This window comes from Malus sylvestris, chromosome 11 (genome assembly GCF_916048215.2).
Source record: "Malus sylvestris chromosome 11, drMalSylv7.2, whole genome shotgun sequence".
NCBI lineage: Eukaryota > Viridiplantae > Streptophyta > Magnoliopsida > Rosales > Rosaceae > Malus > Malus sylvestris.
Window position 1 is genome coordinate 3,469,928 of NC_062270.1, and position 105,334 is coordinate 3,575,261.

At 37.6% G+C, this 105,334-nt stretch overlaps 9 protein-coding genes and 4 long non-coding RNA genes across 45 annotated transcripts; 3 read left to right on the plus strand and 10 right to left on the minus strand.

Moving 5' to 3' along the window:
• Nucleotides 1–2,866: 2,866 nt before the first annotated feature.
• Nucleotides 2,867–16,384, minus strand: LOC126589349 (endoribonuclease Dicer homolog 3a-like). Of its 29 annotated transcripts, none has more exons than XR_007611812.1 (8): nucleotides 15,902–16,383; nucleotides 10,160–10,247; nucleotides 9,820–10,038; nucleotides 9,635–9,704; nucleotides 9,482–9,545; nucleotides 3,552–9,337; nucleotides 3,359–3,463; nucleotides 2,867–3,276 (listed from the first exon to the last, which is right to left on the minus strand). XR_007611812.1 is itself a non-coding variant. In XM_050254617.1 (5 exons), the coding sequence occupies exons 2-5, from the start codon at nucleotides 9,947–9,949 to the stop codon at nucleotides 3,242–3,244; spliced, it is 255 nt and encodes an 84-aa protein (XP_050110574.1). In that variant the 5' UTR covers nucleotides 9,950–10,038; nucleotides 15,902–16,379; the 3' UTR covers nucleotides 2,867–3,241. The 29 variants fall into 29 exon arrangements, 1 of the variants encoding a protein (XP_050110574.1); XR_007611810.1 differs by having other exon boundaries at nucleotides 3,552–9,340; XR_007611809.1 differs by having other exon boundaries at nucleotides 3,552–9,373.
• Nucleotides 16,385–17,814: 1,430 nt separating this feature from the next.
• LOC126589348 (uncharacterized) lies at nucleotides 17,815–19,537 on the minus strand. Its single transcript, XM_050254616.1, has 2 exons — nucleotides 19,400–19,537; nucleotides 17,815–18,713 (listed from the first exon to the last, which is right to left on the minus strand). Exon 2 carries the CDS (start codon nucleotides 18,688–18,690, stop codon nucleotides 18,016–18,018), a length of 675 nt encoding a protein of 224 aa, XP_050110573.1. The 5' UTR covers nucleotides 18,691–18,713; nucleotides 19,400–19,537; the 3' UTR covers nucleotides 17,815–18,015.
• Nucleotides 19,538–23,497: 3,960 nt separating this feature from the next.
• Nucleotides 23,498–24,520, minus strand: LOC126589347 (protein ZW2-like). The gene has a single exon (XM_050254615.1). It carries the CDS (start codon nucleotides 24,404–24,406, stop codon nucleotides 23,717–23,719), a length of 690 nt encoding a protein of 229 aa, XP_050110572.1. The 5' UTR covers nucleotides 24,407–24,520; the 3' UTR covers nucleotides 23,498–23,716.
• A 2,314-nt stretch (nucleotides 24,521–26,834) lies between these two features.
• On the minus strand, nucleotides 26,835–31,838 carry LOC126589346 (protein DNA-DAMAGE INDUCIBLE 1-like). 2 transcript variants are annotated; one of them, XM_050254612.1, is made up of 16 exons: nucleotides 31,556–31,837; nucleotides 31,396–31,428; nucleotides 30,990–31,117; nucleotides 30,800–30,908; nucleotides 30,440–30,556; nucleotides 30,088–30,153; nucleotides 29,830–29,892; nucleotides 29,706–29,750; nucleotides 29,402–29,463; nucleotides 28,623–28,716; nucleotides 28,442–28,534; nucleotides 28,269–28,338; nucleotides 28,102–28,172; nucleotides 27,639–27,696; nucleotides 27,331–27,356; nucleotides 26,835–27,144 (listed from the first exon to the last, which is right to left on the minus strand). In XM_050254612.1, the coding sequence occupies exons 1-16, from the start codon at nucleotides 31,619–31,621 to the stop codon at nucleotides 27,016–27,018; spliced, it is 1,230 nt and encodes a 409-aa protein (XP_050110569.1). In that variant the 5' UTR covers nucleotides 31,622–31,837; the 3' UTR covers nucleotides 26,835–27,015. The 2 variants fall into 2 exon arrangements, with proteins under 2 accessions (XP_050110569.1, XP_050110570.1); XM_050254613.1 differs by lacking the exon at nucleotides 26,835–27,144 and adding an exon at nucleotides 27,158–27,244 and having other exon boundaries at nucleotides 31,556–31,838.
• An 11,991-nt stretch (nucleotides 31,839–43,829) lies between these two features.
• Nucleotides 43,830–49,892, minus strand: LOC126591357 (putative disease resistance RPP13-like protein 1). 3 transcript variants are annotated; one of them, XM_050257017.1, is made up of 5 exons: nucleotides 49,679–49,892; nucleotides 49,405–49,555; nucleotides 48,580–48,709; nucleotides 44,180–48,483; nucleotides 43,830–44,044 (listed from the first exon to the last, which is right to left on the minus strand). In XM_050257017.1, exon 4 carries the CDS (start codon nucleotides 48,409–48,411, stop codon nucleotides 44,194–44,196), a length of 4,218 nt encoding a protein of 1,405 aa, XP_050112974.1. In that variant the 5' UTR covers nucleotides 48,412–48,483; nucleotides 48,580–48,709; nucleotides 49,405–49,555; nucleotides 49,679–49,892; the 3' UTR covers nucleotides 43,830–44,044; nucleotides 44,180–44,193. The 3 variants fall into 3 exon arrangements, with proteins under 3 accessions (XP_050112974.1, XP_050112973.1, XP_050112976.1); XM_050257016.1 differs by having other exon boundaries at nucleotides 43,830–48,483; XM_050257019.1 differs by lacking the exon at nucleotides 48,580–48,709 and having other exon boundaries at nucleotides 43,830–48,483.
• An 8,970-nt stretch (nucleotides 49,893–58,862) lies between these two features.
• LOC126591361 (uncharacterized) lies at nucleotides 58,863–60,983 on the minus strand. Its single transcript, XR_007612361.1, has 2 exons — nucleotides 60,189–60,983; nucleotides 58,863–59,546 (listed from the first exon to the last, which is right to left on the minus strand). It is a non-coding gene; the product is annotated as an uncharacterized LOC126591361 (long non-coding RNA).
• A 2,022-nt stretch (nucleotides 60,984–63,005) lies between these two features.
• Nucleotides 63,006–70,677, plus strand: LOC126591358 (enhancer of mRNA-decapping protein 4-like). Its single transcript, XM_050257020.1, has 12 exons — nucleotides 63,006–64,084; nucleotides 64,483–64,532; nucleotides 64,613–64,769; nucleotides 64,936–65,154; nucleotides 66,039–66,167; nucleotides 66,279–67,814; nucleotides 68,146–68,505; nucleotides 68,625–68,744; nucleotides 68,856–69,026; nucleotides 69,589–69,753; nucleotides 69,879–70,004; nucleotides 70,094–70,677. The coding sequence occupies exons 1-12, from the start codon at nucleotides 63,257–63,259 to the stop codon at nucleotides 70,400–70,402; spliced, it is 4,170 nt and encodes a 1,389-aa protein (XP_050112977.1). The 5' UTR covers nucleotides 63,006–63,256; the 3' UTR covers nucleotides 70,403–70,677.
• A 1,291-nt stretch (nucleotides 70,678–71,968) lies between these two features.
• LOC126591360 (chaperone protein dnaJ 11, chloroplastic-like) lies at nucleotides 71,969–72,718 on the minus strand. The gene has a single exon (XM_050257023.1). It carries the CDS (start codon nucleotides 72,624–72,626, stop codon nucleotides 72,192–72,194), a length of 435 nt encoding a protein of 144 aa, XP_050112980.1. The 5' UTR covers nucleotides 72,627–72,718; the 3' UTR covers nucleotides 71,969–72,191.
• Nucleotides 72,719–74,043: 1,325 nt separating this feature from the next.
• On the minus strand, nucleotides 74,044–76,107 carry LOC126591362 (uncharacterized). The gene is made up of 4 exons (XR_007612362.1): nucleotides 75,985–76,107; nucleotides 75,780–75,901; nucleotides 75,181–75,247; nucleotides 74,044–74,355 (listed from the first exon to the last, which is right to left on the minus strand). It is a non-coding gene; the product is annotated as an uncharacterized LOC126591362 (long non-coding RNA).
• A 2,758-nt stretch (nucleotides 76,108–78,865) lies between these two features.
• LOC126591363 (uncharacterized) lies at nucleotides 78,866–79,381 on the plus strand. The gene is made up of 2 exons (XR_007612363.1): nucleotides 78,866–79,207; nucleotides 79,327–79,381. It is a non-coding gene; the product is annotated as an uncharacterized LOC126591363 (long non-coding RNA).
• Nucleotides 79,382–79,819: 438 nt separating this feature from the next.
• On the minus strand, nucleotides 79,820–89,467 carry LOC126591359 (probable galactinol--sucrose galactosyltransferase 1). 2 transcript variants are annotated; one of them, XM_050257021.1, is made up of 13 exons: nucleotides 89,020–89,467; nucleotides 87,955–88,214; nucleotides 87,759–87,849; nucleotides 82,631–82,679; nucleotides 82,444–82,535; nucleotides 82,258–82,365; nucleotides 82,035–82,169; nucleotides 81,537–81,947; nucleotides 81,283–81,424; nucleotides 81,117–81,184; nucleotides 80,885–81,019; nucleotides 80,586–80,803; nucleotides 79,820–80,488 (listed from the first exon to the last, which is right to left on the minus strand). In XM_050257021.1, the coding sequence occupies exons 1-13, from the start codon at nucleotides 89,208–89,210 to the stop codon at nucleotides 80,115–80,117; spliced, it is 2,274 nt and encodes a 757-aa protein (XP_050112978.1). In that variant the 5' UTR covers nucleotides 89,211–89,467; the 3' UTR covers nucleotides 79,820–80,114. The 2 variants fall into 2 exon arrangements, with proteins under 2 accessions (XP_050112978.1, XP_050112979.1); XM_050257022.1 differs by lacking the exon at nucleotides 89,020–89,467 and adding an exon at nucleotides 88,755–88,760.
• Nucleotides 89,468–91,763: 2,296 nt separating this feature from the next.
• Nucleotides 91,764–92,366, minus strand: LOC126591364 (uncharacterized). The gene is made up of 2 exons (XR_007612364.1): nucleotides 92,192–92,366; nucleotides 91,764–92,009 (listed from the first exon to the last, which is right to left on the minus strand). It is a non-coding gene; the product is annotated as an uncharacterized LOC126591364 (long non-coding RNA).
• Nucleotides 92,367–94,123: 1,757 nt separating this feature from the next.
• LOC126589279 (uncharacterized) lies at nucleotides 94,124–101,835 on the plus strand. The gene is made up of 2 exons (XM_050254532.1): nucleotides 94,124–94,569; nucleotides 101,734–101,835. The coding sequence occupies exons 1-2, from the start codon at nucleotides 94,222–94,224 to the stop codon at nucleotides 101,833–101,835; spliced, it is 450 nt and encodes a 149-aa protein (XP_050110489.1). The 5' UTR covers nucleotides 94,124–94,221.
• The last annotated feature ends 3,499 nt before the right edge of the window (nucleotides 101,836–105,334 follow it).

The following is a 105,334-nucleotide window of genomic DNA, read 5'->3' on the forward strand; positions in this document are numbered from 1 at the left end:
ATTCCTTTTACGTGTCTCAATTCTTCCCATACTTGTAAAGCTTGTTTACAAGGCAAATTTGCCAATCTACCTTTTCCTTCTTTGGCTTCCAAGTCTGTAATTCCTTTTGAAGTCATTCACACTGATGTTTGGGGTCCGTCACCTAGTTTGTCTATTGAAGGATATCGGTATTATGTGTCCTTTATTAATGAATGTACAAGGTACACATGGATATGTCCTATCATGAATAAAGCTGCTGTTTTTGGTCTGTTTGTCCAATTTCAAGCTTTTGTGCAAAATTTCTTTAATGTTCATATCAGAATATTGCAAAGTGATGGTGGTGGAGAGTATATTAGGATTAATTTTTAGAATTTTCTTAAGGACAAGGGTATTTTGCATCATAAGTCTTGCCCTTACACTCCTCAACAAAATGGGCTAGTAGAGAGAAAAAATCGGCATATTACCGAGACAGCTATCACTCTTCTTCAACAAGCTTGTCTTCCTCCTAAGTTTTGGTACCATGTATGTGCCACAGCAGTATATCTTATTAATCGAATGCCTACACCTGTCTTGTCTATGAAGTCACCTTTTGAAGTGTTATATCATTCTTCACCCAAACTCGATCACTTGAAGATTTTTGGTTGTGCTTGTTATCCATCATTGAGGCCTTATATATCTCATAAGCTTGCACCAAAGACCAGTGAATGCATATTTTTGGGATATGCTGCTCAGTATAAAGGGTTTATCTGTTTTAATCCTAAAGACAATAAACTCATTGTCTCTCGACATGTTCTATTTGATGAAAGTCATTTTCCTGCAACTTATATGGCTAGTCATTTTGACTCTGGTTCCAAGGTGGCTTCCATATCTTCCACCGTACACTCCAATACTTTTCATCATCCTCCTTTAGCATCTATACCGTTTCCCCAAGTGTTCTCCAGGGATTCAAGTTCTCAGCATAATCCTCCAGTATGTTCTTCAGCACCAAGTGAGTTTGTTTCTTCTGGTACCATTCCCTCACTACCAGGGGATATTTCAATGGATCACATGTTCGGTACAGCTATTTCTGGTCAAGTCATGTCTGAGTTACATCCTGTTACTCATATGTCTCAAGTTTCTGAGTTGCAACAAGTTTCTATTGCTACTGTTAACTCTCATCCTATGCAGACTCGATCCAAGTCGAGCATTTTTAAGAAAAACAGGCATTTTCTGTTGAAGTTCAATCTGGTGATCAAGAACATCAGTCCTACTCTGCAACATGTAAATTGTCAGAGTGGCGAGGTGCAATGCAAGAAGAAATGGATGCTCTTCAACAGAAAACTTGGACCTTGGTTCCCCTTCCCCCAGATAAGAACTTGGTTGGGTGTAAGTGGATTTATAAGATAAAAAAAAACATCATGATGGTACTGTTGCTAGGTACAAAGCCAGGTTAGTGGCTAAGGGGTTTTCACAAGAAGCTGGCTTAGATTATTATGAGACTTTTAGTCCTGTGGTTAAACCTACCACAGTGAGACTTCTCATTTCTTTAGCTGCTTCTAATGGCTGGAAACTCAAACAATTGGATGTAAAAAATGTTTTTTTACATGGCTTTCTTGACGAGGAAGTCTATATGGCTCAACCTCAGGGTTTTGTAGATCCTCTTCACCCAACACATGTGTGTAAACTCCAAAGATCTCTATATGGGTTGAAGCAGGCTCCCCAAGCCTGGAATGAGCGTTTTACCAAATTTCTTCTCACTTTGGGCTTCAAATCATCTTATGCTGATCCATCCTTATTTGTCAAGTATGAGAATCAATCTATTGTTGTTCTTTTGTTGTATGTGGACGACATTATTCTTATAGGCAATAATGTTGCTGAGGTTCAAAGTGTGATACAACAGTTGACTGTAGAGTTTGATATGAAAGATCTTGGTCTTCTGCATTATTTTCTTGGTTTACAGATTGAGTATCGTTCCAGTGGTATTTTTGTTCATCAATCCAAGTATATCACGGATTTGTTACACAAGGCAGACATGTTCCATTGCAAGCCATGCATTACTCCATGCCATCCTAATCACAAGCTGTTGAATCATGGCAGTACCTCATTCTCAGATCCTTTCAAATATCGGAGTATCGTTAGGGCTCTTCAATATCTAACCTTTACTCGACCTGACATAGCCTATTCAGTGAATCAGGTTTGTCAGTTTATGCATGCTCCTCTTGAAGATCATTTCATTGTTGTTAAACGGATCTTAAGATATCTCCGTGGCACTATGCATCTTGGTATCAATTTTACACATGGATCTCTTGATATTAAAGCATATACTGACGCTGATTGGGTTGGAGACCCCAATGACCGACGATCCACAACTGGTTTTGTTGTGTTTTTGGGTTCTAATCCTATTTCTTGGAGTTCCAAGAAACAACATACAGCTCGTCTACTGAAGCCGAATATCGTGCTATGGCCACCACTACTGCTGAAATAGTATGGATTCAACAACTGTTACTGGATTTGCATATTTCATGTCAATCTGTACCACTCCTTCATTGTGATAATCTTTCTGCTATGGCATTGGCTACTAATCCTATACTTCATTCCAAAGCCAAACACATCGAGATAGATTGCCATTTTGTTCGTGAAAGAGTTCAACAAGGGACAATCATGCTTCAGTTTGTCTCTACCACAAAACAGTGTGCTGATGTGCTAACCAAAGATTTATGTTCATCTCAGTTTTAGGTTCACTGTTCCAATCTTATGTTGGGTTCTTCCCTTCATAAGATTGAGGGGGAATGTTAGGGAATGCCTTAGGTTAGTGCCAGGTGTCATTAGTAGAGTAGAGAATATGGAGTTAGTTATAAGGTGGTTGTATTTATATATAAGTAAGGGATGTAAACAGATTGATATAGAGTTAGTTATAAGGTGGTTGTATTTATATATAAGTAAGGGATGTAAACAGATTGATATAGATGTGGAAAATACATAATATTCTTTTACTCTCTCTCTACTTCCTTTCTCTACATTTTCTCTCTGTACATTCCTTCATTACTGTTGACAGTAAGAACATGTTCAATATTTTCTTCATTCATTATGTGGTTTTCTAACACCAAAGCTTCGTATAAATAGAAATCTATGGTGCGAAAAGGATTCCAAAGTTTCTTTTTGCAGCTTCGGTGATAGTTCAGCAGCTGAACAGTTACTTCCAGTCACGTATGAAACTATCAAGTGAGATAAGCACCGAACTTTCTAACATATATTTCAATCACTTCAGCTGTAATAATTTGCTCTACAAAAATGAGGCATTGAACTTTGCTACCGGTTCTGCAATGGCAAAGCACTCCAATAAATTAACTTTATACGAAAATTAACTAACAAGGACTTGGCCATGCGTAGTTCTACTTACCAAATGACTGGAAAATTTGTAGTAGTTCGTATAACTTTAGAGATATGAAACCCAAATCGCACGCCTTTGTGCAGTCAAACTGAAAGTCTGCATGAAGTTCGCAGCCTGAGCAGTGTGAAGGAAGTAATATCAATTAGAAATAAGTATAAATCCAATGCACACAATCCAAAAGTGAGAAAAAAAAAAAACTTACCAATTGGCATGCAAGGTTGAAGAAATCTCGCAATCATAAGCAAGACTTCTTCGAGAAAAAATTTCAACTGCGAAGACCATTCTCTATAGAATCGGCACTGTTCTTTGGCATCAGGGACATTCTACAGACAAACTTTAACAGCCTATAAAATGTGGTAACACCAAACAGATCACATTCCTCTTTTCATCTTTCTACCACATTTTAGTTTTATTCTTTTTTTACACTTTTGTTTCGACCAAGGTCTAAAATATCGATGATATCGGAAATATCGGTAGTCCAAAAACACGAAAATTTCGATGGAAATATCGGGATATTATCGATATCGATAAAAATTGAATAAAAACCACGGAAATTGTAAGAAAAACTTGGAAATTTGAATTGAAACTTTGCAGGATGTTTATTTAGTCAATTATCTATTAGTTTATCATAAAAAATTGGAAGGAAATGCATTACAAGATGGATTTAACCGATTTAAGTTGATTATATAGATAGCTGGCAAACATTATGAGTGTAGAAAATATGTAGTAATTAATGAAAGAAGTTTAAACACACCATAATCATTTATATATAATGAATTAGTACAATATTTTACACTTTATACATTGCATGGTAAGATACATGAGTGACTTAGTACCACATAGAGTTCCTATGAGGTTCAAAATTTTCACTATCTTCATCATCTCTATGTGTAGAGTAAGTGTATTGTGAAGAGTAGTCATCAAATGATAAATCCCCAAAATAGTTTTGCATGTAATTGTTAACATGTCACCCATATGGATCCGAGATTGGTTGACGTTGTCCATAAGCAAAATCATTTGAAGATTGAGTCTCAGATTCTTTCCATGAGTCGCTCGATTCCATCCCAACAGGAATGGGATATGAAGGGTAGAGAAATGGTTGGTTATGAGTATAACCATGGTTACTACTTCCCACTCCAACAGAGTTCGAAGTTATAGATAACGAGTCATCTTCTTGACTTGACAAAGTCCCCTTGCCTCTTTCTCTACAAGTATAGTCCTTCCCTATGGCACCAATTCCTAGTCTTGCCCTCCTACTGCCATGGTCCTCATCCTGTGTTGCATGCGTGAAGTTTGCCTCACCAGTGAAGGGGCTCATAAATCTGGGAGGTGGTCCAACATAGTTTCCATATCCACAACTACCTCCAACTCCATTATATCCTTCATCATTCCCACCTCCGGTGGTAGGTGAGTTTCCTGATCTTGTACTAGAGTTATCATTAGTATCAGCAGGATCTTATGGTTGTGTAGGATTGGAAGAATGTGGAATTCCAGTGTTTCTTGGTCTTGGGCGCAAAAGTTCTTCCAAAGAGTTAGCGCTGCTAGATCCCACCTTCTCCTCTAATACGTTTTCTACACTTATCCCTTCATTACGTGCTTCTTCAGCAACTCTTAGAGCTGGGTTGCCTTCATCATCATCTAAATGAAGAGGTCTAATCCATTGATAAAGTTGGTTACCCTCTGTATCATCATCTTCAGTAACAATATCAAACACATCTAGTGGGTGACCACGGTCAACATGATCTATTTCTGCTTCCTTATCTCGAATTTAAAGCTTCATGTTGTAGTAGCAATAAACTAATTTTTCCAACCTACTATGAGCCAACCTATTTCTTTGCTTTGTGTGTATGAGTGCAAATGTACTCCAATTTCTTTCACAAGCAGATGAGGAAGTTGTTTGTGATAATACTTTGATTGCTAACTTTCTCACAGTTGGTGCATCAGTCTCATACATGATCCACCATTCAGCTATAATGAAAAACAATGTTGATAAGCCTAATAACTCCAACAAATTCTATTATAAACTGATAGTGAAATATGTTTACACTGACTATGAGACATTTTTGTTTGAGCAGCAACTGATGTTAGTTCTCCAAAAGTTCTTCTTGCATCTTTAAACCATGTTAGCTGAATTCAACAAATCGTGTTAGTTTAATCCAACAATGTAATTATTATAATTTAAGTAATTATGTACCTCATTTCCAAATTGGCCAACTGCTGGTGATGCAAGGTCTAATTTAGAGTATACATTATGTACAACACGTATAAGGGTACCATCATCTCCAACACCAGGTCTGTATTGGTATCGAGGATTCAAATAATATGTTGTTCAAAGAAACACCTACTCTAATAAGAGAAATAATACTTATGCAACTAAAGAAATGAATTGCAAATTATGACATAATTTATACCTGCTACATGCAAATCGTGGTATAATGTTTTATATCATCGGTCATTAATTATCTTTATGATCCACCTTGCACCATGTTTTCTTTCCAAGTCATCCTTCATTACACGCATCAACTCATATATTGCCCCCATAGTAGGATACACTTCTGTATCAATGATCCGTAAAACTTTGTAAAGAGGTTCAAACATTTGGCACACATGTTCTGATTAAGTCCAAAAAGCATGATCAAGTACTATACTTTCCACCATACGACCTGCATTTGAGCGGCTGAAATTGTGGTTGGCCCAATTGTCAGTGGTGAATAGTTGCTTCAACCTTGCTTTCTTCTTAAGTAGGTTGTCTAAAACAATATAGTTGGTGGCGAATCGAGTGGTAGCTGGACGAATAATTTCTCCTTTGCAAAATTCACACATCTTTGCCAACAACCAACCGTGATTGTAAATATAATTTGTGATCGTTCTAGCTCTTTTTGCGATAGTAGAAATATTCTCTTTCTTCCCCATTGCCTCAAACATGAGATCAATACAATGTGTTGCACATGATGTCCAAAACACATTATGATGCTTCATTAACTTTTTTCCAGCTTTGACAAATGCAGAACCATTGTCGGTTACAACTTGGACAACATTATGCTCTCCCACCTCCATGATTACATCCCTCAATAATTTGTAAATATACTTGTAGTTCTTTATATGGTCTGAAGCATCTGTTGATGAAGCATTACGTGCTGACTGTTTGGAGGCACATAATGTTTGTTTCAATTATCTCCCCGTCTCAACAGATGCTTCAGACCATATAAAGAACTACAAGTATATTTACAAATTATTGAGGGATGTAATCATGGAGGTGGGAGAGCATAATGTTGTCCAAGTTGTGACCGACAACGGTTCTGCATTTGTCAAAGCTGGAAAAAAGTTAATGAAGCATCATAATGTGTTTTGGACATCATGTGCAGCACATTGTATTGATCTCATGTTTGAGGCAATGGGGGAGAAAGAGAATATTTCTACTGTCGCAAAAAGAGCTAGAACGATCACAAATTATATTTACAATCATGGTTGGTTGTTGGCAAAGATGTGTGAATTTTGCAAAGGAGAAATTATTCGTCCAGCTACCACTCGATTCGCCACCAACTATATTGCATTAGACAACCTACTTAAGAAGAAAGCAAGGTTGAAGTAACTATTCACTAGTGACGATTGGGCCAACCACAATTTCAGCCGCTCAAATTCAGGTCGTATGGTGGAAAGTATAGTACTTGATCATGCTTTTTGGACTTAATCAGAACATGTGTGCCAAATGTTTGAACCTCTTTACAAAGTTTTACGGATCGTTGATACAGAAGTGTATCCTACTATGGGGGCAATATATGAGTTGATGCGTGTAGTGAAGGATGACTTGGAAAGAAAACATGGTGCAAGGTGGGTCATAAAGATAATTAATGACCGATGATATAAAACATTATACCACGATTTGCATGTAGCAGGTATAAATTATGTCATAATTTGCAATTCATTTCTTTAGTTGCATAAGTATTATTTCTCTTATTAGAGTAGGTGTTTCTTTGAACAACATATTATTTGAATCCTCGATACCAATACAGACCCGGTGTTGGAGATGATGGTACCCTTATACGTGTTGTACATAATGTATACTCTAAATTAGACCCTGCATCACCAGCAGTTGGCCAATTTGGAAATGAGGTACATAATTACTTAAATTATAATAATTACATTGTTAGATTAAACTAACACGATTTGTTGAATTCAGCTAACATGGTTTAAAGATGCAGAAGAACTTTTGGAGAACTAACATCAGTTGCTGCTCGAACAAAAATGTCTCATAGTCAGTGTAAACATATTTCACTATCAGTTTATAATAGAATTTGTTGGAGTTATTAGGCTTATCAACATTGTTTTTCATTATAGCTGAATGGTGGATCATGTATGAGACTGATGCACCAACTGTGAGAAAGTTAGCAATCAAAGTATTATCACAAACAGCTTCCTCATCTGCTTGTGAAAGAAATTGGAGTACATTTGCACTCATACACACAAAACAAAGAAATAGGTGGGCTCATAGTAGGTTGGAAAAATTAGTTTATTGCTACTACAACATGAAGCTTTAAATGCGAGATAAGGAAGCAGAAATAGATCATGTCGACCGTGGTGACCCACTAGATGTGTTTGATATTGTTACTGAAGATGATGATACAGAGGGTAACCAACTTTATCAATGGATTAGACCTCTTCATTTAGATGATGATGAAGGCAACCCAGCTCTAAGAGTTGCTGAAGAAGCACGTAATGAAGGGATAAATGTAGAAAGCGTATTAGAGGAGAAGGTGGGATCTAGCAGTGATAACTCTTTGGAAGAACTTTTGCGCCCAAGACCAAGAAACACTGGAATTCCACCTTCTTCCAATCCTACACAACCACAAGATCCTGCTGATACTAATGATAGCTCTAGTACAAGATCAGGAGACTCACCTACCACCGGAGGTGGGAATGATGAAGGATATAATGGAGCTGGAGGTAGTGGTGGATATGGAAAATATGTTGGACCACCTCCCGGATTTATGAGCCCCTTCACTGGTGAGGCAAACTTCACGCATGCAACACAGGATAAGGACCATGGCAGTAGGAGGGCAGGACTAGGAATTGGTGCCATAGGGAAGAACTATACTCGTAGAGAAAGAGGCAAGGGGACTTTGTCAAGTCAAGAAGATGACTCGTTATCTATAACTTCGAACTCTGTTGGAGTGGGAAGTAGTAACCATGGTTATACTCATAACCAACCATTTCCCTACCCTTCATAACCCATTCCTGTTGGGATGGAATCGAGCAACTCATGGAAAGAATCTGAGACTCAATCTTCAAATGATTTTGCTTATGGACAACGTCAACCAATCTCGGATCCATATAGGTGGCATGTTAACAATTACATGCAAAACTATTTTGGGGATTTATCATTTGATGACTACTCTTCACAATACACTTACTCTACACATAGAGATGATGAAGATAGTGAAAATTTTGAACCTCATAGGAACTCTATGTGGTACTAAGTCACTCATGTATCTTACCATGCAATGTATAAAGTGTAAAATATTGTACTAATTCATTATATATAAATGATTATGGTGTGTTTAAACTTCTTTCATTAATTACTACAAATTTTCTACACTAACAATGTTTGACAGCTCTCTATATAATCAACTTAAATCGGTTAAATCCATCATGCAATGCATTTCCTTCCAATTTTTTATGATAAACTAATAGATAATTGACTAAATAAACATCCTGCAAAGTTTCAATACAAATTTCCAAGTTTTTCTTATAATTTCCGTGGTTTTTATTCAATTTTTATATAATATCCCGATATTTCCATAGAAATTTCCGTGTTTTTGAACTACCGATATTTCCGATACCATCGATATTTTAGATCTTGGTCTTAACATATTCTGTGAACGAAAGATATGATACGATGTAGGACTACCTTCGACAGCAAAGCTTCCATCTTTTCTTTCAAATCCAAATAGGCGTACTGTGCTTTCTCGTAAAACCTACATTTGTGGACTGCTGAGGGAACAAATGTTTTGATTTCAGTCATGTCTTCTACAGTGTAAACTTGCATCAGCCCGTCTCAAGATATTTAGACAACAAAACTGTGACCACGTCTAATAATAAATGGAGAATAATCATAACCAAATCTCAAAATACCTGAGCATCCAAGATGCTTTCCAGTGCAGATATTTGAGCCTCAGAATCCATGGCGGACAAGGCACTAGAAAATTAGAAATTAGAAAGGATCTCCTGAATATTTTGCATAACAGATTGTAGAATTTCACTAGCTATGAAGCACCAATATCTGACCGTTTCTTATGACAGGGGATTCTGTCATCCCAAAAATCTTTGGCCGGTTCGCAGATTGGTGATAAAAATCCTTCAAAAACAAGAAATTAGTCACTAAATGTACTTGAATACAATTTTTTTACGTATGTTGAAAATTGATGATCTCCTACTCATTAGTGAGTAAGCGATCAACATTGTGTACGTACATGTGTGTATGTGCTTAAAATAGCTTCAATGGTGTTTCGCAGCACAATGCAGATGCTCAACTTGGCACACGGTCCGCTAAACTACCTTCATTATTTTCGTATAGGATGATTGCCAGTAGCGCGATGACATTCGTCAAAGATTATCAAGCTAAACATTTCTAAGTTGAAGAAAGCATTCCTCATGACATCCAAGAGAACCTGTGGTGTCATGACCAGTATCTGCAGCATAAGAAGAAAATAAATCAGTGATTAGTTCTAAATCTCGGAAATAGTTTGTACAAAAAAAGCTGATTAAGCATCGATTAATGATTACTTGAAAACCGAAGAAAATTAAACTTACATCATGTCCGGCACAATCCCATTCGTTGTTGGCCATTTAACATTTTGAGGAAGTTGGGATTATGCCTTGTATAAGGCTGCCATGGAATCTAGAAAATTCATATTATGTAATGCAAATTAAATAATTTAGAATAAGCCAGAAGTGATACAGAAAAGCCAGAAATTATATAAACTTATACAAACTTAATGATTTCGTCTGAAGGGTGACACGCCTCAACCCAGATATCAAAATGATATCTGGATGGCACGTGTTGGCCGACACTCGAGAGTGACAAAAGCCATAATTATATGAATATGCAGGAACATAAGAAAACATGTAATCGAGAAGTTGCGTGAAAAACAACAATCATAAAGAATATACAAACGCTAATGAAATAGCAATGATAAAACATTAGTCATAATATAAGGATAATATCCAACTGTTAACAATCTGAAAGAAAGGATGCATGAATATGTTGAGAGCATACAACTAAACAAGAGTGTTAGTGAAATGAAAGACATTAAGTTACAATTATACATAAAAATGTCATATGTTGAGAGGAGAACACAAGATCACTGGAAGGGAAATGTCTCAATGCTCGAGTCGTATTCCTCTTCACTAGGTCTTGAAGGGGGCACAAAGTTTATAATAATAGTAATAATAAGAAAACCATTTTATATCTGAACATACTAACCCCACCATTTTGAAAACAATATAATACTACATAATAGGTTTTTCCGAAACTGTAACATTCCCTGCAGCACAATTTCCTTGTTAATTGTGAAATCTTTTGTCCTTCTAAACTTTGTTTTTGGTTTTTTCTCATAATCATGAATACTCGTGGTGGGAATGTACCTCGTGGTGGTAATATACCTCATTGTCCTCGTACTGATGTTTTAAGTGGAATTCATCAATTGGTTGTCGCTCTGCAACATGCATTCCCTAGGAATAGCGAGCAAAGCCGCACTTATGTGGAAATTGCCTTAAGTCATAGGTGCATATGAGGAGGCCAAGGAATGGCTTGAAAATGTTGAAGATATTTTTGAATGTATAGATTGCCCTGCAGAGAAACGGGCGAAGACCATAGGGTATTTTCTTATGGGTGGTGCAAAAATTTGGTGGGAGTCTACGAAACGATCTCAACCGCCTAATCGGCCAATGACATGAAGTACTTTTCGAAGAATCTTTTCATATTATTTTATGAGTCCTCAGTATAAAGCAAGTAAGAGACGAGAATTCTATGTGCACTGCCAGGGCAACATGTCGGTAACAAAACTTGATTGTACTTTTAGACGATTGGCGAGACACGTTCCCTCTGTTTATGAGCACCCACAAGAGATGATGAACCAACTTGATATTGCTCTAGATGATGACATCCGCAACTTTATGTTAGCACATGAGTATAATTCTTATGAGAGTATGATCAGAGCAGCTTTGAGAATGGAGCGGTCACTTTTGAATTGCAGCAGTCATAATTTGACTCGAAATCAGTTTACTCGGGGTCAAGGTTTTTTATCTCGAAGCACCAGGGAGTCTTCATGTTCTTCTACTATCGGCCCTAGACACTCACTATCATTCAAACGTCACGGTTAGGGTTTGGGATCTTCTAGTGAAGGATCGGGTAATAAGGTGTCGAGATAGTTTTTTAGTCATTTCACACCAGCCGCTCTGATTTGTATGCGTTCTGGCAGACGTCATCGAGGAAATTATGCTGCATGGAGTGACAAGTGCTTTAGGTGTGGAGGCGCTAGACATTATGCCGTGATTGTTCTACTGGTCAACCTACCGAAGGTATTGCATCTAATTCAGTTTATGGAGGAAGTGGTAGCTCGGGTACTTAGAATCAGAGTCAAGGACAACATCAGAATTCAGAAAATGCGTTGGCACAAAGTTTAGTCAATTCGTATTAAAATATTATTAATTTTTTTTTTATAAAATAAAAAAAATTGTTTTAATTTCGGATAGGATTTTTAATTAATCTTGTCACGTTACATGTCATTATCCGAAAGTACTACTTTGTGGATAGATTTCCGATAAGATTTTCAAACAATCCCAACGTGTCACGTGTCACTATCTGTTTACAATAATTTAGTCAAAATTTCGATAAGATTTTCAACCAATCACGTAATGCCACGTGGCATTATCCAAAACCTCATTCTTTCTTTTTTTGTCCATATAAACCCTACATCCATTCTTATTCATACACCAATCTCAAACAAGCTTAAAATCTTCTTCATTGTTTTTAAATCTTGAGTTCTTACGATGTCTTCTTCAAAGAGATTGTATGAAATCGATGAGCAACAGAAAAAATTGTTTGCAGAACAAGAAGAATTGTTCAATCTCGAGGAAGGTGGAGATGAGGCTTTCACAATGGAAGAGGATGAGGATGATGAACATAGAAGGCAAAAAGCCTCACATTCCCGTCGTGTCATGGAAGTTGTGGGTCAGATATCCAAACCCAAACGTGCGGCAAACTTTGATAGAAAGATGGAAAGACGAGGTAAAGATCTCTTGGAAGATTATTTTATCCCCAACAGTTTATTCCCTGATCATACTTTTAGACGTCGTTTTAGAATGCAACGAAGTTTGTTCGACAAAATCATGATTGTTATTTGCAACCATGATCCATACTTTGTGCAAAAAAATGATGCTTATCATGTTCTAGGTTTTCTTCCTGAACAAAAAATTAATGATGCTTTGCGAATTCTTGCATAGGAAGCATCTGCAAGTCAAGTGGATGAGATAGCGAGGATGGGAAAATCAATTGTTATGGAGTCCCTGATAAGGTTTTGCTCCGCAATTGAAGCCCTCTACAACAATGAGTACATCCAGAAACCCACGACAATGGACCTACGAAGGTTTTTGACGAAGGGTAAGATACGAGGCTTTCCTGACATGATTTGAAGCATCGACTGTACGCACTGGACCTGGAAAAACTATTCAAGTGCGTGGAAATGAGCTTATGGCGATAGAAAAGGAGCCAAAAGTATCATTTTGGAAGCGGTGGCTTCATTTGATACATGGATTTGGCATGCTTTTTTTGGTGTCCCAGAAGCTCAAAATGACCTTAATGTCATTGCCCAATCTCTAATGTTTGATGAGGTGCTACAAGGATAAGCACCGAGAGTCACATATTAGGTCAACGGTCATAAATACGAAGGAGCATACTACCTAGCAGACGACATTTACCTAAGATGGACAATGTTTGTCAAAATAGTGCCACATCCACAAAGTGAAAAAGAAAAACACTTCATAAAATGTCAAGATAGGTGTAGGAAGGAGCTTGCAGGATATCAAAACAACGCTCCAAGCTTACAGGATACTGAAACATTCTAGCAGCAGCTTTGACAATCGCCCAACGAGATTGCAGGATACCAAAACAACGCTCCACATCCTTCCTACACCCCTCTTAACATTTTGCGAAGTGTTTTTCTTTTTCACTTTATGGATGTGGCATTGTTTTGACAAACGTTGTCCACCTTGGGTAAATGTCGTCTGCTAAGTAACATGCTCCTTCGTATTTATGGTCATTGACCCAATATGTAACTCTCGGTGCTTTTCCTTACAGCACATCGTCGAACACTGGAGATTGGGTAAAGACATTGAGGTCATTTTGAGTTCCCAACACACCAAAAAAAGCATGCCAAATCCATTTATCAAATGAAGCCACCGCTTCCAAAACGATACTTTTGGCCCATTTTCTGTGGCCATAAGCTCCTTGCCACACACTTGGACAGTTTTTCCAAGTCCAGTGCATACAGTCGATACTTCCAATGATGCCAGGAAAGCCTCGCATCTCACCCTTCTTCAAAAGCCTTCGCATGTCTATTATTGTGAGTTTTCGGAGGTACTCATTGATGTAAAGAGCTTTGATTGTGAAGCAAAACCTCATAAATGACTCCAGAACAGTTGATTTTCCCATTCTCGTTATTGCATCCACTTGATCTGCAGATGCTCCATATGCAAGCATTTGCAAGGTAGCAATAATTTTTTGCTCAGAAAGAAGACCTAGAACATGAAAAGCCTCTTTTTTTTTTTTGCACAAAGTATGGATCATGGTTGCAATTAGCAATCATGATTTTGTTGAACAAATTTCGTTACATTCTAAAACGACGTCTAAAAATATGATCAGTGAATAAACTATTGGGGATAAAATAGTCTTCCAAGAGATCTTTATCTCGTCTTTCCCTATTTCTATCCAAGTTTGCGGTACGTCTGGGTTTGGATATCTGACCCATAACTTCCATGACACGATAGGAATGTGAGGCTCTCTGCCTTCTATGTTCATCATTCACATCCTCTTACATTGCGAAAGCCTCATCTCTACCTTCCTCGAGATTGAACAATTTTTCCTGTTCTGCCAACAATTTTTTCTGTTTCTCATCGATTTCATACAATCTCCTTAAAGAAGACATTGTAAGAATTCAAGATTTAAAAACGATGAAGAATGATTATGAGCTAGTTTGAGTTTGGTGTATGAATTAGGATGAATGTAAGGTTTATATAGACAAAAAAAGAAATGATGAGATTCTAGATAATGTCATGTGGCACTACGTAATTGGTTGAAAATTTTATTGAAATCTTGACTAAATTATTGTAAACAGATAGTGACACGTGACGTGTCAAAATTGGTTGAAAATCTTATTGGAAATCTATCCACAAAATAGTACTTTGGGATAATGACATGTGGCGTAACAAGATTGGTTAAAAATTCTATCCGAAATTAAAACTATTTTTTTTATTATTTTATAAAAAAATAATAATAATATTTTAATACAAATTGACTAGACTTTGTGTCAGCGCATTTTTTAGGAGTGGAGATACATTTGACCAATTATTGTTCATTAGGGTCAATTAGTATTTATTTGAGTGGATTAAATGAGTTAGGCGCCAACGCATTTTTAGGGATGGACTTGCTCTTAGGGGTGCGTTTGGTACGCAGACGGAACGGAACGGAACGGGACGGGACGGGACGGGACGGGACGGGACGGAACGAAGGTGTAATTTTTGAAAAAGACATGGGGTATATTTGTCTTAAAATGGTAAAACAGTGTGTTCCACAGACGTGGAACAAACCCGTTCTAGGGGGAGGAGGTGGGACGCAAAAACACCCAAAATCTGTCCCGTGGAACAACCCGTTCCACCCATTTTTGGCGCACCAAATGCGGGACGGAACGCCTCGTCCCGTTCCGTCCAGTCCCGTCCCACGTACCAAACGCACCCTAGGAGAACGAGCAGTGGACTGGACAACTCCTGCCTCAAAAAATTTGGATGGTAATTTCCTATTCGCTTGCAATGTTCTTGACAAGGGCCTTGTAAAGGGACTAGGATTCTTTACCCTCCTTTTTCCATCCGCTTCCCTCATTTCCTCTCACATTCTCTATTTTGTCTTTCTCTTTCAATATAAAATTAATATAAGATATTTACATGGCTTAACCGTGACCGTCCAAATAGGAGATTAGAGAAGGAAAGGAAAAAAAAAAGGGAGAGAATCCTATTCCCTTGTAAAGAGATATATGCAGACATCTTTGTCCGCACAAAATTCTAGTTGACCTCCACTTGACAAGGCCTCCCTGTGGACCAAAAATCCTACCTTCTCGTAATTGAAATATCACTCCACTCCTCTATACAAACAAACCCGCTATTGATTTCTCAGAAAAATATAACAAAAATTGCTGAGTGAAAACATGCTTCCAGGAAAATCAAAATTTTGGACTGATCAAATAAAAATAATAATAAATATAATAAAAACATGATACTTACTTGGGGAAGACGACGGTTAGTTTGGAATCGCGTTGCTCTCTCAGGAACATACATATGATCATATGGCAGAAGGACATTGTGGCAGTGTACTAGGAACTGATGATCAGTTGTCTCATCTGTTATCATTCCTTCCCGGACTTCTGTTAATCCATTACGCACAACATTGGGGAAGAACACATAGTTCATGATAATGTAAGGATTTGGATTTTCAGTTCCATCAATGGTAGGAAGTTTAAGCGAGAGAGATGGAGAAACAAAGAGCGAGAGAGGGTAAGCCGAAGAAGAAGATAGAGAGCTTTGCTTGGGGTGCCCATCTGAAGAAGGAAAGCTCAAATTTATAGGGCCTAGCTAGGGTAAATGTTAATTGAGTTCACGAAAGTCACAGTGCTCTAAATTTCTGCTGTTTGGATTTTCTCCTTCTTATGTACAAAGCTCAACGAAAGCATGGTTAAATGACTTAGATCATTCTCTAACACAACTTATAAATGCTCCAAGTCATTCGGCCATAGCCGTTGGATTACAAAAATCCAACTTCAACTACCCTTCAAACTTGGCCGTGGCCGTTGGATTACAAATAGCCATTGGAATCTTTAGCCTTTGTAAGCTGAGTGATATCATTTCCTTTTTTATTCCTTTGTTTTGTTGCTGTTAGTTTCATGCATGGTGCATCAATCACTTCATCTTCATGCATTCTTTCTTTACTCGGGCCTTGTTTTTTTCCATAGCACTGTGACTCTCGTGAAAACTCAAGTAACATTCAAGTAAGGATAATGTTAGGAGACCAAATTACTAAATCATATTTTATAAATTAAATGATATGGACATTAATGATTGAATTATCACTTAAAGTTGATTAATGTACTTATTTTCTATCGATGACACATTATTTGCTTTGCAAATTTAATCTCTAGCATTATCCTTAGATAATTAACTGTTCACACAGACTTTGGAAAATCTGCCACAAAAAGTAAAAATATTTGGTTTTGAAGGACAAAGTAAATTTTGGATCCACTTTTTCCATGAAAAAAAGCCAAACCTGAAGATTCTCTGCAATCTTTTCTCTGATTTCTTGCACGATGCATCGATCACTTCATGCATGCTTTCTCTTTATACATTTCAGGCCTTGTTTTTTCCATAGCACTGTGACTCGTGAAAACTCATCCGACATTCAACTCTCTCTTTCCAATTCCACGTCATTTAGGACTATTGCGGTAATCAGTTTATATGGAAAATGACCATTTCTGGATCTCTTTCTCCTAATTCATCAAATCAGAAGATTCGGATCATTAAAATTTGATGCAACGACTATAAACATGGACCCACTTAGTTATAATAACTTTTGTCGTTTGATCAAATTTCAATAGTCCGGATTCCCTGATTTGATGGATTAGGAGAAAAAGATCTAGAGATGATCCATTTCCCAGTTTATATATGCAATAAAATGACCATGTGGCACTATATCTAGATAGACATGGTGTTGAATTTTTACATGTGCATTTCGGGTTCGAAACTCATGTCTTTCTTCTTCTTTTTTCCTTCGACAAAGAGACTAATTTATACAAAATTCATCTAAATTATAGAATACTTAAGCCTTGTTGCTATAAGAAAGTAATTAAGAAACTAATTTATACAAAATTCATCTAAATTATAGAATACTTAAGCCTTGTTGCTATAAGAAAGTAATTACTCAATCGAGCTGTAGTTACAAAAACTATTTTTACCTAATTATTCTTAATCGTTTTATTTAAAAGATATTACATTACTTTTGTCGAACAAGATCCATTTTTATCGACCTGGATTCTACCCATGTTACATTACCTTTATAGAGAAACTTCAACTTTCCCTAATTTCCACGTTTTTAAGTCAATTTATTTTCGTAGGAGATGCATTAACTGTATAATCAAATGAAAAAATAATAAAAATAAAATCAATTCATACCAACCTGTTTCCAAAAGAAGAAAAAAAAAACAAAGAAAAATCTTACAAGATGTCCCTATGATGTTACAAAATCCTCCAACAACCTTTAGCAGAGACACAGGCATCCTCTAAATACTCAAAACTATAATTAGCTTAACATAACTCAAGACCAACACTCTAAGGTGACAAACCCGAAATCAAAACCTTTCGGCCAATCTGGCAGTAACTGCTCTTAATTTCGAATACACTTTTCCGGCAGGGGACCCTAAGATAAGGCTGCAAAGTGAATCCCTTGCAACTTTAATATTTGCAAACGAACCCAGTATGTGAATCTTGGTGTCAGCAATCACAATCCTCGTCTTTGTAGCATTCTCGATTGCAAACTTTGTTTTACCGCCCTTACCGGACAGTCTTCCTATAGCACGAGACAAGTGCTCCCCACGAAGGGTTTTAACGTCCTTGATCTCAAACGACTCTACATACAGCTCATCCATTCGCAAAAGGGCAATGGCGTCTATAACATCAAAGCCCAGCATGAAAGCCTGAACAAAATCTGCACACTTCTGTAGATTACTTACTTCAGGTGTGTCGGCTCTAGTCTTTAATTCAACTTTGCGACCCTTGAGATTCATACGAATGTCTATCTTCATCTGCTCATAAATTGGTGTGTATATGTCCATCCAAGCTTTCTTGAGGGGCGAATAACGATGTGGCGGAACAGAGACTTTCCGGAACTGGACTTGTCCATCTGACATCTCATGAGCCTTCAAAGGCGCAAACAATGGCTTGGGTGGTAAAGTCACGGCCGCTGAATTTGGTGCATATGGACCTGCTTCAACTTCCATGGCTGTAAGAGCTCCGTTGGACTGCATTTTTACCTCCGCTCACTACGACCCTTCAAAGATTAATCAAAATTTGATCAAGGGATTAATACAGCAGCACAAAATCAGATATTCATACAAACCCCGTTTACAAACCAAAACAAACATCTATTACAATAAACCTCTACTCTAATAAGCTCTATATGCCACTTAGTACTGCGGTCTAGTGGAATTCCTCTTCACTCGTAAGGGATAGGTCTTAGGTTCGGTCATAAAGAAGCAACTTTTCCGTGGCTCACCCACAAGCTCTATATATCAATGAAATTATAAATATACGAGACATTCTATAACGCAAAATAGCCTTATCTAGTGGACTACAACAGTTATTCTCACAACCACCACCATGGAAACATTCCGGGGCCTAAGATGCAATCATGAACCTACGATTTCACAACTGCTTCAATTAATCCACTTCCAAATTTACGTAACAAATGTAAAAAATTAAATTAAAATTCGTATATAAGGCGATTAAATATTCCCAATTTCATCATTAGGTGCCTGAAAAAATTATTATCGAGCACGAAAGAAGAACAGGCATCCAAATTGACACAGACCCAAATAAGAAAAAACAAACAAAGACACAGATATAAACCGATTTTTCAACATACCCACAAGATCTTAGATTATGCATGGTCTAATTCGATTGCGATTAAGAAATGATACAGAAAAGACTGGACCTTTATGATAAAAGAGAAAGTACCTGGACCGGGATGTAAGTAGAATTTGAGCTTCTTCTTCTCTCTTCCTCTGCGTCTTCGTCGATATGAGAGAGCAGAGAGAGAGGCTCGAAAGAGAAAGAGGAAGAGAGAAGGATTAACTAGGGTTTTGATTTTATATGAAGTAGGTGTTTTGGGTATGGATTGGGCCTTATGTGTTCTTATAAAAATATTTAACAGGCTAGTCCACTTGCAACTCTCCTATGGGCTTTTACTATCATTGAACTGTTATTTATTTATTTTGACAAACGATAGTGTTATTGAGTTGAGTAAATTGTAGCTATGGTTCCTTAACTTTAACTCAATTGGAGCAATGGTCCCTCAACTAAAAATCCATTACCTTTGGTCCCTCAACTTATCAAAACGTGCAGCTATGGTCTCTCAACTAAAAATCCATTACCATTGGTCCCTGAACTTTAATTCAAGTGGAGAAATTGTCCTTTAACTTTAATCCAATTGTAGCAATGGTCCTTACAATATAACTCGTTTTGACAAATTTTTTGACATAGTTGACGAAAAGAACCATAATTATACACTTTGATGAGTTGAGGGACCCTAATTATATAAATGGTCATTCCAACATAGCTTATTTTGACAAAATTTTGACAAAATTGATGAAAATGACTATAGCTACACATTTTGATAAGTTGAGGGACCAATGGTAATGGATTTTTAGTTGAGGGACCATTACTCCAATTTGATTAAAGTTGAGGGACCATTTGTACAATTTACTCTATTGAGTTAGATAGTTAAATGTTTAAAGGAAGGGAATTGGTGGATATCGAACTGCGACAAAGTGCATAAGTATTATTGTTTTTCATCAATACGGTAAAACGTCATTTGCTTGAACTGCTAATTAATTACATAGTTTTTTGTTAGTCTTTAATTCTTTGATATTAGCCATATTCTAATATAATCTACTTGGTGTATTCAGTTGAGAATTTGAAAGATTTTAAAGGTTCATGCGTATTTAACTTGAGGTTTTAAAAGAGTTACACGGAAAGGTTCGAATTTGGATGTATGTGACAAAACATTGTTCTAGTCAATTCGGTTTCATTTAGATCCACTTTTAACAATCAGTTTTTAACTCCTTAATATGTTTTGAGTGAAAGATATTGTAAAGATTACTCTTGATCTAACTAACCCCAACAAACAAACAAGACCGTTGAATTATTTTGCTATATCTGATCATTTTAAAAGTCACATGAGAGTAGCTTGCTCGAAACAGATTTATCATCGTGTAATTTTTAGATCTAATATGTCACTGTTATGTGAAAAGAAACTTACACTTGACATTGTATTGTTCGGTCAAAATATCACTAGGAACGATTGTTTAAACTTACACATGAATTACAAGAAGAACAATTACTGTACTTAATTTTCTTCAAATAGGACGTCCTTAACATATAGAAAACTAATATTGTTGTCGAGGTTTATCATGCGGAATAATAATCCGACATATTTCTTCTATCGTCCTTGTTTAAATGTTGTCACAAACTAAAAGCTAAGAACTTATTTGGTACTCTACTTGAATCCAACTTTTTAAAATTAAAAACAATTTTCAAGTTTTAGGTCTTAAAAACTTGTTTGGTATGACTATTTTCAAAAACTGAACTCAAGACTAACTCAAAAATATAGTATATTATCTAAAAACACAAAAAGTGAGTTTTTAGAGTTTTTAAACTTAAACTCACTCCTTTCTTTTCTTTCCATCCTCCCCTCTCACTCCAAATTTATCTCTCTTTTCTTCTTTCTCTCTCCCCCTTCTCTATTTGTTTATTACCTTTTTGGTCTCTCCTCCAATATGTCATCTTCATTCTCTCGGTTCTTTCTCTCATTTCTCTTCCTCTATATCTCCTCTAATCTTCTCACTTCTTTCTCTTTCCTCCAATCATCTCTTACTTTCTTTCCTCATCTCTCCTCTTTCTCTCTCGACCCCCTTCTTATAGATTTTTTGTTCAGTTTAAGTTGTAAGATTTAAAAATTTTAAATTGCATACCAAAAAAGTTTTTGAGTCTTAAAGAAAATTGTATTCAAGAAAAATTCTTAAGAAATGTTTTGAGAAATTATAAAAATTTTCAAATAAAATATCAAACAAACCCTAAGTAATCTCGTGAATCAGTACAATCCATAGTTGTAGAATCATGTCTAGAAGTTCTGCAAAAACCTTAAAAGTCCGCAGCCTCGATGATTAGGGCAAACATATCTTCCGCTGCTGCCCTCAATCATCACGGTGAACATACTTCCGCTGCAGCCTGCAGCAGCGGAAGATAAGCTTAATGGTTATCTTAGCAATGACAGATAACAGTAGTCATACACAAGATACATAGTTATTCAATGACTTTTACAATTTAAAATTACTACTTCTAAGAAGAATAGAACATCAAACACACATTAAGCGAAAGCATCCAATCCAGAAATAATTTTTGGTTTCCAAAAACCCCCTAATTAATAATGATGATCATGTGGTATAATCCTGCCAAAGTTTTTCTCCTCAGTTTTATCATGCTTCACCTCATGGAACGTAACAAAAGCAAAGGAAACGAGATCATTGAAATATCTAAACTTATAAAATTCCGCAGCCTCAAGACTTGCAGAAAGGATTGAGTTGCCACCAGAGTCGTTTGAGATGGAAACTCGAAACACCGCTACGCGTGTATAAGGAACGGAGTCGTCGGTAGCCTTGCCATCGTACACGAACTCCATACGGTCATCATCAAATCGACCTATGTGACAGTTAAACGGGGGTAAGAAAGGACAGAATATTGGCCCAAGCTCATGCAGAACCTGATACGGCTTGGGGTCAGATTCTCAGACCCTCGCAGGTTCTCAGACCACTATATTAACAAATGAGCTAACTGAAATGAAATTTGGATTTCAAACCAAAAAATAAGTTCTGAATTTTAAACTCTGCATTTATATTTGAGTTTCTTGACCCGTTCATCTAATTCCCGAAAAATCCAAGCTTTACTTCAGTTTGATACTAAGAGAGATCAAGCAAGTGTAAACACTAGAGCTAAGTTAAACTTCTCGAAAGAAAATCGCAGATAGCGGAAGGAATTTAACTGAGTCATGTTAGAACATACACTTCCGGTGTCAAATTTAAGAGGAAAACTGAACGACCATTAGTTTTATGGGTCAGCTATCACAACTTGCATTCAACAAATTCAACCAAACAAGAGCCAAAGAAAACTAAATTACACCTCCCCAACACAAATTATTAAATTATTATAATCAAAGCATTTCGTTAACAACTCGAGAACATATCCTAATGAATGACATGAATATCATCCAACGATCATACAGTTTTAGATGTCGGTGATTTTTGTAGAGATGATTTTGAGAGAAACTTAAAGGATGAATGATTGGATCGTCGGAACACATTATAAAGTAGGCCCTAAGAAATGTATCAAAATTTGTGTCAAAAAATGTCTCCCAATATATAATATAGACACATGTTTTAAAACATTTTTTCATGACTCACTCCATAATATATTTCAATAATACAACCGTCTAACTTTTAGATCGTTGCATAATTTTAGATATGCAATCTTACCATGTGTAGTAATGAATTCAATTCAACACTTTGATAGTATAACATGCCAATTACAGTAACTTAGAGCATCTTCAATAGATTCTCTAAATGAACTCGTGCTAGATTTTGTCACAATTCCTATCCACCTTCTATTTTGTCACAATTCCAATTCACCTTCTAGGATAGGAATTCTCCTAAAAGCTCCTAAATCTATAAAATGAGAAAGTAATTCCTAACATTAATTACTAATATTTTAAATAAGAGCTCCTTTACTATTGGTCAACCATGGAAAGGGGTCCTATTCGGATTCCTTCCACCAAATTCATCAATTTGGGCTCTTGAAATTTAATCAAACGGCTAAAGTTATTATAACTTTTAAAATAGGCCATTGTTTTTAGTCGTTAGATCAAATTTCAAAAGCCGAATTAGTAGATTTGATGAATTTGGTGAAAGAGATCCTCTATGATTGAAGTAGAAATTTTTAAAGAGCTCCAAAACTATTTTTTTTATCTTATTAACTAAAACTGAATTAAAAATATTTAAAACATAATTAAAGATGCTTTTAATATTTAATTAGCTTCTAAACACGAGTATCGCAAGATTTTTTTAATCACGCGCACTACGACCCATTACAAATTTGTAAACTATTTAAGTAAATAGAAAAACAAACTTGTAAATTATTCAACTGAAGTGCCAAAAACAAAAATAAAACGGTAACATAGAGCAACTTGCATGACTTCCGTTTCCCGTTTTAAGTCCTTCCACATTAGCTCAGCTGCGAGTCCCTCTGCAACCCCCACCTTCTAATCCTCAATTGAAACTGCGCCACCGCCGCCAAAACCTTCACAGTCTGCTCCGGACTCAACACCTCCACCACCTTCCTCACCGTCGACCCGCGAAGACCATCGGCGCTCTCGAAAACCCCCAGCATGGCCGTCTTCAGCATCTCCATCACCATATCCAGCGATGAAATCTCCCCAACCATCGGCCTCCCCACCCTCCGCACCAGCGCCAGAATAGGCGGCGCCGCCACGCTCTCCTGAATCCTCGCCATTGTTTCCGAGAGATCCCGCTCCGCCCGCCTCGTCTCGCCCTTCACAGCGTCCATCTCCCTCGCCTGCTCCGCCGTCAAGTCCTCAACCGAGCTGTCCACCATGCGCAGCACCATTGACGGCTTGAATCCCGCCAACCAGAGCAAGCTCCGCTCGAAGGAGCTGAGCCACGGCGGCGAAAACAAGACGAACACATCCTCCTCCGCCGTTCTGGCTTTCTCAGCGAAGTACTGCTGGTAGTGAGACAGAACCTGTTCGATTAAGTTCCTCTCTCGGGCATCCTTGTTTTCGTAGTCCGGCGATTCGACCAGTTTAAGGAGCTGGTCCAGAAACGTTTGCTGGCGGTCCAGCCAGCCGCCGAGGAACTTGACAAACCGTTCCCTGGCCGGGTGAGCAGCGGCCATGTTCTCGGAAAAGAGCCAACCAAATTGTCTGCGTCTTATGTCAAAAAACGGGATGTCACTGCCTCAATTTATAGAGAAATTTTTCAGTGTGACCGGTACACGGGATGATGCATCACGTGTTACTATACAAATAATGGTATATGTGTGCTAAAAAGTTAATAACTTAATAAATAAAATTTCTCACCACTGCTATTAAAACATGTGGTGTACTACTTGTGTTCCTGTCTCAACTAAAAATTTCTGCAATTTATATGGTTTCGATTTCCCTTTTTGGTAATTTTCTGTCTTTTTGGCATGTGAGTTTTGGAGTTACTTTCCTGAAAAGGCAACTTCATTGGTGTGCGATGCGGTTGCTTCGTTATGAAGACCTTAACTTGTTTGGTAAGGGGAGGAAGATCACATAGAAAGTGCTCTTCAAGTGTAGGCGGTGAAGCAATGGCAATTCTGTGGGCTTGGTGAATGACTTGCATGGAACGATTTCATCATCGTTTTGACATTTAAATACACTGTTAAATATAAATTAATATTCTATTATTGAACTATATAATGTAAATTGATATTTAGCTAAAACGGTTTCTAAGATTTGAGTTGATAGAAGTGATCATTGAGTCTGTTTTCTTATGTAAAACATCTCTGTTAAATAAAAATCAAAATGACAAAATATCTTAATTTGATCAACAATGGCCAAATATTAGACAAGAATTGAGGGTATTTTGTCATTTTCTCTCATTTAATGGAGATTTTTCGAATGACCAAATAATTTACACTAGACAAATTTAAAGATTAGTTCTATGTATTTTAAATTTCAGAGACTAAAGGGAAGGCGTATGTCAATTTCAAAAATCATTTTAGCTAAAAAACTGTGTAAACTCATTTTATATAAGTTTATCTTTCTAAGTATTGGTAGCACAGTAATATTAACTTTACAATTAGATAATGGACTAACATAGAACGAGTTGACAATTATAAAAATATATGAATCACTAAATGTCTATGTTATATAATGGTAAATTCGTTCTATATAAGTTGATATTTTCGAGCTATCCATTCTTTTTTATTTCTTTTGGAGGGTTGCAAGTGTCGAGCAGTAAGAGAGACACGTAATTGAAACGGTGGGAGACATTCAAGTCGTCTGGCTTGGTGATATTTTTGCTTGGCCCACGGTGGGACCCACAACCGACGATGTCATAAAATGATATACCTATCCAAATCGGGTATTCCACCTCCTATTACCATCTTTGGTACTGGAATCAAGCACGTTCTTTGAGACGAGAACTTTTGCGCCACCTGGTGCTCCTACCAATCGTTGTTAGACACTTGGCCACTTTACTTACTGACACATGGCATGTCGACTGATTGACAAGTGGCATATTTATGTAACTAACTACTGGAATTCATTATTTTCATTATTTTTCTATTACCACATAATCCAGGTTACGGAAACTGAATACGATGATCTTTATTAACTTAGCCTATTGACTCACCTCACACAACCAATGCCTTGAATTTTTCTTTCTCGCTCTCTTGAACGGTACGAATTTCCAGTACGAATATCATGATCCTTAAATTGTAACAGTGATTCAACGCCATATTATGGGATACGTCCATACAGACAAACTCGTATAGAAAAATGTAGCATTATCATTTCACTCCAAATGCAACACGCAAGGGCACCTTGAGCCATTGCTTTCATCAAATGGTCACTGAATTTGAAACCACCCTTGCTCTAGCACATGTAGTATCTAAGGTATCGTTTGGTCTGCAGACAAGACGAGACGGAACGAAGAGGGAGCAAAGATGCTCTCGGATGAAAATAAGGAGGAAAAAGAAGAAGACGGAGAGGTTATAATTTTATGTTCTACGAATGTAGAATAAGTCATTCCATGGGATGAGGCGAAACGCAAATTCATCCAAAATTCGTTCCATGAAACAGCGCGTTCCACCCGTTTTAGGCACCTCAAACGTGAGACGGAACGCCTTGTCCTACTTCGTTCCGTCCCGTCCCACATACCAAACGGTACCTAAGGGTGCGTTTGGTACGCAGACGGGACGGGACGGAACGGGACGGAACGAAGGTGTAATTTTTGAAAAAGACATGGGGTATATTTGTCTTAAAATGGTAAAACATTGTGTTCCACAGACGTGGAACAAACCCGTTCCAGGGGGGGAGGTGGAACGCAAAAACACCCAAAATCTGTCCCGTGGAACAGCCCGTTCCACCCATTTTTGGCGCACCAAACACGGGACGGAACGCCTCGTCCCGTTCCGTCCCGTCCCGTCCCACGTACCAAACGCACCCTAACAGCAACTACAAGAGAAACATCATCAAGGAACTTTCGAAACTCAATCCGAAAAGGTCAATCTAGCAGGGGCTAAAGAACAGATTCAAAGTAAAACGTAATACTCAAAGAAAATCACGGCCAAAGGATTGGAGTTTGGAACAGCAAACAGTTTTCGTATAAATTGCAACCCTCGTTCGCGGGTCTCGATCAAAAAGACTAGATCAAAGGGTAACAAATACATAATATTCGAACTTGAACCCTTGTAATTGAGTTCTCAAACTAAGCGTATTCCAACAATGAAATGAATTTTTAAGGTATTGAGTTTACTCAGCCTCCGAAAAGGTACCCGGCTGCTTGTTCTTCGTTACCGTCAAAAAATTTAAGAGCTTGTATTACCGCATCTCTCCCAAACCCTAGCTCAACAAGCTTTGCAACTTTAGCTTCAAAATCAGATCCCTGCAACCAGCATTGTCAGATATAAAAATTTCATTCGATGATCCAACTTATCTGTATGGCGAACCCCGAAGGAGTGAAAACCGTAGTTGATATCTTAGAACTGAGATTAAGCAAACGTAAACACTACAGCGTAATTAAATTTCTCAATAGAAATTAGAAAATAGTGTGTTTGCTAAAACAAATTACCTGAGTCGGGTTAGAACGAGCACTCCCTGTGTCAAGTTTAAAAGGAAAAGGAAACGACCATCAGTTATATGCGGGAAAAATTCATGCATGCACTGCTCTCACAATTTGCAAGTAACAAATTCAACCAAGAAGAGCAAACAAACTAAATTTCACACCTTGACACAAATCACCATCAAGGCATCCCATAAACTCTATAATTCGCATTTAACCGATTCAACCAAACAAGAGCAAACAAACTAAATTGCACCTCCCGACACAAATCATAACCAAAGCATCCATTAACGACTATGAGCAATATCCAAACTAACCAGAAGATTGCCCTCCAGATGGCACAGTTTTGCTCGTATCTGCTGTTCCCGGTGTAACCTGAAGAATACCATATTAAAGCAAAATGAGCAATAATCCTAATGAATGCTATGATCCAAAAAACCATGTAACCTAAAGAAATAAAAGTCGAAGGTCAACTACCTTACTATATTTGAAACTTTTATAAGACAACATTATCCTAATGAATGCTATGATCCAAAAAACCATGTAATATCCATAGATTCTACACTTAACAATAAAATTAGGAGGGGATGGGAAGATATGGAAAAAACCTAAAAAAATGGAGCAAATACAAAGCCTCATACAAGATGATCCAATTGTTTGCAAGGACAACACCAGAATTTTTATCCTAATTTTTTTTATTATTAGACAATACATTTCAGAATCAGAAACTGCAAAAAGATTCCTTGACTTCAGGAAAAGTATAAATTCGAGTAGACTTACAGGAGCTCCTGAGCTGGATGCTTCCTTGGCAAACCTTTCTTCATCGAGAAAACGAGATGGGATGTCTTTTTCTAAAACAAATACATAGATTTAGATTTTTCTTTAACAAGGGACCATAAATATTCCAGAATATTTAAATATCCATACATAGAGATCATGGGACCAACCTTGCAAAAATGGTACAGAAACTTCTCCACCGCCAACTCTCAAAACATTTTCATTCAAATCTATAATGCACTGATGACATCTTTAATGTTAGAAGACTAACAAATGGGGCTCCTCCATTAATTAAAACCATTGAGAAAGACAGCTTGCACAAAATTTGGAGCATGGATTCTACCTGATGCTTACGGAGCATATCCAACCCAAAGAGAAACTCCATATTTGGAGCATCGAGAACCATGAATGAACAAGGGTAAAATATACTTCCAATCTACAGAAACAATGTTAAAAAGCCTGTCACTCAAGTAAGAATTTCAGACAGTATAATATGATATGGATTGCTTATTACAGGCAGCTACCTTGATAGGAGCTACATGTATTCGACCCAATATCTCGGATTGACCAACTCCATGAGCAATGCCCTTATAACGTTGATCTAAAAGCCTCAACAATCTAGAGAGTTCAATGCCCAAAACAACACATCGTTAGGTTTTTGCTCCTGTAACTCTCATGTTATTCATAAAAATATGGAAGAAAAAATAAACAGAATTTGTAATTAAAAAACCAGCAGTAAAGCATTCAAAAATTGCCTTCCTTTTTACAAAACTTATCAGTAGGGTTGGTCACCAAAGCAAAATTTATGTGGCTAAAGTTGCCAAATCAACATCAGTATTCATAAAAATATTTCATAAGGATTCGACGTGATCATGGAGTGCCGGCTGTCGACTACCTGACGCCCTCCCCCTCCTCCTTTATCCGGGCTTGGGACCGGCCATGTAAGACATGGGCGGAGTTCAAATAAAGAAAATCAGCAATAAAGCATTCAAAAGTCTCCTTTTTCACATGAACTTATCTAAGGTTTGGTCGCAAAATTATTCTAAGTGGCTAAAGTGGTATGATATAAGTAGCTAGTGAAAACAACCGACTGCGATTGTTATCGGACACCCTACAGTCCCTACTGTTCTACATGATCCAAATCTACATCGGCATTCATCTCAAAATCATGCATGCATATTTATTGTGTATGGGCCACTGAATGTCCACCATGAAACACATATTAAATGAGTCGTTTGTGTAAATATACTTTCACAACCAGTAAAGAGAAAATTACTATTTAATAGTTAAAAATATCTCATACCCACAACGCTCGGCACAACTTTTAGATATAATAGTTGACTGCGCTCCACTATCAACAAATGCCTGGATACAAGTGGAAATAGACAAAGTATGTAACTTTTGCAGTCACTTAAAGTACAGACAATCAATAAAGAAAGACAACTGATAATACTACTCGTGATGGGTAGCGTTTATTGAGTTGTACAGGAAACATAAAGGGCAGTAAAAGGCAACACAGATGACACAAAAATATTCCAGCAGTCTCATATCACATTGAACTGAAGAGAAAGAAAAGTAACAGTCCTAAGCTATATGGGAATAATTACCTTCAACGGGATACCATTCACTTCCATGTCAACATACAACATAACCTGGAAAAACATAGAACATCAAACAAAATACCAACTTAAAATGATAACACTGGTAGCAACAGCTGATAATCATACATACCACTCTTGCGAAAGCTTCAGGGTTATGCTCCAAAGCAGCAGCCCAATTTTCATCAATTCCTTTCTGCAAAGGAATTAGCAATATTAAACAAAATATATACTGTGAGCAATTAAGATTTGATTTTAAGGGTATGTTACCACTGCAAATGTTTTAGGAAAGAATAACTACAACTCCAGGTTATTAAAGAAACTATGGAGTTGGATTATCGCTTGTGAACCACACTCCCTTGACAAAGACAATAATCACAATACCACTAACCTGGCGAATAGCAGCTTCAATCTTCTTCTGGGCTTCAACATCAAAAGGATCTGCATAAAGAAGAGCCTGCTCACAAGATTCAGGTAAACAAAAGCTCCATGAGTTACAGGGATTAAATTCATGCCAAAATCAATATTCAAGAGGTAGGACAGGATAAACAGGTATACTCACAGATACAGACATTGCAATATCTTTTACAGTTAGTTAACGTAACTGTATTTCTCGGAAACTTCATAAACTACCATATGGCTATATGTGTTTTATTAATCGGAGAGTATGGAGACAGATTACAGTGAAGGCCATATTAAGTAGCAACTATCCTACAATGACTACGGAAGAAAATGTAACTTACAAGCTCCTCATCTTGTTTCTGTTTTAGTTCAGATTTTTGGCGATGACGCTCTCTTAAAAGTTCCTGCAGTCTATTGAGATCATTTCCAAGAATAACTTGTGCCAAGTCTGGGTCACTCTGTAAGTTACAAACACAAGAAAAGACTATAAGAAACTCACGGGAAGTAGAAAATCACGAACTAAGGACAGTGAATTACATTTTGAAAGACTGCAACAAACAGTTTATATCAGAATAGCAATGCAAAATTTAAAAAGGAAGATTTCATTCAACTTATTGCTGTTTCTTTTCAAACACTATGTAGCAAGTATCGGCAAACGCCAACCAAAACCAGAATAAGAAGTAAAAGAACACCATTGCTACCTGAAACAACTGTGCTATCAAATTAGAATCATTCCTAATGTGCTGCTGGAAAGCTTCTGGATTTACCGCAGACCCATCCGGATTGAAGCTCAAAGCATTGGTGGGTGCACTGAAATATACTCACAGGCCCATTAAACACACGAACATCATACAGTGAATTGCACATAAAGTACAACATTATCAAGTATACCTCGAAGCGGTAGTGGATACCATCATTATCAAGTCTTCATCTCTGACACCAAGAGCACTCAGCTTCTCAGAATTCCTCATCTCCCTCCCATTATATAGCAGCTGCTGCTGATGAAGCAGCACCCGCGTCTGCTCATGCGCATTAAAAAACATATCAAGCATGCGTTACACATTACTCTATTAACTAATCTGCTAACTGAATTTAAAATTAGCTTCCAAACCAAAAATAAAGTTCCGAACTTTTAATTCTGCAATCATATTCCAGTGATGAACTCTAAATCCCAATCACAGAAAGACCTAAACTTTACTTCAATATGATATTGTTTTCCCCAAAAACAGCATAATCCCACAAAAATAAAGTAAAAATAAATAAATCATCAATAATTAAATTAAATTAAATTTCTCACCTCCACCTCCAGCAGAGCTTTCACATTCTCAACCTATCACACAAAAAATCAAATCAAATATAAAAAAAAAAAAAAAAAAAAAACTTGAGCTTCCAAATTAATTGAAAGAACTATCAAATCAATTGGGGGTTTCTGCTGAAGTGAAAAATTAGGGTCTTACAGTCTCGTGAGGATCGACGTCTAACGAGAGGATCTGTTCGTCCGCAGTCATCACTGTGATCTTCATCTTCTTCAATCTGTCGCTGCGATTGGATCTCCGAAGTCGATTGGTGATGATTTTGTGAGATTGTATTGTGGATAGTATCGAATCGGAGCTTCGGGTTTTTGGATATAATAGAGGATCTGTTTGATTAGTTTGGACTTCCAGTCCCACTTGGAGAAGACGGACAGAAGGATCCTCTGTGATACGAATTAGTTGCACTCGTCTAGTTTCCTTCCTCTAAAAGAAAGTTATATTCTTTTCCTAGTATTTGTTTAAGAAAATAAATTGATGTAATTTTTATTTTTTGATGGAATCAGCGGATAGCTTCGACATGGCAACCATTTTTTCAAGGGCCAAAAAATTCAAAAAGGCATTTATATCTTCCTTTGGTCATAATCGTGTGATTATGCTTATTATTTTAAATTTATTGACTTTTGATCCAACTAAGCGATTTTTCTACTTTATAATGATGACTCCACCTATTTTTAAGAGTGTGTGTTTACAACTTCTCCTAAATACCCTTTATAGCCTTTTGAGTGCTTTTGTACCGTTATTTGATGTGCACATTTGATTTTAGGCTCATTTTGCAAAGTTATGCATTTTAATATTATATTATATTACCACTTAATATTACGATATTGTTCTTCACTTAAGAGAAAAATATTAGGTTTGATTTTCACTAGAGACGGATTTGAATTATATTATTATTAGTTCATTGTGAGGTTTAGCTCACTCCCTCACTCATTTAGTATAGATACAATCGTTAGATAAAAAAATTGTATATTGTTTTCTTTGTTATGGTGCTTTTGAACATTTTGTAGCAGGTAATTAATAAGAAGTAGGATGATAACATGGGATGGCAACAATTCGTATGATCGAAAGAATCACATGTACGTGTGAATGTTGGTTATTTCTAGCATCATTAGGTTTATCGACATTATAAATTTACAAACCACCAGGGTAGGTTTATCAAATTACAAACCTAATTAAAAGATTTCTATGCTTCATCATAGGTTCATTAACCCAACCGTCTCTCTCTTTCACATCCCCTTTCTCTCGTTATCTCTTTCTGGATCGTTCATTCACCTTCTTTCCTCCTGAGTTTTTTGTTTTTCTTTTTCACGTATGAAAAGGGGAAAGGGACGTGTTTCACATTTTTCACCGGCGTCGGAAATTTTCATATGAAAAGGGTTCACGTGTTCAAGAAGAAGGGATTCCAATTTTCAAAACCACACAATCTCAATTTTTTGGTGCTTTCTAACCAACTAGGTTTGGATGAAATTTGATGTGTAAAATTATTAGGGTTTTATGCAATTGGATTTGCTGGTTATATATCGATGGAAGAGATTCGACATGACGTGAAACCTTCTTCTCTCTTTTTATTTTTTGTTTTTTGTTTGTTTTATCAATTAGTATTTTACTTTCGTATAATAAGAATTATTTAAATTAATAGCTTAATCTACCGTAAAATTATCTTAGAACTCATGTAAAAAAGGACCTCACAGGTCTTCAAAATGAAGGCCTTAGAGAGCAGCTCTGATTAAACTAAGCTACAAATGGGGTTATAGTAAAAAGAAGAAAGGCTTGAATTCTTAGTTCAAGTGTCATGGAGGCTTCTAACTCCAGTCGAACGCATGTCCTAATTGATTCATGTTCTCCTCTTTTAAAAAAAATTATTCGATCTTTATGAACCCTAGCTGTACTGCTTAATTTTACTCCAATAAAACAAAAAACAAAGCAACATAAATTCGAAGATCAACGTCCAAATCCTGATGGCAGCTACAATGTCAATTGAAACCCTTTTTTAGTCAATAAAACTTCATAAGATGAAACACAGGAAAATCTATATAAACCAGAAACCTTGATTACAATTACAAACAATGAAAATATAACCTAATTAAGAAACTAAAATTCAAATAATAACAAGGATGAGAATAAAGAAACAAAGCCCTAGCTAGCTAGCTAGAAATTAAGGTGGAGGTGCCGTGTAACCCAAGAAGGGTTTTATGGTCATCCAACGCCTGCATGAAGATGTTCCACGAATATTATTTCTATCACTGACATGATCCACAGATTGCTTGATGATGAAGTGATTCTTCAACGGACCAACACCAAAGAACACAGCGATGAATATCAATATCACCAACGTGCAAATGCAACAGAGGCACAACCTGCAGCACATCTCTAATTACTACTTTATTTGCTTATCTTAATTTCCCACTTCTCCCTATTTTTCTTTTATTCAGATCCAAAAGGTTCTTTAATTTTCTATCTGAGATCTTGGAATTTTGTGGATTTTGGTGTTTGTGTTTTGGACAATGTGAGGGGAACGTTCGAATTTCATTTGTTGTTCCAACTTTGTCGGATGTTTTTCTTGACTTTTCTGTTGTCTATATTAATCAAGAGAGAATGAAAACTCTTTGATGCCATGGGTTTGGATTTGAGTGCCAATTAAGATGTATCATATACCGTAGTTTCTTCATTTAATTGTAATTGTATGAGAAATGGTTTAATTAGATGAACTACTCGATTTGGGTGTGTCCAGTGGGCATTCTGGTTCAGGATGTGTCTAGGATATGAGAAGTTTTCGCAGTCGACAAGAAGTGTTCTCTGAACAGCAAGGAAAAAAGCTACCATTTATAATCAAAATCAATCGAATACTAACTAATCTTGCCAATATGTGTATGTATGTATGTATCATATGAAACAAAAATTAGCACAAAAACGAATTAAGCAATGCACAATTAATATCGTAATAAACAATGTACATAATAATATCAAATGGGGGAACACCAAATCAAGTACAAAAACCCAGTAAAAATAGTTTTATTTAAGTTTCAAGACCAACTCAAATTCATCGGTATGACACATATGTAACCCTGAAACCCAAAGATAACCGCAATAAGATATGAACCTAGCAAACCCGGAAAAAAAATCAAAAAATAGAAAGAAGAGAGAAAGATACACAGATTACATTGTATATTTAGTGTAACAACAAGAACCCTAGAACGGTGAAGGTGCTATCTTATCCAACAAGCTGGGTGAAGGTGCTATGTTGCCAAGGAAGGGTCTTCCAGGCTTGCACAGTGCTCCATAGAAGCTTGGCTCACAAGATTCCTGAAGGTGATTTATGTGAATAATCTTGAACCTCTGGATGGGACCAAGACCCAACAGCAGGCAAACTATTACCGTCAGTAGTATAGTGCAACAAATGCACGAGCAAACCCTAGCAATGCACCCGGGGCAACACATCTTTGCTTGATTTCTTTTGTTTCTCCTTCTCTTCTTTTCTGAAGATTTGGATCCAAAAAGAGAGAAGAGGGTTTCTCTCTCTCTCTCTCTCTGTGTTTTTGTATTTGGCCAGGCAAAAGATTTCGATCTTTTTCCCACTGGCCAGACGAATTTTTTTTCTTCCTAGAGATCTTGGAATTCCCTTGAGTTGGGGAACGCAAACGGTTTAGCGATGTGTTTTTTGTTTTAAAGGGCACACTGGATGTAAAATTTAGTAAATTTTCATATAATACGCGGACGTCAATCGGGTTTTTCGAAATCGGTTGACGAGTACTCTCGTTGATTATACACCTTTCAAATTATTTCCTGAGTCAAAGAGATTTCTAACTTGGCTTGCCTGTGGCCACTATTAAATCTTGTGAAAAAAACACTGTCTTTTAATTGTTTAACTTAAATCCAAGTAAATTCTATCCAAACATAGCTAACAAACTTGATATGTTTGACAAGCTTGATATAATTTGACTTGGTCCTTCTTCTTCTTGTTGAAAAATTATAGACATAATCTATGCATGCTGCTTATTAATGTCGTGCGTTGGTCTAATATAACAAAGATATTGTTTCGACCTAGATCTGTCATCTCTCGTTCAAGTTGAGTGAGCTTAGTTCTAGAATTAAAAAAATGTTAGATGAAGTTACCGTTGGCCACGTGTCCACTTTTGGGCTATTGGATTTTAATTTTTTTTTAAATCCAACGGTCCAAATTAATTAACTTAATAAAAATTGTTTAAAAATACAAAAAAAAAAAAATTTATATATATATATATATAAATACCTAATCATCTTCCACAAAAATTGTACTTTCGGATAATGACACATGGCGTGACAAGATTGGTTAAAAATTATTTCCGAAATTAAAAATAAAATTAGTTTTTTATTATTTTATATAAAAAAAATTAATAATATTTTAATACAAATTGACTATGCTATTCAGTTTAAGGATGAAAGTGCACTTGGACAATTAATATTCATTGCAGTTAATTACTATTTATTTGGGTAGATTGAATTGACTCTTGACTATGAAATTTTTAGAGGTGGAGTTGCTCTGAGTTGATTGATAGGTTCCGAACCATTGGTGTACATTAGATGTCATGTTTTTATTTAGGTCAAGGGATGTGTTTGTACAAATTATTGATTTTATTTGTGCTAAAACTCCGATTTTGTTTTATAATGTATTTGTTTATTTTATATTATGTAGAAAAACAGAAGAAAAATTAATTTGATGCTTTACAAAATTTAAGCTAAATATTGTATCCTGTGTCATGTGTGTTTTTCGTTTTATGAGTATAAAAAAGGTCGTACCCAGTGCACAAGGCTCCTGCTTTACGCAGGGTCCCGAACGCATTTTTTATCTGTTTTTGTATCTAAAAAAACAAAAAACTATTTTACAAAATGTTAACGAAGAGAACCTTAGTCTACACCAAATTCTAATCAAATTTAAAGAATTCAAGAAGCTCACACACAAGTCAAGGGACAGAATAAAATAAACATCACAAAAATAAAATAATAGCCTGAAATTGGGAAAAATACAAATCAATTTATAAATCCCAAGAACAACCCAAATCCCTAGTGAAATAAGAAAATCAAACCTAAAATACTAGAAATTAAAAAAAATATTAACAGATAAGGAAACAGGTTACATTGAAAAATAATGAGAGATAAACAACCAAACCACCTAGAAAGGTGAGGGCGCAGCATAACCCAAGAAGGGCCTACCCGATTGGGACCCGCAGTAAGACCCGGGAATATTCGGGTCACAGATATTCACAGTATCTTTTAGCTTGTGGAATCCGTTCTTGAAGACTCCGAAACCGAATAGCAGACCCACCAGAACCACCACCAGAATCAAACAGGTACACAGCATGCAAACCCTACTCGGACAGCACATCTTTGCCTCTGATTTGGGTCTTTCCTTCTTTCTCTCTCTCTAGAAATTTCAGAACCCAGAAACTGGAACTTGAGATCTCGAAATCTGGGAATTGGGTTTTGTTCGGTTTTTGATGAATGTGTTGAATTTTCAGGCTTTAAAGCTTCTTCTTCTTCTGAGGGAACTCACCGATTTGGGTTTCTGTCTCTCTCTCTCTCTCTCTCTAGAATGGATTTTCTTTCTCTCTCTAGAAATCTCAGAACCCAGAAGATGCAGCCTGAGATCTTGGAATCTGGGTTTTAATGGGTTTTTGATAAATGTGGGGAATCTGGGGTCGTTTTCGGAGATGGAGATGGAAAGACGCGATGGGAATCGAATTGTTGGCTTTGAAGGAAAGCAAATTGCAAAAGGGGGTTCGGATGTTGCCCTTTAAAACGTGAGTGGATAATGCGGGGAAGAGAAAAGGAGTCCGTTACCTTCCTTTTCTTCTACAAGCAAGAAAGATGGTTTGCTTTTTTATTGTTTGATGACGTGGAGGGATGTTATTGGGGGGATTCTTTAACGGAATTATTGTCTAATAATTGTTTAAATTTGAAGTTGTATTGTGGCAAATAATTGTTTTCCTAATATGACTTTGTAACTTTAATATAAAAAAAAAATTACAGGGTATTTTCATTAAATTCATAGGGATTCGAATTTGAATGCAGGAGAGCAGAGTCCTCTGACTGGAAGTGTATTCTACTAGATATGGTTGAAAGTGTGCCGACGAGAATGTCAGGCCCCTAAGGGGGATGGATTGTGAGATCCTACATCGTTTAGGGGAGTGGATCCTTTATGGCTTATATGTACATTCCCACCTCCAATTAGCACGAGGTCTTTTGGGAGCTCACTGGCTTCGGATTCCATATGAACTTCGAAGTTAAGCGAGATTGCGCGAGAGTAATCCCATGATGGGTGACCCACTGAGAAGTTCTCGTGTGAGTTCCCAGAAACAAAACCGTGAGGGCGTGGTCGGGACCCAAAGCGGACAATATCGTGCTACGATGGAGTCGAGTCCAGGATGTGATGGGGCCCTAGCCGGGATGTGACAGGTACTAAATTGGCCATATGGTTATAACACAGGGACCAATTTGACATTTAAGCCAAATTTCTAAACAGTTTGGTGTCTACATGTCTTCTCACTTGCTATCAAATTAATTAATCATTTTTATATAACTCGTTTGAAAATACTTTTAAAATGACTATAAACTATATGGGTGAAATTGTTTTTGTCAAAAACACTTTCATTCATTTTAAAAACACTTCCAAATGAGTTATTAATCATCAATTGTTTGGCACGGTCCCATTAGGTCTGACAATTTATTGCACGATTCTTTCATTCGATACAAAACGACATGAAAGTAATAGGTTTTGAGTCAACCTGTTAACAAGTCGAGTCGTTATCAGGACTCATTAAGAACCCTTTAACGAGTTGAGTCATTGTCGAATCAAGAACTCGACAAAATATTGTTTGCCAAATTTAGACATTAAGCAATGTCTTGCAGGACCCATTAACCCAACACAAAACGACACAACTTGTTAATTAATCAAGTCATTATCAGATCACCTCGGTTTAATAAACATTGCTCAATAATCAAATTCGGTCAGTCCCAAATAAAGCTTGTAAATCATATATACTAAACGTGAGTTTCCCTGGCACTGTTGATCACCAGTGTCCGGACGAAACTGCCCTCGGTTCTCTGTTTTCTTTCCGTTTGTGTCCCTATTTTCCACGCGTCGCTCATCTTTTTCTCTCGACTTCGAGAGTCTTCTTAACGAGTTACACTATGTTTGGATGAAGAAATTTATGATTACTAAAGAATTTTAAAATGACGAAAATTGAAATAACGATATTTTATTTTCTAGAATTTGCGAATTTTCTTGTTTGGTAAATCTAAAAGAACAATGAAATTGAATACGGAATTTGTTATTTTTAAACTCTCATTCATAGATATTGGGAAATAACACCTATTTACATGGAATTTAAACTTGAGAATTTGAGGTCCCAAATTCCAAGCTTTTTTCCACGCGGAAATTCTAAATTTCTATGTTTATGAACAGGGGCGGAGCCACCAAGGGACTAGGGTAGTCCCCGGCCCATCCTGACTTCATCTGAGGTGTGAACCTCATGGAAGAAAATAAAGCAAACGACGTCGTTAAGCTGTTTTGATTTTAAATCTTTTTTGCTGTCTAATGAAACGATAAGTTTGGCAGGGGAGTTTTAAAAGAGATGTGCAATTTTAAATGGAAAAAGCAACCCCACTTCTGGTTCAATTCTCTCACCTAACAGTAATATACACCCTATAATTTTCTAAAGCAACCCACCTTCTTTATTTGCAGACATCTCCCCCTTTTCCTTCTTTTTTCTACTTCTTTGTATTTTCTTTAGCCTTCCACAACCTACCTCTTACTTGGTTGTCTGGGTTTTTACATTTTTTTTCTTCTAGTATTGAATTCAAGAGATTTTTTTTTAGTTTTGTGAGGATTACACAAATTGCATATGTCAACATGTTATGAATTCAACTTTTTACACACACACACACACACACACTTGTGAAAGGCCCCTCCTCATTCAGAATTCTGGCTCCGCCACTGTTTATGAATTCAAACAAGAGAATCAATGCATGTCAATTTGTAAATTCTGATTTTTTTCCCAAATTCTATGTTTATTTCCCTCGTCCAAACATGTGTTAGGGTTTTGTTCCTTTGTTGCTTTTCCTGATTTCAGCTTTTGCTCTTTTCGTTTTGGCCGTTCTTTCTTCCAATCCTCTGTTTCCTATGATATCCGTGCTTTCTTTCGCGGAAAGGGTTGCTAATTTTCGTGGTTTAAGGGATTTTGTGGTTGCCGGGCCGTTGTGTGTCTATTTAGATTTGGGATTTTTTGCGTTCCGAGGGTTTTGACATCTTTAATTGGGGTAAAGGATTCCTGTTGTTTCCCTTTTTTTCCATTTGGGATTTCTGGGTTGTGGCTGGGTTTTTGGTCGATTTACACCTCTTTTATAATCATTTTCTTTTGGTTTTTATTTTTGGTTTTTCCTTTGTTTTGATGAAACCTTAATCGTTTCCTTTTACTGTCAATTGTGGTGCTCTCTTGGGTTTTCCTTGTTAAAGGAGAATTTTGCGTTTTTGTTCTTCAGTTGGCAAATCTCTGATTTGCTGGTATTTGCAACGTTGCTGTAATTTTTTGGGTATTTTTTGCGCTTCTGCTTTTTTTCCAATTCGGACATGGATTGGTAAATATTGGATTTAAATGGATTCGTAGTTTTTTATGAGAGGAGTTGTTGAGATTGTGTGAAGGTTTGTTTTTCTGGGTTTTATGCTGCGGGGGTTACAAACACGAAGAGGAGGAGAGGAAACAGTAGTTTAGAATTATTTGCGTGTGCTTTTTTCTGGTTATGCTTTTTTCCAGTTTGGATTAAAATGGATTTTGAATTTTTGAGAAGAAATTAAAAGGGTCGTTGGAATTTTGGAAGCCTTTGTGTTATTGGTGAACACGCAGACAATGTTGAAAATTTGTGGTAAAAGACTAATGTTTGTATATAAAAATTGCAGCCATGTGGTAAAGAACAATGGTTCATTAAGCTAAATGTCAATGGACTAATCCATGTGTTGACTGTGTTGACAAGGCACAAATTTTTTTGACATGTTTGGGTTTCATCTCATGTGGATTAGTGGAAAAACAAAATGATATTGCTCTGACAGAATGTTGGTCGCTTACAGGTCTGAAGACTAATACCATACTTGACAAATCTCAAAACTATTGAGCACCGGTCAACGTTATACAGTCAAGGACCTAAAAAAGTTTCCCTCAAACCAGGAGGCCAATCACAGCGCGACACGTGTCGACATCAGAAGCCAATAATAGCGCGACACGTGTCAACATCAGAAGCCAATCACAACACGACACGTGTCAATGTCATAATGAAACTAGAAACTCTCTTCTATAAATAGAGATCATTCTCTCACAATATTTCCTAATGTCAATTGTACTAAATCATTCACTAGTACTCACAAAAAGAAAGCTTGAACCTATGTACTTGTGTAAACCCTTCACAATTAATAAGAACTCCTCTACTCCGTGGACGTAGCCAATCTGGGTGAACCACGTACATCTTGTATTTGCTTCCTTGTCTCTATCCATTTACATACTTATCCACACTAGTGACCGGAGCAATCTGGCGAAGGTCACAAACTTAACACTTTCTGTTGTACCAAAGTCCTCACTGATTTTGTGCATCAACAACTAATATTACGAGAATATATAAACATAAAGCAACCAGCACACCATGGAGCTAATGTCCTATGAAAAGGATAGAAAATAGATATCAGACAGGAAGGAAGAAGATCAGAAAAGGCAACCGAAACACAACTATTTAGACAACATAAATCCATTTTCACGAAGCACTTAGCACAGACGTCGAAAGATACACCTATTGACTGAAATACAAAAAAGGATAAAGAACTCTAACCTTCCTCGACGACATAAGAACCCAGTTAAAAGAAATCTACTTAGCCCTCAATGAAATCCTTGTTTTGGGCAAGGTAATAACAACAAAACCTCTTCATCCGGCTAGTTTATGCATTCAAAGTCGGGATGAAGATCAGTGGCGGAGCCAAGAATTTAAACTAGAAGGGGCCTTTAAATCATATAAAAAAATTAGACAAAAAATATAGCAATATAACTAATGAGAGAAAATTAAGGGTTCCTTTTTTGTATTGGCATGGAAAATTTTAATCAAACAAGACTGGTAGATCTTTAACATGTATGAAAATTTAGTATTAAATAATTATATCATAAAAACAGAACTTGTTACGAGATTAACAATAAAGTTAACATTAATTTCAAACCAAAATTTAAAATTATGGCTCAATACTATTATTATGAGATTTTTCTTCAACATAAATTAACCTTGTTTCGTATCAACTAACCAAAAAAATATTTGCTGATAAAGAACTTGGAGGAGGTTCACCAGCAAGTTTCGAACCCCTGACATGCAGGAACAGAAAAACCCTTAGAACCACCGAGCCGCATATTCTTTAGTTACCAAACCAACAGATAAAGTATATAAACTAATATTTCAGGATAGGCCCGTGCCCATCTTGGTCTCCATGTGGCTCCGCCATTGATGAAGATCACACACATACATACAGAACCATACAAAAACTTGACCATGAGAACTTAGGAAGTACGCAATGTCCTTAATGTACTAAGGATTAAAAGTAGATACAGAAACCAGTCATAAACACCATCAGGAAGCAATCCACTCAAACAATGAAAGATAATAAAAAAAATTAACAATACCTTTTATTCTATTACAAATTGAGCATCCAACCAGAAACCAATAGGCAACGGGTGGAGACGCCCAAGATCATTCAAACTATTTATGTAATGCTTCAATTCCCGACAAGGGATTCACACTCTCGAAACAATACCCGCTCCAAGAAGCAATATACTCTCAAAAATTTCAACTTATTAATTTTGTAATAAACACGAAGAAAACTTGTCATTTTCTCACTAACCCTTTTCTGTTCATTTTCATTTTCACTATATTCGTAATTAAGCAAAACTATAAATCAAATTGAAAAACTATAATCTGCTCCTCTGAAGAATCCAAATTTTGCATCAAGTATATGTATTTACATTAATAATGATAAGTGGAGTGACTATCCTTAATCTCTAACTAAATTCTTCATAAATTTTCTATTTCGATGAACTGTAGAAGAGTAAGCTATTCTTTTTTTTAAATTACGCTGACCGGGAGATGTTGAAGCTGCATAGATTATTTGAATTGTGTTTGAGCCTAGGATCAGGAATTTTGTCAGAAACAAGGCTAATAACTAGAGGGCAAGCTTGTATCCTTTGGGTTATTGGGACCTAACTTTCTATATCATCAATTCAATATAGATCGCATAACATATATATTATAGTATAATATATATTTATTATACTTATATATGAATCGAACAAGGCATATCGTAACTTCTTTGCATGTCGTTTCCACCCTTTTTTTTAGGAAAAAACTTATGATGAGCATCTATTTGAGTCGAGCATTTCCAAGATCTAATTCAAGTTTTTTCTTAGCTGGACTCCCGCTTCCAGTCGTTGGCCTTTTTGACATATAGTATAGTTCCACAATGCGCATTGACTTGTTTAGCAAAAACATAAAAATTAATACTAAAAACATGAATTTTGCTAAGGAATTAATATAAAACCAATGCATATGAGAGAATTATAATCAAGTCAATACAAATTAATGAATAAATCTAAATGAATTAGAGCTCAATCCAATCAGAAATCCAGCAAATAAGCATCGCAAAGATTAAATTTAAACCAAAAACAAATAAAGCCATACAAAGGTTAAGAATTTATATTCGGATTGAAGAAAGAGATTACGTACCGACATGAATTCAATCAAAAGGGAAAGAACTTTTTTATTTTTCGGGAAAATGAAATGACTCGGAAAGCAGAGAGAGACGTTGGGCCAGAAATGGGCCTATAATTGCATTATGAAATCTGGGAAAGCATATGAGGCTTTAACGATTTTTGTTTCGGGATGAACGGCGTTATTTTGCTGACGGGAACGGAAAGATGATTCGGAACGCCGTTAAGTCGGCGTCAGCCCTGACGTGGTTTGTGCGTTTAGAATGAAATTGAGAGTCAAATAAAAAATGGAAAATTGCACAATCACTATCCCACATAAAATCCACGAATAAAATCGAACCAGTTTTTCACAAATTCACGTTTTAGTACTGATGTATTACTACCCTCAATTTTCCCTAGAACTCAGTTAAAACGTATAATCGTCACCAATTTATTACATATCAATTAGATGAATAATGCACCTTTTGAATAAGTGACGAAAGCTTGGTATAAGGATTTGATTGACCAAAATTTGTTGGCACATATTATCTACTTTCAGGAAGACAAGTTATGGTAAAGGAAGTCATTTAGTGGTCATCATTTGCATTTCCATTTCTTTGTTGATTGCTTATTCTCGATGCATTAAATAAAATGCATTACTAGCTCATAAGTCAAAATTTGCTAAAATAAAATAAAACATTAGGTGAAAGTGGCCTGATTTACAAAGTTATAATACAAATCAGTGAAAAGGGGCCAAGCAAACATAGCAATCGTTTACCAAAAAAAAAAAAGCAAATATAGGAATCCGGGAGAAGAAATGTTGGCCAAGAAATATCCAGGTTGTCAGCCAATTGAAGACCTCCCAAAGCAGCCACTCCTCAACCCCCAAAACCTTGACCCAACCCAAAATATGTGGATTACTTTACTTTACAAGAATAAAGATGATTAATTACCCAAAAAAAAAAGAATAAAGATGATTAATAATAATAATAATATTAATATTAAAACATTCCTCGAGAGATGATACCTGGACCATCAGCTTCATATCAGTGTGCCATCTATCTGTATGCAAGGGATGTGGGATATTTTGTGCCAGTAGCGTCCTTTTCCTGGTTGGCATCTCTCTTTTAGCACTGGACACTCATAGATCCAAAGTTTCGTAAGTGAAGGAGGCAGACCCTCCTCTGGAATGGATGCTAGCTTTGGACAATAGGAGAGTTTCAAAGATTGAAGGGAGGGGAGGAATTGAAAGCCCTTGCTGCTCAGTTTCTTCAGATTCGGAAATCCTTTTATTATGAGATGAGCGAGAAATTTGAGCGTCTCCATCCGTACCATGACGGGTGGAAACGACACCGTATTCGGGTCATCACTGTCGATATACAAGTATGTAAGAGAGGTGAGTCTGTGCAACCCCCACTCCAACTCCCACAATGACTTACAGCTCTTGACCTTTCCAATTGCAAGTGATGTTAGGTTGGGAGGAAAAGTCAAACCTTCACGGTAGTCGATGCTCAAGTACTCCAGAGAGTTGAGATTGTGCATGTCTTCGCGCAATGCCTCCAATTTGTCGCAACCTCTTATATAGATCTCTCTCAGGTTGGAGGGTCTTCTCCCCCCACTCAGTCTCGGGATGGAAACAAGACTTCCACAAATGAAAATATATAGCTGTTGAAGATTGCTGAGGTGGCATAAGCCATCCGGTAAGGATTTCAGATTTTGGCAATTCCAGATCATAATGTATTCAAGACAATAATTAGTGTTGTCGTGGAAGAACCTGTCCTCTGCGATTAGCTCCAGTTGTTCACAACCAAGTATCTCAAGGTGTTTAAGTGTCCTGAGAAGCTGGCCACTCAATGATAACGACGTCAGAGATTCACATCCTTCGATCTTCAAGTACTCAAGACAACTATGAGAAGAAGACGACCAAGAAGAACCAACAGCCTCCTCATCCACTAGTGATTTCAAAATTTTGCACTTTCTTATCTCTATTCTTCTGAGATTTTGGGGAATCTGGAATTTTGCAAAATATATCAACGAATCGCACTCTGTAATCAGGATGTCTTTAAGAGAAGGTGGCAGACCAACATCTGTAAAAGAAACTAGACTTGAACATTCGTGTATGCGAAGCTCTTGAAGAGACGACAGCTGATTTAACCCTTTTGGTAGCTTCAAAAGATTTTCGCACTTTCTTAACTTTAGAAATTCAAGCTTGCAATCCAATATTTGCAATTGCAGCAACTCCTCTGCTTCTTCTCCCAATTCTTCAACTAGACGAGAGTTGTCTTCAATTTCCAAACGGCCAAGAGAAGTCAACCACTGCAATAATCTAGCCTCATTCTTCAGTGAAGACGTCAGCTTCTCACATCCATTGATCTTCAAATCTCTAACCTTGCTTAGTCCCTTTCTGAACAATTCCCCTGTTGGCCGAGACATCACCTCCGAAATGTTTGAAATGCACAAGGACTCTAATAACTCAAACTCAACCTTAGCAGCCGTATGTTCCAACACTTTACAACCGTCAATGTTTAGCTGACGAAGCTGTTTGTAGTTGGCAATCGAAACCGTCAATTCCTCACATTTAACAATTTCAAGTTTGGCTAACAAATCGAGCTTCTCTGGCAGTTTACCTTCCAACTTAGAACATTCCTTGATTGAAAGCCTTTTTAGGCAAGGGAAAACACCACTTCCGTGATCCAGTTGGAAAGGAAGCCACACCTTCCAATGCCGCATATTCACAAACTTGAGAATCTCTAACAGCGGAAAAGGCATGACACACTCACCATAAAACTCAGCACCAACACTTTCGACTGCATTCATTCCTCTAATATAAAGCTCTTTGAGACGAGGCAATTGTCCGAGAGGTGGCAACGATAAACAATTGTTACATTCCTCTAAGCGCACAAGCACCATATTAGAGAACAATGGACCTCCAACCCATGATGAAAATTCCTCTCTGGCATAACCCGTGATGGTGAGCTCCTTGAGCTTTGTATGAGGCTGTAACATGTCAAGCACAGCGGATTCTGTTTCTCTCGTGTCGCTTGAATAATACCATTTTAGGACCAGTGAATCAAGCCTCTCCTTGCATTTCAAGTTGGCCCTCCTGGCATCCTCGACATTAGTCACATTCTCCAATCCTGAGAGGCACAATGTCCCTCGGAGATGCAATAGGGGCCCTATCTCTCTTATCCCTGAATGATCACTTCCTTCGCTCACCACAAAAAGAGGCAGTGATTGTAGATTTGTCAATCGACCTAGTTGCGAAGGCATTCCTTTCAACGAAGATGCATATGAGTTGTTGAGATGGCGCAAATTAATTAGATTACTCATGTTCGCGGGCAATGACTTCAATTGAGAACAACCTTCCAATATCAATGTTTGCAAGTGGTAAAGAGTGCTTGTTGATTTAGGCAAACTGGCTATATATGTATAGGAAAGGTCAAGATACTGTAACAACCTCAAATCACCGATTGACTCTGGCAGCTCAGTTATTTTGTAGCCATTGAACGAGAGCACTCGTAAGTATTGCAACTGTGGTAATAGCTCAAAAGTAACCTTACGAGGCAAATATGTGTGCCATACCCTGGAATTTGAAAGTGAAAGTGGCAGGAATGTTCGCAAATGTTCAGCTTTTGGAAAGGCCTCAAATCTCGTAAATCCATCAAATTGACCAGCAATGAAAGACGAATGGCGAGCCCTTCGAAAGCAAGTGCTTGGCAAGTTATCACCTCGCTTATCTTCCAACCTAAAACATATTTCACCTGCTGCCCATTGTGCTAAATCATTAACGAGGTCATGCATTACATATCGTGAATTGTTTTTGCTTGATTCTTGAAACAATGACCTTGCTAATAGCTCTCGAAAGTAGTCGCGGCCCAAGTCCTCCATTTGTTTATTGTCATCATGTTTTTGTTGAATCAAACCCTCTGCCATCCACAAAAGAATGAGCTGCTTCTCCCCAAATTCATAGTCATTTGGAAGTATTGAGCAATATGCAAAACACCTCTTCAAATTTGATGGAAGATAGTGATAGCTCAACTTTAGTACGGGGAGAATGCCACTCTTGTCTGCTAGATTCCATAACTTGTTCAATATTTCTCCCCACTCATCTTTTTCTTTGCAACGTAAAAGACCACCGAGAGTCCTTGCAGCTAATGGTAAGCCACGACATTTTTCAACAATTCTTGTCTTAATTAAACCATAATTTACCGGCTTTCCATTATTAATTCCCCTGAACGCATGTCGCTCAAATATTTCCAAACAATCACCATCTGCCATACACTCCAAATTATGAACTCCAGTGGCTCCCATAATCTTTGCAACATTCACATCACGGGTTGTCACAATAATCTTACTTCCTCCTGCTCCGATGCCAAAAGGGGATTGAAGTCTTGTCCAGAGATCGTATAGATCAGAGTCATCTTTGTTCCAGATATCATCTAAAACGATTAAAAACTTTTTTCCTCTTAATTGCTCACTCAAATCATGCTGCATTTTACTAAACCCCTCCACTTGGACGGGTCGGGATGTGATTGATTCAAGAATTTCCTTTGTCACTCGCACAACATTGAAGTCATCAGACACAGATACCCACACCTTTAGCTCAAACTCCTTCATGGCATCATTTTTGTGGTTGAATACAAGTTGAGCAAGTGTCGTCTTCCCAACTCCGGGCATGCCAACTATAGCAACTACACCAAAATCGGTAGACTTTTTCAACAATTCAATAATCTTCCCTTTGTCACCATCTCTTCCAACAACAAGCTTTTCATCTAACACGCCTGAACTTGGTAAACTTCGAGATTCCTTAACAGACGTCCCAGTATCTTTCAAGCCAAACTTATCTTTCCGTTCAGATATGTCTTGCAACCGCTTCGTAATCTTCTTCATTTCGGAGTTCATATCAAAACTCAATTTAACTTTATAAAATGATCTCCGTACCTTCCTGCTTGTGCTGGCTTGATCACGTCCCTCTATCATGCGCTTCAACATTTTAACGGCAAATTTGTCCAACATGTCTTCGATATCATAGGCCAGGTCTCTGAGATCATCCAGCCACAGTTTCACACCACCTTCAGTCAGTTGCCTTTCCTCAGCGTCGCTCAGCACCGCTCCGATTGTAGACAACGTGGTCCTCCACTTCTCCAGCTTCTGTCCGACGCCCCGGAAATTTCCCAAGTACTCAAGAATCTCGCGAGGGGTCAACCTGTCGAGCAGCAACTGTAGAAACGCCGCAAGAAAAACCTCTCCCAGTGCCATATTAAGAGCGAGGATTACTCCAAGCAGTTAAAGAAAGACCGAATCGCTCTTGAGCAATATTGAGGTGCAGAACTGTACAAATTAAGTGAAGAAACAAATGAATAAAAAGTGGTTCAAATAAAATGCAAAACAACCAATGTATTATTCAAATAAATAATAAGAACTTACATGGAAGTTCAAATCTAACTCTGCTTGTGATCAACAAATACAGACTCAACGAAGGGAAGATCAACAGTCAAAGACGTAGTTCCTTAGAAATTTGGAAGCTTGATCTGTCGAGACTCAGAAATAGTCACAACTGCACCAATTAAAATGATGAGAACTAATTATTGATGCATGCGCAATCATATACAAATTTATAGTAAAAGTGAAATAATCAATTAATGGACTCCTAGTAAAAGTGAAATAATCAATTAATGGACTCCTAGTAAACATTTCTATAGGTGACAATTTGGGACTAGAGATGGCAACAGGACGGATTCAGATCAAGGTTGCCAACATCATAACCGTATCGCCAGGTATACAATCCCTAATCTAGTACTACCAAATAATCTAATTACTTGATATTATATGTTCCAATAAAAAATAAAAAAAACTTGATATTGTATGTGTAAAGCACAATAAAACACACCACATAATATTACTTAATAGGAAAATGTTAGGAAGATCACATATTTTTGTGTCACATTTATGTACCATCTAATGTGGCAAGTGAGATATACATGTCACGTCAATTTATGAATTTATCTCACTGGATGTTGATTGTGTCCACCACTTGCCATATGAGATGATACACTAATATGGTATAAATATGTAGTTTTTCTAGCATTACTCTTTAAATAATAAAGCATAATAAAACATACCATATATGATTGCAAAAATCATATATTAGTATACATTATTTTCTTAAATTTTAACATGTTAAACAAATAAATGGTTATTTTTCTTAAATTTTAACATGTTGAACAAATAAATGGGCAGCTTTGGGATTACCTTGCAATCCTACGTTTCAAGACTCGAACTTGCACGAATATTGGACATGATCTGTAGCAAGAAGCAGTTTCATGGGAGTCAATCAGGTCATGAGGGCACTTGTTTGCACTTATGATCAACAAATCCAGACTGAACGATGGAATAATTAAGCCTGAAAAGTGCACAGATTATATAGATGGTTATTGATAAAATAATTAATTAAGCATACAAACTTGAAGAAAAATGAAATAAATAAATAATGGATTTGGCATATATAGTTGCAAGAGGAACTTACTGCGTTGGAGTTTTCAGATGATGATGAAGATGAAGGGACTTGTTTCCATAGATCATTAAGATCAACAGATCTAGACTACTTTAGAGCTCTTCAATTTGCTGAGATAATTAAGTGTTGAAAGACCATAACGAAGTCTTCTTCCTTCTGCCCAAAAGGAAAGTTAGACTCCTCTTTTTCCTCTCTTTATTTTTCGTGGGGTCATATTGTTTTATCATTTTGATTGCTTTCTTATCTCCTATGTCCTACACGGTTATTGCTTTTTTTTTTTCATTTAGAGAAAATTGTGGCAATGATATTTTCACTTTAACCAAATTAGAATAATGATCTCTTAATTAAAAATTCATGATCATTGATCTCTTAACTCATTAAAATGTGCAGCTAAAGTCCATTTCGTCAACACCGCTAAAATTTCCGTCAAAATGAGTCACGTGCTAGGCACATGAGGCCGAATCAAGAAGCGAATATGGAAAACTAAATAAGAAAATTGTAGAAATGGTTTCTCAATTTTAACCCAATTGAAGCAATGATCTCTTAATTTTAATACAATTGTAGCAATGTTTCTTTCAACTTGACTTGTTTTGACAAAAGTTATGATGAAGTTGACAAAAATAACTATAGCTACACATTTTGGGAAGTTAAGAGACCAATAATCATGAATTTTTAGTTGAGAAACTATTGCTACAATTTCTTTTTTCCTTTATACGATCGAGTTTGGAGATGGCGAACCAAACATGAAACTTCGGATGCAAAGGTGACTCGTAAACAACCGAGCAACTTCCCTTGCAATGCTGATGATGTTATTTTGTGAGCGTGATTGGTTCAATTTTTTTGTAGGCCATTGTAGGTAATGTAGAGACAATCAATTTTAAACAGTAAAAGACACTGAAACAACTTGGGCCATACAACACAAAGAAGAAGAAAATGCTCCTGCCGACACCAGATTTACCGACCATACAACACAAAGAAGAAGAAAATGCTCCTGCCGGAAGAAGAAAATGCTCCTGCCGACACCAGATTTACCGACCATACAACACAAAGAAGAAGAAAATGCTCCTGCCGACACCAGATTTACCGAAGTTACCATGTATTATGCTTTACCATCTTGTAGTTATACTACTTAATTACTCACAGAGCCATATTTGATTATGATCAATTTGAAGATGAAGAGCAAGTTTTATTAGCATATAATTAAGGAAGTTTTAACAAAACACTTCTGGTACTGTTAACTTAAAAACTACATTTGTACTTTTCTATGGTACTATTCAGTACACATTTATTTGTCATTTTTCATTAAAACTAAAAAAAATTTGGACTTTTCGTTGGTTTTCTTTATAATTAATGGACATCTAGATGTTTAAGGAAACGAGAGCAAGATTGTCATAAAGTGAAAATACTAGCTTATTATGTTAATTTTGAAGATTAAGTGAGACGAATTAAGCTTTATGGAACTGAATCAGTGACAAGTAATTTTAGACTTATGACAAGAAACTTGTGTCTTTGCCATGTGAAATTTGCTTTTCACTAATCATTCTCCCCGCAATAAAATTAGTAGTGCTAAAGTGAACCAATAAAATTAGTAGTGCTAAAGTGAACCAATTCCGCAAAATACATAAAAGCCAATTCCATAAAAACCAAAAAGAAAGGCTTTTTATATTAACACCCCACAAAATGTTGAATGCACCCCATATTAAAATTTAATATTAAATGACTTATTTACTCCACTATGCAATGACAATTTTGACCTTATTAGGTTTAAAAAATATATATATAAATTTATAATTACACCCCAAATCACTTTTAGCGTATTATTTATCTTCTCAACTATCAAAACCCTCACATCCTGCATTGTTGAACAAAACTCTAACCAATGAAACTACAAACATGTTGACTGAGAAAAATTGTTTTTGACGAATTGAACATGAAATCGATGTTTCGGAAGCTTCACATGAGGTAAGACTTCATATTTTTCATTGTTTTAGTGATTTCGATGACATCGATAATTATTTAATTTTGCGTTAGATGCATTATTTAAACTTCTATATTAATATTCATCTTTTAAGGTTCATATTAATCATGAGTGTCCAGTAACATGAGTCATATTAGTGCTAGTCATATACTACTTTTACAAAATTGAGGATAGCCATTCTCCACATAAACTCCTACTCTCAATCTTTTGCTGTTTGATTGACGTACGTTTCTCATCGCGAGTTTTTCTTTCTTTTTTCTTCTTTCTTTTCTTGTCACTGGGAGATGATCCGTGGAAAATGAGGTGAGACATGGCATGTATTTAAAGAAATCTGAGACTGATTCAGTTTTGATTTATTAATTAACTTCTACACCTGGATCATTAGCAGAGAGAGTCTTTATTTATCTTATTCAAGACTAAGTCTAAAGACTTGTGAAATAAATCTGAGATCGATTCAGTTTTGATTTGAAATCTTTTGGCAAACTAAACGTTCAAATGGTTAGATTCAATCCCTGAAAATTAAAAATGAGTGTTATAAGATTTGAAAAATGTGGGGTGTGTTGTGACATATGTTCTTATCAATATGTGATTGTGTAAATCCTAAGTAGAGATAAAATAGGAATCCTTTAGGATCTAGAAGATCTTTCCTAATATACTTTGTATTACTTGGAGAGCAAGTTTCTCTCCTCCTAATTACTATAAATAAAGGCACAAGGACTGGGGAATTAACACACAATTCCTCAAACCTATTCTCCATTCTCTCTTCTTCTATTTGCCGCACCTATCTATTAAATATAGGCCACAACACGTTATCAGCACGCTCTTCACGCTGTGCTTAGAAGAATTTAAAGAGAATTTATTCGTCTACAATCAGGGGAGTATTATGTTTCAATTATTTTTAATTGATTAAATCTTGATTTTATTGAATTCATATATTGTTATTGATTCAATTTATTTTTCTTCTTATGTTGAAAGTGATACAAGCTTGAAGATGAAAGCCGAAATTGAAGAAATAATTTTTCTGCATCAAACCAGTTCATTCATATCATCACGCAATCAGGTTCTTCCAAAACAACGGTTTTTAACTCGATATTTTTTAAGCCCTGATCGCATGAACATTCACCATGATGCATGACCCAACTTTACGTTTAACGTATTTTAGATTCTACATAAATTGTGTATGCCTCATAACCAAAATTGCTACAATTATGTGAATTTGATATTTTTCATGAATTGAATCTTACATATGTACATGCATTGAAACTATTATTTGCATATGCATCAAAGTAAATACGTGATTCATTGAAATATATATACAATTGAATTATTTATGGATATAATTGAATTGAAAAAAAAAAAAATTTTGGAAACGGGAAAATTAGGGTTCTTCGAACCCATGCCTTTGCATTATGCAAAAAGCTGCAAGAACCCTAGGGTTCCCTCCCCGTGACCCCAACAATACTGGGCTCACACGAGCCCACTATAGATTGCAAAGCACTGGAGCAAAACCCTTGCTCCATCTGAAAAACGCCTTCGGCATCAAACCCTAACACAAGGTGCCGCCCGAAGTCGGCCACGGCTTCAACGCCGTTATTGCTGGGCAATCACACCTGCAGTTGTGATTGGGACCTCGCCATTGTCGAAGACGATGGGTTTTTTTTCAGAAACCCGATGAACATCGACGGGTTCTTTGAACCCCAATCGTTCTCGGACCTCTGACGTTGAAACCAAAGTTTCCGTCTACAACTCGGGTTCCCCAGTTGAACCCCCAAGCTTTGCATTGCCATAGACCCCGAGGACAGTCGCCAGAAGCGACACCGGCGTTCCCCCGATTCGAATCTGACACCCAGCGACGCTGGGTTGTTCTGGTTTTCTTCAACCCGAGCCCTATTGGGCTCCAGTTCCTCGGCCCGTGTGAAAAGAAAAAAACATTTTTTTTTGGCCTGCCAGCAGCAGCCCAACCCATTCCCCGTGAGCCTGCAGCTCACCCGTGACCCCCCCTTAGTTATTTCTCTCCTGCCCGTGGGCCTGCAGCCACGCCAGAGACTAAACCTAGCCCAATTTTGGGCTTATGTCACATTGCAAGATTTATATATAGCCACTCGAGGACTTATTTTGGGCCACGAATTTTATTTGCCTAATTATTTTAGGCCCAATGGGTTATATATTTTTTCACCCACATTTTAATTTGGCCCGAAGTCCAAATAAATTAATTCAATTATAATTATAAACCTGAAGTTATATCTTTGTATATCCTTGTTGTATATTTGCTTGCATATATATATATATATGTTTGTCTGCAGATATTATGAACTTAAAATTCATACTTCCGAACCCCAAGTTTCGGAAAAGTGCCATATGAACCTGAAGTTTCTTAATGCGCAACACTCATGTTGAGACCCGAAGTTCTCCATGCTTAAATCCGTTTAAACCAAACCATGTCTTAGAACCTGAATGTTCTAAATTTGTTGTTTATGGAAATTTTATTTCCTAAAACACCAATCACATTCTTGTTTCCTCCATTCAGCGTATTGTCGAACCGTAACAAGTTCGATTTCACTGATTTGGAAGTTTCGAATAGTAAACTACTTTATGTGGATACAAGACGTGAATAAGCATCCGCCATGATCCTTATTCGAAGAATTATGCCTGAAGCATATCCAATGGAAGTACCTCCCTGCTGAGGACTCCATGACTCTTCAAATCCGTTCTGGACTGTTTCAAATCATGCAAAGATGAATTTTTGCCTGAAGCAAAACATAATTGAAACTGTTACGTCCATGAATAGGTACAATTCTCGTAGTCCATTTGTGAGACTCATTTTGCTCCACCTAATACATTTGGAAGAGCGAAATTTGACATGGACGGCTTATTGGCCGAACCCTATTGTTTTTTTTTGGTTTATTTTGTGAATAATTTATTTTGTTCTCGGATTTAAGATTAGTGTTTGGATGTCACCATTATTCTCGAATAAAAGAGTTAATTAACAAAGATTACCACATGTGACTACAATTAACTCATGCTTAGGTATGTTTTGTGGGGAAGTTAGATGTCTGGTTCTATGCTAACTTCATACCTAATCATCCCCTGACAACCTTTCAGGCTTATCCAACCTGATTGTGGGGCATGGCACTGCCCTATATTGTCCAATGGTATTAACTTTACCATAAAGGGAAGCCTTATACTCACTTCGTTCCGGAAGAACGCCCTTTTGAGCTTTAAGGATATTCGAGAGTATTATTACCATATTGAAACCAATGTAGAAAAATGGAGTAAAATTCCTTGGCATATTACCATTTTGCACTTCTTACGAATATAGTTAAATGCATATTCTAGAGAAGATGGAACGCTTAACGAATGGATTACATCCATTCAAGTCCACTATGTGGCCGGCCAGAAGCCCGCGATTCCTAAGGAATTTGCGCTATGGATGTACATTTGGGATATCTAGGATGATTCGTGATGCGCCGTTTTGGGCATCCTTTTACCAGAAGTAAAGAAATCATACCTGGACACGTATTATACCTTAGCACCCTCCATCTTTTTACAAAGGATTCAAATGGGACATTTGTGGATAGATTCAACCACCCTACGGACCATTTAAATATTCTATAGTATTGGTTGATGCTTCTACACGTTTGTCACACGTGTGGTTGTTGTCCACAAGTTGCATTCTCCACACTGGTAGCTCAGATTAACAAGCTCAGGGCTCACCACCCTGATTATCTGATCAAATTTATTTGATTGGATAAGTTGGAGAATTTACATCGACATTTACATCGACAATTTAAATCTCGATGGATATTGCATGTCGGTTGGGTTTTTTGAAAGTTGAGCATCCAGTCCCATGTTCATACCCAGAACGACCCAGCAAAAGTATTCATTAAACGCCTTCAAATGATTGCGTGGTCGACTAGTCATACGTACCACAGTTCCCGACCTCTGCTTGGGGCCATGCAATATTGCAAGCAACCATGTTGGTCTGCCTGAGGCCCGTCACGACCCAACCTTATAAAGCGCGTGTCAGTTGGTTACCAGATACGAACCCGACATATCGCATATGCGCGTCTTTGGTTGTGCGGTCTATGTGCCATTTTGCGCCGCCCTTACGTACACAAAAACAAAGGGGTCCTCAGGGAAGGATGGAAATCTATGTCGGTTATGATTCTCCTTCTAATATTCGTTACTAAATAACCTTTGACAGGCGATCTCTTTACCGCTCATTCTGCGAATTGTCACTTTTATGAGACAGTCTTCTCGTCGTTAGGGGGAGATAAGCACGTCAACGTTCCTAAAGAACGACGCGAATTATCGTGGACGTCCCCACTATGTCTCATATCGATCCCAATCTAGATCGTCAGAGTTTAACCAGACACTTCCTCTGATCTAGTAAAAGTGACGAGATCACATATACCAGCTGCAAATGTGCCTGCAAAGATGTGTACCAAATGTACTTCGGACCTTTGTCCTGAAAGTAGGAAAGCCACAATTGTGGCCGACCCTCGTACATTGACGGCTAGCCAATCAATCTATCTTATGCCAGAAGCATGGTAGATCACTCGGTTCGAGGATTCACCTCCCCAAAAGAGGAGGAACGTGGCACGAATGAATCCGCCCCTCGATCGCTGTCTCAGACCTTTTCATCTCATGAGATTAAATCCGGATAACTCCCGAGACCTGAAGTTCTTGGTCCAGTATACTAGTTTGGATGAGATATGGAATTGGAATGAGATTATCATAAATGATGTTTCATTTATATGGTACCGACATAAATGAAAAGCGACGATAACGAACCGCGTTCCGTTGATTAATATCAACGTAGAACTGATTGGTCAACTAAAAGAATCAATCTATGACGAATGAGATGAATGAAATAGTGCAATATGACGCCTTGTGGCGCAAGGTTTCTCTCATACGCCATGTGATTGATCGCAGCATTACAAACGTGGTTGTAATATCTCTGGGATCGTGATATGAACCTACATGGAGTTTCCAAAGGACTTACATGTACTGATTCAAATAGTTCTAGACCACAAGAACATCCTCTTGATTCTCAAGCGGCCTTCACTTTACGGATGCAGAACTATCCGGGCAGATGTGGTATACCCGTCTAAGTGAATATTTGATCAGTTAGGGATATATGCCCCTGCGTGTATAAAATCCGAAATTGAGAAAATTAACTCGCATATCGGACTATAAGATGAATGATCTTGGGAGAACTTGACATTACCTCGACCTGAAGTTTCGAGCTAGTTTTGATGGTATTCTGGTCCACCACTCAAACTAGACCCAGAAGGTGTTACGTCTGAGTATATCCTGATCATCTGTATGCTAGATACAAATGAGACCTTTACGGAGGGTATGGAGCATAAGGTTCCATATTGGAACGTGAGGCAGCCATATCTAAGTACCATTGGCGTTTGTTGTACTTAGCTCAAATGCACTAGATCAGACATCTTATGTGCTGATAATCTTTTGGCATAAAGCAGCAATGCGCCTAACATGCCACCACCAAATTTGGTGTTAAAGACGTTTTTCTGTTACTACGGATTTGGGCTTATTCCCTATGCATCTCAGAATAGATCACACCCCCTTGATCTTCGGAATGATGCCTACCTTGTGGGATTCGTTGAATCAGACCATTTGTCTGACCGCACAAGGTACGTTCCCGCATGGTTATGTCTTTACCATTAAGGAACACCGCAATATCTTGGAGGTTAATTAGATAGACCTTTTGTTGCGAAATCTTTTTGAATCGTTCCAAGACTCACTATGTCTCATCACGTGAGAGATATGGTCGAGAATTCTTGTTGAGCATATTCAAAAATCCTTGCGATTTTCATCCATCGTTGAGTCCCAACAACGATCCATGAATACAACGCTGTATGTATCGACCAGATCATGATACATCCAAAAAGTCAACACCAAACATATTGTATCTACATCAGCATGAGCATCAGAAGATTGAAGTCAAGCAGTCCAATCCCAGACAACCTTACCGACATCTACACAAAGTCACTACCAAAGTCTACCTTCTAGAAGCTTGTCCAATGAATTGGTATGCGTAACTTTCTCATTTGCAATGCTTGTAGTTTCATTTGGAAGTTTTGTCATACTCAGGGGGAGTATCTAGAAGTATACTCACTTGATCTTAATATACTCTTTTTCCCTACGATTAGGAGCATTTTTCCCACTGGGTTTTTGCTACCTAACTAGGTTTTAACGAGGCACCCATCATGGGCTGATCATACCCTTGTGAGCTCTTCTACTTGCGTCCAGAAGACGTATAGTTTTGACTTAATGCAACTTCTCACTTTTCTCCTTAGCCTATGGGCTTTTCTCCCACCTTGGGTTTTGCCATAGTAAGGTTTTGTGAGTTTTACCACTCCTGCATTCTTCCGTCTTTTGAGACTCGCATTCGCTACTTGTGCCGACTAAACGAGACGATTTCATCCACTACTTCTACATTTGCCTGAAGATCTGATGCGCCATCTACTTGAGTATTTGCACACTCAAGGGGGAGTGTTGTGACATATGTTCTTATCAATATGTGATTGTGTAAATCCTAAGTAGAGATAAAATAGGAATCCTTTGGGATCTAGAAGATCTTTCCTAATATACTTTGTATTACTTGGAGAGCAAGTTTCTCTCCTCCTAATTACTATAAATAAAGGCACAAGGACTGGGGAATTAACACACAATTCCTCAAACCTATTCTCCATTCTCTCTTCTTCTCTTTGCCGCACCTATCTATTAAATATAGGCCACAACAGGGTGTAAATAAAATGTGGGGTGTATGTACAAAATATAAGAGGTATATTGAGAATGTGGGGTGTTGAGGTATTATGAGAAAGTATGTGGGGTGTATTAAGATAAATTTTAAATAAAAAAATAAATGTGGAGTGTATTAAGTATGTGAGGTTTATTCAACAATTTGTGGGGTGTTAATATAATTAGCCAAAAGAAACCGACAGAAAGGAACCAACTTCTTAATTTCCTTTTTGTTGCATATGAATATTCACTCAACAATCTTCCCACAACCTCTCTCTGCTTCAATTAAGGTCATATATGTTTCTTAATACTGGTTTGGTGATATCGACCTTCCTCTTTTCTGTCCTATACTGAAATGAAAGCCTACCAGGTTACCAGTGCTAATAGAAATAAACTATATGGTTGGGACTTGTACATGGTTAGATCCTCGGTCTCCACGAATTATGCTAAAAGGCGGACTAATCAGATGATTATCAAACACTACAGAGGCCATCGTTCAAGCGGCGCCATGCCTGCCAATGAACAGCTTCGTTCACAAAAGCCTGAAATTTGCGAGAATCAAAACCTTTACAAACGGGATCAAAAGAATGAGGACTACTCCACAATCCTCTAGCAAGTGAATAAACCCTCATAAAAAATATTCGGATCCTCGTATTCCAACCACACGAAGAAATCTATTGCGCTTAGGAACACTTGGATATTCTAGCTTGCAGTAGTCATCAAAAGCATGGTTATCGTAATGCAAATAGTAATTCTGCTCCACTGGATTATCTCCACGAACACATTGCAGAAGGAGGTGGTGGGTGCCAAACTGGTTAAAATCGATGGCACAGCTGAGGTGGGTGCGAATGAAGCTGGGATTTTTTATCATGGAGTTCCAAGGCTTGGACACCGAGGTGCATCGGATCAAAGCTTTAGGAGGTAGTCTCAAAAGGATAACACGTACAATTTCCTTAGGCAAACTGCTAACCATTGCTTCAAACTTCACTTCCCCGGCTGCCAATTTCATAGACATAGAGTAAGTGAGGAAATATAGTGCAGCCAGTTACAGAACACCGTGCTCCTCCACATAGGAGAACAACATTGTCAAAACTCTGCCGGTGGTTGATGAATGCAGCAAAACCATTTTTTCTGTGCACCAGGAAATCAAACCAAATCAAATCATCCGCATAGAGTGAGGAATTTAAGCATATTAGATTTTGGCAGCAGAAATAATCACCCTCCAGTTATTCGTTCTACTAGTCTACAACTGGAAACGCAGCAGATACAGAAAACGCATAGAAAAAAAACGAAAAGGTCACACAATGATCAATTGACAAGAGCAAATATTTCCAGGGCCATTAGTTCTTTCAATTATTCACAATAAAACAAACAAATGTTCCCATTAGGCTACATCTGTCTAAAAGGAGACAACCCGAGTTAACGTATGCCAATTCCACTTGCATGGAATAATGCAGATAAAACAGCCGAATCATCTTGTGTTCTTTTATTTTTCAAATATCTTGGCCCTAACATTAGATTTGTCTTTCGCCACATTTCCTTACTAGAGTTCTATATAAGTCAGTTGCATTGATTTTCACATCAAATGGTATGCTGAGTTTGACCGATAAGGCAGTGTTACATATAGTTGTATTTTGTACTACCAACGTCACTTGAAAAGCAACAACTGGCAACTAAGAAAACCGCAAATAATGTATTTCTATTGGTTGACTCATGTATATATCAAATCATTGGAGAAAGAAACGAGACAACAGTTATAAGAAAAAATCTTACAGACGAAGGCCTGCCAATGCCAGGATCCACTCCTCCTCCATACCTGATATTAGGATCAACCTTTCCTGGTGACTCCGGGTTTCCACCTGTCTTCTTCTCATCCCTAGCCTTGTTAAAGATCACAGTTGTCACATCCCAACCCGGGCTCCGCCACATCCCGGACTCGGCTCTGTCGTAGCACGATATTGTTAATTTTAGGCCCTGATCACGCCGTCATGGTTTTGTTTCTGGGAACTCACACGAGAACTTCCAGTGGGTCACCCATCTTGGAATTGCTCTCGCACGATCTCGCTTAACTTCGGAGTTCCTATGGAATCCGAAGCCAATGAACTTCCAAAATGACTCGTGCTAAAGGAGGTGAGCATGTACATATATGGTATAGATGATCCTCACCCCTGATCGACGTGGGATCTATGGAATGGGTAGAATCAAACCAGTGTAGGTTTATTGTGTTTAGTTAAACTCATTGTGTTTGTGTTAGCTCAACTCATTTAAAATTGAACTTTCATACTTTATGTTGTGTTATTTGTGTTGAATCCAAATTTTGGTCAGTCTTGGATTCACTATCATATAGTCAAAGAGCTTGTTTGTAACTGGTTTTAAAATTACTGAAAACACTTAAATCCTTGCATGAAGCAATAAAGTGATTTTACATAACTTACTTGACAATTTAATAAGAATTGATTTTAAAAATATTTTCATAAAAAATGCTTTTAACCATTCTTAAGCCAATTTCAAACGAAACAAAAATAAGCACTACAAATTGTATTTATATAGCCAATAATTAGGATCATCATAACCCATGTCTTTTCAACTTACCTAAATTATTTCCTCACCAATTTAGTATAAATATATCATTTGTATTAAAAAAAAACTTTTCATAAATTATTTTTTATTCTTATGATTAAGTGTGTTTTTTTTTTTTAAATTTATTTTTTATTTATCAAACGATAGACAGCTATTCCCCACCATCTTTAATGCCCCACTACTAATATGGTCACAAGCCCACGTAACCGGGACTTCTTCAAGCCCATTAAAAGGACACCTCGGGAGAGCTTCTAACTTTAAGCCTAAAAATCAGTTGGCCAATTATTTTGACAGAGCTTATAAGCCCAGTTCTTAATTCATAGCACTTGCAGCCTAAAAGAAAAACATTATTTTAAAGGAAAACTAATGAAAAATGTTTGAAAACTTTGAGTTTTAACGATAAGGACAAAATAAAGGGTAAAGTGAATAGTGTCAGGATTGACTTTTTAATGTAAAAATGTGGTTTTTCGTTAAACTGAACAGTACCATAAGCTTTTCGTTAAAATTCCCTTATTTTAATTCAAAGTTAAAATGCAATGATCTGTACACCAAAACAACAATAATAAAATATTTGATCCAACAATTGAAAATTAAGAGCAGTATGTAAAAAGTAAAAATGGACATGTAAATAACACTATAAAAAAACAATCATCAAAGTCACAAATGCAAATTCTTTTTTGAAAAATAGTATGTAAATAACACTATCAAAAAACAATCATCAAAGTCACAAATGCAAATTCTTTTTTGAAAAATAGTTTAACTTTGAGAAATGCTAACGAAACTTTCTCAAAAATGCAACTCTTTATAAACTCTCTGTCATCTCATATTTTTGACATTATATTTTATAATAATAACACAAAAAGACGTTAAACTATGAAATAAGGACTATGATTCTCTCCCCTCCATTTTCCATCTCCTCCTCTCACATTCTCTTATTTTATCTTTCTCTTGCTATTAAAAATTAATATAAGATATTAACATGACTTAACTGTGACGTTTAATTAGGGGAGGTAAAATAAAGAAAAAAAGAAAGAGCCAACAATACCTTAAAAAGTTGACGAGTCTAGAGAGAAGGAGCCATTCAAACACCAATCATGAGACATTGAGACCCTTTTCTTCATAAAAGTTGTAAAGGAGGGACTAAATTATTATATAATTTTTCTTTTCCCCATGCTAAAAGTTTACTTTGAGTGGAAAATATATTTCTTTATTTAAACAAAACGATATTGGGGAAGAAAAAATATAACGTAAAAAAATACGGTCTAGAATTAAATACTTTAAACTGCTTCTACTACAAATTCTTTTTAGCTAACTATATTTCTGAATTTTTTACTTTCTATAATATGTAAAAAATAAGAAAAAAGGCCTAAAATATTGATACATTATAATCATACATGTATATTCCAGAAGGTTGAAGCTCCTAAATATGATATCTGACCGACTTCATATAGATATCATATTTAATCATATAAAAATAATAAAGAACAAATATAATAAGTAAGATAAATGTTAAGGAGACTCTCTAAAAAACTCTATGTGTCAATGTTTGAAGTTCTTCGATATGATCGATATTTTCATAGAAATATCAAAAAAATAAGAGAAATATAAGAAAAAAGGGTGAAGTCTAAACTTTACAAGATATCAAAGAAACTTTTAAATTTCGGCTAAAATTGATAGATCTCGTCTTTTTTCGATATATCGATTAAATATTAACAAACTGCCGTATGACATTTCCTAAAGTTTCATTTTAAATGTCTATGTGTTTTTAGCACATTTCCATCATTTATATTGAAAGCAATCGATATCGATATATCCATTGATATTTTCACAAAGTTGCATATTAATATTTTCACAGATACATAGTTTAAACACTACTGATAATTCACAGTTTAATATTAATTTTTATATCAAAATGATCAAATTTTATATAAAAAAATATGAAATAACAGAGAATTCGTGGTTTCTCAAATAATAATCACCTCCTTCTCTCTTATAGCGGTCTCTTCCAAGTCCCCACTTCTTCACTCCAAAGTCCTCCTCATTCCCACAACTTTTAATTATTTTTCGCTCCCTCTCTCTCTCTCTCTCTCCTCCCTTCTCATCACTCTCTTCAGATCCCACTCTCTCTGCAAATCCCATATTCCCGATCGCCCCTTTCTCTCTCTCTGAAATCCATTCCGTCAGGGAATCAAAATCCCATCTTTTTCATTCACATACAAAACCCACACACACATATTTATAGATCTGCTGCTCCTCCTCCCATGGCTGCCACCGGGAATCAAAATCCGCCGCCGCAGCAGCAACCGCCGCCCTTCGACATGCAGAAATTCTTTAAACCCACAAGCCCATCTCCTCTCACCCCCCAAACCTCAACCCCCGCCCATTCAAACCAAAACCCTAACCCTAATTTGAGTTCCTCCTCGTTCCCAATCCCGCCGGCTTCTTTCCCTCCTCCCACGGGGCCCTACTCGTACCCGCCCCAAACGGCACCGTTTCACCTCCATCAGTTTCAATACCACCCCCACCCGCAGCAGCCCCACCCCCAAATGCCTTACTCTCCGCAAGACCACCACTTGCTCCACCAGAGGTCTCTCTCGTTTCCCACCCCGCCCCTCCAACCCCCTTCTAATTACAACATTGCCACTCCCGCTTCCAACCCCAACAGCACCGGCGGTAGCAATTCCAATTCGAGCCCGAATTCTGGTGCTCGAATCATGGCGCTTCTTGGTGCTCCTTCGGGAAATCTAGAGCCTGAGTTGTCGACTCCTACAGGTGTCTCAATGGTGCCCGCTCTCCCTATGGGGATTCCATCCACTGGCCCGACTCGAATGCCCAGCAATAAGCTGCCGAAAGGCCGGCATTTGATTGGCGATAACGTGGTTTATGATGTGGACGTTAGGTTGCAGGGTGAGGTTCAGCCACAGCTCGAAGTTACGCCCATAACCAAGTATGGTTCGGATCCTCAGCTTGTGCTTGGCCGCCAAATTGCGGTTAATAAGTCGTATATATGCTATGGATTGAAGCAGGGGAACATTCGGGTGTTGAATATACACACTGCATTGAGATCTTTGTTTCGAGCTCATACGCAGGTTTAAGTCAAATCTTGTATTTTAGTTTGTATTCACATCTTAGTTTTTTTGGATTGGTTATGTGCTCTTTTATTTTGTTAAAATGACATTGCAGTCTTTGATCGCTATCCGGGTGTCGATGACTTGTATAGTTGATGAATTCAAATTTTGATTCTTTACTTTCGGATGGCTGCAGAAGTTAGTCTGACTTCATGTACTATTACTTATGTACCAAGAAACGGCAATGGGAGTTAAATGGATAGAGATAGCGCAGTCTAGAACTTATGCTTGAAGTACTGAAGTGCAGGAAATATCACTGCTTGACAATTGATATAAATAAAATAGCTTGATTTATTGAGCTCTAATCTTATATTCTGTGTCTATCCTTTATTGATCTAAGTGATGTCTTGTTCTGTCAGAGGGTCACAGACATGGCTTTCTTTGCTGAGGATGTTCACCTTTTGGCTAGGTAGATGTTTTCCACTATTCTTATTTTTTTTTTTTGCTCATCTAGTTTGGCTTTCTGTTATTTGACATAAATTTGTGCAGTGTAAGTGTAGAAGGACGACTCTTTGTATGGAAGATTTCTGAAGGTCCAGATGAAGAAGGTACGCCACAAATCACTGGAAAGGTTGTCATTGCTATTCACATAGTTGGAGAGGGGGAAGCTGTTCATCCACGAGTTTGTTGGCACTGTCATAAACAAGTAATTCATCCTTAACTCCTATTTTTAACGAACAGTTATGGCTCCTTCCATTCAGTGCCTACAGTCATTTTCTGTACATTTTTTGTTCTTCTTGTTGGCTTTGAAGTTTGAATTGGCTGGATGGTCTCTCTTTTACTTATGAGTATTATGAAAAATGATCTTACAGGAGGTTTTGGTAGTTGGGTTTGGAAAGCGTGTACTAAGAATTGATACTACTAAAGTTGTGAAGGGTGAAGCTCCTTCTGCTGATGAGCCTTTCAAATGTCCCGTTGAAAAGCTGATTGATGGAGTCCAGTTTGTCGGTAAACATGATGGAGAAGTGACCGATTTGTCAATGTGCCAATGGATGACCACCCGTCTGGTTTCTGCTTCTATGGATGGAACAGTATGTACCTTTACTATTTTTGAAGGCTTTCTTTCACCTTACATATTTTCTTGTAGTGAAATCAGCGAAACTTTATACAGCATTTTCATTTGAACGGTTGAAACAAATTTAAGGAAACCCTGTTGCCTGCTCCTTTGTGTCATGGAAAAAAATTCAACTTGGTTATTTGATTTTTGAGTCATATGGATTTGTTTAATTTTTGAGGTCAAATTTTAGACACGTTGACTTTCATTGCATATTGTATACTGTTTAAATTATTTGCTCTATGGAGTTTGGTCTAGGTTTGAGGTAAAATCTTGCATACATTTTTGCTTCCCTTGCATATTTCACAGTTTGCTTTATGAGTTATATGGGTTTTGCTCAGTGTTTGCGTTGCATATTTTTTTACTATTGGCTTATGACCTGTATGGAGTTTGGTCTAGATTTAAGGTAAAATCTTGCATATGATTAGCGTGCTTGCATGCATTCTACTGTTTGCTTTGAATTATATGGGTTTTGGTCTAGGTTGAGGTGGATTTTTCACTGCCCTTTCCTATTTTCAACTATTTCTGGTCAAATTCTTGAGCTCACCACCTTTTGGCTCATACATTTTGACTGAACATTTGTCAACAAAATTTTTCTCTTAGTACAATATGGCTGGTCAAAAGTGTGTCCAGTTTTCTGACCCATAATGCAAATGGCTCTGAAGAAGGAATTCCTGGTTCCAAAGTGTCTCGATTTCTATATCAATGTTTGTATTGAAGGGGTAGAGAAATAGTCATGGGCTATAACGTATAATTCACAAGCATCTACTGACATGCATGCGAACACTTTCCTTAAACATTCCTGTTGATGCTTTGTAATAGTTTGTGCTGATTCCAGACAAAATGTATGTCATGCAACAGATAAAGATCTGGGAAGATCGCAAGGCTCAACCTCTTTTAGTATTGAGACCCTATGACGGCCAACCTGTTTATTCAGCTACATTTGTGACAGCTCCCCACAGGCCAGATCATATTATACTTATCACAGTGGTAAGTATTTTTTATTCTTTGCTTGTATTATAAGGGTTCTAGTTGTGTTTCTGCTGCCTAATTTCAGTATAAGAATGTTCTAGTTTGTAATTATATAAATCTGTTTTATAGGGGCCACTTAATCGGGAAGTGAAGATCTGGTCCTCAGCGAGTGAAGAAGGCTGGCTGCTTCCCAGTGATGCTGAATCATGGAAATGTACCCAGACATTAGAGTTGAAGAGTTCTTCTGAACCCCGAGTCGAGGAGGCATTCTTTAATCAAGTCATAGCATTGTCACAAGCTGGCCTTCTCTTACTTGCAAATGCTAAGAAGAATGCTATATATGCTGTACACTTAGAATTTGGTTCTGATCCAGCATCAACCCGCATGGATTACATTGCAGAATTTACTGTTACCATGCCTATTTTGAGTTTTACAGGGACAAGTATATCTTCTCATGGTGAACAGATTGTTCAGGTTTATTGTGTCCAGACACTGGCCATTCAGCAGTATGCTTTGGAATTATTAAAGTGCTTGCCTCCACCACTGGATAATGTGGGATTAGAAAAGTCAGATTCCAATATCTCACGCGATGCAATTGGGGCTGAAGGATATCTATCTGGAAGTAAACCCACAGAGGCACTGCTAGCGAATTCATCACCTAAACCAGCCGTACAAGAAAGTAGTTCTGAGGGTGCAGCTGCAAATACAGAACCCAGACTTGTTTCATTTGCATCGGCAACTAGTGACTCTGATGCTGTTTTTGTTGCAACACCACCTATTACTTTGAGTCCTAAGTTGTCTGGGAAATTTTCTGGTATAAGAAGTCCAGCAGATATCTCTGAGGCAGGTCGCACACTTAATGACCATGGTGGAGACCAACAAGTCAATGATTACTCAGTTGACAGGCAAATGGACCCTGCTCATTTAAACATGTCGGATGTGCCTGCAGTGGATGATGACTCGAGGAATGATGAACCTAAAGTTGGACAAGATGATTTATCTAGTGTGCTCAATCCTCCTATCATGTTCAAACATCCAACCCATCTAATAACTCCCTCTGAGATTTTAATGGCTGCTTCATCTTCTGAAGCTGCTACTATTGACAGCAAGAGTGAGGGGGAGGGAAATATCCAAGATGTTCTTGTTAACAGTGATGTAGGTAATTCTGAGGTGGAGATGAAAGTAGTGGGTGAAACGAGATCTACTCAAATTGATGAGTTTGGCTCTCAAGGAGAACCACAAAATGCTGTCTCAGAAAATAAAGAAAAATACTTTTGCTCCCAGGCATCAGATCTTGGAATTGAAATGGCCCGAGAATGCTGTGCGCTACCAGCAGAAAATTATGTAACGGATGAAGGTCGGCAAGTTGATGATGCCAGCGTAACAGAACCACCAGGCCAGTCTCATGCTGGAGACGAAGACCAGGACTCTGCAAAAGATGTTTCTGCGTCATCTACCCCCCCAACAGTTTTGCAATCGCAGACATCAAATACAAAAGTGAAAAAACAGAAGTGGAAAAATTCACAAGCATCAGGTTCATCGTTCCCATCAGCAACTGTGCTCAATTCAATAGATTCCACCAATGAAAATGGTGTCAGTTCAAGCCTACCCTCTTCAGAAGCTGCACACCCTCAAATTATGGCCATGCAGGATACGGTTAATCAGGTAATTGCCAATCCCCGTATTTGGCATATGAATTATTCTCCACATGACAACTGAAGACTTTCTTTTATAGTTTGAAGACTACTCGTCCTTTATCTTGACAAAATAGTGCTACTGCCACTTCAGTGCCTCTGATAATCTGTCTTTGTCACGTTGGAACATGTCCTATTTCAGATGGATTTTCTTGTCCTATTTCAGATGTTTGTATTTGTGGAAAAGTGAAAAAGTTGTATGCATATGATGTAGTGTGGGTTGTGTTGTAGAAAAGTGGACTGGACCTGTATTTATTTCAATCATCCTTATCTTTACTTTGTCTACTTTTCTGTTCGTGCAGCTACTGACCATGCAGAAAGAAATGCAAAAGCAGATGACAATGATGGTTGCAGGCCCTGTTACAAAGGAAGGGAGGAGATTGGAAGCTGCTCTTGGGCGAAGTATGGAGAAGACTGTGAAGGCCAATAATGACGCTCTATGGGCTCGTTTTCAAGAAGAGAATGCAAAGAACGAGAAGTTATTGCGAGACCGTAATCAGCAAATAACCAGTTTGATCAATAACTTCATAAACAAGGAATTCCCAGTCATGTTGGAGAAAGTGGTGAAGAAGGAATTATCTGTGATTGGACCAGCTGTTGTTCGTGCTATAACTCCAGCGATTGAGAAGGCCATACCTTTGGCTATTTCTGATTCCTTCCAGGTTAGAAGTTTGGATGATTTGACCCCTTCACTAAAGCTGGCCTAGAATTCTATATGATCTGGTATCCTTCATAATAAAGTTGTCTTCTAGTTATCTAATTTGATATGCATGTGCTGCAGAGAGGAGTGGGTGACAAGGCTGTTAATCAATTGGATAAATCTGTTAACTCAAAACTTGAAGCTACTGTTTCCAGGCAAATTCAGGCGCAGTTTCAAACTTCTGGCAAACAAGCTCTTCAGGTGTGTATTTGCCGATGTTAGCTTAACTTTCTTGAATTTGTAATCTGAATATGTAACATGTTACCTTGGTTTTGACAATTTATTTACTGATACTATGACCTTTGCACACAGGATGCTCTCAAGTCCAGTATGGAAGCTTCGGTAGTACCTGCCTTTGAGAAGTCATGTAAGGCCATGTTTGAGCAAGTAGATGCTACGTTCCAGAAAGGAATGGTTGAACACACAACTGCGGCCCAGCAGCACTTTGACTCCGCACATTCACCATTGGCACTGGCTCTAAGGGTGCGTATGCTTTTACCAAGTCCAACCATTTTCTTCTTGATAATTTTTTGTTGGCAAACTTCCCTTCTCTTATATTTGAACGGTTATAATCCTTGAGGTCTCAGACTATATTCAGAAAACAAGTGAGAGATCATGTGCTCGTTGTCAAATACAAATACAGTGAGCCAAATATGAATTTTGCACAATGATCTTGTTTGATGTTTTATGTTTAACTGAATGTAAGCTGATATATCAGATTTTGTGTGTGTGGTGTTTTATACTGTTCTCCTTGCATGAAAGTAGCATCCGACATTTTGATTCTTTCCCTATTGTTGTACAAGGTAAATATCATTAGAGATGAGGACATGATAGTTTGTGTTGACTGAAAAGATGATTCTATATTGTAAGATACAATTGTTTTCTTTCGGTCAGTAAAGGTTTTACTCATGATATCTTTTGGGAATGAAGTTTTTTTTTTTTCCTTTGCTTTTGCTATGCCATTTGATACCCACTGCATGGCTTAATTTCGTTTGTAGTTTCATCTGTTCCTACGGTTGATTTTATATTTTGATGATATTTGCAGGAAGCTATTAATTCTGCATCATCGGTGACTCAAACCTTAAGCGGAGAAGTGGCTGATGGTCAACGTAAGCTCATAGCTCTTGCAGCTGCACGGGGAAACTCAAGTGCAGTAAATCCTATGGTCACACAACTCACTAATGGACCTTTGGGTGGTCTCCACGAGAAGGTTTGTTCTCTATCTTAAATTTGTGGAATCTGTGGATATGTGACTCCAAAATGTTCAATTTTATCATTGAGGGTTGGTTGGTCGACTATTTTTATCATGAAAAGCAATTTATTTTTGCATGATAGGTTGAGGTGCCTTTGGATCCAAAGAATGAGCTATCGAGGCTGGTATCTGAACGCAAGTACGAGGAGGCTTTCACAGTGGCTCTGCAAAGAAGTGATGTGACCATCGTATCGTGGTTGTGCCATCAGGTATGCTTTAGATGATACCCATGGTTATCTGAGATTCTGAGCTTGCAAAGGATTATCAGCCTGAAACATTCTTACGCCTCTTTTTCCAGGTTGATCTGCGTGGGATATTGCTGTCGAATCCTGTTCCCCTGAGCCAAGGTGTGCTTCTTTCTCTTTTGCAACAACTGGCGTGTGATATCAGCAATGATACACCCAGAAAAGTTGCGTGGATGACGGATGTGGCGGGCGCCATAAACCCGGCTAACCAAATGATTGCGATGCACGTACGGCCTATATTTGAGCAAGTTTACAATATACTGCACCATCAACATGCCTTGCCTACGGTCTCTAGTGCCGAACACACAAGTATCCGACTTCTCATGCATGTCATCAACTCCATGATGATGGCCTGTAAGTGATTATCCATCTCTCGACAAATCTACCATTGTGCAAAAAACAATTATTATATGGACATTTTGTACAAAAATCTGCTGTGATCTCTTATGAAAAGCGTCGACGAACCGTGTAGAGTCAGTTTTTGCCGAATTGGATACATAGGGCTTAGGCATTTCGGGATACTGTATTTATCGTCTATTTTTCGCCTTTCTTTTACTTGTCATGGCTCTATGTAAACTTGCAATTTTGTGTTTTCTTCACACCTGTGAATGCATCTGTGTTTCTATTTTTCCTTAAATTTTAGATGTGTCTTTCGAGTTTATAGTCAATAATTTGTAGACAAGGTCCCCAACAAATTGCGATGAGAGTCAATCTATAGTACATGTTTGAGGATGTGAGTTGATATTGTTGTACCACTACAACTAACGTGTCTTGGGCTTAAATGTTAAAATGGTTCCCGTGTTTTACTAATTTAGTCCTTGTGTTTTCAATTTTGCTAATTTGGTTTCCGTGTTTAACTCTGTTAGTCAACGTGCTCCTTTTCAATCCAGTGTTAAAATTTTAAAAACATGTTTCAAATTGATAAGAAACAACAAAATTGAAACCTCCCACCTCCTACATTTCCCAAAATCCTAGCCACCACCATTACCAAATCCATCCAAAACCAAGGAATTGGATCCTCTCGGAGGCAAACCCTCGGTATCCTCTTGACTCATAAACACGGAATGTTGGATCAAAATCCAACGGTTACAATTATTATAACTTTAAAGGGATCATTCTGTTTGTAGCAGTTGGATCAAAATCCAACGGTCCGTGTTAGTGGGTCAGGAGGATCCCTAGGATTTGCCTCAGAGAGGATCCAATTCCCAAAACCAACACTCCAACCACCAAGAATCGTCTCATAACCACCCATCCTATCTCTCTCCGAAAAAACCACCCCACTGTCCCCAACCTACCATTGATTACTGCGTCATTTTTCCGCGATGCATCGACGTTGCATTGCTCTCCATTGCGCCAGCATTGACCCATATGACCCTAATCCGAGTCATCCTCGCATCAATTACCTTCGTAGCACCGATCTGCACCCCTTCTCTTACTTTGTGGATCTCTCGGAGATGTTGCCTTGAGTTCTTTATCTGAAGAGTTTTTAATAAATTAAAATGAAATATTTAACAGTAAATTAACGGGAATTGACCAAAATGGCTAACGATCAAGGACTATATTGGTCAAATTTAAAACACGATACTAAATTGATAATATAAAACACATGAACTATTTTGACATTTAAGCTAATTTTTTAATCATTTTTTTAGAACCCAATTAAAAGGTCAATTTATCTTGGGTGGTGCTACTCAAGAACTCCTTAATTTTTTGTAACTTATCACCTTATTTTTTTTTTTCAGACGATAGATTTATTATATTATATGTAGATTAAGGAGCCAACCAGATTCGAACTCATTTCGCGATACAAAAATAACTAACACTCTTCTCTATCATTGTAATAGAGGACCAATTACAATTATTGATCACCTTTAATTCATTAGATCTGACAACCAAAAATTGTATAAAAAAATTGAAGTTAATATAAATAAATATGTAATTTCCGTTGAAATTCATTCGCTTCGTACCCCGTCATCATAAAAGCATTTACAAAAAAATTCCCTACGTTCTAATTTTTTCTTTTTACACGTCAAGACTCTTAAATTTCTTTTCTTTTTCAAGAAAGGAAAAAAAAAACACAAGCAAAAGTCGGTGTCCGCTGAGTCAGCGGCGAGTCTGGTGGACCCCGGGATCCTGTTCGCTTTACGTTTTCTACCAGCACTGGTCCGTTTCCCACCTCCGGGTCGAGTAAAACCCGTCGGCTCGAAACCCGACCGAGCTCCTCCGCCGATTAAAATCAATGTGACCAGCGCCCACCGACATGTCGTACACCGCACGGGCCGCCGGATCGGACAGCGTGGCGTAGGCGTTGTGAATCTGGATGAAATCCCGGCCGTCGGACTCCGACCGCGACGCGTCCGGGTGGTATTCCTTGGCCAAGCTCCGGTACGCCGACTTGATCTCCGATTGCGAGGCGTTGGCCGTGACCCGGAGGACGTCGTAGAGGCTCGCCGCCGAGGCACCGGGTCGCGGCTTGGCCTCCGTGAAGGCCTGGGCGGAGGAGGCCTTGATCTGGAAACTGCGCCGCTGGGGGAGGGGCATTTGGGGAAGGGGGTTTGCGGCGGAGGGGAAGAGGGTTGTAGACATTGGGGATTTTGGCGGTCTGCGGAGGGCAATTTGGGAATTGGAAGAGTTTGGGAGGAGGAGGAGGATGGTGTGAATGGAACTTTTGAAAAGGGGGTATAAATAGGAGTCAAAATGCAAAGACGCAGCAAAATCTGTGTGTGTGTTGTGCGTTTTCAGGGGGCGCTGACGTGGCACGTGTTCCAGCGGCTTACAGTTTATATTTTTTGCTTCTAGAAGCAAGCACCAGGGTTTTCCCAAAATACACGGTTAGTAAATTAATTTTTAATTTAACCATTCTTTAGTCTCACATGCTATGAGCAATTCAGTGAATTTTGATTTAAATATATATATTTTTTTAAATTGTTTTAATGGTCAGATTTAATTTGAGTTGTTATATATATTTTTACTGTTTGATTTGCTCATATTTGTAATTTTGATTTAAAAAAAAAAAGGAATATGGACCAACGGTCTAACCATGTGGGCTGTCCGGTAAAAAAAAATAGTCGTCCGTCTTTCCATAAGTGGCCGACAAAGTCAGCAACTGTATCCTAGCCTCTAACCTTGACTCATTGTCTAGGTTTAATTTGGACAAAAAAAAAAGTTTTAGCCCAAATTTTTGTTAGCCCAATGATTGAAGAAGATGTGGGCGAGTTTAAAACTTAAATTTTAAATTTTAAACTAGCCATTGAAGTTGGTCTAATAACTAGGGTTTAGTGAATGTATCACTAAATTTGTGTGATTGACCTGATGTTCGACTTATTATAAATGTCTTGTGTGATACTTAATTATAATTGGTTAATTGCGTGGTTGTCAAAATCTAAAAAAAAAAAAAAAATCTCTCAAATGTGAATGGTACATAAAATTGTAACTTGCCCTAAGTTAATTATTATTTTTTGGTAAACAACGAGGATACAACCCAAAGTAAAACTAACTCAAAATAGCAATGAAACAAAACGAGTTCGAAAGACTCCAAAAATTTTGTTTATAAGAGGCAATTCAATCCAGCCAGGGGCTGATCAAACACATGAACGCCAACATTCATATTAAAATTTCAATTTGTCAACTGATCCGTCACATAATTCTTTTTCCAGAATTACAGTTTCGATAAAAAAAAAGGAAGTAAGTTTTTAGTATTTATTTTTCATAGAACACTTGTAGATATTTTGTAGAGGCATGATGATGAAGATGGGCAGGTAACTAACTATGCTATCAAACTTTTGTTGGTGTTGTAGGACGTGCCTTATTTTTTGGAACTTTAACGAAAAGCTTCTAATACTGTTTATTTTAAAGAAAAACCATATTTTTACACTAAAAAGTCAATCCTGGTATTATTTACTTTAATCTTTATTTTGTCCTTATCGTTAAAACTCAAAGTTTTCAAACCATTTTTATTAGTTTTCTATTTTTTAGGCAGATATTTCAAGTGATATCATGACACACCCTAACCCGAAGACTAGGACGTGCTGGCCGTCACGTGAGCGTGACGTAACCATAAACGCAAGCGGAAACGATTTAATAATAAAATACGAGTCAACAAAAACCACTAATTATACAGTTATTAACAACCTAGCATTCTATGTGCATAAGAGTGTACTAAACACACATAAACAGAGCATAAGCATCTAGGTGCAGTCAAGTAGGAACATAGCTATTTTACAACACCCTCGGGTGAGTCCTACATTTATTTATTCTGTCAGAATCACCGAAGTAGTCCTCGTAGGCCACCAACGCCTCAACTATCAACTAGAACCTGGAGGGGCGAAAAACAGAAAACGTGAGTGGGCGAAAATAAAGCTTTTCCAAATCATTTCATTTTATAACCCCTTTTTGGAAAACCTGTATACTTTCCCAGAAAAATAGTATATAGCATATATATATCTCAACATCTCGATCATCAATCTTATAACAGATTCAATAAGAATGTACCATGTCAATTTCAACAGTTTAGTATGAATGCATTGACATAATATAAATCAGGTAAAAGAAATAATCAATCGGAGGCCCTCTAATAGCCCTGAACGATTGAATCTAGAGCTCAACATCTATCAATCTCACTCTGCCGGAGTCACTCCGCGTGACCTGTCCGGCCTTCTGCACATCAGTCGGAACCACCTAATGTAGTCTGAACGACTCATGGTAATATTCGCTCTAGTGCTTCTCTCATCAATCATCTGTATACAATAACCTAAGGTCACCCACCAGTCATAATCTCACTAACACTCTACGACTGGCCCGTCGTACCCACTCCGCGTGGACTGTACGACCAGCATCTACTTGGATCCAAGGCGAGCGTGCGATGCGGTGAATACTATAAGCACTAAACCATGGTGCAGGATATGAGCTCAATATACATCATCATCATAATAGTAATTAAATACTCACCTGATACTCACCTGTGCGTCCACAGCACCATCTTACATATATGCATTATACGACAGTTCATAATATTCATAACATTCTATGCATGGCAATCACATCATATTTCATTTCATTTCAATATACTTTTTATTTAAATTTGATTTCTGGGGAAATCGAGTATATAGGTATATATATATATAAACAAATGCCCACTCACTGGTATGTCGCCGGGTCGTAACCCCCTGGACGCCCCTGGATGTGCTCGTCCTCGTTATATGACCCACCTATAAGTGAAATAACTTAAAACAATCATTTAACGCACATTTAACGCACCTAAACCAAACTAGGTAATTAATTCTTCATACGATGCTCAAATTGGGTATATGAATATACCACAGTGACCTACACAACCTCAGGATCATCCCCATATTTTTAAAATAATTTTTGGAGGTCTCACGCGCCCCCACGCGCCTGACGTGGCACTGACCTACGCGCCCCCCACGCGCAGCCACGTGCCAGGCACACTGACGGCACAGTAACGGCCGTTAGGGAAAATTCCTGGAATATTCCGTTAGCTAACTGATGGCGTCAGTTAACGCCGTTGGAATATTCCGTCAAAACTGACGGAATATTCGTCGTCTTCTCCGGCGAGTCGCCGGCCGCCGGCGACTGTTCGCCGGTTTCTGGAAAAATTTCAAATTGACTTTTCTCCTTCGTTTTTCGTCCAATTTCTTCGAATTTTACACCAAAATGAAGCATTTAACATGTACTATCACGTTGGAAGGGTTTTAGGGCCTAAAAACTACGAGATCATACCTTCCAAAATTCCTCAAATTCGGCCAAACTCGAACCCAACGATCCCGACGTCCATTTTGTTCAAACGAGGCACTCCGAGCCTCCTTGGAACTTCCTAAGACTCGTGGTGATCTTGGTTTAACCTAAAACATAACCAAATCAAAGTTCGTGAACAGTGTCAATTCTCGGGGTCATTAGAAACTAGGGTTTTTGAAATGAAACTTACCTGAAACTTATACCCCCGTGCTCGTGAAGTTCCCAAGATCACGATGGTGATCTTAGATTGGACGTTGGTGTAGGATTGTGGTTGTTCTTGGTGTTTGCCGTGAGTTCGAGAGTAAGAGAGAGAGAGTGTTTCTGAGGGAGAGCTGAGGAAGAAAGAGGGAGTGTGAGAGACAAGAACACGGAAATGGGGAGGGATTTAGGGGGTAGGACCCCACCCTAAGTCCAAACACAAATTAAATTAACACATACAAATATATAATTCTAACCCTAGTTTAGGATCTTAAAGTAAAACAAATGTCAAAATTACGCACCTTAATCCCGTTTAAGGGCGTTTCTGTAATTTCACGTCCTCGGAATTAAAATTCCGGGACGGGCTGTGACATATCACCCAAGTCAAGTCACAAAAAGACATATAGTTTGCTACATACTCTCTGCTTGATAGTGTGGTCCTATACTATAGTAATTTTGAGTAAAATTCTCTTCATCCTATACTACAGTAATTTTGAGTAAAATTCTCTTCATTCTTAATTCATTCTCTTCACTCAAGAGTTCCCGACAAATTTAGACCGTTTAAATTAATCATACAGTCTCTATTAGTCAATCTTATTTGTCGCTACGTACAGACTCAGAAATTCAGATGTTCAATTTAAGTTATACATTTTGAATTTTTTGATCCGTAGGTTCCAAAGTGTAACAGGCGAAGATCTGAATTCATATAATTATAAAGCAAGTATAGGAAGCGTGGCCCTCCCGAACAGACAAGTGATAGGGTCCTCTTTCTAACCACCATAGATGGAGGAGTTGAGATGGTGTGCCACGTAAGAAGGGCTTCTAGAAACCCTAGTCTTGCTGACTAAAAACTGTACTCCCTACGGCCTCTACACTCCTAAGCCACATAGTTGGCACTAGGTTATACCACCCTTCTAGAAGCCTTTCTTTTTTCCCAAAAATGGGGAGAGAGAGGGAGAGAGAGAGAGAGAGAGAGAGAGAGAATAATTAGGGTAATGGAATGCTTTTCCTTGTTCTGAATGTATGATCAGATCATGCTACAAACGATATTACTATTTTAAATTAGATGGGGAGAGAGAATTTGAATTCAAAGATGGTAAGTTGAAAAATTAGAAAGAAAAAAATTCTGTCTACCAAGAGAATCTATCAATTGAAGCACAATGAAGAGTCTTATTTTCGTTACAATATCAGAAAAGTTTGATCATTATCATCTTCTAATGTGGTAAAGGACGTTAGTCTTATATACATAAGTGTCTTGTTCTTCTAAGGTCCTCATTTTGAGAATATGTAAGGACTAAATGCATATTAGTCAAAAGATTAAATTAGTTTAGATTCAAATGTTTAAAGTATTTCACAACTTAATAAAGCAAAACTAACTTAAAATCCATAAACCATTAGAAAACTCATTTTTTTGGTTTTGCTTTGATAATTAAAAGCACTTCAAGTCATCATGTTTGCTATTTTAATGCTTCAAAAAAAAAAAAGTTTCCTTGCCATTAACTGAGAGATTTGTTGGTGTATCGGCAACATGACTTAATACACCAAGTGTCATTATACAAGTGGATTGACACTTGAAAAGCAAAAAGCTTCTCCCCAATGCTTGGTGTACAGAGACGTGTTCTCCAGTACACTGAAAAATCTCTCCCATTAACTACTACATAGAGAGCTAAGAGCTTATTGTTTCTCTTATTATTTCTCTCTAATCCTTGGGTCCTCCTCAGGGGTCATACATGAGTAGATCAATCGACGTATTCTGAAAGAAGTTCTGGATTAATTAGTGCCTGCTTCATGTCTAAAAACATCCTTCGGGATCGATCTCTGTATCCGCCAACTTCGGAAAGTATTAAGCATGTTATAATCTCCGACTACACTAGTGCATTAGGAAAGGCTACGTGTTAAACAAGAATGACATACAAAATTTCTCCCGAGACTCCTATCAGTCTAAGTGTTGATTTGGTATTGCTGTGCTTTGAAAAAAAAAACTGCTTCTGATGTGCTGCAAGAATAAGTTTATTTTTGCTGGCTTAACCGTGACCACAGAAATAAGAAAGGATGGAAAGGGCATGAGATGAGAAGGGCAGACAATCCAAATCCAACTAAAGTACTTGCTCAGATCGAAGGACAACTTGTACTTGTCAAACTCAAAGTAACCAGTTCTCAACCAAGTTCTTATTAACCCATTTTATTCACCCACTTCGTACAATGTAAGAAATTTAAATTGTTTAAGTTAAATCGTGTAGTCCGAATTTGTTGATCTGCGAGTTCTGAAAGTTGTGAGATTCCAAGAGGATGTGAATTATATAAAGCGAGTATAGATAGGAAGCGTGGCCCTACCGAATAGACAAGTGAAACGAGTCCTCTTTCTAACCACCGTAGATGTAGTTGAGATGATTTGCCACGTAAGAAAGGCTTCTAGAAACCCTTGTCTTGCTCACTAAAATTGGGCCCTAAAACTGGGAAAAGGATTCTCGTCGAGTCCTTTTCACGAGGTTCTCAGGAATTTTGTGATCGTATCTGTTTATTATATATCATGCGGTCAGTTTTTGTTAAGCAGTATTTGAATTTATTTTTAAATTTAAAATTTAAAATAATTTCTAACTGTACGATATACTATGAACGATCACGATTACAGGATCTTGGGATCCCAGTAAAAAAAGATCGAACGAGGATCCTTTTCCCTAAAACTGTACTCCCTACGGCCTCTACACTCCTAAAATCCACACCGGCATTAAATAGTTGGTACTACTAGGTCATACCACCCTTCTAGAAGCCTTTCTCTTTTATTCAAAAAAAATGGAAATAGTAAGAGAAAGAAAATGGAAATGTTTGATTAGATCAAACACGACGAAGACGAAAAAACGATATATGTTATTACAAGCAATATTATTATTTTGAGTTGGAGGGGGAAGAGAATTTGAAACCTAGAGTACTACACGTTATCATGTTTGACATTTAATTCTTCCAAAATAAAATGTTTGGACTTTGTAGTCTTCTTACCATTAATTGAGATTTAGTATGACCAGAACACGATGGTACACTAAGCGTCATTATACAAATAAATGGACACTTGAAAAACAAACTTCCGCTCAACACTTGTACCCAACCGTGTTCTCTAGTCCACGGAAAAATCTCTCCCATTAACGTCTACATAGAGAGCTAAGAGCTTTTTGTTACTCTCTAATCCATGAATCCTCCTTGAGCCATACAAGCTCTAGGTCTGTTGTCCCCTTCTGTGTCTTTTTTGTGTCTCCTTACTAATATTTTGACACATGTTCTTTAAATTTTTTTGTTACTCTCTAATCCATGAATCCTCCTCGAGCCGTACAAGCTCTAGGTCTGTTGTCCCCTTTTATGTCTTTTTTGTGTCTCCTTACTAATATTTTGACACATGTTCTTTAAATTTTTTTGTTACTCTCTAATCCATGAATCCTCCTCGAGCCGTACAAGCTCTAGGTCTGTTGTCCCCTTCTGTGTCTTCTTACTAATATTTTGACACATGTTCTTTAACTTACCTAGAGAAAACTCGTTAATTTTTTTATTTAACATTTTAAAGTTAATAAAAAACCTAGAGAAAACTCTGTTAATTTTTTTATTTAATATTTTAAAGTTAATAAAAAAATCCGAAATAATCAGACTGGTTGTTGGGTTAACAAGGTGAGCAAATAAGATTCTTTGCTTTCTTTCTGTGGCTGTTGGGGTAAACCGTGGGCTCTACAACTTCCTTTCGAATATTTAAGTACTGATAGTCAAGATGCTCGACACTCTTGAACAATTGATCAATACATCCTTTCTAAGAGCCAATCTGATCTTTTATTAACATTTAGATGTCAAATAAAAAAGTAAACCGAGTTATCTCTGAATTAAGTTAGAGGACGTGATTCGAAATATTAGTAAGAAGACACAAAGGAGACACGAAGGGGAACTTCATACCCAGAGCTCCTTCCTAATGCACTAATGGAGTCGGAGATTATAACTTGCTTTATACTTTCCGAGGATGGCGGACGTAGAGATCGAACACGGACGATGTTTTTAACATGAAGCAGACGCTAATCCAAAAAGGTACACCGCGCTTCCTTCTACAGGCCTACACAACATTCTAATACAATACTTGTAATTTATACCTTAAAACTCGATGCTGATGTCCCAAAGGTGCAGTTCTTTCTCTGGCACCCTCAAATCAGTGGTGAGTAAACCAGACTTGTCTTCATATCCAAACTCAGTTTCCTCCGAATCAACTGTTATCCTCTTGGGTCGAGCTGATGAGTAGGCTCCAAATGTGCCACATCCGCGAGCTTTCACGACAACTGTTGTGCTTGTGTTAGGTTCATCATATTCTTTTATGGCTCCCCCAGAGTTCAACATCTTGATTAGGCCTATGGGAGCAAATTTTATGCCGTTGGACAGTTCCTTGACAGGAACCACTGTGAAGACTTCATATTCCCGGGTTTTTAATGTTATTGTCATGGATGCATCCTTGGGAAGATAAGACACCTCTCCTGCAAATTTAATCAATGAATTTGTTAAATACTCTAAATAGTATGGTCTACTAGGAAAGCGTCAAGACTACAAGAACAAATCAAATGCTAAACTTACCACCAAGATGAGAAAATACGACGGCATCCCCAGACCATTTCTCATCTGCAACCTTGGGCAGATAATCAACATCTTTAGCCCGAATAACCCCGGTAATTGTGCCCGGTTCCAGGTCATGGATGAGGTTCGTCTTTCTAACCTTACACCACCCAGCTCCCTGGCAATTGAAGACCCCCACAACTCCAGTAACATCGTTCAGATTCCATATCTTCAGAAGACTGTAATACCATAATTTAGATTAGAAAACACACATTATTTGAAAAGACGAAACCAGATAAGATTGATGTCCTTGTACAAACCTTTTCCCATCTCGGGCAGGATCAGAAAATAGGCAATCCCTTGTTGGTCTTCCTGGAAGCTTGGCCCTCAAGATAGATCCATCAGGAAGTACGAGCTTCCTCAGAAGATCGAAGTCATGCTGCCCAGGCTTGTCACTGCATCACATATAAACAGCCCATATAAATTTGTCTCTGGTTTGATTATTTTCATATCAGAAGGAGAAGCTGGCAAAGACAAAAACAAATACCACACCTAACATAAATTGCACATCCTCCAACTGCGCGAGCTGCTCCATGATATTCAGCCATTGGATGCAGGCTCTAACATCCATAACAAATCCAAATTAAGAATCGAAAAACTAAAACACAATAGGAGAATACTTGGAACTTCAAACTAATATCAGAGTTTGGCTGCTTACCTGAAACATATCCCAATCCGGCTGCATAAACTCCCCAAGGAAAACAGTGTTGTAAGCAACTGATGCAATATGAATTGTATGCGATGCTGCATCTCTAGGCCAGAAATCATCTGATGCCCTTATAACAGCTGTCCGCTTCACGCTAGCAAATTCAAGGTCACACCAAATCATTAATGTTGAGAATTCATATAAAAAAATTCAAGGTCTTACGATATCAATAATATTGCGCACATATATGTGAAATAGATTTTTACCTGTATAAAGCATCTGTATTGTGACTCATACAAGAAATAATTTCGTTGTTAGGAAAGTTTCTAGCGATAGACGCTTCCAATGCTTGATGGTACTTTCTCGTAAGTTTTACCCTTCCACCATGGCCTGCCCCTAGGGTCTCAAGAATGTTCTGAACATCAACTTTGACACCATCTATACCGGCTGATGCGAGATAAGAGTGCAGTTCATCATAGAAGTTGAAAACTTTATCGGGATTCACAAGGCCGAGCCCATTTGTGGTAATATTTTTCAAGGCAAAGCAATCCTCATTAGACTCAACCCCTGGAGATGAAATTGGGTAAGCCAACTTTGAATCGTAGTGTTCCATTTCAGCAACACCAGGTCTAACACCTCCCCAATATCCAGTTATGGCATGCCACACATAAGCATATCTGCAAGTTCGAAAAACAAACATAAGTACTTCCCAAGAAACTAAATGGTTGTGACAACCAAATGTCGGAAAATACAATAGGACTTACTTCAAAGCGTATTGTTCTTTAATTTCGGTAACAATGTGGCGAAGCCCCAAAGCAGCATCCTCCACTCTCTGACCCTCTTTACCATCTTTCTGAAATTTGTGGTTCTCTTTGATATGTGTTAACCTGTTTGCAAAGCTGCAAGAAAAGAACAGAAATATTAATATAACGAAATCTGTAAGGTGAGACAACGTGAAAACGAGAGTACTTTGGACCAAGTGCTCACTTTGCTGTGTTATAAGCTATGTATGGAACACCAGAGGAATCCATGTCGACTGACTGCCATCCATCATCAAGAATAACAAACTTTGGAGGGGCTCCACCACTTTCTAGGCTGCAAAAAACACTTGTTACTGTCTCTGTAATGCTAATGTCGAGTATTCAAAAGCATCCATTACGAGAATATCAGTACCTCTGCAATCCTTGCTTCAGGCCTTCTGAAGTCACGTTGGTGTAGAAAGCATCCCATGTACACCAGCCAAACCAGTCCAACATGTCTGGCATCTGAAACATAAAGCATATTCACTTAGAGATGATCGAATTGAGGGAAAAGAAAAGGCGAATTCAATCCACAAGAACTGCGAAAAAGATTACGTTACCTTCTTTCTCTCACGATGAGAAAATGTCTGCAAATGTTTCTCCACAGTCCTGTGTACATTTAAAATTATGTTGGAAGAATGCATGCAAGTCATATCTTGTGTTAAAATGCATGCATGAAATAAACATGTTGGATGACTAGTGAAGTTAGGCTAGTCAACATTCTTTGTGTAAATTAGGCAAGTTAGGCAAGTTAGGCAAGTTAGGCTTATGTCTACTAGGCAAGTTAGGCAAGTTAGGCAAGTTAGGCTTATGTCTACTTTCTTTTCCTATATATATGTTTCATTTGTAATTGTTTCTTCATGAAATACACATCCAAAATTCAACATGGTATCAGAGCAGGTTCATTTGTAACCTGTCTCTGCCATTCTTGCTGCTGCAATTTTTTCTTTCTTTCAAAGTCTAAGTCATGACTGAAGAAAGTTCTGTGAACCATGATGAGGAAACCCGGCACAATCTCTCTCCAAACTTCTCAGACGTTGAGGTTAACACCAATCAACGTTTGTGTTCAGTTCTCTTGAACGAGTTCAATTATCTTCCTTGGTCCCGAGCTGTTTCACTAGCTCTCGGAGGCAAAGGGAAGTTAGGGTTTGTAAATGGAAGCGTGGAAGCTCCAGACAGTTCTTCCTCTACATACAATGCATGGCTCTGCAAAGATCAACTTGTCATGTCCTTGCTGCTCAACACCATGGAGAAACATGTTGCTGAAATTTTTAGCTACTCCAATTCCGCACATGATCTTTGGAAAGCTTTGCAGGATATGTATGGAAATCAAAACAACTATGCACGGGTCTTCCAATTAAAGAAGGATATTGCCAGTGCTCAACAAGAAGGGAAAGCATTTGTTCAACACCTTGGGAGCCTCAAAGCCATATGGAATGAGTTGGATGTATATCTCCCTCATACCACAGATCCTACCATTCTCCTAAAACGAGTTGAGGAAGACAAAATTTATCAGCTGTTAGGGAGTTTGAGCTCTGAGTACGAGGACCTAAGGAGTCACATCTTGATGAGTCAAGACCTGCCTACCTTCAACAATGTTTGTGCAACTATCCAACGAGAAGAAGCAAGGAAGAAGGTTATGAATGTTGATCACAATCCTAGATTAACGGAGACTCGGGCATATGCATCAAAGTACAAGAACTCAGAAGCCAAGGCATACAAGGGAAGAAACACACATCTAAAATGCAAATATTGCAATGGTGTTGGTCATGAGGAAGACAAGTGTTGGGAACTTCATCCTGAACTCAAGCCTAAGTTCAGCAAAGATGGAAGGATGATACCAAGGTCCTCACAACAATTTCAACCTCATTTCAAGGCACAACTTGCTAATGCTCACGCTCCTACTATCTCACAAGGATCCATGGAGTTCACTGCCAATCCATTGTCATTGATCAATGAATTTGCAGCTTACCTACAAAGTAAGGGGCACGGAGGAGGCTCACATGGTCAAGGCAATGAAGAGGGTAGTCACACAGCTATGTTGGGACAATTTGCCGGATTTCTTGCTGGAAATGAGAAAGTTCCAAAGGGAGAAGCATCAGGTATACTCAAAGCCTTTACTACTGCCCTATTAACTAGTACTAAAATTGATTGTTGGATAATTGATTCAGGCGCCACCGATCATATGGCAAACAAAGTTACAAATTTACATCATTTTAAAAAAATTTCAAGCCCCTCACATGTGTCTGTTGCAAATGGAAAAAATGTCTTAGTTTTGGGAAAAGGAGAAATAAACTTACTCTCTCAAAAAACACCTTCCACTGCCCTCTATGTACCAACCTTTCCCTTCCAACTTTTGTCAATTGGAAAGATCACCAACACCCTAAACTGCCGTGCTATTTTCTCACCAAATAAAATAATGTTTCAGGATGTTCTCACCATGAAGATGATTGGTGAAGGGGTCTTTATAAATGGACTTTACTACCTGTGCAAGAATGCATGTTTCACTCAGGCTCTTCAAGCTCAATCGAAGTCCATAGATGAAAACCAACTTTGGCATAGGAGATTAGCTCACCCCTCTGAACTTGTCTTGTCGAAACTGTTTCCAAATTTTTGTAACCCCTATCCTACTTGTGATACTTGTCAATTTTCTAAGTTTACTAGGCTACCTTTTGGTAATTCAATGTCTAGGACAAGTAAACCTTTTGAAATGGTACACACCGATGTATGGGGACCTGCAACTGAATCAATGGAAGGTTTTAAATATTTTGTTCTATTTGTTGATGATTTCTCTCGAACAAGTTTTCTATATCTTATGAAATCAAAAAGTGAAGTCCCTACCATTTTCAAAGACTTTCACATGCATGTTAAAACGCAATTTCAATCAAACATTAAGGTTTTAAGGTCAGATAATGGCACTGAATTTCTATCCAACAACATGCTTCAATACATAAGTTCTCAGGGTATCATACATCAAACCAGCTGTGTGGGGACTCCCCAACAAAATGGAGTAGCCGAGAGGAAAAATAGAGATCTCTTGGAAAAAACTCGTGCTCTCATGATTCACATGCACGTTCCAAAGAAATTTTGGTCGTTTGCCATCCTTACTGCCACTTATCTCATCAATCGACTTCCAAGTCGTGTGCTAGGGTTTAAATCTCCCTATGAAGCGTGACAAACTAGATGCCAGGGCAACCAAGTGTGTGTTTATGGGATACTCGACCACTCAAAAGGGATACAAGTGCTTCAATCCAGTCACTAAGAAGTGCACAGTTTCAAGAGATGTGAAGTTCGAAGAAGACTATCCCTATTTTACAAGTCAGGGGGAGGATTTAGTTGACATGTTCCCACTCCCTCAAAACTTTAATTATCCGATGTTGGAAAAGAGATCAGTCATTGGAAGTCCAGATTGTGAAGAAGTTCAAACTGACCAAATTACTGCCAGTGAGAGTGAAGACGAGCCCTACTCTGATCCTTCTCCGCCCTTTACAGAGTCTCAGGTGATTAAAAGAAATCCTCCTCGAATCAGAAAACCTCCAGCTAGGTTGCAGGACTATGTTACATATGCCTCACGACATCCAATCAATGAATGTATCAACTTTAGTAAGTTCTCAACATCTCATGCTGCATTTCTCAGTGAAATTGATAAGCACTATGAACCAAGAAGCTTTCAAGAAGCTTCTCTTCTCCCATAATGGAACCAAGCCATGAAAGAAGAGATTCGTGCACTGGAAGAGAATTGCACCTGGAGCCTAGTTCAACTACCACCAGGAAAAAAGGTTGTTGGAAGTCGTTGGATTTACAAGACTAAATTCAAAGCTGATGGATCTATCGAGAGACAAAAGGCTAGACTTGTTGCTCGAGGTTTCACCCAAACCTTTGGTGTAGATTATAGGAAACATTCGCACCGGTGGCCAAGATGAACTCAGTCAGGGTTTTACTGTCAGTTGCAATCAATTGTGGATGGTCACTCTACCAAATGGACGTGAAGAATGCTTTCCTTCACGGCGAGCTGCAGGAAGAAGTGTATATGCAACCTCCTTCAGGCTATGATGGTATTAAAGGCAACATGGTTTGTAAATTGCACAAGGCAATATACGGATTGAAACAATCACCAAGAGCTTGGTATGCCAAGCTCAGTTCTGTTCTGGAAAAGGCTGGATTCATGCGAAGTAATGCTGATTCTTCGTTATTTGTAAGAACTGGCACCAGGGGGAAGTTGGTGGTCCTCGTCTATGTTGATGATCTTATCATCACTGGAGATAATACCGTGGAGATTGAGGCACTAAAACTCTCACTACATCAAGCTTTCGCTATCAAAAATTTGGGGAGGTTAAAGTATTTTTTGGGGATCGAAATGGCAACATCTTCAAAAGGACTGTTTCTACATCAATGGAAATATGTATTGGACCTCCTTCAAGAAGCAAAAATGCTTGACTGCAAGCCTGCTATCACTCCCGTTGATTGTAAACTGAAGCTCCGCATAGATGGAGAAGCCATGCATGATGTAAGCTACTATCAACGATTAGTAGGCAAGCTCATATACCTCACCATCACTCGTCCAGATATCACATATGCAGTGAGCTTGGCTAGTCAGTTCATGCACTCTCCCACTGTTGATCACCTTAACCTTGTTAAGAGAATCCTTCGTTATCTTAAGGGTTCAATTGGGCAAGGAATTACAATGCATAACAATCAGTCCACTGTCATTAGTGGCTACACAGATGCAGACTGGGCAGGTAATGCAATTGATAGGAAATCAATCACAGGCTATTGTACATTTGTTGGTGGAAACCTTGTCACATGGAAGAGTAAGAAGCAACATGTAATTGCTCGTTCCAGCGCAGAGGCTGAGTATCGAGCCATGGCAGCCACTGCGTGTGAACTCATTTGGCTTAAAGGGCTTCTTTCAGACTTAGGGTTTCCTAGTTCTACTCCTATGACGCTTATGTGTGATAATCAGGCAACCATGCACATTGCTGCCAATCCTGTGTTCCATGAAAGAACCAAACATATTGAAGTGGATTGTCATTTCATCAGAGCTCAAGTTCAAACGCAAATCATCCGGACCATGTTCACACGAAGCCATGATCAACTAGCAGATCTTTTTACAAAGGCACTAGCATCATCTCAGTTTCATCGGTTATTGGGCAAGCTTGGCTCAGTGAATCCCCTCGATCCAGCTTGAGGGGGAGTGTTGGAAGCATGCATGCAAGTCATATCTTGTGTTAAAATGCATGCATGAAATAAACATGTTGGATGACTAGTGAAGTTAGGCTAGTCAACATTCTTTGTGTAAATTAGGCAAGTTAGGCAAGTTAGGAAATTAGGCAAGTTAGGCTTATGTTTACTTTCTTTTCCTACATATATGTTTCATTTGTAATTGTTTCTTCATGAAATACACATCCAAAATTCAACAAATTACAACCAAGTCAATCGTATACACATTCACAAATAAATGTTGTCAAGAAAGAGTGACAGTCCCAATTCAATTTAATTTTCGACTTCAACGAGGAATCTCTATCAGAACTTCAATATCTTCGTTTATCCTAAACTAAAAGCACGGCGATCTAATTCCTTTCTACCATTTTCAACAAAAAAATTAATTGAACATTTTCACAAAGTGACGAGCACAAACCAAAGAACATATTATTAGCAAGCATGCAATTGATTAACTCTTCAACTTACTTCACAGAATCTGTGATGACATCGAATGGATCTAATCCGGCTCCAACGAAAACCAAATGACTACCCTGAAACCCATCAACAGCAGGATCTCCTACAAAACTCAGATTTTTTATCATTTCAAAACCAACAAAAAATTACTTCTAACAGAACAAAAATACATATGAAAAATTTTGAAAACCTTTTCCTACTGCCTTACCACTTTCTAGGCAGATTTCAATCTCATTACGTTCATTTCCTTGAAGAACAGCCCTAAAGTCCCCTTCGAGAATCGGTAAGAAAACTGTATAAGCTGCAAATTGATCCGTTCCATCGTTGCTTCCTTCACCAAAATGAGACTCATCCTTTGTTTCCACAATCAAAAACTGTGTCTCAAAGGGAACATCTTGGCCACTATTGCCCATCCTCTGTGTCATCCACCATAATTTAAACCGGAAAACACACATAAAACGCAATCCCCTGCACAAAAAGATCGATCACATCAAACATTCACATAGGTTCAAGCCATAAATCGAAATTACGAAACTTAAACCATATCATTAATCACTATTAGAAAATCGAAAAGAAAAGATCCTTAAACTTACTCAAGTTTAACAATTGCAATAACATTATCATAGAATTAAGCAACAAATCTAAAAACTGACACCTTTCCCACATCAACATATAGCATACACATCAACGTATAATAAAGTGATTAACCGAAAAACATATAATTAAGCCAAAATTTCCAAATTATGACACTTTCTCACACTACAAATCACAATTAAAAAGTGAAAACAAAATAACTTACCCAAATTTCCCAATTGCATTAACACATACTTATGCCACAAATCCAGATATGAACTTTCCCCATCACTAATCACAATTAAAAAGGTGAAAACAAAACAACTAACTCAAATTTCCCAATTGCATTAACACATAATTAAGCCACAAATCCAAAATATGACCTTTCCACATCACTAATCACAATTTAAAAGATGAAAATAAACAAAAACTTACTCAAGTTTGCCATTAACTTAACGATAAACACATCGAAAATCACAATTAAAAAGGTGAAAATAAAAGAACTTACTCAAATTTCCCAATTGCATTAACACATAATTAAGCCACAAATCCAAAATATGACCTTTCCCACATCACTAATCACAAATTAAAAGGTGATAAATAAACAAAAACGTACTCAAGTTCGCCATTAACTTAGCAATAAACACGTCGAAAATCACAATTAAAAAGGAGAAAAAGAAGGGGAAAATGAAAAACATACTCAAGTTTGCCAATCGGAAAGACCCTGCGGCTACCAATGTGATCAGATTGGACACCAATGAAAGCACCATTGGCCAATGCACCCCCAGATGCCGGAGTTACCACAACGTTGTCATGAACCTCAGACAACACCTTGTTCCCCAACACCACCAAGTTCCCATCCTCCACAGAAATCCCAGCCCCAACCGTCATCTTTGCTCTTCCTCCGCCGCAAAAAGTCCACCAAAAACACCAACTACAACTCCAAAGAACAGTTCGAGTGACACAAGAACACCCCAACACCAGCAATGGAATTAAATTGCAGAGTCGGACACGTACTGGAGAAAAATCTGCAGAGGGGTATTTATAGCATAAATTATAAACTGTAGCAATTAATTGTTGAGTAATGCAAATTTGAATTTTGCAATCGAGGGACTCCGTGTAAATCGGGAAAAAATGACACTTTCCTCAGATTTTTGTTCAAACGTAAACAAAAATATCTTGTGTTGGCGGGAGAGCGGTATATCTGGGATTTGTTGCATGTACCATGTTGCCACGTACTTCAATCAGATGTATTTTGAAAGCATATTAAATCATTGAGTTGTATTATTGTTGTCGACTTCTATATTTTCAACGGACATAAAGTTATACACCAGTCTTTCGATTAGTGGCCGTCAAATGTGTGGTCGGACTAAATACATAGTAATGGTTGAGAAATTCTTCAGTGCGCATTTGATGTAATAAGTCGTATTTACGATAAACTGAAAAATATCTTTGTACGCTGAATCAGAATGTTTTGTCATGTATGCACAATGAAACATGTGATGTGTATGAGCGTAATGATGTTTCAAGAAAGAAAAAGAAAAAGAAAAAGTTTGAGGTGTGACGGTATTTCTTGGTTAACATAGTGGCACGTATCAACATCTTATAATTTGGATGAGTGCTGAGTTTAGACTAATGAGGATATTATATTAATATAATGAACATCTTATAATTTGGATGATTGATGAGTTTAGACTAATGAGTATCATATAATGTAAGTGAATTCGTCATCTAATTTGTGATTTTGAAGGTACTATGAAGTCAGAGTAACTTTGGTTTCAAGGTGGATGAGTTTTTATTACTTGAGCGATAGTTTAATTTAATATAAATTATAAGGTGAGGCGTTTGAACTCGAGTGTTAAGGAAAAACACAACTCAACTATCTTTGAATGTCATTACAATATTTTTAACTGTCAATGGGGTGTTGTACTAAGTACATGAATGTATTATAGCCAAGACGAGTGAGGAAAAAGATTGATCAGTTTTGGCCTTTCTTTTGTTAATAATTAGGTGAGGTTCTAAGAACGAAAGAGGATGCGAAGGCTTCATACCCAAATGAGGAAAGACACAAGGGTGTTTAATTTCTACTATGACACTAAGGCTCCGCTTTGGTATTGGGTTTTTTTTTCCTTCAAAAAACTGCTTCTAAGCAATAAAAAATTGTTTGGTAAAAATAAAATTTCTTACTTATTTTAAAAGTAATAACCTTTAGTCAACCGTTTTTATAAAAAGCGACGTTGAGCCTAGGGATGGGCAATGGTTATGGCGAGTGGGTAACCACGGTTATCTATTCATAACCGTTTATTTTTATACCTGCATAACCGTTTACCCGTTGGGTAATTGTCTAAACGGTTATACCCATACCCATAACCGTTTATAAATGATTAACTATACCCATAACCGTGTACCCATTTAGCCGTAACCGTTTAATACCCGTTTACCCATTTATTATTTTTAAATGGACGGGTAACCGCGGTTACCCATAACCGATGGTTATTTGCCCATCCTTAGTTGAGCCCTTAATAAACATTTTTAATTCATGTAATAACCTCATTAGCTTTTAAAAATGACATTATTTATTCTTCTACATACATTTTCTCCATCCGAGAACAAAGTGACCGCCACCACTTACCATTACAACCACTAACCTTAAACCACCATTGCTAGTACCACCACCAAGGCTGCCACCAACCCCACCGCTACCCCAATCACTACTAATACCACCACAACCAAAACTGCCACCACAACCAAAACTGCCACCACAATCACAACTGCCACCACCTCCATGTTGTCGCTCTACCACTGTTGTTACCTCTGCACCCCAACCACCACATCTCTTCACCATCGTACTCCTAACATTGTCGTTGTCATCACCACTACCCCCACCACCTCCACTATCATCATTGTCTCACCACCCACGACTGCAACCACTATCCTTACACCATTGCCGTCATCGTTTCCACCTCCACAACCAATGCCAATGCCCATTGCCACCACCACAATCCCCACCACTACTACCTCTACACCTTAACCACCACACCATATTATTGACACTACCACAACCACCACAATCGTCACTATTACTGCTTTTCGCCACTGCTACCTTTACACCTCAATCACCACACCTTGTTATTGGCACCACTTCCATAACCCACCCTTGTCACTGTCACCACTGCTGCCCCTGCCATCGCTATCGTCACCACTAGCTCTACTATCATGTCCATTTTTTGTCATTATATACAATTATATTACTTTATATTAAAATTTACCAAACGGTTTTACATTGGTTTTCATGCTCGCAACACTTCCAAAGGTACAATTTATTAAATGCTCAACTACTTTATTTTATAGCTGATTATTCTTAAAGCACAGCAAAAACAATTTTTTTTTTTAAAAAGCATAACAATTGCAAACTAGCCCTAACCCTCCCTGTTTCTCGTCATATTTGATGTTAATCTAAAACTACATTAATGAAACACTTTTTGTTAACCAAAAGATGGTGAAAAGACATATTTGTCTTCTATCACAACAAAAAAGTTAGACAGTAATGTAACAAAACAAAATTTTACTATTTTTTTTAAACCTCACCTACATGTAAGTTTATCATCTCTATTTTTTTTTATTTAAAACAACCTCTCTCCCATTCTCCCTCTCTCCTCACTCCTACGTTCTCTCTCACTTTCTTCCTCTCTCCTTCAATTTTAACAACTACAACAACAACAATAACAAAGCTTTTTCCCACTAAGTAGGGTCGGCTATATGAATCCTAGAACGCCATTGCGCTCGGTTTTGTGTCATGTCCTCCGTTAGATCCAAATACTCTAAGTCTTTTCTTAGGGTCTCTTCCAAAGTTTTTCTAGGTCTTCCTCTACCCCTTTCAATTTTAACAACTAAAGTGACAAAATTCACACTTTATGTGTGGATATATATTAATATTTACTAATTAATGAAATCATTTTTATAAACCAAAAGAGGGTGAAAAGACAACTTAGTCTTCTATCACATAAAAAAAATGATGGGCAATAATGTAATTTCACAGGTCCAAATTTTATTTTTTTTTATTGAAACCTCTTACATGTGATGTTAAAATCTCTCTAATATTTAAAATTAAAAAAAACAAAAAAAAAACCTCCCACTCTTCCCACGTTCTCTCTTTCTCTTTAAAAAAAATGTGTTCAAAGTACGTAAGCAAATGCTATGTTGGTTAAAATAGTTGGAAAGGGGCCTACAAAGATCAAGGGTGTTGATCCATGTTCGTGGACAGGAAAGGAGAATCACTTGATTATTTCCTGAAACAAAAATCTACTCTATTATTGTGGATTTCCAATGACGTGACTTCCGGCATCACATGCACAGTAAGTTATTCTAACTTTGAAAAGTAGAAGAGAATTTTCTCAAAACATAAAAGTAGAAGAGAAAAAAATCAGAGAAAAGTAGAATGGACATGTTATCCAATGAGCTCAACGTCATGGCTACGTGGAAAAGTAATAAGGGTTTCCACTCAATAATTTGGAAACAAATCATAGGTTTGGTTAGTTGAACTTGAATATATGGAGAATGATTTATATGAAATTTGTTGATGCACAAAATCAGAGATCTTGGAACAATGTAAATCCGATCGTGAATCTGCAAGAAAGTAAAGAACACAAGATGTATCGTGGTTCACCCAAATGTTTGAGCTAAGTCTACACTGATATTGTATTTCTCTGTTTGTGAGAGGATTGTGAGAGTGAGAGCTTTGTTTAGGGGATGTGAGGCCTGAGGTTTGTGAGGGTGAGGAGACCCTTTTATAGAATAAGAGCTCATCACTTATTACATATTTGCCCCTCCATTTATTATCTAATTACATTTGAGTCCCTTGAGTGTTTATAAGAGGTCTAAATACGAATGCCCTAAGTATGGTACAAACAAAATTGGTTTGCCATCACATGATGTATCTTGTTTAATAATATATTTTACTGTGCGCAAGTTTTTTTTACATCATAATGTATTATTAAATCGAGATGTTACCTGACAGTGAATCCAGTACATATAAGTTACAATTGGATACACAAGTACTTAGATATGTCATGGCAACTTATCACTAGAATTTTGGAATTCATTTCATAAGTTCATAACCACACGCTCGGTTTTTCTCTGGAAGGAATGACACGCCAACTGCGAAGCAGATTAAGACCTAGTCAGTAGCTAGGCCAACAGTAGAAATTAAGAGGTGCAATGCTGATAATTAATGGATAGTTATGGTGATTTCAACTTCTTCCAATGTAACAAAGTAAAACATTAAAGTAGCTGCGTAGATGTAAATTTTATCTCCAGTTTTCATCCAATTTAATTAGGCACCAAACGAGACTATTTAGAAGTGAAACAGAAAGCTCTTGGCTGCCGGAAGAGAATTGCTAGTTAAAGTGGTGGCGTGTTGGTGTGTAACCCTTTAGCTGAAGCTTGGCAGCAAAGATCATGTTTTACGTTTTGTTTCAGCTTGAATGTGAGCCATTGGATCATAGTCCACATGACATTTTAATCATGTTTCTAGTCCAAGTAATAGAATAAGTCATGTGGCATCATCTCATAGGATGATAGCAATGAATGGCTAAGATTGTATTGTATGTTAGAGGGTGAAAGATCTCCCTTCATTTCTTCATATAACGGTTAGAATGTATTTTGTAAAAAGTGTGGATGATATTTGAAGAGACATGTTCTTTGCAGCTTTTTCTCTCTGAAACTCTCTCCACCATTGAACATAACTTCCATTGAAATACATATAGAAAACACACACAAACACTAACATGGCCTTAGAGCCTGGTTTCATCGTCTAATTTGGGCGTGAAATCTGTGCGATTGAGCTACATCTTTGAGCTTCAATCGAATCTGGAAATTGTGATTTCTTGTATCCAAGTCTAATATGGCTTGGTTCGGCAATGTCGAGCTTAGAGCTCTGATCTTCAATAGAGAGAACTATGAATTTTGGAGGATTCGTATGACAACTATACTGAAATCGTATGGTTTGTGGGAGCTGGTAGAATATGGGTTTGAAATTCCAGATCCGAAGTCTGAGAAAGCTGTGGTCGACGAGACGAAGAATGAGACGACGGATGAAGTGTCATTCAGTGAGATTCTGATGAAGGATGCTCGTGCACTTGGAATGATACAAGGTGAAGTCTCGGATCAAATCTTTCCCACAATCGTGAATGAAGAGACGTCCAAAGGAGCTTGGGATGTTCTGAAGGGTGAATTCCGAGGAGATAAACAAGTAAGAAATGTAATATTGCTGGGTTTACGTAGAGATTTTGAATATACTCGTATGAAAGATAGTGAATCATTATTTGTATATCTCTCTTGATTGTTTGATATCATTAATCAAATGAAAAGTTATGGAGAAGAACTATCTAGGGAGAGAATTGTGCAGAAATTACTTATTAGTCTTCCGAAAACATATGATGCAATTTGTTCTGTAATTGAGCATTCTAGAGATCTTGAAACTATTAAGGTTCAAGAAGTTGTAGATTCTCTAAAAGGATTCGAACAAAGGCTTGATTTACATACTGAGTCTTCGACTGAGAGGGCATTTGCAAGTTTAAATGTAGCATCTAAGGGTGTCAAAAGTGGTGGATTTTCTAGGAATCAGAGGTCTCAAGAGAGTTGGAAGTCAAGGGGAAAAAGTTGTGATCATAAACCAAACTTTGTTCAGAAGCAGTGTAACATTCAAAGGAGTTGGGATCACAAACCCAATTATTCTCAGAGACAGAATAATACTCAAAGGAACTGGGATCATAGGCCTAATTATGCTCAGAAGCAAAACAACGTTCAAGGTGATTGTAAGTGGTGTGACAGGTTGCACTATGGGAAGTGTTGGTATTAAGGTAAACCAAAGTGCACAGGCTATGGTAAGCCAGGCCATTCTATAAGAGATTGTCATGAGAATAAAAGAGTGCAGAAAGTTAATTATGTAAAGCAGATGGGAGAAACATGATCATTGTTTTATGCCTGCAATGTAGTGACTGATGTGAAAGTCAATAACTCATGGTACATTGATAGTGGTTGTAGTAACCACATGACAGGAAATGAGAGATTATTGGTCAATGTTCAGAAAGATTTGACCTCCAAAGTAAAGATGGGAATTGGAGAAATTTGTCAAGTGGCAGGAAAGGGAACTTTGGTGATTGAAACTAAATTGGGAAGAAAACATATACAAGAAGTAATGCTTGTTCCTGGACTTGAAGAAAATCTTCTCAATGTAGGACAAATGATGGAAAATGGTTATTATTTGTTGTTTGGAGGTGATATAGTTAATATTTTTTATGGTTGGTCACTGGATAATTTAGTAGTGAGGGTGCATATGACCAACAATAGATGTTTCCCTTTGAAAATGTTGCCTGCAACACAGTATGCACTAAGAGCAGATGTCACACATTGCTCTTAGATATGGCATAAAAGATTGGGTCATTTGAATGAGAGACGTCTCAAGGTACTTGAAGAACAGGGGTTGGTGCATGGATTGCCTAAATTAGAAATGTCTCAAAGTGTGTGTGAAGGCTGCATGTTGGGTACACAACATAGGGACTCATTCCCTTCTCAATCGACGTGGAGAGCTAAAGATATACTGGAGTTGATTCATATAGAGGTCCAATGCAAGTAGAGTCTCATTCTGGAAACAAATAATTCTTGTTGTTTACAGATGACTGCACAAGGATGTCATGGGTGTATTTTTTGAGAAACAAGTCTGATGCGTTTGAATGTTTCAAAAAGTTTAAGGCAATGACTGAGTTACAATGTGGATATAAGGTTAAATGTCTCAGGAGTGATCGAGGGGAAGAATTCCTTTCTGCAGAGTTTGACAGATACCGTAATGGACAAGGAATTCAGAGACAATTGACTATGGCCTACACTCCTCAACAAAATAGAGTGTCAGAAAGAAAGAATATAACTGTGGTAGAAATGGCAAAGTCAATGCTACATGAGAAAAACCTTCCATATGCATTTTGGGCAGAAGCAGTGAATACTGCAGTCTATTTGATCAATAAGTGTCCTACCAAAGCTTTGAAGAAGTTAACCCCATTTGAAGCTTACAGTGGCAGAAAACCTGGAATAGCTCATTTGAAGATATTTGGCTCATTGTGCTATGTGCATATACCTTCCAATCTCAGACATAAATTGGAAGAAAACAGTCACAAGTGTATCTTTGTAGGCTATGGTTCAAGTGAGAAGGGCTACAGATTGTTTGATCCCATTTCAAGAAAGATTGTTCTCTCAAGGGATGTCACATTTGATGAGAATAACTCTTGGGATTGGAACTGCAATATAAATACTGGAGTGACATTTCCAGTTATCACTGAACATAATAATGCTAATGAAATCTATGAGATTGATGAAAATTCTCAGTTTGAAGAATAAAATGTTTCTCAAAGTGAGAATGTGTCTGAGAGATCTCCAACTTATGATGATACACCTAAGAAATGGAGAAGTATCAATGAAATCATGGCTCAATGCAACATGTGTGTTATTGAACCAGAAAGGTATGAAGATGCAGCTAAGGATGATTCATGGAGGAGTGCAATGAAAACTGAATTGGACATGATTGAGAAGAACAACACATGGTAGCTTGTTAAGAGACCATATGACAAGCCTGTTATTGGTATTAAATGGGTCTATAAGACCAAACTTAATTTGGATGGTACTGTGCAGAAGAATAAGGCTCGGCTGGTGGCTAAAGGCTATTCACAAAAGCCCGGAATCGACTATAATGAAACTTTTGCCCATGTGGCAAGGTTGGATACGATTAGAACCTTGATTGCCCTTGCTGCACAGAAGAAATGGAACTTGTATCAATTAAATGTAAAGTCTGCATTTCTCAATGGGGTACTGAAAGAAGAAGTGTATGTTGAGCAACCTCAAGGCTTTGTGAAGGAAAATGAAGAAACAAAGGTGTACAAGTTGAACAAGGCTCTATATGGCTTGAAACGGGCACTAAGAGCCTGGTATGATGAGATTAATGCATATTTCAATAGTGCAGGGTTTGAGAAGAGTTCAAGTGAGGCAACTTTGTATGTTAAGACAAGTAAGGACTCAGGTATCATTATTGTCTCTCTATATGTAGATGACATTGAATATACTGGTAGCAGTCCACAAATGCTTGAAGAATTTAGAAATGACATGATGAAACACTATGAGATAATTGATTTGGGCTTATTACATCATTTTCTTGGAATGGGTGTGCTGCAAACTGAGAACAACATTTTTATACACCAAAAGAAATATGCGCAGAAACTAATTGAGAAGTTTGGTCTGAAAGAATGCAAATCAGTTGCTACTCCACTTGCAATGAATGAGAGGTTGAGCAAAGTTGATGGAAGTGAAGCTGCGGATGAAGGGGAATATAGGCAGCTTGTTGGAAGTCTGCTCTATTTAACTGCAACTAGACCTGATGTGATGTTTGCAGCAAGTCTATTGGCAAGGTTCATGCATAATCCCACTAAGAAACATATGGGAACAGCTAAGAGGGTACTGAGATACATCCAGGGAACAATCGATTTTGGTATTGTCTTTGAAAGGGGAAAAACTACTACCCTAATTGGCTATTGTGATAGTGACTGAGCTGGAAGTAAGGATGAGATGAGAAGTACTTCAAGGTATGCATTCACACTAGGATCTGGTATGTTCTCATGGGCTTCAATCAAACAAAACACTGTGGCACTGTCTACTGCAGAAGCAGAATATGTTAGTGCGACAGAAGCTACATCACAAGCAAAGTGGCTGAGATTTGTTCTAGAAGACTTTGGAGAAGAACAGGTGGAAGGAACTCAGATCTTGTGTGATAATACATCAGTCATTGCTATGGCAAAGAATCCAGTCTTTCATCAAAAGACAAGACACATCAACAAGAAGTTCCACTTCATCCGAGAAGCAATTCAAGCCAAAGAAATTGAGTTGGTGTACTGCAGGACAGAAGAGCAGATTGCAGATATCCTTACTAAGGCTTTGCTTAAAAATCGATTTGTGTATCTAAGGGAGCTACTTGGAGTTAAATCAGCCAAATGGTTAGAATGGAGTGTTGGTGTGTAACCCTTTAGCTGAAGCCTGGCAGCAAGGATCATGTTTTACGTTTTGTTTCAGCTTGAATGTGAGCCATTGGATCATAGTCCACATGGCATTTTAATCATGTTTCTAGTCTAAGTAATAGAATGTGGCATCATCTCATAGGATGATAGCAATGAATGGCTAAGATTGTATTGTATGTTAGAGAGTGAAGGATCTCCCTTCCTTTCTTCATATAACGGTTAGAATGTATTTTTTAAAAAGTGTGGATGAAATTTGAAGAGACATGTTCTTTGCAGCTTCTTCTCTCTGAAACTCTCTCCACCATTGAACATAACTTCCATTGAAATACATATAGAAAACACACACAAACACTAACATGGCGCATCCCCTCTACACCATGAGTTGTTTTTCTCTTTTCGAAGTATTTTTGTGACGCCCTGAATCGTATGGTTGCTTCCTTTTGCTGGAACGAGTCGGATAGCTCAAGAAGATACACTGGCTTGCTTGGCAGAATCTCTGCTGCCTAAACCCCAAGGGGTCTGGGTTTTCGCAGCCTTAATGCTTTCAACAAGGGATTACTCGATAAATAGGGCTGGAAATTAGTCCAAGAAATCCCTTATTTTCACTGTTACACATTACTAAGTAAGGAACTATACCTTAACTATGACACCAATTTCATATTTGGTACGCCAGTTTTTGTTTGGTTTTGTTGTTTCTGAAAGTACCAAGCTGACTTAGTTTTCCTTCGACGAATAAGTCAATTTATAAATTCAGTGGTTATTGGAGAACATAGTCCCACAATATAATACACACTTAATATATGAAAAATAATAAACAATTAATATATGAGAGTACTCACTCCTAATATTACAGTGAGCTTTTGTTATAAATCCAACACCGATTAAGTTAAAACGATAATCTTTGTGATGGACCTGCATGACCTTATATAAGTATATCCGGGTGGCAATAGCATAATTACCATCGTGCACTTCTCCAAACATCAGACATATATCCCCCTTTTCATTATATCTTCCACTGTCAACCAATTTATGACCCTGAAAATGGCTGACACGCTTATTTCCTTGAAGATGTGGAGGAAGAGGCTCTCTTAAGGATGCACAGAGCAAAGGCGTGCTGGATGATTGAACACTGGCATTTTGGAAAAACAAGTTGAGAAGCAAGAAACTGAAGGTGCAGCTACTACTTTTTCTAAGATAGTAACTTTTATCTATTTTCCCGGTTGTTGTCTCCGTCAACCGGGCAAATAGACTAAGGGTGTGTTTGTTTGAGCTCCTTAGGTTTCATTGGACTAGACTGGCTTATTAGTCTGTGTTTGGTTTGATCTGAGACTGTCTTTAATGGGATTAAGTCGGACTCATTCCGACTAAAGGTTTGGCTACCTCGTCTTAGCTAGGACCCCCGAAAAGGTTGGGATTGCTAATCCAGGCTCTCTAATATCTGTATCGTTTGCGATCGGCAACCATGCGTTGCCAAATCCAGTCATCAAATCCTGCAGTCTCGTCGATCTCCATCATCCCCGCAAACCCATCACCAAATCTTGCCATCTTGTCGATCTCCTTCGTCTCGCGAACCCAACCTTCTATTTGCTTCAAATTGATTTCTCTCCCTCTTATGAAACCCAACGAACCCACAACCCAGATTTCCCCTCTTTGCTTCAAGAAGGAATACCTAGCTGGATTTGCTTTGGATTTAATCCACCGCCAAGAACTGAAATTGTAATCTCAAAGAACAGAAATTTAAATATCAAAGAACTGAAATTTAAATATCAAAACAAATTTAGAGTTTCATATTTTGAAGAAGAGAAGAACAGAGTAAAGTAATTTGAGTGAAAATGGCGAAAAAAGAGAGTGAAAAGAAAAAAGAGAGTAAAAATGGGAAAGGGCAGGAAGATCATGGGCGGAGAAAAAGAGAGGTTAAGAGAGGAAGAAATTATAAAAGAATAAATAAATATATTAATTTATTAACATTAATAAATATTGGTTAAATAATATAATATTAAAGTTTATTAATTATCCTATTTTTTAGTCTGACATTGCACCAAACGTTTCACTAAGTTAATCCAGCTTAGTCTAGTCTAGTCTAAGCCAGTCTAGCTTAGTCCCTAAAGCTAGTCTAGCCCGAGATAGTCCGGTACAACAAACACACCCTAATAGATAAGCAAGAAACTGGAGGTGTAGCTGCGACTCTTTCTAAGAAGAAGGTAAGTTTATCTTGACATGCTCACTAATAATTTGATAATTTTTTGGGGCACTAATAATTTGATAATTAATAAAGAGTTTTAGAATAATTAACCAATTTGAAATCGATAGAAGTGGTTCATGAGTTTGTTTGCCATCAATTATTTTGGTCCATTCAAGCAAAATTTTTGTTAAATAAAGATCAAAATGATAAAAATACTCTAAGACAGTAGGTCAAAATGATTTGAAAAAAAATTAGGGGTATTTTTGTCATTTTCTTCTTATTTAACTAAAACTTTTCATAGGATAACCAAAATGATTGATGGTGAACAAACTCAAGGACCACTTCTATCAATTTCAAATCTCAATAACCAAAGTGAGGACTGTCAATCTCAATAACCATTTTGGCTAAAAAGCCTTTTTGAAAATTACAATTTTGTCGATTTGAATCCTAAATTTTGACACAATTTTAAGTCAAAATCAGAATGAAAACCAAAAAGTGAGATTTTGACAACAGTTAAACGATATATTTGTTAAATTAAGTGTTAGATTAGAGTGTCGACGGGGTTTAAACTCACGTCGTGATGCAAGACAACACTCCTCTTCACCATTGTGGTAGAAAACCACTTAAAAAATAATAATAAAAACATAAAATGGGATTTTGACAACAATAAAAAAAAAGGGAGCTTTATATACAGAGACAAAAACTTTCAATATATTTCAAGGAACTCCATTAGACTATTAATAGAATTAAACTCTCACAACTCCATCAAAACTAATATGTGTCATAATCTCAACTCATCCTCAATTATTTCTACATAATCAGTTTCAAAACTATATTTAGAATCGGTTTGTTTCATTTATTACAAAAATTTAGTTCAACCCGTCCTCGACAATTTTTGCAGAATCAGTTCAATAAGTCATCAACCATTTTTGCAAAATCACATCGACTATTTTTACAGAATTAGTTCAACACATCTTCGACCATTTTTGCATAGTTTAACCCGTCTTCAATCTTTTTTGCATAATCCTTTCAACTTAGTCCTTGATCATTTTTGTAGAATCAGTTCAACTCGTCTTTAATTATTTTTGCAGAATTAGTTCAACCCGTTCTCGATCATTTATGCAGAATCACCATTTTTTGCAGACTCAGTTTAACTCGTCTTTAACCATTTTTGCAGAATCAGTTCAACTCGTCCTCGACTTTTTTGCAGAATCAGTTCAACATGTCTTCGACCATATTTGCAGAATCCGTTTCAACCCGTCCTCGACCATTTTTGTAGAATCAATTCAATTCATATTCGACTATTTTTTGCATAATCAGTTCAACCGTCTTTGACAATTTTTGCAAAATCAATTCAACCCGTTTTCAATATATTTTTTTCCGATAACAGAGGTTGAAATAAAACACTTTGTGTTTGTTTCACCTTCTTAAGTGGGACTGGACTAGCTAGGATTATTGTCCCATGTTTGGTATGCTTAGGGACTAACTTAAGTGAGACTAGCCCGGACTCGTTTGGACTCCGGGCCTCCTTAGATCGTCCAAATTAGTCCCGCGTTGAACCATGGGATTGCTAAGAACGCCTTCCTCCTTCGCTGTTCCTCAACTCTCTGTCTTTCTCTCTCCCTCTCCTAACTGGATCGAGCTCGTCAAAAAATTTATCGCCGTTCCTCATTCTTCATTTTTCTCTGCAGTCGTCGCCTACACTGAGCCTTCCTCCCCAAATCCCCACCATTGTCAACAAGCAGCCCTCTCTCCCAGGTTGTCTCTCTCTCTACTTCACGGTGAAGCCTTCACCATCATGAAAATCAGAAACCGAATATAGAAGGAGCTTTCCAGCGACCTTCACAAAGCCAAATATCCGAGAAGTCGTTAACATTGGATTCGAACTGTTGGGAAAAACTGCAGGGAAAAATGAAGAAGAATGAGGGCTCGGAGGATCCGGTGGGATTGGGTCCGGAGAGGATTCTCTCCCAGACCTGAGTGTGAGAGGAGCACCAGCAATTAATTGGATCTTTTTAGGGTATTTTTTATTTGTAATAATCAAAATTTTCTCTTTGTTATTGGAAATTTGGATCTCTGTTTTTTGGGTTTTGACTGGGTTAGCTTTGTTATTAAAAATGTGATAATTCTCTAAGTTGCAGCACCTTCAATTCGTGAGGAAGAAGAAGCAGAGGGCTATGCCCTTTTATTTTTCCATATATTCATTTTAATATTTTAATAGAAAATAAATTGAAATATAATAATAATTTATTGTTAGTCCAGTTTCTTAGTCTGACACTGCACCAAACGCTTCACTAAACTAGTCCAGCTTAGTCCTTGAAGCTAGTCCAGTCCGAGATAGTCCGGTGCAACAAACGCACCCTTAGAGGGACTACGGTTGTGAAATTGTCTGCAATCTAGGCATGGTATTGTGAAGGCTATCATGAGTTTAGAACTTAGAAGTCGTCCAAGTTGTTTTTTGAGTTTCATTGCAGTTTTTTTAACATCAACCACTTGAACAAAATTAACATATCTGAAAGTTTCAAATATATATATTTTTTATCTCTTCCTCACTCACACCCTGGCTGATGAATCTAGAAGCTTGGCTTTTCAATCTTCTTCCTAAAATTATAGTCGATTTTCTAGCAAACCTGGGAACCATGGCTGCCATGTTTCATAAACTTAATAGAAATTTTCTCCATTAAGTCCAAAGATTTAAATCTGTAACTAGAAAGAAAAGCATAAAATTTGAATCAAACCCATAATTAATTTGAAGCTGGCATGCAATTTTCTGCATTAAGTTTTTAACTTCACACTCGTTTAAGTGTTGATGTCTAACAGATAGAATTTCTGCAGCTTAAGCCAGTGCTGGAGGAAATTGAAAGCAGAGCATCAAGGAAAGAATATACTCAGATCCTTACAGAATGCCACAAACTATATTGTGAACAGAGACTTTCCTTGGTGAGCTGATGAATTTTTTATTTATATTTGAAAAGGATCAGTAGTTGTTTACCATATTTGATAAGGATCATTAGTTGTTTTTCCGAATTCTGATGCCTCTGCATAACGATGCAATGTTATTTTAGATGTATTGAATTTGTGCAACTACAATCTGTGTGTGCAGTACTGCAATCTGTGCTATTTTTTTTTCAATCTGTGCACTGCAAACTGCATTCTGTGAAATATGTTCTTTGCAAACTGCAATCTGTTATGTGCAGCAATTTGTGCAATTTTTTTTCAAACTGCAATCTGTGATTTTTTCCAAACTGGAATCTGTGCAGTTTTTTCAAACTGCAATTTGTGCAATCTGTGCAATTTTTTTCAAACTGCAATCTGTGCAGCAAATATTTTTAAACAACAAAAAAAAAAAAGGGGACCCGTGTACCTGGACCGAACCGGCCCGGGTAAGGTCCGGTTCCTATTTTCAGAATTGTAATGCCCGGCCCGGCCCGCCCCGTCTCTTTTAATTCCGGGTCCAGTCCGGTCCCTTCAAAAATAGGCCCGGCCCGACCTGTGCCCAGCCCTACTCTCTCCCAAATGGCAATACAACTCTATCAAAAGTTTACCAAGTAAACCTAATAATCATCGTCCAAAAAATTAGGAAACATAGTTAGCAAAATATCGTTTACATTCAATTTTAATTTTTACATCAACAGATCCGGTTGAAAAGTTTAAGATTATTTAGAAGATGTAAGATGAGGATGAGAGATAGAAGCAATTCACAATGAGAGAGGAAGGAAAACGGACAGTGAGCGAGAGAGAGAAAGGGTGTTTGTGTTTTAATTGTATAGGTAAATTGCCAAAATGGTCAATGAGATTTGCATAACCCATCATTTTGGCCTCTGAGATTCCAAATCGATAAAAGTGATCCCTGAGATTGTTTATCATCCATCATTTTAGTCATTCCGTTAAAAACTCCGTTAAGTGTTATGGAGCTCTTGGTTTCATTCCGTTAAAAACTCCGTTAAGTGTTATGGAGCTCTTGGTTGGAAGTTTGGGCAATTTTCAAAGGTTCGTAACTCAATCGTTTCTTAACCAAATTCGACCCATAATATATCAAAATGAAGATAAGAAAGTTTAGAATAAGAATATACATATTTCGAAGCCCAATGGTTTCCAGATATTACCGAAAAATAGCCTCAAATTTGACTGGTCCGAGTGAAAACTTGCGGAAAACATGGTAAACTTTAAACGTTCATAACTTTTTCAATACTCAACAAAATCAAATGATTCAAAAACAAAAATCATACTTCTCGATGAGACAAAGAAAGTGGTGCCTTTTTCTACGGCTAACTCGCAGTAGTTTGTCCGGAAAAAGACTCGAAAGCGGCTATCTTGGTCTCGAGTTAGCCATTTTCGAGCTATTTTCCGGCCAAACCATGGCAAGTTAGCTGTCAAAAAAGGCACCATTCTCTTCGTCTTGTCAAGAAGTATGATTTTTGTTTTTGAATCACTTGATTTCGTTGATTATTAAAGAAGTTATGAACGTTTAAAGTTTACCCAGTTTCCGGCGAGTTTTCAAGTTTTCACTTGGACCGGTTAACTTTGAGACTATTTTGCGGCAATCTCCAGCAACCATTGGGCTTCTAAATAGGTATAATCTTATTCTACACTTTTCTTTCTTCGTTTTGATATATTATGAGTCGAATTTTGTTAAGAAACGATTGAGTTACGAAACTTTGAAAATTGCCCAAACTTCCGACCAAAAGCTCCGAGACACTTAACGGAATGATCAAAATGATGGATGGTGGACAATCTCAAGAATCACTTTTATCAATTTGGAATCTCAGGGACCAAAG

Excerpts from the sequence above, each read along its gene's own strand:
- LOC126589349 (XM_050254617.1), bottom strand. The coding sequence starts at position 9,949 with ATGTCATCGCGCTACTGGCAATCATCCTATACGAAAATAATGAAG. Across the intron at positions 9,705-9,904 it reads CCTATACGAAAATAATGAAG|GATTTTTATCACCAATCTGC; the intron begins GTAGTTTAGCGG and ends TTGTTTTTGAAG. Across the intron at positions 3,464-9,634 it reads ATCCCCTGTCATAAGAAACG|GCTGCGAACTTCATGCAGAC; the intron begins GTCAGATATTGG and ends CACACTGCTCAG.
- LOC126589348 (XM_050254616.1), bottom strand. The coding sequence starts at position 18,690 with ATGCAGTCCAACGGAGCTCTTACAGCCATGGAAGTTGAAGCAGGTCCA.
- LOC126589347 (XM_050254615.1), bottom strand. The coding sequence starts at position 24,406 with ATGGCCGCTGCTCACCCGGCCAGGGAACGGTTTGTCAAGTTCCTCGGC.
- LOC126589346 (XM_050254612.1), bottom strand. The coding sequence starts at position 31,621 with ATGAAGATCACAGTGATGACTGCGGACGAACAGATCCTCTCGTTAGAC. Across the intron at positions 31,118-31,395 it reads AAGCTCTGCTGGAGGTGGAG|ACGCGGGTGCTGCTTCATCA; the intron begins GTGAGAAATTTA and ends GCGCATGAGCAG. Across the intron at positions 30,557-30,799 it reads TGATAGCACAGTTGTTTCAG|AGTGACCCAGACTTGGCACA; the intron begins GTAGCAATGGTG and ends TGTAACTTACAG.
- LOC126591357 (XM_050257019.1), bottom strand. The coding sequence starts at position 48,411 with ATGGCACTGGGAGAGGTTTTTCTTGCGGCGTTTCTACAGTTGCTGCTC.
- LOC126591358 (XM_050257020.1), top strand. The coding sequence starts at position 63,257 with ATGGCTGCCACCGGGAATCAAAATCCGCCGCCGCAGCAGCAACCGCCG. Across the intron at positions 64,770-64,935 it reads GTTGGCACTGTCATAAACAA|GAGGTTTTGGTAGTTGGGTT; the intron begins GTAATTCATCCT and ends ATGATCTTACAG. Across the intron at positions 66,168-66,278 it reads ATATTATACTTATCACAGTG|GGGCCACTTAATCGGGAAGT; the intron begins GTAAGTATTTTT and ends TCTGTTTTATAG.
- LOC126591360 (XM_050257023.1), bottom strand. The coding sequence starts at position 72,626 with ATGTCTACAACCCTCTTCCCCTCCGCCGCAAACCCCCTTCCCCAAATG.
- LOC126591359 (XM_050257021.1), bottom strand. The coding sequence starts at position 89,210 with ATGACGGTTGGGGCTGGGATTTCTGTGGAGGATGGGAACTTGGTGGTG. Across the intron at positions 82,536-82,630 it reads CTCATCGTGAGAGAAAGAAG|ATGCCAGACATGTTGGACTG; the intron begins GTAACGTAATCT and ends TTTATGTTTCAG. Across the intron at positions 80,489-80,585 it reads CGTATTTTCTCATCTTGGTG|GAGAGGTGTCTTATCTTCCC; the intron begins GTAAGTTTAGCA and ends TTAAATTTGCAG.
- LOC126589279 (XM_050254532.1), top strand. The coding sequence starts at position 94,222 with ATGGCTTGGTTCGGCAATGTCGAGCTTAGAGCTCTGATCTTCAATAGA. Across the intron at positions 94,570-101,733 it reads AATTCCGAGGAGATAAACAA|AATCAGTTCAACTCGTCCTC; the intron begins GTAAGAAATGTA and ends CCATTTTTGCAG.